Raw genomic sequence first — 144,179 nt, forward strand, 5'->3', positions numbered from 1 at the left:
AGTGCCTGGTGTATTCAAACTGCCAACCTTTTGGTTAGCAGCCATAGCTCTTAACCACTACACCATGAAGGTTTCCAACCAAACAATAATTTAACTAGTAAAAAAATGTCTGCCTTGAGCATAATGATCTTTTAAGAACTATCTATATAGGATGAAATTGACAACAGCAACTCAAAAGATTAGATAGGAACCTTAGGGGGTAGTGAGTTTATGTTAATGGGGGAGGAACAACCCAGAAAAGGAGGAAGACAATGGTTGCACAACTACAAGAATGAAATCAATTTCACTTAATTGTACATACAGAGACCATTGAACTGGTGCATGTTTTGCTGTGTGTATGTTCTCAACAACTAAAATATAAATAAATTAAGCAAATGAACTATATGAAAAACCTAGATCATCAACAAACATTCTAATAATTTTTCTCTACTCTTCTCTCCTTTCCTGCCTGCCTTCCTTCTTTCCTTCCTCTCATCCTCACTCCCTTCCTTCCTGCCTGCCTCCCTGTCTGCCTCCCTTTATCTCTCCATTTCTCTCTCCTGACCTGTAACCCTCCTCCCTCTCTTTTTTCCTTCCTACTTTAAAAATAATTTTTTTTTTAAACACGTTTCTATTCTTTTGCTGATGGTTAGGCAATATGTTGTTTTTTTCTTGTTATTAAATAAATACATGGTCATTGTACTAAGTTGAAATAATCCAGAGAATCAAGAAGAAAATTTTCATTATATTATCACTCAGAAAGATTAAATTATTTTTTAATAATGGAACCTTTTTGGTTGTAAATAAGTAAGGCTATCATTTATTAAAGAGCCCTGTTGGCACAAATCATCAAGAGCTTAACTTCTAGTCAAAAGGTTGATGCTTTGAATACACCAGCAGCTCCACAGGAGAAAGAGCTAGTAGGTAACCTGCTTCCACAAAGTTTACAGCCTAGAAAACTCTACGGGGCTGTTCTGCTCTGTCACATGGGGTTGCTATGAGTTGAAATAGACTTGACAGCACCCAACAACAACAACATCTTTTATGTGCCATAAAATGAAATTTCAGAATGCAAAAGAAAAATTGCAAAGGATCATTAAAAAAATAAAACCCATTGTTGTTGAGTCAATTCTGACTCATAGTGACGCTACAGGACAGCGATAACTGCCCCACAGGGTTTACAGGACCAGACTGCCACATCTTTCTCCCGCAAAAGGGCCATTATTGTGGCTAAAATAATCAGTTCTTGCTCTCCAAACTATCGCATAATTTTGAAGTCAATTTTAGAGCATTTTGAGATTCTTTACATAAACAGTTAAGACCAAGCCTACCTTTACATTGCTATTTCATTAACTGAGGCTGACTGGTTTTGCTTGTGTAGCATTTATCTATGGGCTTACTCAGTTCATATAAGTTGGCTTGAGCAACTAGATACATGGGAGAATTAAAAGCTGCCAACTTATTTTAATTTCCTTAAAATTGCTGTATAAAATATGGCAGTATCTATAAATTTGACAAGGCTAGAATGAAATATTTGGGGATATCTTATATTTTTATCTTATGGTTAGTAAATCAGCAAACCGGTTCTGCTGTACTTCTATGTTTTAATTCTTTTTTTTGGGGGGGGGGGAGGAGTGGGAAGAGATCATATTAAGGATACAGCTTGAAACATTTTGTTTAATATAAAATAGATACAGCCTGTGTGCCATTGGTTGAAGAGCGTATTCAATCCTAAGTAAACTCTTATGTCAGATGCAAGTATGAAGACATTCGAATATTCATAAAGATCTATTTCTTTCATAAACAATAGATGGGAAATGAGTAATTGGATAGGGCTGTGTGCATGCAGATGAACTCTTCATTAAAACCAAATTTACTAATGGTTGTATTGTCAGTTAAGATACTATGACACATAGACAATGAAATCATATATAATTTAAAATCTTCTCACTTTACAAAATAGACAATTGAACAACTCTAATTGATTCATGTATTGTAATTTTCATTCCATTAGTTAGAATATGTATCCAAAATTGGAGCTGTCAATCAGAAAAAACGAAGGCATGTTTTGTATTTCATATTATTAATTGGAGGAGGGAAAGTCATTCTTTGTATTCAGACTTAACAGGCCTATACGCATTTCAGGTTACGCAGCAGTAGATATACATGTTTCTTTTAGTCATATAATTAGTTTGAGCACTTTGCTAAATTTATGAAAATAGGTTAATATGAAGCCCTGTGGAATAGTAAAAGTGACTTTCATTTCATTTAAATTCACTTTTTATTGATTGTTACTCTTCAAGACTGTCATTTTATTGACTCATGTATTTACTTTTGTATTTTGGAGGAGTCTGTATTTATTCAGAGTCTAAAAAAAATTTTTCTTTTTATGTAACTATACTGAATTACTAACTCAAGAAGAATATCTTGTATCTCTGAGAATCTATAGACTAAACAATTTGTAAATGAAGTATGGAATAAAATTCATGTACATGATTTAAATATTTATATTATAAATTCAAAGACAGGAATCTGTCATGGATTTTCTGTGGGGTCAAGGACCTAGTTTTACCCTATGTGAGGTGGTCTTTGTCCTTTGCTCTGAAGAAATAACTATTGTAATAAATGGGGTGCATTGGTCTGGGACTTACAGGCCACACCTGAGAACTTGTGCTGGAAGTGGGGACTGGACAGACCAGTAAAGACTCTTTTGGGAGGCTGATATCAACTGGCCTCAGGAGGCACGATTTAGCCTATCACACAGGACTGGCAGGTAAAAGCCCTGAACACAAAGGCTCAGAGAGCTTCCTGGTTGGCAAGAACATCTGCTTTCTGGAGGGAAGCATGTCCTTGGGACAAGAAATTCCACATTGGAACCCTCCCAAACCTCACCCTATGCATCACTGCTTGTACCCTTTTTGGCTATAGTAAATCTGTAGTGGTAAATATGGTACTCTCCGTGAGTTCTGTGAGTCAATTCAGCAAATGATTGAATCAATGTGGCAGTAGGTGCCAGCAGATCAGAAAAGTAAAGGTAGCTGACATCTTTAAGGGATAGTGGGAAACAAGCCTCGAATTTGTGGCTAGCAGTTCAGAAGGGTTGGGTGCTGTGTAGTCTTCCCAAATTTGTAGCTGGCACCTGCCTATTTGGCGGTATGAAAGACTGTGTCCTTTTAACTTGTGAGCTATGACCTAGCTCTGGGTGGCTAGGGTCATAGAGAGTGCTGTGGGGTGTGGCTGGTGACAAGGATGGATAAATGGGAATATGAGGACTAGATCAATCTCCACATTTTTGGGATTAGATTCATGCTGATATTTACTGCACAGTTCCCCATATTAATTTTCTCTATTACAATATCCTTCGCTGGGTATTTTTATTTCTTGCATTTGTATATAACTATATCTTTTATTTCTTGCATTTGCATATAACTCTTTATATATTTTTGTATTTGATTTTCAGAATCTCCCAATAATCAGTTTTGGCCATCATTTCAAGAAATCCTTAAAGACTTCAGGTGGAAAACAAACATAATTTATGTTTCAAATGATTTTCTAAGTCCAGGTCTTTGCACATTTTATTAAATACTTTATCTTCCTTCATAAGCCACCCTTAGAAATCTTCTGTTCAGCTCTTTTACTTCACCATTATTTCTGTTGCTTTAGTTATTCTAGGCTCAAGAACCAGTTGTAGAGTATCTTTTGACATCCATTTTGGTCCTCTCTTTTTTGTCTTTTTAAATGACCTTTTGCTTTCTTCATGTTTGATGTTCTTGATGTCACCTCACAACTCTTCTGGTCTTTAGTCATTAGTGTTCAATGAGTCCAATCTAGTGTTGAGATGATCTCTAAATTCAGGAAGAATGTGTTGAAGGCTGTACTTTGGCTATTTTGGACTTGCTTTGATTTTCTTTAGCTTCAACTTGAACTTGCATATGAGGAACTGATGGTCTGTTCCACTTTTGGTCCCTGGCTTTGTCTTGACTGATAATACTGAACTTCTCCATCGTCTTTTTACACTGATGTAGTTGATCTGAATCCTGCATATTCCATCCAGTGAGGTCCATGTGTGTAGTCATTTGTGTTGTTAAAAAAAGTGTTTCATTGGTTTTGCAGAATTCTATCGTGTGATCTCTGGCATTGTTCCTACCACCAAAGCCATATTTCCAACTGCTGATTCTTCTTTTTTTTCATTTCCAACTTTTGCATTCCAATCACTAGTAATTATCAATGCATCTTGATTGCACATCTGATCAATTTTAGATTGCTTTAGTTCGTAAAAACTTTCAATTTCTTCATATTTGGCATTCATGCTTACTGCGTAAATTTGAGTAACGGTTGTATTAACTGGTCTTCTTTATAGCTGTGTGGGTATTAACCTATCACTAACAGCACCGTGCTTCAGGATAGATCTTGAAATGTTCTTTTTGGCAATGAATACAGTGTTATCTCTCTTCAATTTGTTGTTCCTGGCATAGTAGACTATATGGTTGTTGTGTTCAAAACGGATGATACCAGTGTATTTCAGTTTTTTTTTTTACTGCCTAATATTGATCTTCAAGGGTTCTGTTTCATTTTTGAAAACTTCCAATTTTCCATGATTATTTCTTGGTACCTTCCACATTCTGATTATTAATGGATGTTTACAACTCTTGCTTCTCATTTTGAGTCATGTCACATCAGCGTATGAAGATCCCCAAAGCTTTACTCTATCCAAGTTGACTCTACTATGAAGAAGCAGCTCTTCCCGAGTCATATTTTGAGTGTTTTCCAACCTGAGGGGCTTATCTTCCAATACTATATCAGACAATATTCTGTGGTTATCCATAAGGTTTTCCTTAGCTAAAAGGGAAGAACATAATTTGCATTTCTCAAGCTAAAAGAACTGAACAGAATATTCAAGACTTGAGTTGAAATATTGAAGGATTCTACGGGCAAAAAATTGAATGACACAGAAAGCATCAAAAGAAGGTATAAGGAATGAACAAAATCATTGTACCGAAAAGATTTTATATTTATTTGGCTCTATGTTTTTATCTGCTAAGGCAAAACTGAATGGTGTAAAGCTATGTTGTTCTTCCAACTGCAAGTTTTAAATTCTTTTGAAATGAGTAGATTTGAAAACATATGTATATATATATATACATTAGTAGGAAAAAAAGAACATTGTTCTAGGTTACTTTCTTATTTCTCTGTTCTCTGCCAAAATTGAGGAGAAAAACGGGTAAGTAGAGGTGCTATGTAATGTGATAAAAAAAGGTTCTCAATCTTGAAAGAGTGCTGTTTAATTTTCTTGCATCTTATTAAAGGTTTCCATTAACTTTTGAAATCAGGGTGCTATTGGATTTTGATTTTAAAAGTGTTGGCTAGCAGAAAACAAAGATTTGGTTTGCTATTTATTATCAGTATGTCAATGTAGACATCTTGATGCCCATTTTCATCCTTGAAAATAAAAGCTCCGTTCTTCCTATTCTGGACTATTTCCCCTTTCTAGAACACTTCAGGATAATCCCTCTAACCCATTGCCCTCAAGTCAATTCCAACTCATAGCAACCCTATAGGACAGAGTAGAACTGCCCAATAGGGTTTCCCAGGAGCACCTGGTGAATTCAAGCTGCCGACCTTTTGGTTAATAGCCATAGCTCTTAACCACCATGCCACCAGAGTTTCCTCAGGGAGCCAAAATCAGATTCTCAAAGTGGATTTTCAGCATTTGGCATCCTAATTGTTTAAAGGCACATCAGATAATGACCCCATCTTATGTGATGCTGCAGACATCTCCTACTCATGTCTATGTCAGTTGCTGTTGAGTCAATTCTGACTCATGGTCACCTCATGTGTTTCAGAGTAGAACTGTGCTCCACAGGGCTTTTGATGGTTGATATTTTGGAAGTAGATTGCTAGGCCTTTCTTTTGAGGCATACCTGAGTGTACCTGAACCTCAAATCTTTCAATTACCAGCTGAGTGGTTTAACCATTTGCACCACTCAGGGACTCCATGCCTAGCAGCGGGGGATTTGCTACAGGTAGCTATAGAGCTAAAAAAAAAAAGCTAGATCATCTTAAAGGTTTCCTTGGCTGCCTCATTCTTTTGGCACATATTAAATAAGGCCTTGTATTTCAAGGCAAATGTCTCATCTCCCTTTCTTGCTTCCACAGTAATATATTTTCAGATTTAAAAAAACAACAGCAGCAATAAAAAAAAAATCTAACTTGGTTTTCTTACATAATGTTATTTCGGTATTTCAGTTGATAGCACAATCAGTACGTCAGTCTTTGTGGCAGTTTCTAACCTAGACAATATTGTTGTATTAATCAATCAACTTGTACAGAGAGTCAAAGTAAATTCCCCCTTGACAGTCACATAGCTAAGGCCAGAGAAGGAAGAAGCATTTTAGATTACACAAATCAAATGGTTTTAGAAAACATATTTTAGAGGTCACTAGGAAAGGAAGGAGCCCTGGTGGCACAGTGGTTAAGAGCTCAGGCTGCTAACCAAAACACTAGCAGTTTGAATCCACCAGCCTCTCCTCGGAAACCATATGGGGCAGTCCTATTCTGTCCTGTGGGGTCATTATGAGTCCGATTTGACTTGACAGCAATGGGTTTGGTCTGGTTTTGGTAGGAAAGGAATAGTATATGTCAGTTTTCTCATTTGGTCTATATTTTGAATAATTACCTTTCTCCCTGCACCAAGTTTTAGCATAATATGACTCTTTTATTGGCAATTGGAAATATAAAACATATAAAAATTATGGCTGTATTCGAACTCCAATTAGCAGCAGATTCTTATGAGATGGCATGGAATGGCTTTAGAGTTTGCCTTTTTAATTGTTAGTTTCATACTTTACTTGGGAATATAAATTTTTCAGTAAAAAAAAGAAAATGAGGTATGTAGGCATTGCTATTTAATAATATGATGAAACAGTGGCAATTTAAAAAGGAAATAAAAAGGCTTACTTGCTTCTCTCTTTTTATCACTTTAAAAAAAAAATTCAGTCAACCTGTTTGTGTCTAAGGCAACTCCATTGGGGAGAAATCTGATTAGAAACACTAAGACACCGTTTAATGATCGGAGAATAAACAGAGCTAAGCATCAAGAAGAATCTTACTAGGTGAACAGAGAAATATATTTTACCAACAAGGCAGAAAGTCTGAAGTTTCATCTTGCTTGCAATTTTCAACAAGCAGAATTTGAGAAATCAATGAAGTAATGAAGACAAAACTATGGCATTTTCGGTAGAATTCCTGCCTTCCATGTAGGGGACCTGGGTTGATTCTTGGACATTGTACCTCATATGCAGCCACCATTTGTCTGCCAGTGGAGGCTTACATGTTACTCAATAGGTTTCAATGGAGCTTCCAGACTAAAATAAACTAGGAAAAAGGCCTGGTAATCTACTTCTCAGGATCAGCCAATGCAAATCCTGTGGATCACAATGATCAGATCTTTAGTTGATCACAGGGATGGCACAGGAATGAGCACCCTTTTGTTCTGTTGTGCATGGGGTCTCCATGAGTTGGGGGCCCACTTGAGAGCAACTGAGAACAACAATTTATTGGAATAATAATTATGGGTGTGCACTTTAAATTATTTTTTTAATTAAAAAAAAAAAACCTTACAGACTCAAAAGTTCATAAGAAATCACAACCATCATTTGTGCAAGAATCTTTTATTCTTCTTTTTTAAAAAATTATTGGTTCTTTGTGCATCCTACTCATCCACACAAAGGCACTCTAAAGTATTTAATGAGTGATCTTAGATCTGCATACTTCCTTAAGAATATATAGTACAGTTTCCTTGTGAAGATTTAATTTATATGCGGAACATTGAGCTAGACTTTTTTTTCATTAAACACTGTCTTTTTAATTTATTCATTTTGTGTATAACCCATTAGTTATTTCTACTGTAGAATATCCTATTGAAGATACAGTATTTTATCAACTTTGCAGGGCATCAAGGTTGCTTGCAACTCTTTGACAGTAAAAAACAATGCTGCAAGAAGCATCCTGTTCTTCACACCTTATGGATCTACGAGTTTTTCTTCAGTCTGGGTGGCCTGGGGGAGAGGAAGAGTGGGGAGCAATGCCAGGAGTAATATTGGATTAAAGCACACTTAATTTCATTAAATTCTGACAGATTGCTCTTCAGAAAGTCTGTATTAATTTGCATCTTACTAGAAGAGCCCCAAGTGTTCCCATTTTCCACTCATCTCCAGCAACTGAAATGATCTCACTTTCTAATTTTTGCTAATGTAGCAGGTCTAAAGCCATATTTCATGATTATGCTAATTTTTTTCAGTTTACAAGAAAACATGGCCTATCTCTCCATATACAGTTTCCTGTTCAGCAAATTACTTACTCATGCTTTTCCCCTTTTAATTTTTTTCTATTTTGAGTATGATGCCTTTTGTTATTATTAGAGGTGATTTTAAGGCATGGCTTACATATCTCATACATTAACACTTTGTTTGGTTTTAGTCTCTGAAAATATATTCTTCCAGACTGTTAGTTTTGTCCATGGTGTCCTATATTGAAAAGAAAACCCTAATTTTGTTCTGGTCAAATCCATCAATTTTTTACTTTGCACTTTTTTTTTTTTAAATAATTTTTATTGTGCTTTAAGTGCAAGTTTACAAATCAAGTCAGTCTCTCACAACCTTGCTACATACTCCCAATTACTCTACCCCTAATGAGACAGCCTGATCTCTCCTTCCAGTCTCTCTTTTCGTGACCATTTTGCCAGCTTCTAACCCCTCTACCCTCCCATCTCTCCCCAGACAGGAGATGCCAACATAGTCTCAAGCGTCCACCTGGTACAAATACCTCACTCCTCATCAGCATCTCTCTCCAACCCATTGTCCAGTCCAATCCATGTCTGATGAGTTGGCTTCAGGAATGGTTCCTGTCCTGGGCCTACAGAAGGTCTGGGAACCATGACTGCTAGGATCCTTATAGTCTCAGTCAGACCATTAAGTCTGGTCTTTTTATGAGAATATGGGGTCTGCATCCCACTGTTCTCCTGCTCCCTCAGGAGTTGTCTGTTGTGTTCCCTGTCGGGACAGTCATCGGTTGTGGCTGGGCACCATCTAGTTCTTCTGGTCTCAGGATGATATAGTCCCTGGTTCATGTGGCCCTTCTGTCTCTTGGGCTCGTAATTACCTCACGTCCTTGGTGTTCTTCATTCTTCTTTGATCCAGGTGGGTTGAGACTGATTGATGCATCTTAGATGGCTGCTTGCTAGCATTTAAGACCCCAGATGCCACTCTTCAAAGTGGGATGCAGAATGTTTTCTTAATAGGTTTTATTATGCCAATTGACTTAGATGTCCCCTGAAACCATGGTCCCCAGACCCCTGCCCCTGCTACGCTGGCCTTTGAAGCGTTCAGTTTATTCAGGAAACTGCTTTGCTTTTGGTTTAGTCCAATTGTGCTGGCCTCCCCTGTATTGTGTGCTGTCTTTCCCTTCACCTAAAGTAGTCCTTATCTACTATCTAATTAGTGAATGATCCCCCCACCCTCCCTCCCTCCCCCCTCTCGTAACCATGAAAGAATGTTTTCTTCTGAGTTTAAACTATTTCTCAAGTTCTTGTAATAGTGGTCTTATACAATATTTGTCCTTTTGCAGCTGACTAATTTCATTCAGCATAATGCCTTCCAGGTTCCTCCATGTTATGAAATGTTTCTCAGATTCCTCACTGTTCTTTATCGATGAGTAGTATTCCATTGTGTGAATATACCATAATTTATTCATTCATCTGTTAATGGGTACCTTGGTTGCCTCCATGTTTTTGCTATTGTAAACAGTGCTGCAATAAACATGGGTATGCATATATCTGTTGGTGTAAAGGTTCTAATTTCTCTAGGATATATTCCAAGGAGTGGGGTTGCTGGATCTTATGGTAGTTCTATTTCTAGCTTTTTAAGGAAGCACCATATTGTTTTCCAAAGTGGTTGCAGCATTTGACACTCCCACCAGCAGTGTAAAAGTGTTCCAATCTCTCCATAGCCTCTCCAACATTTACTGTTGTTGTTGTTGTTGTTAGGTGTCGTCGAGTAGGTTCCGACTCATAGCAACCCTATGCACAAAAGAACGAAACACTGCCCAGTCCTACATCATGCTTACAATCATTGTTACGCTTGAACTCATTGTTGCAGCCACTGTGTCAATCCACCTTGTCGAGGGTCTTCCTCTTTTCCGCACACTCTGTACTCTGCCAAGCATGAAGTCCTTCTCCAGGGACTCATTCCTCCTGACAACATGTCCAAAGTATGTAAGACACACTTGCCATCCTTGCCTCTAAGGAGCATTCTGGCCACAATTCTTCCAAGACAAATTTGCTCGTTCTTTTGGCAGTCCATGGTATATTCAATATTCTTTGCCAACACCACAATTCAAAGGTGTCAACTCTTCTTCGGTCTTCCTTATTCATTGTCCAGCTTTCACATGCATATGATATGATTGAAAATACCATGGCTTGGGTCAGGCACACCTTAGTCTTCAGGGTGACATCTTTGCTCTTCAACACTTTGAAGAGGTCCTTTGCAGCACACTTGCCCAATGCAATGTGTCTTTTGATTTCTTGACTGCTGCTTCCATGGGTGTTGATTGTGGATCCAAGTAAAATGAAATCCTTGACAACTTCAATCTTTTCTCTGTTTATCATGATTGCAGGAAGCATCAAAAGAAGATGGAAGGAATACAAAGAGTCATTATACCAAAAAAAATTAGTTGATATTCAACCATTTCAAGAGGTGGCATATGATCAAGAACCGATGGTACTGAAGGAAGAAGTCCAAGCTGCTCTGAAGGCATTGGTGAAAAACAAGGCTCCAGGAATTGATGGAATATCAATTGAGATGTTTCAACAAACAGATGCAGTGCTGGAGGTGCTCACTCCTCTAGTCCAAGAAATATGGAAGACAGCTTCCTGGTCAACTGACTGGAAGAGAACCATATTTATGCCTATTCCCAAGAAACGTGATCCAACTGAATGTGGAAATAATAGAACAATATCGTTAATATCACACACAAGCAAAATTTTGCTGAAGATCATTCAAAAATGGCTGCAGCAGTATATCGACAGGGAACTGCCAGAAATTCAGGCTGGTTTCAGAAGAGGACCTGGAACCAGGGATATCATTGCTGATGTCAGAAGGATCCTGGCTGAAAGCAGAGAAGAGTAGAAGGATGTTTACCTGTGTTTTATTGACTATGCAAAGGCATTCGACTGTGTGTATCATAACAAACTATGGGTAACACTGCGAAGAATGGGAATTCCAGAACACTTAATTGTGTTCATAAGGAACCTTTACATAGATTAAGAGGCAGTTGTTGGGACAGAACAAGGGGATACTGATTGGTTTAAAGTCAGGAAAGGTGTGCGTCAGGGTTGTATTCTTTCACCATACCTATTTAATCTCTGTATGCTGAACAAATACTAAGAGAAGCTGGACTATATGAAGAAGAACGGGGCATCAGGATTGGAAGAAGACTCATTAACAACCTGCGTTATGCAGATGACACAAGCTTGCTTGCTGAAAGTGAGGAGGACTTGAAGCACTTACTAATGAAGATCAAAGACCACAGCCTTCAGTATGGATTACACCTTAACATAAAAAAAACAAAAATCCTCACAACTGGACCAGTGAGCAACATCATGATAAACGGAGAAAAGATTGAAGTTGTCAACATTTATTATTCTGCATTTTTTGGATTAATGCCAGTCTTGTTGGGGTGAGATGGAATCTCGTCGTAGTTTTCATTTTCATTTCTCTAATGGCTAATAATCAAGAACATTTCCTCATGTGTCTGTTAGCCACCTGAATGTCTTCTTTAGTGAAATGCCTGTTCATATCCTTTGCCCAATTTTTAATTGGGTTGGTTGTCTTTTTGTGGTTGAATTTTAGCAGAATCATGTAGATTTTAGAGATCAGGCGCTGGTTGGAGATGTCATAGTTGAAATTTTTTTCCCAGTCTGTACGTGGTCTTTTTACTCTTTTGGTGAAGTCTTTAGATTAGCATAGGTGTTTGATTTTTAGGAACTCCCAGTCATCTGGTTTCTCTTCAGCATTTTTAGTAATGTTTTGTATTCTGTTTATGCCTTGTATTAGGGCTCCTGAGGTTGTCCCTATTTTTTCGTCTATGATCTTTATCGTTTTAGACTTTATGTTTAGGTCTTTGATCCGCTTGGAGTTAGTTTTTGTGCATGGTGTGAGGTATGGGTCCTGTTTCATTTTTTTGCAAATGGGTATCCAGTTATGCCAGCACCATTTGTTAAAAAGACTATCTTTTCCCCAATTAACTGACACTGGGCCTTTGTCAAATATCAGCTGCTCATATGTGGATGGATTTATATCTGGGTTCTCAATTCTGTTCCATTGGTCTATGTGTCTGTTGTACCAGTACCAGGCTGTTTTGACTACAGTGGCTGTATAATAGGTTCTAAAATCAGGTAGAGTGAGGCCTCCCACTTTGTCCTTCTTTTTCAGTAATGCTTTACTCATCCGGGGCTTCTTTCCCTTCCATATGAAGTTGGTGATTTGTTTCTCCATCACATTAAAAAATGTCATTGGAATTTAAATCAGAAGTGCATTGTATGTATAGATGGCTTTTGGTAGAATAGATATTTTTACAATGTTAAGTCTTCCTATCCAGGAGCAAGGTATGTTTTTCCAGTTATGTAGGTCCCTTTTGGTTTCTTGCAGTAGTACCTTGTAGTTTTCTTTGTATAGGTCTTTTACATCTTTGGTAAGATTTATTCCTAAAGTATTTTATCTTCTTGGGGGCTACCATGAACGGTATTGATTTGGTGATTTCCTCTTCGATGTTCTTTTTGTTGGTGTAGAGGAATCCAACTGATTTTTGTATGTTTATCTTGTAACCTGATACACTGCTGAACTCTTCTATTAGTTTCAGTAGTTTTCTGGAGGATTCCTTAGGGTTTTCTGTGTATAAGATCATGTTGTCTACAAATAGAGGTAATTTTACTTCTTCCTTGCCAATCTGGATGCCCTTTATTTCTTTGTCTAGCCTAATTGCTCTGGCTATGACCTCCAGCACAATGTTGAAGAAGAGTGGTGATAAAGGGCATACTTTTCTGGTTCCGGTTCTCAAGGAAAATGCTTTCAGGCTCTCTCCATTTAGGATGGTGTTGGCTGTTGGCTTTGTATAAATGCCCTTTATTATGTTGAGGAATTTTCCTTCAGTTCCTATTTTGCTGAGAGATTTTATCATGAATGGGTGTTGGACTTTGTCAAATGCCTTTCCTGCATCAATTGATAAGATCATGTGGTTTTTACCTTTTGTTTTATTTATCTGCTGGATTACATTAATTGTTTTTCTAATATTGAACCAACCTTATGAATCCCACTTGGTCATGGTGGTTATTTTTTTGATATGTTGTTGAATTCTATTGGCTAGAATTTTTTTGAGGATTTTTGCATCTATGTTCATGAGGAATATAGGTCTGTAATTTTCCCTTTTTATGCTGTCTTTACCTGGTTTTGGTATCAGGGATATGCTGGCTTCATAGAATGAGTTAGGTAGTATTCCATCATTTTCTAAGCTTTGAAATACCTTTAGTAGTGGTGTTAACTTTTCTCTGAAAGTTTGGTAGAACTCTGCAGTGAAGCCATCCGGGCCATGGCTTTTTTTTTTTTCCCGGAAGTTTTTTGATTACCTTTTCAATCTCTTTTACTGTTATGAGTCTATTTAGTTGTTCTACTTCTGTTTGTGTTAGTTTTGGTAGGTAGTATGTTTCTAGGAATTCATCCATTTCTTCTAGTTTTCAGATTTGTTAAGAGTACAATTTCTCATAGTAATCTGATATGATTCTTTTAATTTCAGTTGGGTCTGTTGTAATATTGCCCATCTCATTTGTTATTTGGGTTATTTGTTTCCTTTCCTGTATTTCTTTAGACAGTCTGGCTGGCTGATGGTTTATCAATTTTGTTAATTTTTTCAAAGAACCATCTTTTGGCTTTGTTTTCTTTCAATTGTTTTTTCTGTTCTCTAATTCATTTAGTTCAGCTCTAATTTTTATTATTTGTTTTCTTCTGGTGCCTGATGGATTCTTTTGTTGCTCACTTTCTATTTGTTCAAGTTGTAGGGACAGTTCTCTGATTTTGGCTTTCTTCTTTTGGTATGTGTGCATTTATCGATATAAATTGACCTCTGAGCACTGCTTTTGCTGTGTCCCGGAGGTTTTGATAGGAAGTGTTTTCATTCTGGTTGCATTCTATGAATTTCTTTATTCCCTCCTTAATGTCTTCTATAACCCAGTCTTTTTTCAGGAGGGTATTGTTCAGTTTCCAAGTATTTGATTTCTTTTACCTGATTTTTCTGTTAGTGATTTCTACTTTTATGGCTTTTTGGTCTGAGAAGATACTTTGTAATATTTCAAAGGTTTGGATTCTGTAAAGGTTTTTTTTATGACCTAATATGTGATCTATTCTAGAGAATGTTCCATGTGCACTAGAAAAAAAAAGTATACTTTGTAACTGTTGGGTGGCGTGTTCTGTATAAGTCTACGAGATCAAGTTGGTTGATTGTAGCAATTAGATCTTCGGAATCTCTATTGAGCTTCTTACTGGATGTCCTGTCCTTCACTGAAAGTGGTCTGTTGAAGTCTCCTACTATAATTGTGGAGCTGCCTATCTCTCTTCTCAAATGTGTTAAAGTTTGTTTTATGTATCTTGCAGCCCTGTCATTGGGTGCATAAATATTTAATATGGTTATATCTCCCTGGTAAATTGTCCCTTTAATCATTATATAGTGTCCTTCTTTATCCTTTGTGGTGGATTTAACTTTAAAATCTATTTTGTCAGAAATTAATATTGCCACTTCTGCTCTTTTTTGATTGTTGTTTGCTTGATATATTTTTTTCCATCCTTTGAGTTTTAGTTTATTTGTATCTCTAAGTCTAAGGTGTGTCTCTCGTAAGGCAGTATATTAATGGGTCGTTTTTTCAATCTAGTCTGCGACTCTCTGTCTCTTTAATGGTGCATTTAGTCCAGTTACATTCAGCATAATTATAGATAAGTATGAGTTTAGTGCTGTCATTTTGATGCCTTTTTTGTGTGTTGTTGACAAGTTCAGCTTTACACTTTCTTGTGCTGAGAATTTTTTCTTTGTAAATTGTGTGCTCCTCATTTTCATAGTAGTTGAATTTATTTTTCCTGAGTCATTATGTTTATCTTTGTTTTTATTTTGAAGTATGGAATTGTTAGGCTTCTTTGTGGTGACCTTAATATTTACTCCTGTTTTTCTAAGTAAAAACCTAACTTGTGTTGTCCTATATCGCCTTGGTTTCCTCTTCATATGCAAAATCTATGCCTCCTGTGTTTAGTCCCTTTTTTTTTGATTATTGTAATCTTTTACATAATGACATCAATGATTCCCTGTTTTGAGCTTTTTTAAAAAATTAATCTTATTTTGTTTTTGTGATTTCCCTATCTGAGTTGATATCAGGATGTTCTGTTCTGTGACCTTGTGTTGTTTTGGTATCTGATATTATTGATTTTCTGACCAAAGAATTTCCTTTAGTAATTCTTGTAGCTTTGGTTTGGTTTTTGCAAATTCTCTCAGCTTGTGTTTATCTGTAAATGTCTTAATTTCACCTTCATATTTAAGAAAGAGTTTTGCTGGCTATATGATTCTTGGCTGGCAGTTTTTCTCCTTCAGTGCTCTATATATGTCATCCCATTGCCTTCTTGACTGCATGGTTTCTGCTGAGTAGTCTGAACTTATTCTCATTGATTCTCCTTTGTGGGTGACTTTTTGTTTATCCCTGGCTGCTTTTAAAATTTTCTCTTTATGTTTGGTTTTGGCAAGTTTGATGATAATATGTCTTGGTGATTTTCTTTTAGGATCCATCTTGTATGAGGTTCGATGAGCATCTTGGATAGATATCCTTTCATCTTTCACGATGCCAGGGAAGTTTTTTGCCAACAGATCTTCACGTATTCTCTCTGTATTTTCTGTTATCCCCTCCTGTTCTGGAACTCCAATCGCATGCAAGTTATTCTTCTTGATAGAGTCCCACGTGATTCTTAGGGTTTCTTCATTTTTTTTAATTCTTTTATCTGATTTTTCTTCAACTTTATTGGCGTTATTTGCCTTATCCTCCAACTCCCCCACTCTGCAGTCCAATTCCTCGATTCTGCTCCTCTGACTTCCTATTGAGTTGTCTAATTCTATAATTTTATTGTTAATCTTTTGGATTTCTGAATGCTGTCTCTCTATGGGTTCTTGCAGCTTATTGATTTTTTCACTATGTTCTTGAATAATCTTTTAGATTTTTTTCAAATTCTTTATCAGTGTGTTCCTTGGCTTTTTCTGTAAATTGCCTTATTTCATTTCTGAGGTCATCCCTGATGTCTTGAAGCATTCTGTATATTAGTTTTTTATATCCTACATGTGGCAATTCCAGGGATGTGTCTTTATTTAGGAAAGATTTTGATTCTTTGATTTGGGGGTTTGTAGAAACAATCATGGTCTGCTTCTTTATGTGATTTGATGTCGACTGCTGTCTCTGAGCCATCTATAAGATATTGTAATGATTTATTTTATATTTTCTCACTGAGTCTTATCTTCTTGTTTTGTTTTGTTTCAATTCACCCAGATGGGCTGCTAGATTGCACTATCTTGATTGTTGTAGCCTTTGAATCACTTATGTCCTATTACCAGCTGGTTTGAGCTGTTACCAGATATATGGGCCTATGAGTCCTTTCACTGTTCTTGAATAGAATCAGCTTGGGTGTCCTGAGAGTGGGTCACCTAATGTGTGGTGTAGGCTGTCTCTTATTAACTTAGAGGATTAGTGGTGATGGTTGTATTCACCAGATTTTAGCAGCGGCAGGGGATTACACTCCAAGGAGGGCAGGATGCTGACAGCCTTCCCCCACATGCCAGTGAGGTAGCAGTGTCTCTATTCTCTAGGGATGTCTGGTGAGTGGGCTCTGCAGTTGTACCTTAGGCACCCAATGCTTGTACCTCTAAATATTGGTAGGTGTCACTATCCTCAGATCCCTGTAGCAGGTAGCTAGGTGGTGTGGGTGGATCTTCAGCCTTCAGTTCCCTGCTGTGGATTGGTGAGGGCTCTGTTTAATAGGTAGAGCGGTATCAGACCTCCAAAACTTGCCTTTCCACTGCTCAGCTAAAACAATTACAGTCAGATCTCTATCAGAATTGCCTTTGGATTATAACAGCCACCTGGTTTCCTGTAGGGATGAAACCCAAGGACTGTGGATCTCTCAAGCTTGCTGGAGCTGGTTCTGTATTATTATTCCAGTTTAGGGAAGTCAGAGAAGGATTTTTTCCCCCCGATTTTTAATTGCTGCTTCTCTCAGCCCAGGAGAATGGGTTAGAAAAAGAAAAAGAAAAACCCACAGAGCACTTTACTGCCTGGCCCAGGAAATTCCAATGTTAATGAAGCTGGCTGGGGCAGGGAGGGGAGGGATCAGATAGATAGGAGAGAGTACTGCAGCAATATAGACAAAGTTTCTTATCTTGTTTGGTGAGGACTGTTTTATCTGAGATTCCAGAGGGCATGTAGCCTGTGTGCACTGGCTAGGTCTAGATTGCCCCCAAATGTTAGGGCTGCACCCCGTGCTTTCACTGTCTCGGGAAGCTGTGATCAGCTCCTCCGCACATAGTCCAAAGACCAGCACCAAGGTATACTGGCTGGGACGCTGCACTCCAGGCTCCAAAACCAGTTGCTGCTTCCCCGTGGTTTCTTGTTCTCTTTTCAGCCGCATCAGTGTGCAGCCTGCATGTGCTGGCTGGGTCTCCACCGAGGTTACTCCAGGGGTTAGGGCTGTATCCTGTGCTTGCATCATCTCAGGAAGCTATGATCAGCTCCTCTGCACTTAGTCCAAAGCCCAGTGCCAAGGTTTTCTGACTGGGATCCTGGCTCCTGGCTCCAAAATCAGTTGCTGCTTCCCCGTGGTTTCTCATTCTCCTGTCAGCTGCATTGGTGTGAAGCCTGCGTGCACTGGCTGGGTCTCTGCCGAGGTTACTTCAGGGGGTTAGGGCTGCGTCCCGTGCTTGCCCCATCTCAGTACGTTGCAATCAGCCCCACGGCTCTGGCACCAGGGAACAGCGACAGCACAAGGCTGTGGTGTGGGACACCGGCTCCGGAAGCAGTCGCTGCTTCAGCATGCAGCTTTTCCCTCCCTGTCACTCAGGTCAACTCCTTAGTTCTGCGTTTGATGGTCAGCGTTCATAGATTATCATATATGTAATTGATTCACTTGTTTTTTCGAGTCTTTGTTGCAAGAGGGATTGGCAGAAGCTTCTACCTAGTCAGCCATCTTGGTCCCATCTCACTTTGTACTTTTTGACTCCTTTAAGATTTCTTTCTCATTCTTAAGTTTATCATCCCTTCCCCTTTGAAACACTTTTTTTCATTTGGCTTCTAGAACTTTACTTTCTTTGGGTCTGTTTCCATATCACTGGTAATCTTCAACTCCTTTGCCTTTTGTTCTAAACCTCCTTAATTCTACTTCTCAGATTGCCCCAGAGCTTAGTTCTCAGACTTTCTGTGTCTACTTATTGAGCAGATAATTTCGTCCAATCTCAGGGCTACAGTTAACATCTATATGCTCACGAATTCCACATTTCTATCTCCAGCCTTGGCTCATCCTCTAATACAGACTTGTATATCCAACTTCTTGTTGACACACATATCAGTCAGAGATCAACTAGAGGGGCAGGATCAATAGGAGGAGACAGTGTTAAGAGATTTATTGCAAAGAATTCATTTATGTGATTGTAGGCATTGGCTAGGAAATTCAGAAAGCCATATGGCAGGCCATTAAGAAGGGCAAGATGAAACTCTCGGTCATGGGTTGAAGCTGTTGTCCACAGAAGGCATTTAATCTTTTTTTAGGGAAGGCTCATCTCTGCCTTTCAATTGATTGAATCTCACCCATACAGATTATATACGATGCTCTCCTTAATGTCAACTGATTATAGAATGTAATTACATCTTCAAAATACCTTCACAGCAATGCCTAGATTAACATTTATTAACTAACTGGGAACTGTACCCTAGCCAAGTTGACAAAGAAAACCTACTGTTATTTTAACTAACCATATCTAAAATAAAACTACTTCTTTTCTCCCCAACTCTCAAGGCTTCTCACATAGTCCATGCATCTCAATTCATATCAACTCTGTTTCATGAATTGCACAGGTCAGAAACCATACAGCACCATCAACTTTTTGTTCTCTCACACCTTGCATCCACTCTACCAGCAGTACTTGTTAGTTCTCTATTAAAAATATATCCAGAATATGATCAATTCCTACCAGGTCTACTGAAATCTAGCCCAAGATATTATCATCTATTTTAGATTTACTGCAATACCCTCCAAACTGGTCACTGTGCTTTCAGCCTTGCTGGCCAATGGTCACTTGTCCATACTATAGTGCACCCACATCTCCTCAAAATGCCCAATGACTTCACATCACAAATAAAAAGTAAAAGTAAAAGAATAAATGTTTATTGAATGAATGAATGGATGTCTCTATATTCTTTTGTGTGGATTTTTTTTTTTAACTTGGGAAAGAAAATAACTTATATGTGCAATGTTTGTCCTGTACTATGTATATCAAATGTTTTAAATAATAATAAGAATAAAATCTAATCTAAGGCACACATATTTAACTCTCAAAAATATGAGAAATTTGCTGAGACATAATTATGTATTTTTTTGTGGAAATAATTGTTAATAAAATTGATTAAATAAACACTGTTAGAATGTAGAAATTGCTTGAAATATCTTAGAAAGAATGCTTAAACATTTCTTGAATATCTTCAGAATTAGAAAGTTTCTGGGGGCATTAATGCTTTATTTATATAAAATGAAGGCACCACATTGGTCCATAAACATAGAATTTGGAGAGTCTTCATTTCTAATCAAACGATCAATAAGAGAGAACACAGTTGCCACCACTTCTCTTTTTTCTTTCTTTTAAGTCTGTGCTGTCTGAATCTACGTATGTAGGGGACAGGTAATTTTGGGAAATGCAGATTTAAAGTCTGAATAAAACATGTTAAAACATCCTTGTTTTTCTATTATTGTAGCTTTTACTGCAATTATTCAAATTACAATTGACTTTGCCTACCACAGACTCACTATGAGTTGGGAACAACTTGATGGCCATGGGTTTGGTTTTTTTGGGTTTATGCTTGACAACAGGGGTGGCACATTACTGCTGGGGAGGGGTATCAAATCCAGCTGTCTTTTTTTTTTAATAAAGTTTTATTGGAACACATTCACATCCTTTTGTTTATTATTGTCTGTGGTTACTTTTGTTCTATGAGGCTTGGTTAAGTACTTACAAGAAGGACTGCATGGCCTGCAAAGCTTAAAATATTTACTATCTGGCCCTTTAGAGAAAAAGTTTGCCTATCACCGTTCTAAAAGAAAGATGGGAAATTATTCAGTGGTCTAGTTTAAATTTAAACCACTTAGTCAAATTTGTTGTAAATAACTGTTCTACTTTCCACGATCGTTCAAAAGCGTTCAGTTGGTTTTCAGGTGAAGGCAGAATTTGGTCATGGAGACATGACAGCAAAGAATTCCCCCCAGAGGCATAGGCAGACATTATGCCTTTTTTCAGGGGGCTCACATTTAGGTAGTGAATCCACTTAAATCATTTGACACAAATTGCAAGGCAAACTTAGAGATTGTAGAATCCTCTGGGAATCATTTGTTTGATTCATTGACTGTTAAACAGATGTCCTCAATTAGGATTTCAGGGTCCATAAAATGTGATAAGACCTGGGATGCATCTAAAGGAGACGATAAAGACAGTCTCTCTTCACTTGGGTCTCTTTGTGAGCTCCTTTCCTTACCTCCTGATGCCACTTTGTCTCTTTCTTTGCTCACCGATCCATTTGCTGGCAAGGTAACCACTGGGAATAAAGCTCTGGCCATTTCTTTTAATATTCTCCTGCAAAAATTAGAAATTCTAGATCCATTTATTTTATGGTTCAGAAATACTAACAGTCTGCTATAGAAAACAGAATTTCATCCAATATAAAATAAGAGGTATTCACAAAGTAAGTTCCTATTTAGATGGTAGTTTCAGGATAAAATGATACAGGCTATATATCCTTAAGATGTCAGGTTATAATTTTGTACATAAATATGGGGAAATAATGGGTATTTATTTATTTTTTTCTTAGTTAAAAAAAATCCTTTTCTCACTAGGTGTGTGATATACACACACACAGTATATGAACTTACACAATGACTAAATTATAAATTTATTCATTCATAAAACATTTGTTCAAAACTTACAAATTTTAAGCTTTCTGCTAGGAGTTGAGGATACAAAAATTAGCATAAAATGGTTTAAATTTTTAAAATGGAGTTCATTATAATCTTAATATCGAGAACAATAATTATCAAAATATAGGGACAGCAGCCAAATTTATACTCAAGGAAAGCTCATGGATTTAAATTATTTCATTGTTAAAGAAGAATGAAAAATAAATAATTCAACTTGAGAAGAAAAACAATAAGAAAACAAAATTAAAATAGAAGCACACAATAATGAAAAAAAAAAAAGATAAACAGAAACCCATCATAAATTAACTTGAACCGATACAATACTACAGTAAAACCTACAAAAGCTGGAATCTGTGTAAGGCAGAAACCTGTCAGAGAAGGAAAACTCAAATATTTTCCCCTAAAATAGAGCCACAGAAAAGTAGTAAGACTGTACTCTATCAAAGGAAGAAAACCTGTGAGATCCAGAAAAACAAGGCAGTACTATTGAGTTCTGGCTTTCACAGGTTTCACTGTATCTTACCTGTCAAATGTACGGTTATATTTTATATACACATATGTATATATACATATATTTTAAAACAGCATAGATGTTAGCTCAGAATATAAAAGTAATTAATGTAATGCACCCAATTTATAGATAAAGATAGAACCTACAAAAAGCTCTCAATTTATAGATACAATAGTAAAATGTAAGTGGTAATTATGGATGTGGAAGATGATCCTATATGTTAAAAGGAGCACTGGATGTGCAGTGGTTAAAGTGCTCAGCTGCTAACCCAAAGGTGGGCAGTTCAAACCCACCAGCTGTTCCTCTGGAGAAAGATGTGGCAGTCTGCTTCCATAAAGATTTACAGCCTTCAAAATGTTATGGGACAGTTCTACTCTGTCCTATAACTATGATTTGCAATAAACTCAATGGCACCCATATCTTAACAGCATAAAAACAATCACATAAAAATCTGGAGAAGGGTGCTTCATTTTCTATCTCTGTATCTATGTCAGTATAGATATATGAAATAGCATTTATTCAGCTGAATAAAATAAAACAGGAAAATTAGCAAAGAAAATTTAAAAACAAGAAATAAAAAGGGGATTTACATCTAGGTAATTTTTTCATTACTTTTATTAGCATATGGAGCCCTGGTGGCACAGTGGTTAAGAGCCCAACTGCTAGCCAAAAGGTCGGCAGTTCGAATCCACCAGTTGCTCCTTGGAAACCCTATGGGGCAGTTCTACTCTGTCCTATAGAGGCCCTATAAGTCAGAATCAACTCAAAGGCAAAGAGTTTGGTTTTGTTTATTAGCATCCCAATTAACAAATGCTTGGCTAATGGTATCATCGCAGGGTTAAAGAAAATTTACAATTTTAACTGTTTTAATTGTTAAAATAATAGTAAATTAACCAGTCACTTCCAGGAGTTGCACCTGAATGAAAGCAATAAAAGGGTATCAGGTGCCGTGAATTGGACAGGGACCTAGGGAGATGAGGAGGTAAGAAAGGATGGGGCTTTTCTTCCATGGAGTAACTCTGCATGAATTCTATTCTGTAGCGTCCCTTTCCACCAATTTTTCTAGATATGTCTGGCATTGTGTTCCTGCAATAGAATACATTAATCTACGGGAAAAACACCAATTCCATTATCCTGAAACTATACACCACTAGTGCCAGCATCTACTTTGCCACTTTTTGTAGAAAGTATGTCTTGTTCAAGCCTCAATACTCCATGCAAAATGAAGTCTCCTCTGGGATACCTCATAATCCTCTATGTAGTCGCTCCGACATTACATCTCAGCAATCATGGAGCACAGCATTTCATACTAAATCCTCACTCCCACCACCTACGTTGCATTACACCCAGGATTATTTCCATTATTTTATCATTGTGGATACTGGGCTCCAGGAGGATAGGTGACTTGCCCAGTGTTAAAACACAAATAAGGACAAAAGGTTGGGTTTGATCCCAGATTTCTCTGAAAGCATAGGTCAGATCTCACCCTCTGTGCTTTGTAAAGAAATCACACCACATATACCCTTAGCTTTCTTTCATATTCAACTATCTATGTATGATTCCATTCTGTTTTTTGAGATTGAGTTTCACATTCTATAACCTGCATAACCTTAAAAGAAATGGTCGACTTTGAGGCAAGGAGACCTCTTCTGTCTAATGTCTCAAGGAGTCATTCAGTGAGCCCTTAAACTGTTAGGTTAAAAATCAGCAAAAACTTGTGATAAAAACTATGTTTAATAAAACATTGAGGAATTGAGTCTCCCTAAGAAGGTACAGGGGATTATTTTTTTTTTCCTCTTACATTAAAAAAATAAAACCTTAGGCACTTTACCAGCTACTGAGTTGACTCCAATTAAGGGCTACTCCCTGTGTGTCAAAGTACCGTTTTCAATGGCTGATTGTTTTGGAAGTGGATTGCTAGGCTTTCCTCCTGAGGCACCTCTGGATAGACTCAAATTTTCAAAATGTTAGCAGCCGAATGCCATTTGCACAACCCAGGGACCCCTTATGCTCTTCACTGTTGTTGTTAGCTACCTTTAAGTTGGCTCCCAGACTCAAGGTGCCCACATGCAAGATGGGTTAAGACCATTGTTATCCAGAGTATTTTCATTGGCTGATTTTTGGAAGTAGATTCCCAGGCCATTTTTCATAGTCTATCTTAATCTGGAAGAGTCCTTGCATAATAGCAACAAGTCAGATAGGTGGTGGCTGTGCTTAAGGATCATCAGCCAGCAATTGAACCCAGGTCTCCCACATGGAAGGAGAGAATTCTACCACTTAACCATACTGCCTCTTCTGTACTTTAAAATCAAAAATCAAACCCGTTGCCATTGAGTTGATTCTAACTCATAGCAACGCTACAGGAGAGACTAGAACTGTCCTATAGAGTTTTCAAGGAGTGGCTGGTGGATTCAAACTGCTGACCTTTGGGTTAGCAGCCAAACTCTTAACTACTGTGCCACCAGGGCTCCTTCTGTACTTTAACTTTAGTGACCCCCAAAATGACTGGAAAAAGTTTTAAGCCTTTTGTAGTTCTTCAGAGCTACTGTTTTACTCCCAGGTAGTAATTTTACCTGCTATAAATTGTTTTTAAAATTCTAGAAAACGTTTGTTTTGTGAACATTAAATAAAAGAACAAAGAGAAAGATGGATTCCTCTACACAGAATTAAAAGTGAAATCAATCTTCATTTAGATTCTAGCTACAAGTTGAAAGCTTGTAAGTACTCTTTGGAGATTCCAATGTTTTTAAGAAATATAACTCTGAAAACTTTTACATGAGACTGGATTCCTCTAGTTTAAAAGAAACACTAACACTCTCCATTGTATTATACCCAGCTCACTTACTTTTTATGTTAGCTTCTTTAGGCATTTGAAATTTAATTACAATAGTCGAAGGGAATTGTACATATTTTATGGTAGGGGAGAGGCATTTTCATTGAAGGAAAAACAAAAACAACCCTACTTCATACATAAATTGTGCTTATCATTTTCATTTACCTCTAATTTTGGGAAACTATTCTGAGGATCCCTTAGAAAGAAACCCTGGACTTCCACAGATTATTAAATAGTAAGGCAGCTTTCTGCAGAAGACTGTAGAATATTTTTCTTTAAAGACCTTTAATAAGGAAATAATTTTTTTTTTTTAGGTAGGTTCTTCCTAAGGCATAGACAGTGGCCTTAGAAAACCTAGTTTGGGTCTGAATCTTATAGAAAATACAGCTACTCCAATTTTCCCCATTTCCCACTGATGTTTTGAGGAATACATGCACTAAATAGAACCCTAATTTGCTATGCAAATATGAGGTGCTACAAAAATATCAAGAAAGGGTCTGAGTGACCTTTCACTTTGTACTCCATCAATACAACCCTGGGAAATAGTTTAAACTTTTGAATCAGTCAAAGTCCAGTTTATCACAAGACATCATTTAGTTAGTAGGATGGATTAGAGTAATGGATTATGAGGATGATACAAGGAGTACTGTGCTTCAGGGCTCATTCCTTTCCTGGAGGGTCCATGCCACTAGGGAAGAGAAAGCCTCACTGGGGAGATGCTTCTTTATCACTATGAACCTTTTGTTGTCCTGGTGCAGTTTGGATTCTGGAAGGATCTGTTGAATGAGAGTGTAAGGTAGTCAGAAACCAAACACAAGGGTTGTTTAGATAGGCCAAGTGAAATAGATGGAAGGAAGAGATGTGGTAAATATTTGGCACAGCCTCTAGGTGGAAATCTAGCTCCTTATTGAAGGAAAATGTGACATTTTCCAAGTAACAATTATTTTCACAGATATGTGTTTTAATGACTAGATCTTATGTAAAAATGGCACTCAGATCCATCAGGGAGTATATGCATAGTTAATTACGTCTGAAATAATGAATGTATGATTTCCACAGGATAAGGTAAACAGCCAATTAAAATAAGATATGATATACAGTTTCTGTACTCATTAGTCAAAGCATAAAGCATTTTAACATTGCCTAAATAATTTACTCATGTTAAAATAAAGGGAAATGCTTAAAACATTAATAGGGTACTTTACAATCTCAAAGTCATTAAGTCGTTATATGATGGTTATTGTAAATAATTCATGATTCCATTCAGTAGAAAGGGACTAGGGAATTTCTGTGCACCGCAAATATTTCAATTTTGCCATAGTTTTTCCTTTGGGCCAAGCTATCCCCAATGGCTTCTCATGAATGATGCCTGGAGGTATTTTGGTGCTGATATTCTATTCCTAACCAAAATCATGATAAACTGGGTAAAATCATGATAAACTGGGCAAAGATTGAAGTTGTCAAGGATTTCTTTTTACTTGGATCCACAATCAATACCCATGGAAGCAGCAGTCAAGAAATCAAATGATACATTGCTTTGGGCAAATCTGCTGCAAAAGGCCTCTTTCAAGTGTTAAAAAGCAAAGATGTCACTTTGAGGGCTAAGGAGCACCTCATTCAAGCCACAGCATTTTCAATTGCCTCATTTGCATGTGAAAACTGGACAATGAATAAGGAAGACTGAAGAAGAATTGATGCCTTTGAATTATGGTGTTGATAAAGACTACTGAATATACCATGGACTACCAGAAAAACAAACAAATCTGTATTGGAAGAAGCTTAGCCAGAATGCTCCTTAGAAGTGAGGATGGCAAGATGCTATCTCACATACTTTGGATGTGTTATCAGGAGGGATTAGTCCCTGGAGAAGGACATCATGCTTGGTAAAGTAGAAGGTCAGCAAAGGAGCCAACATGGTGCTGTAGACAGACGCACCATGTCGACCTTCTGTAGCAAAGACCGGAAAAACTAAGTAAAACAGTTACAAACGTCAATCTTGGAACCCTAAGAATCAAATGAAAGGATAAAGGATTATATCAAACACCGAATGGAAGAAGAAACCGACAGAAAACAGAGAACGAGGGGAGATAAGGAGTAGAAGTCCTCTGCTAACTAACACAGCGCAGCATAATTATCATGAAGCACTGCCAGCAATTACCTCAGACACGGAGTACAGGAAGGCAACTTCATGGCGCTCCCAACAGGAGACAGAGAAGCACACTTTCTTGCCCTTAAACCTTTTGCCTCTTACACCACCTCCACCCCTTCCTGATGGGGCATGCCATCCTGCTCAGCTAGAGAGCCACTGTCCCATCACCACCCCGTTCTACTCTTTCCCGCTAGCCAGCTCCTGCTGTGCCATTTTTTCCCCTTTCTTCCATTTCTTTTACCTTCCCACCTAGCCTTGTACACCACCTCCACCTCTTCCTAATGGGCCATGCTGTGTTTCTCAGCTAGAGAGCCACTGGCCCCCTGCCACCCCAGGTCAATCCAGCCCCTACCTGCGGTTCATGCCATGCCATTAAAAACTTTTCTTTTCCATTCTTCCTTTTCTTTCTCCCTCCCACCTGGCCCCATACACCACCTCCAATGCTTCCTGACAGGTCACTTCATGCTGCTCAACTAAAGAGCAATCAGCCTGCCACCACCCCAGGTCAGCCCCACCCATACCCTACAACTCTTGCTATACCTTTTTTTCCTTCATCCCTTTCTTCCTTTACCTCCCCCCCTCCCCATCTAGCCCTGTATGCTACTTACATCCCTTCCTATTGGGCCACAATGTGTTGCCTCAGCTAGAGAGCCACTGGCCCATCATGACCCTGGGTCTGCCCCAACCCTGCCTGCCAGCTTGTACCACGCCATTTTAAAATTTTATTTTACATATTTTTTCTTGTTTTCCCTTTCTTCATTTTCTTTCTCCCTCCCACCTAGTCCCATCCCTACCTGCTGGGCCATGACACACTGCCTCAGCTAGAGAGCCACTGGCCCACAGCTACTCTGGGTCTTCCCCACTCCCACCTGCCATCTCCCACCATGCCATCTTTAAAATTTTATTTATTTATTTATTGTGCTTTAGGTGAAAATTTACAGCTCAAGTAATTTTCTCATACAGAAATTTACACACCTGTAATGTGACTGCACACTCCTTGGTTCCACCCTGGATTTCCCTTGTCCATTAAACCAGCTCCTATCTTGCCTCTGGACAGGAGCTGCCCATTTAGCCTCCTGTATCTACTTGAATTACTTGAACTAAGATGCACATTCTTCACAAGCATTATTTTATGTACTATAGTCCAGTCTAATCTTTGTCTGAAGAGTTGGCTTCGGGAATGGGTTTAGTTCTGGATTAACAGAGAGTCCAGTGGTCATGTCTTCTGGGGTTGCTCTAGTCTCAGTCAGACCATTAAGTTTGGTCTTTTTAAGTGGATTTGGGTTCTGCATCCCATTTTTCTCCTGCTCTGTCAGGGACTCTTTGTTGTGTTCCCTGTCAGGGTGGTCATTGGTGGTAGCTGGGCATCACCTAGTTCTTCTGGTCACAGGCTGTTGGGGGTCTCTGGTTTATGCAACCCTTTTTGTCTTTTGGGCTAATATTTTCCCTGTGTCTTTGGTGTTCTTCATTCTCCTTTGCTCCAGGTGGGTTAGGACCAATTGATGCATCTTAGATGGCCGCTTGCTAGCTTTTAAGACCCCAAACACCACTCACCAAAGTGGGATGCAGAACATTTTCTTAATAAACTTTGTTATGCCAGTTGACCTAGATATCCCCCAAAACCATGGTCCGCAGAACCCTACCCCTGCTATTCTCTCCCTCGAAGTGTTTGGTTATGTTCAGGAAACTTCTTAGCTTTTGGTTTAGTCCAGTGGTGCTGACTTCGCCTGTATTGCGTGTTGTCCTTCCCTTCACCTTAGGTAATTCTTGTCTAGTATCTAGTTAGCTAATCCCCTTTCCCTTCCTCCAGACCCTTGTAGCCATCAAAGAATGTTTTCTTCTGTTTAAACCTTTTCTTGAGCTCTTATAATAATGGTCTCAGATAATATTTGTCCTTTTGCGACTAATTTCACTCAGCATAATGCTTTCCAGATTCATCCATGTTGTGAGATGTTTCAAGGGTTCATTGTTGTTCATTATCATTGTATAGTATTCCATTGTATGAGTATACCACAATTTGTTTATCCATTCATCTGTTGATGGACATCTAGGTTGCTTCCATCTTTTTGCTATTGTGAACAATGCTGCTATGAACATGCGTGTGCATATATCTATTCGTGTGATGGCTCTTATTTCTCTAGGATATATTCCAAGGAGTGGGACTGCTGGATTATATGGTAGTTCTATTTCTAGCTTTTTTAAGGAAGAGCCAAATTAATTTCCAAAGTGGTTGTACTATTTTACATTCCTACCAGCAGTGTACAAGTGTTCCAGTCTCTCCATAATCTCTCCGACATTTATTTTATGTTTTTTGGATTAATGCTATCCTTACTGGGGTGAGATGGTATCTCATTGTAGTTTTGATTTGCATTTCTCAAATAAATAATGATCGTGAACATTTCCTCATGTATCTGTTAGCTGCCTGAATATCTTCTTTGGTGAAGATATTCATATCGTTTGCCCATTTTTAGCTGGGTTATTTGTCTTTTTGTGGTTAAAGTTTTGCAGTATCTTGTAGGTTTTAGAGATTATACCCCGATCAGATATGTTGTAACCAAAAATTTTTTCCTAGTCCGTATGTTGTCTTTTTTTTTTATTATTAACTTTTATTGAGCTTCAAGTGAACGTTTACAAATCAAGTCAGACTGTCACATATAAGTTTATATACACCTTACTCCGTACTCCCACTTGCTCTCCCCCTAATGAGTCAGCCCTTCCAGTCTCTCCTTTTGTGACAATTTTGCCAGCTTCCAACTCTCTCTATCCTCCCATCCCCCCTCCAGACAGGAGATGCCAACACAGTCACAAGTGTCCACCTGATATAATTAGCTCACTCTTCATCAGCATCTCTCTCCTACCCACTGTCCAGTCCCTTTCATGTCTGATGAGTTGTCTTCGGGAATGGTTCCTGTCCTGTGCCAATAGAAGGTTTGGGGACCATGACCACTGGGATTCCTCTAGTCTCAGTCAGACCATTCAGTATGGTCTTTTTATGAGAATTTGGGGTCTGCATCCCACTATTCTTCTGCTCCCTCAGGGGTTCTCTGTTGTGCTCCCTGTCAGGGCAGTCATCGATTGTGGCTGGGCACCAACTAGTTCTTCTGGTCTCAGGATGATGTAGGTCTCTGGTTCATGTGGCCCTTTCTGTCTCTTGGGCTCTTAGGTATCGTGTGACCTTGGATATTGGTCTGTAATTTTCTTTTTTTGTGGTGTCTTTACCTGGTTTTCAGATCGGGGTTATGCTGGCTTCATGGAATAAGTTAGGGTGTACTCCATCCTTTTCTGTGCTCCAAAATACCTTTAGTAGTAGTGGTGTTAACTCTTCTCTGAAAGATTAGAAGAATTCTCCAGTGAAGGCATCAGGGCCAGGGCTGTTTGTTGGGAATTTTTTAATTACCCCTTCAATCTCTTCTTTTTTATATAGGTTTATTTAGTTCTACCTCTGTTTGTGTTAGTTTTGGTAGGTAGTGTGTTTCTAGAAAATTGTCCATTTCCTCAAGGTTTTCAAATTTGCTGCAGCACAATTTTTCATAGTATTCTGTTATGACTCTTTTAATTTCAGTTGGGTCTGTGGTGATATCACTCATTTCATTTCTTGTTCGGGTTATTTGCTTCTTCTCCTGTTTTTCTTTTGTCCGTTTGGCCAATGGTTTATTGGTTTTGTTGATCTTTTCAAAGAACCAGCTTTTGTTCTTGTTGACTCTTTCAACTGTTTTTCTATTCCCTATTTCATTTAATTCTGCTCTAGTTTTTATTATTTCCTTTCTTCTGGTGTGTGAGGGCTACTTTTGTGCCTTCTTTCTATTTGTTTGAGTTGTAGGGTTAATGTTTTGATTTGGGCACTTTCTTCTTTTTGTATGTGTGCATTTATTGCTATAATTTGACCTCTCACCGCTGTTTTTGCTGTGTCCCAAAGGTTCTTGTAGGATGCATTTTCATTCTCATTTTGATTCTGCGAATTACTTTATACCATCCTTGATTTCTTCTGTAAACCTGTAGTTTTTGAGTAAGGTGTTTTTCAGTTTCCATGTATTTGATTTTTTTTCCTTGCTTTTTCTGTTATTGATTTCTACTTTTATGGCTTCATGGTCAGAAAAGATGCTTCATATTTCAAAATTTAAGGATTCTGATTAGGCTTGCTTTGTGTACTAATACGTGTTTTTTTCTGGAGAATGTTCCATGTGCACTGGAAAAGAAAGTATACTTGGCTGCTGTTGGGTGGAGTGTTCTGATATATGTCTATGAGATCAAGTTGGTTGATTGTGGCATTTAGATCATCCGTATCTTTATTGAGCTTCTTTCTGGATATTTTTTCTTTCACCAAAAGTGGTGTGTTGAAGTCTCCCACTATTATTGTGGAGCTATTTCTCTTTTCAATGCTGTTAGAGTTTGCTTTATATATTTTGGAGCCCTGTCATTGGGTGCATAAATATTTATTATGGTTATGTCCTCCTGGTATATTGACCTTTAATCATTATATAGTGTACTTCCTTATCCTTTGTGGTGTATTGTGCTTTAAACTCTATTTTGTCAGAGATTAATATTGCCACCCCTGCTCTTTTTTGATTGTTGTTAGCTTGATATATATTTTTCCAACCTTTGAGTTTTAGTTTGTTTGAGTCTAAAGTGTGCCTCTTACAGGCAGCATGTCATGTTTTTTATCCATTCTGCCACTCTCTGTCTCTTTATTGGTGCATTTAGTCCATTTCCATTTACATTCAACATAATTATTGACACCGATTAGTTTAGTGCTGTTATTTTGATGTCTTTTTTTGTGTGTGTTGTTGACAGTTTCTTTATTTCACGTAATTTTCTGTGCTGAGCCTTTTTTTTTTTATGTATTTTCTTTTCATTTTTTTCATTGTTGTTGACTGTATTTGCTGAGACTTCATGTTTTTCTTGGTTTTTATTTTGATGTGTAGGTATTCTTAGTTTCCTTTGTGGTTAACTTAATATTTACCTCTATTTTTCTAAGTTTAACCCAATGTTTTATTTCTTGATATCGCCTTGACTTCCTCTCCATATGAAAGTTCTAAGACTACTTTAGCCCCTTTTTTTTTCTTTTAATGTTGTCATCTTTTACTTATTGACTTCTGTTTCCCTGTTTTCAGTGTTTTAGCTTTGATTTATTTTTGTGACTTCCCTATCTGCATTGATATCTGGTTGTTCCGTCCTGTGTTCTAGTGTTGGGTTGTTATCCGATGTTATTGATTTTCTAACTGGAGGGACTCCCTTTATTATTTCTTATAATTTTGGTTTGGTTTTTACAAATTACCTAAACTTCTGTTTATCTAGAAATGCCCTAATTTCACCATCATATTTGAGAGACAGATTTGCTAGATATATAATTCTTGGCTGGCTTTTTTTTTTTTTTTCCTTCAAGGCTTTATATATGTCATCCCATTGCCTTCTTGTCTGCGTGGTTTCTGCCGAGTAGCCAGAGCTTAGTCTTATTGACTCTTCTTTGTAGATGACTTTTCGTTTATCCTTAGTCATCCTCAAAATTCTGTCTTTATCTTTGGTTTAGGCAAGTTTGACTATAATATGTCTTGGTGACTTTCTTTTGGAATCTACCTTGTGTGGGGTTTGATCAGCTTCTTCATCGATATCTTCTCATCTTTCACAGTATCAGGGAAGTTTTCTGTCAACAAATCTTCAGCAATTCTCTCTGTATTTTCTGTTAACCTTCCTGTTCTGGTACTCCATTCACTCTCAGGTTATTCCTCTTGAAAAGAGTCCCACATACTTCTTAGGGTGTCTTCATTTTTGTAAATTCTTTTACCTGATTTTTTCTAAAATAAGTTGGTGTCGAGTGCTTTATATTCAGTCTCACTAATTCTGACTTCTATTGCCTCAATTCTGCTCCTATGACTCTATTTAATTGTCTAATTCTGAAATTTTATTGTTCATCTTCTGGGTTCCTGTTTGCTGTCTCTCTGTGGATTCTTGCAGCTTGTTAAATTTGTCATTATGCTCTTGTATAACTTTCTTAAGTGCCTCTATTGCTTTGTCTGTGTGTTCCTTGGCTTGGTCTGTGTTTTTTCTGATCTCCTTCCTGATCTCTTGAAGAGCTCTGCATATTAATCTCTTGAATTCTACCTCCAGTAATTTTAAGAAATTATCTTCCTCCAGGAGGTTTCTTGGTTCTTTTTTTGGTCGCTTGCTGAAGCCATCATGGTCTGCCTCTTTGTGTGATTTGATATTGACTGTTGTCTCCAAGCCATCAATAAGTTATATATATTTTTTATGTTTGCTTATTATGTCCTAGTTTCTTTTTTGTTTTGTTATGCCCAAATAGGCTGGTCGTGTGAGCTACTTTGATTATTGACATCTTTGAAGCTCTCACATCCTGTTATCAGGTGGTTAGAGCTTTTACTAGGTATATGAGTCCATGGGTGCATTTACTTTCTGTGTGTGAATTCAGTTCAGGTGTCCAGGTCATCAGTCACTGAGTGTGTGGTGCAGGCTCTCACCTACAGCATGAGATGGACAGGGGTGATTGGAGTAGGCACATGTATCTGGCCACTGTAGGGGGTCATGGGCTCAGCAAGGCAGGGGCTGACAGCTTCCCCTTACTGTCTGGGTGGAAGGCGCATTGCCTTTCCCTAGAACGTATAGGTGAGTGAGTTTTGCAGCCACACTATGGGCACCCAGTGCTGTTGGGTGTAAAGACTGGGAGCCACCACTTATTCTTTCACGCCTGTCATTGGTGGATATATGGAGTGGGTGGAGTCATCAGTCCTCAGGTCCCTGATGTGGGTAGAGGAGGCCCCTGATGTGGGTAGAGGAGGACCCTGCTTAATAGGCAACATGGTGTCAAATGTCACAAATCTGCCGCTCCTCCATATAGTTGTTGAAGTTGAAAGTAGACTTCAGGTATATACCCTGTTGCACTGTGCTAAAGGCCTATGCTGTTGAAATGGGCCCACACAGGTCTGGGTAGGGGTGAAAGGCATTTAATGGTCATGGACCCTTATGCCTGTGCCTAGGCAAAGGGTCTATGCCTGCCCTGAGTTCCCAGCTTAGGGAAGCTAGCAGATTATTTTATCCTATTAGTTAATTTCTTTCCTCCCCAAAACCAAGAGAATGGCTCAGGGTACACGATGGGTCCGACTTCTGGCCCAGGGGGCACAGCAGTTGCTGAAGCCAGACCAGAACCCAAAGCAGAGAGGGAAGGGGACAGGTATATGGCAGAGAGGAGCTTCCCAAAGGCGGGAAGGTTTTTTTGATCCGTGTGTTAGGTTAGATGCTTGTACTTATCTTTCGCTGAGTCAGAGCTGCTTTTCCCTGGTTCTGGAGGCTTCTCCCAATGTGGAATACATGTCCCGAGTATTACTGCTTGCCTCAGCCCATGAGCGCCAGCTGATCCAATCTGCAGGGTGCCAGTTAGGTCAGATCTGGCAAATCCTAGCTGTTTCTGAACTATCTCTCTGTCCACCTGCCATTGAGTCTGACTCCTCAACTTTGTCTTTGATGTCCAGGGCTCCTAGATTGTCATATATAATCAATTCAGTTACATTTTTGAGACTTTATTGTAAGTGGGACCATGGGAAGCGTCTGACTACTCTGCAATCTTGGCCCTACCTCCTAAATTTTATTTTAAATATTTTTTCTTCCCTTCCACCCAGTTTTGTATGCCATGTTTACCCCTTCCTGCTGGGCTGCACTGTGCTTCCTTGGTTAGAAAGCCACCAGCTCACTACCACCCTGAGCCTGCCCCACTCCCAGCCACTGCCTCCTGGTGTACCATCTTATTTGTTTTCCCTTTCTTCCTTTTCTTTCCTCTTCCCACTTAGTCCCAAATGTCACCTCCACCCCTTCCCACCAGGCTATACCATACCACCTTGGTTAGAGAGCCACTGGCCCACTACTGCCCTGGGTCTGTCCTGATCACACCTGCTGACTTTTACTGTGACATCTTTCTTTACCCCTTTCTTCCTTTTCTTTCTCCCTCCCACCTAGGCCCATAGGCCACCTACCCCCTTCCTACGAGGCCATGCTGTGCCACTGTGGCTAGAAAGCCACTGGCCTGCTGCCACCCCAGGTCTGCCCTAAACCCACCTACTAGCTTCCTCCATACCACCTTTTTTTCCCCTATTTTTTCTTTCTTCTTTTATTTCTTCCTATAATTTTTTTTTTATTACCTATCCGTGTATGCCCCCTGCTCTCCCCCCTCCCCCCACTGCTGGACCCCACTGTGCTGCTACAGATAGAGAGCTATAGGTCTACAACCACCCCAAGTCCACCCCACCTCACACATTGTCACCATGCCACTATTTTATTCTCTTTATTTTCTTTCTCCCTCCCACCTACCTCTGAAAGCCACCTCCCCTCCGTGTCCACCAGCCATCGGGTCCGCCCAATCCCCATTCACCAGCATTCACCATGCAGGCAATATTTAAAATTTATTATTAATTTTTTTTACTTTTTCCTTTATTCCTTTTCTTTTTCCTTTCCACCTAGCCCCCTATGCCACATCCCCACCTTCCTGCCAGGCAACATCACACCATCTCAGCTAGAATGCCACACCAGTGCACTGGCCTGCTGCTGCCCCAGGTCCACCCCTCCCCCACCTGCCTCCCCCACCTCTTTGTCAATTTTTTTTCTTTCTCCTTCTCATCTAGCCCAGTATGTCATCTCCTCTCCCTTCCCACAAGCCCCAGGGTTCACTAGCCCCCACCAGTCTGCTCACGCCATGCCACCAATTTTTACTTTTTTTCTCTTTTCCTTCCTCTTTATTCTCTCTCTCTCTTTTTTTGTCCCCCTCACCTATGCCACCCCCATCTCCTGCCAGCCACCACTATTCTGCCATGGCTATAGCATCCCCAGCACTCAGGCCAGCTGCTGCATCAGGTCTACACTGTGTCTCCCCTCCTACCACTTGACCAGCAGCAGAATGGTGGTAAATGAACCTGTACCACTCCTCATCCAACACCCCCATCTATCTGATGAGGGGCTGTGAACATTCCCACACTGCAGGACCAACATCAGGAGGCAGACAGCACCCACCCAGTCTGCCCTCAGCTACCTCACCAGAGTACAGCAAAGCAATCTCGCTCAGCCTGCTGCTGCCCTGCCCAGCTGGACAAGGTGCTGAGAGCTATCATGCCCACAGACAAGCAAGCAGCAAAACACACCTGGCCCACCCACCCTGGCATATCAAAACAAAACAAAAATGCAGGGTGAAACAAATGAACATACAATAAATAAATGAAAATAATACCTGAATGTCCCAGAGACAGCAGACATGTCAGACATATAAAAAGGCAAGACAAGATGGCTCCAGCAGGTGACCAAAATAAAGAATCAGATGACCTTGCATTAGAAGAAAAGGCAGTGAAACTACATAATATGGAATTCAAAAAACTGATATTTAGGAATCTCCAAGAGTTTAGGAATGAGATCAAGGAAAACACAAGCAAAACAAAGAAAAAATAGGCAAAATCATGGAAAACACAGACAAAACCAATGAAAACAAGGAAAACACAAACAAAGTGATAGAAGAATTTGGGAATATAGTACAAGAATAAGATATCAAGATAAATAAATGACTAAAAATCATACAAAAAACAGCAACTAGAAATCCATAAGATAAGCAAAAAAATTTCAAAAATAGACAATTCAATAGAAGGGTTAGGAGCAAATCTGAAACAATGGAAGTCTGAATCTTTGCTTTTTAACACTTTAAAGAGATCTTTTGTAGCACATTTGCCCAATGCAATGCGTCATTTGATTTCTTGACTGCTGCTTCCATGGCGTTGATTGTGGATCCATGACCACAGATGCAAAAATTCTCAACAATAGATTTCAGCATCATATTAAAATATATTACACCACACCCAAATGGGATTCATACCAGGTAAGCAACGATCAATCAACATAATATACCACATAAATGGAACAAAAGAAAAGAATCACATGATCATTGCAATTGATGCATAAGAGGAATTTGATAAAGTCCTTACCTATTCCTGATAAAAACTGTCAATAAAATGGGAACAGAAGGGAAGTTCTTCAACATAATAAACAGCATCTATACAAAACCAACAGCCAACATCACTGTCAATGGAGAGATGTTGAAAGTACTCCCCATGAGAATGGGTTCAGGACAAGGAACCCACCACTCCTATTTAACATTGTGCTGGAAATCCCAGATAGAGAAATAAGGCAAGAAAAAGAAATAAAGGGCATCCAATTTGGAAAGGAAGAAATAAAACTATTCCTATTTGCAGATGATATAATCCTATACATACAGAAACCCAAAGATTCCACAAGAAAACTACCAGAACTAATGGAAAGACTCAACAGTGCAGCAGGATAAAAGATCAACATACAAAAACCAGTTGGATTCCTATACACCAACAAAGAGAACTTTGAAAAGGAAACCAGGAAAACAATACTATTTATAATAGTCCCTAAAAGATTAACCTTAGGAAAAAATCTAACTGGGAATGTAAAACACCTATTCAAAGAAAACTATAAAATATTATTGTAAGAAACCAGAAGAGACCTACATAAATGGAAAAACATACATACCATGCTCATGGATAGGAAGACTCAACGTTGTGAAAATGTCAATTCCACCCAAAGTGATCTACAGCTATAATGCAATCCTGATTCAAATACCAACTTCATTCTTTCATGAGGTGGAAAGACTAATCACCAACTTTATTTGGGAAGGAAAGAGCCCCTGGATAAGCAAAGTATTATTGAAGAAAAAGAGCAAAAGTACAAGGCCTCACATTGCCTGATCTTAGAACCTATTATACAACAATGGTCGTCAAAACACCCTGGCACTGGTACGATGACAGACACATAGACCAACGGAACAGAATAAAGAACCCAGAGGTAAATCCATCTGTCTATGGTCAGCTGGTTTTTGACAAAGGACCAAAGTCTATTAAATGGGGAAAAGACAATTTTTTTAACAAATAGTGCTGGCAAAATTGGATGTCCACCTGTGAAAAAATGAAGCAGGGCACATGCTTCACACCATACACAAAAACTAACTCAAAATGGGTCAAAAACCTAAATATAAAACCTAAAACAATAAAGACCATGGAAGAAAAAAGGGGGACAGTGCTAGGGGTCTTAATACATGGCATAACTAACATTGCACAAATATCAGAAGACTAGATAACTGGGAGCTACTAAAAATTAAACACTTATGCTCATCAAAAGATTTCACCAAAAGGGTACAAACAGAATTTACAGACTGGGAAATGATTTTTGGATAAGATGTATCTGACAAGTGTCAAATGTCTAAAATCTGTAGAATACTTCAATACCCCAATAACAAAATGACAAATAATCCAATTAAAAAATGGACAAAGGATATGAAAAGATGCTTCGCCAAAGAAAACATTCAGGCAGCTAAGATAAGCATGAAGAAATACTTGCATTCATTAACCATTAAAAACAAAACAAAACAAACAAACAAAAAAAAACTCGTTGCTTTCGAATCTATTCCGACTCATAGCAACCCTGGAAGACAGAGTAGAACTGCCTCATAGAGTTTCCGAGGAGTGCCTGGTGGATTCGATCTGCTGACTTTTTGGTTAGCAGATGTAGCTCTTAACCACTACACCACCAGGATTTCTATTAACCATTAGAGAAATGCAAATTAAAACTACAGTGAGATACCCCAGCATTACTGGCATAAATTAAAAAAAAACTAAAAAACAAATGTTGAAGAGATTATGGGGAGATTGGAACTCTTATGCACTTCTGGTGGGAATGCAAAATGGTACAACCACTATGGAAAATGATATTGTGCCTCCTTAAAAAGCCAGGAATAGAAATTCCATATGATCCAGTAATCCCACTCTTAAGGATATATCCTAGAGAAATGAGAGCCCTCACACAAATCGACAAACGCACATCCATGTTCCCTACAGCATTATTTACAATAGCAAAAAGATCAGATCAACCTAAGTGCCCATCTACAGATGAATGAATAAATAATGACACATACACACAGTTGAATACTATACAATGATAAAGAACAAGGATGAATCTGCTAAATACAACATGGATGAATCTGGAAGGCATTATGCTGAGCAAAATAAGTCAATCACAAAAGGGAAAATACTGTATGAAAACCCAAGAAAAGTTTTACACACACAAAAAAAGAATCTTTGGTGGTAACAAGGGAGGGGAAACCCTGGTGGCGTAGTGGTTAAGTGCTACCACTGCTAACCAAAGGGTCAGCAGTTCGAATCCGCCAGGCACTCCTTGGAAACTCTATGGGGCAATTTTAGTCTGTCTTATAGTGTTGCTATGAATCGGAATCAACTCGACAGCACTGAGTTGAGTTTGTTTTTTTTTTTTTTTTCGGTAACGAGGGAGGAGAGGGTTAGGGAGAAGAAATCACTAATTAGATTATAAACAAATATTAACTTTGGTGAAGGGAAATACAACACACAATACAGGGGAAGTCAGCACAACTTGACCAAGACAAAGAATACGCATGTTTAGCAGCCCTGGATTCTGATACATACTTTGCATGTGTGCTTGCTTCAGCATTCCTTGAAGAGTCCTTAATAGTAGATTGGTCACAGTAGAAAAAATTGAAACTCCCCACTAACCTATTTTTCATCACTAATGGATTATATAATGGGGTCCAGTTGCATCTAATCTATTCTACCTAAGTGTACTTGAAGATGCAGGCAGGGAATTAGAAGCTGATGGTAAAAATGCTTCCTTTCATCTGGGAAGCCATTCTCCATCAACAAACTACAAGCATTATAAGAATTCCTAGAGACAGGTAATTTATCAATTGTTTCTACCACACCCAAATATACAGAGAAAAATCACCATCCACACATCACTAAAAATACACGCATGTGATCCCCTGAGAGAACACACACACACACACACACACCCTTACTGCATTCCTGCTTACACATGGTGGTGAGGAGGTGGTTAACTATTTCAGCATACTACACAGTTCCCAACTATAATGAACACCTCAGAAAGAGCTAATTTTTAAAAACTTATGCACAATAAAGTACACCTATAACTGAAACTATACAAAACAGCATCTTAATCCTCCTTCTTTAGAGGGCGTTTAAACATTTCAGAGCGCAAGAAAAACAATTTGCAAACAAATTGCTTTATGCACTGTACATATTTAGAAATATATAAAAGGCTAAAATGTTTCAAGGAGGTAATTATTTTAATACATTAATGGTGATTGCTAGTCCTTCCTCTTTTCCTTCCTTCCTTCCTTTCTCCCTCCCTCCCTTCCCACCTTCCTTCCTTCTACATTGTCTTTTTCTTTTCTTCCTTCTTTTTTTCTTTTGGGTGGGGGGAGGGAGATATTTTCCCTTTATTCTCACAAACAAAAGACAGACTATTGCAAAAGAATTTCAATGTATGTTTGGATTGCAGGCAAATGAAAATTTGCTACATTAACCTAATATAAATTTTCTGTATTGGTTCAAAAACCTTCCCAAATCAGAAGTATATCTTTAAGCTGACAACTTCAAAGTAGTGAACCCTCATAGTAACGTTATTACAGCCCTTCCAAATCTGAATAGTTCTTTTTCCTTGTTCTCATAATCGTGTTTGTGTTTGTGCCCATATTAGAAACGATGTTTGAACTAGTTTGTGATCACTGCATGTATTTTTGAAAATATGAAACACCTTCAAATGTCATTGAAATATTTAAAACCTATCCCTGAAAGGCGAGCTTAAGGTACATTGCCCTCTTAAGGCTTAGAATTTTCTACTGATTTGCTTTTCTGAGCACCATAACTTTATTTTCAATTTACAATGTCTGTTATTTTCTGAGCATCAGAAAGATGTCTCAAGTTAATACTGCCGCAATTGGCGGCACAATTGATTTGGAATGTAATTTTTTTCTACTTCCTGTATCTTTTCAGGTGTACAACATTAAAACAACATCCCATTAAAAACCTTTATAAAGTCATAGTAGGCAAAACAATCTGAAAGTCAAGTGTGTCAGCTAATAAACCTGCAGAGCCGTTAAATCTATGCTCTTTACTAGCCATTCAATTTATTCCCAACCCAAACAAAAGCTTATTTGAATAAGAAAAGCAATTTAGGTTTCCTAAGAATATTATTACATGACCACATATTCGGCTTATGATGGAAATTCAGATTACTTTTATTTTTCTAGATGCTACACAGCATGACCCTGAGTAAGGATGTGGGGGTAAATCAAGGTGGGGAAATTCAATCCTGGTGATATAGACAGTCGTACTCTGTAAGAGAGACAGCTGTACTGTCTGTCCAATATGGTAGCCGCTATCCACCTGTGGCTAAACTAAGTACATTAAATTTAAACTAATTAAACAAGTTAAAAAAATTAATTAAAATTAGGTAAAATAAAAATTTCAGTTAGCCACATTAGCAACATATCAGGTGTTCAATAGACAAATGTGGCTAGAGGCTTTAATTTTAAATTAAAGTTTTAATTTTAATATATCAATGGTCTCAAATGACCCCAGCCAACCTGACTCCTTAGTTCCAGGAACATGCAAAGTGTACTCTCTTTATTTGGTTAAACGCTCACCGCTAACCAAAAAGTTGGTAGTTCGAAGGTACCCAATGGTTCTATGGGAGAAAGACCTGGTGATCTATTTCCATAAAGATTACAGCCACATAAACCTGATGGAGCCATTCTACTCTGTTACATGGGGTCATTAAGAGTTGGAATTGATTTGATGGCACCCAACAAAAACACTCTATTCTTTTTTTTTTTTAATAACTTTTATTAAGCTTCAAGTGAACGTTTACAAATCCAATCAGTCTGTCACATATAAGTTTACATACATCTTACTCCCTACTCCCACCTGCTCTTCCCCTATTGAGTCAGCCCTTTCAGTCTCTCCTTTCGTGACAATTTTGCCAGCTTCCCTCTCTCTCTAGCCTCCCATCCCCCCTCCAGACAAGAGCTGTCAACACACTCTCAAGTGTCCACCTGATATAATTAGCTCACTCTTCATCAGCATCTCTCTCCCACCCGCTGACCAGTCCCTTTCACGTCTGATGAGCTGTCTTTGGGAATGGTTCCTGTCCTGTGCCGACAGAAGATCTGGGGAGCATGGCCGCCGGGATTCCTCTAGTCTCAGTCAGACCATTAAGTATGGTCTTTTTATGAGAATTTGGGGTCTGCATCCCACTGATCTCCTGTTCCCTCAGGAGTTCTCTGTTGTGCTCCCTGTCAGGGCAGTCATCGATTGTGGCCGGGCACCAACTACTTCTTCTGGTCTCAGGGTGATGTAGGTCTCTGGTTCATGTAGCTCTTTCTGTCTCTTGGGCTCCTAGTTGTCGTGTGACCTTGGTGTTCTTCATTTTCCTTTGCTCCAGGTGGGTTGAGACCAATTAATGCATCTTAGATGGCCACTTGTTAGCATTTAAGTCCCCAGACGCCACATTTCAAAGTGGGATGCAGAATGTTTTCATAATAGAATTATTTTGCCAATTGACATAGAAGTCCCCTCAAACCATTTTCCCCAGACACCCGCCCCTGCTCTGCTGACCTTTGAAGAATTCATTTTATTCCGGAGACTTCTTTGCTTTTGGTCCAGTCCAATTGAGCTGACCTTCCCTGTATTGAGTGTTGTCTTTCCCTTCACCTAAAGCAGTTCTTATCTACTGATTAATCAATAAGAAACCCTCTCCCTCCCTCCCCCCTTCGTAACCACAAAAGTATGTGTTCTTCTCAGGTTTACTATTTCTCAAGATCTTATAATAGTAGTCTTATACAATATTTGTCCTTTTGCCTCTGACTGATTTCGCTCAGCATAATGCCTTCCAGGTTCCTCCATGTTATGAAATGTTTCACAGATTCGTCACTGTTCTTTATCGATGCGTAGTATTCCATTGTGTGAATATACCACAATTTATTTACCCATTCATCCGTTGATGGACACCTTGGTCGCTTCCAGCCTTTTGCTATTGTAAACAGGCTGCAATAAACATGGGTGTGCGTATATCTGTTTGTGTGAAGGCTCTTGTATCTCTAGGGTATATTCTGAGGAGTAGGATTTCTGGGTTGTACGGTAGTTCTATTTCTAACTGTTTAAGATAACGCCAGATAGATTTCCAAAGTGGTTGTACCATTTTACATTCCCACCAGCAGTGAATAAGAGTTCCAATCTCTCCGCAGCCTCTCCAACATTTATTATTTTGTGTTTTTTGGATTAATGCCAGCCTTGTTGGTGTGATATGGAATCTCATCGTAGTTTTAATTTGCATTTCTCTAATGGCTAATGATCGAGAGCATTTTCTCATGTATCTGTTGGCTGCCTGAATATCTTCTTTAGTGAAGTGTGTGTTCATATCCTTTGCCCACTTCTTGATTGGGTTGTTTGTCTTTTTGTGGTTGAGTTTTGACAGAATCATGTAGATTTTAGAGATCAGGCGCTGGTCTGAGATGTCATAGCTGAATATTCTTTCCCAGTCTGTAGATGGTCTTTTTACTCTTTTGGTAAAGTCTTTAGATGAGCATAGGTGTTTGATTTTTAGGAGCTCCCAGTTATCTGGTTTCTCTTCATCATTTTTGGTAATGTTTTGTATTCTGTTTATGCCTTGTATTAGGGCTCCTAGGGTTGTCCCTATTTTTTCTTCCATGATCTTTATTGTTTTAGTCTATATGTTTAGGTCTTTGATCCACTTAGAGTTAGTTTTTGTGCATGGTGTGAGGTATGGGTCCTGTTTCATTCTTTTGCAAATGGATATCCAGTTATGCCAGCACCATTTGTTAAAAAGACTATATTTTCCCCAATTTACTGACACTGGTCCTTTGTCAAATATCAGCTGCTCATACGTGGATGGATTTATATCTGGGTTCTCAATTCTGTTCCATTGGTCTATGTGCCTGTTGTTGTACCAGTACCAGGCTGTTTTGACTACTGTGGCTGTATAATAGCTTCTGAAATCAGGTAGAGTGAGGCCTCCCACTTTCTTCTCCTTTTTCAGTAATGCTTTGCTTATCCGGGGGTTCTTTCCCTTATATATGAAATTGGTGATTTGTTTCTCTATCCCCTTAAAATATGACATTGGAATTTGGATCGGAAGTGCGTTATATGTATAGATGGCTTTTGGTAGAATAGACATTTTTGCTATGTTAAGTCTTCCTATCCATGAGCAAGGTATGTTTTTCCACTTAAGTATGTCTTTTTGAATTTCTTGTAGTAGAGCTTTGTAGTTTTCTTTGTATAGTTCTTTTACATCCTTGGTAAGATTTATTCCTAAGTATTTTATCTTCTTGGGGGCTACTGTGAATGGTATTGATTTGGTTATTTCTTCTTTGGTGTTCTTTTTGTTGATGTAGAGGAATCCAAGTGATTTTTGTATGTTTATTTTATAACCTGAGACTCTGCCAAACTCTTCTATTAGTTTCAGTAGTTTTCTGGAGGATTCCTTAGGGTTTTCTGTGTATATAATCATGTCATCTGCAAATAGTGATAACTTTACTTCCTCCTTGCCAATCCGGATACCCTTTATTTCTTTGTCTAGCCTAATTTCCCTGGCTAGGACTTCAAGTACGATGTTGAATAAGAGCGGTGATAAAGGGCATCCTTGTCTGGTTCCTGTTCTCAAGGGAAATGCTTTCAGGTTCTCTCCATTTAGAGTGATATTGGCTGTTGGCTTTGCATAGATTCTCTTTATTATGTTGAGGAATTTTCCTTCAATTCCTATTTTGGTAAGAGTTTTTATCATAAATGGGTGTTGGACTTTGTCAAATGCCTTTTCTGCATCAATTGATAAGATCATGTGGTTTTTATCTTTTGTTTTATTTATGTGATGGATTACATTAATGGTTTTTCTGATATTAAACCAGCCTTGCATACCTGGTATAAATCCCACTTGATCATGGTGAATTATTTTTTTGATGTGTTGTTGGATTCTATTGGCTAGAATTTTGTTGAGGATTTTTGCATCTATGTTCATGAGGGATATAGGTCTGTAATTTTCTTTTTTTGTAATGTCTTTACCTGGTTTTGGTATCAGGGAGATGGTGGCTTCATAGAATGAGTTGGGTAGTATTCCGTCCTTTTCTATGCTTTGAAATACCTTCAGTAGTAGTGGTGTTAACTCTTCTCTGAAAGTTTGGTAGAACTCCGCAGTGAAGCCGTCCGGGCCAGGCTTCTTTTTGTTGGAAGTTTTTTGATTGCGGTTTCAATCTCTTTTTTTGTTATGGGTCTATTTAGTTGTTCTACTTCTGAATGTGTTAGTTTATGTAGGTAGTGTTTTTCCAAGAATTCATCCATTTCTTCTAGGTTTTCAAATTTGTTAGAGTACAATTTTTCGTAGTAATCTGAAATGATTCTTTTAATTTCATTTGGTTCTGTTGTGATGTGGTCCTTCTCGTTTCTTATTCAGGTTATTTGTTTCCTTTCCTGTATTTCTTTAGTCAGTCTAGCCAATGGTTTATCAATTTTGTTAATTTTTTCAAAGAACCAGCTTTTGGCTTTGTTAATTCTTTCAATTGTTTTTCTGTTCTCTAATTCATTTAGTTCAGCTCTAATTTTTATTATTTGTTTTCTTCTGGTGCCTGATGGGTTCTTTTGTTGCTCACTTTCTATTTGTTCAAGTTGTAGGGACAGTTCTCTGATTTTGGCTCTTTCTTCTTTTTGTATGTGTGCATTTATTGATATAAATTGGCCTCTGAGCACTGCTTTTGCTGTGTCCCAGAGGTTTTGATAGGAAGTATTAACATTCTCATTGCATTCTATGAATTTCCTTATTCCCTCCTTGATGTCTTCTATAACCCAGTCTTTTTTCAGGAGGGTATTGTTCATTTTCCAAGTATTTGATTTCTTTTCCCTAGTTTTTCTGCTATTGATTTCTAGTTTTATTGCCTTCTGGTCTGAGAAGATGCTTTGTAATATTTCGATGTTTTGGATTCTGCAAAGGTTTGTTTTATGACCTAATATGTGGTCTATTCTAGAGAATGTTCCATGTGCGCTAGAAAAAAAAGTATATTTTGCAGCAGTTGGGTGGAGAGTTCTGTATAAGTCAATGAGGTCAAGTTGGTTGATTGTTGTAATTAGGTCTTCCGTGTCTCTATTGAGCTTCTTACTGGATGTCCTGTCCTTCTCCGAAAGTGGTGTGTTGAAGTCTCCTACTATAATTGTGGAGGCGCCTATCTCACTTTTCAATTCTGTTAAAATTTGATTTATGTATCTTGCAGCCCTGTCATTGGGTGCATAAATATTTAATATGGTTATGTCTTCCTGATCAATTGTCCCTTTTATCATTATATAGTGTCTTTCTTTATCCTTTGTGGTGGATTTAAGTCTAAAGTCTATCTTTTCAGAAATTAATATTGCTACTCCTCTTCTTTTTTGCTTATTGTTTGCTTGGTATATTTTTTTCCATCCTTTGAGTTTTAGTTTGTTTGTGTCTCTAAGTCTAATGTGTGTCTCTTGTAGGCAGCATATAGATGGATCGTGTTTCTTTATCCAGTCCATGACTCTTTGTCTCTTTATTGGTGCATTTAGTCCATTTACATTCAGCGTAATTATAGATAAATAAGTTTTTAGTGTTGTCATTTTGATGCCTTTTCATGTGTGTTGTTGGCAATTTCATTTTTTCCACATACTTTTTTGTGCTGAGATGTTTTTCTTAGTAAATTGTGAGATCCTCATTTTCATAGTGTTTGACTTTATGTTAGTTGAGTTGTTACGTTTTTCTTGAGTTACGGAGTTGTTATACCTTTTTGTGGTTACCTTATTATTTTACTCCTATTTTTCTAAGTAAAAACCTAACTTGTATCGTTCTATATCGCCTTGTATCACTCTCCATCTGGCAGTTCAATGCCTCCTGTATTTAGTCCCTCTTTTTGATTATTGTGATCTTTTACCTATTGACTTCCATGAGTCCGTGTTATGTGTATTGTTATTTATTTATTTTTTTAATTAATCTTAATTTGTTTGTTTTTGTGATTTCCCTATTTGAGTTGATATCAGGACATTCTGTTTTGTGACCTTGTATTGTGCTGGTATCTGATATTATTGGTTTTCTGACCAAACAATATCCTTTAGTATTTCTTGTAGCTTTGGTTTGTTTTTTGCAAATTCTCTAAACCTGTGTTTGTCTGTAAATATCTTAATTTCGCCTTCATATTTCAGAGAGAGTTTTGCTGGATATATGATCCTTGGTTGGCAGTTTTTCTCCTTCAGTGCTCTGTATACGTCGTCCCATTCCCTTCTTGCCTGCATGGTTTCTGCTGAGTAGTGAACTTATTCTTATTGATTCTCCCTTGAAGGAAACCTTTCTTTTCTCCCTGGCTGCTTTTAAAATTTTCTCTTTATCTTTGGTTTTGGCGAGTTTGATGATAATATGTCTTGGTGTTTTTCTTTTTGGATCAATCTTAAATGGGGTTCGATGAGCATCTTGGATAGATATCCTTTCGTCTTTCATGATGTCAGGGAAGTTTTCTGTCAGCAGATCTTCAACTATTTTCTCTGTGTTTTCTGTCCCCGCTCCCTGTTCTGGGACTCCAATCACCCGCAAGTTATCCTTCTTGATAGAGTCCCACATGATTCTTAGGGTTTCTTCATTTTTTTAAATTCTTTTATCTGATTTTTTTGAGCTATGTTGGTGTTGATTCCCTGGTCCTCCAGATGTCCCAGTCTACATTCTAATTGCTCGAGTCTGCTCCTCTGACTTCCTATTGCGTTGTCTAATTCTGTAATTTTATTGTTAATCTTTTGGATTTCTACATGCTGTCTCTCTATGGATTCTTGCAACTTATTAATTTTTCCACTATGTTCTTGAATAATCTTTTTGAGTTCTTCAACAGTTTTATCAGTGTATTCCTTGGCTTTTTCTGCAGTTTGCCTTATTTCGTTTGTGATGTCTTGAAGCATTCTGTAAATTAGTTTTAATTCCAGGATTGTATCTTCATTTGGGAAAGATTTTGATTCTTTTGTTTGGGGGGTTGGAAAAGCTGTCATGGTCTGCTTCTTTATGTGGTTTGATATGGACTGCTGTCTCCGAGCCATCACTGGGAAACTAGTTTTTCCAGAAAATCTGCTAAAATAAAAATGCAGTCAGATCCCTATCAGAGTTCTCCCTCTGGCTCAGGCTATTCGGATGTTAATGAAGCTGCCTGGGGATGGTGGGGGAGGGATCAGAGAGATAGGAGAGTAGCACCTCAGAATATAGCCAGAGTTGCTTGTCTTGCTTGGAATGACTATTATATCTGAGATTCCCGCGGGCGCGTCGCCTATGTGTGCTGTCTCTTTGGAGATTGCCCCCGGGGGGTCTGGCCCACTGCAGTCACGGTCAGATCGTCAGCTGCCAGCCTGGGGCGGTGCACTCCCGACTCCAAAATCAGTCGCTGCCTCCCGGGGACTCCCCATCCCGCCTACCGTGTCACTGCGCCGCCCCTCCGAACCGGCTGGGCTCCCCCCCGGGTTCAGCTCAGGCGAGTGGAGCAGCTCCCCGCGCCTACGCCGCAACTGCGCGTCCCGCCTGGGATGCCACTCTCCCCGTTCCAAGACCCGTCACTGTCTCCTGGGGCCTTCTCCCACCGGCTGCGTTGCCACGCCGCCTGCGCGAACCGGCTGGGCCCCCTCCCAGAATGAGTTCGGGAGCCAGGGCTAGGCCCCTTGTTTGTGCCGTCTTCCCCCCTGGGCTTTGCCCCAAATCGGGCACCGAAGGTCACCTGACTGGTACGCTGGCTCCAGGCTCTGAAAACAATCGCTGCCTCTCCGTATTTGTTCGTTCTCCATCTCTAAATCTGTGTTTGTTGTTCAGGGTTCGTAGATTGTTATGTATGTGATTGATTCACTTGTTTTTCTGAGTCTTTGTTGCAAGAGGGATCCGCGGTAGGTCCACCTAGTCCGCCATCTTGGCCCCGCCTCCCACTCTATTCTTAATATTGGTTGTTTTTAAAACATTTTACTGTACATAGATAAGAAGCTGAGTGCAAGTGTCAAATTTCATAGTTTCACAAACTGAACCCACTCATGTAACTAGCACCTGGATAAAGAAACAAAACTTGCATTACTGGGACTCCAGATGCCCCCCTCATCACTGCCTCTCATCCAGTCTCTCCACCCAGCAACAATAATCATTATCAAGGCTTCTAACAACACAATTTATTTTTGCCTGTTTGATTTTATATAAAAGGAATCTATATTATCTAATCTTTCATTTTTGACTTTTTTTGCTTATGGTTATGTCTGTACGATTCATTCATATTATTGTATGTACTTGTAAATGGTCAATTCTCATAGCTGTAAACCAGGGGCCAATAAACTAAAAAAGGTACAGAATGACTATTTTCAGCTTTGTGAGCAATACAATTGTTACAAGTACTCAACTCTGTAGAGTGAATGCAGCCTAGGCAATATGTAAATGAATGGAAGTAATAGCTGTGTTCCAATAAAGCTGTATTTATAAAAACAGACAATGGGCCATATGAAGCCCATAGACTGTAGTTTGCCAACCCCTGCTTATATAATTTTTCACAGTGTGACTGTATCATAGCCTAACTATCCTACTGTTGTTGGACATTTGGGTAATTTCCAGTTTGGGGTTATTATTAGTGTTCTATAAACATTTTAGTACATATTTTTGGTGAGTATGTATAGCTCCCCCCCCTTGCTCTTCTTCTGCCTTGCATGCTCCCCCTCTCATTCTTGAGGTACTTATCCTTGAGCTCGTACCTTAAACTTCATCCCCAAAACAGGCTTTCCCTGACCATACATCTATAGTAGAACTTTCTTTTATTATCACTTGTCGTGCTTATCGTACTCATTGCTCATTTTTTTTCTTTTGCTTGTTGCCTATTTACCCTTTTAGAACTAAGTTCTATGTGAGCCAGAAGCTTCTATGTCTCTTTTTCCCACTCAGTTTTTTATGCAGTATACTGTAGATGATTTTTTTTTTTTTAAATAAATGAATGTGTAAGGTGCCTAGTTTTTCAATTTGTAGCTGGCATTTTGAAACTTGAAGTAACTGGAATAGTCAGACCTGTAAACACAGGTCAGCAAACTGTACCAGAATTAAACAGTTTCAGAAGATCCAGACGGAATGAAATCAATATAATCAGGTTAGGTACAGTTTTAAGAAGTGGAAAAATGGAAGTTAGTCTCCTAAACTACTATTTCTTCAGCACCTACAATGAACCAATTACCATAGTTGGCATTTTCCTGTGTTTTATTATTTAATTCTGCTTCTGCAAATTTCCTAGCTTACTTCATACCTGTAAGCCATTTTTACTCATCTGAACAACTAGGAAAGAATTAATTCTTACCCTATTGAGTGGGGTAAATACGAAAATGCCTACAATTCACTTTGCACAAAGCCCAGTATTGCAAGTGTGCAATGATTACTAACTTCCAGAATTTACAATTCATTCAATAGGAGAATAACTAAACATTCAGAGTGTTTGCCCAAAGCTCCCCATACCTTGTAAATGGCAGAGGCAAGCTTTGAACCCAGATTTATTTGACTCGACTGATCATTCTACATTTCTGTTTACATGCCCTTTCCAGAAAGTTTTTACAGCTATTGGTTTGATTAATATGCATTCTGCAAGAGTAGAAGCCTTTTTTTTCCTTCTTCTTTTTTAAGAAAATGTAAAAGTGGCTGCTTTGAAAGGTCACTTCTGTTATTTTTAGATATGGCCGGTGCTCACAACAGCAGGCCTTGAGGCTTGTGTCTCGGACTCAAATTGCAGGCCCCAGTATCTGGAGCACCCATTGAAGTTTAAAAACAATGCCAAGCCTATTTAAACCCACTTCAGTGATGTTGTCATGGTAAGGCTCTTCTGACTCTATGATTTCACACATGCAGAGCCACATTTCAAAATGCTCACTCTAATCATGTATTTTTGGAAATTTTAAATCTTAATAGAAAAACTTAAACTTGATATTCAGCACTGCTGGCAATGAGTTGGCCCAAGAACATTTTGGCCGTTAGAGTGAATTGTGCCCGTCAGTACAGAAGGATCACAGCCATTATGAGTGATTGCGCAGCCTTCAGAAACGAACATATCATTAAGGTGGCAATCTGGTTGGCTAGCTTTTAATAGACATTGTCTTAATCTTTTGCTACTAATGAAAGATGTACATTTCTCCAGCGAAAACACAAACAACTATGCTTTGGGTTTGAAGAAAATCAACATTTTTTTCCCTATCATTTTTAATACTTGCCAAAATTGAATTCAAGGAAAACAGAAGTCCTAATTTTAAGATACTGAGAGTCAGTACTCTCTAGGTATACCTAAGAATGTAGCTGTGCATATAAACATCCATTGATAAACAAACGCACATTTAATGTGCTTTTCATACTTTGAGAAGGAGTGTATTTTGACAAATTTCTTTCAATAAACCCAAACCTGCTACAATTTAAGGACATTTCATAGCAAGAAAGGGAGTAGTTAATGGTCTCTAGCTTCTTTCAGACCAGACAGCTGGAATAACAATTTCATGAGTATGTACCAATGTCATGCAGACAACAAATCTGAAAGGAGAGGGCATTTGCCACACAATATAGGTAATGCTAAGTGAATGAACATTTCTGATATCAACTCAAGGCCCTAACCTCATAATATTTTGAGGTTTTTAACCCTAAATAATGATCCAGTCTTCTGTTCTGACTCTCAACCTCTAGTTGCTAAAAAAAAAAATACAGAGGACTGTTAGCTTTGCGATATTTATTAACCAATGTTTTATTGCATTAAATAAAGGTGAAGTTATAATATGAATATGAACTTTGTTCTACCAAAGGACTATATGGCTTAAGAGCGATAGGTATGGAAAAACTAGGTAAAAAATAAGCAATTAAATAGCTCCAACTGAATGTCTACCCCTTAACAGAATCTAAGTATATAAAATCTTTGTGGTTTAACTTCGTAGTAGCTCTTGGCTGTCTGATTTAATGCTCCCTATTCAGGGACATGTCTGCTTCCTTTGGGACATATTCTGCCTGCCGATGACAAGGATGCTGTTCCAAAATGAAATTTGGAGCCCAATTTTAAATTGAATCTCATTCTCCAGAGTAAACAATAGATGGAAGCTGCCTATTAAATCATCAACTTTTAATTAAATCCTTTGCAGCTGTAAGAGCCCCATACTCAACAAGGTGATAGATGCATTGTATTTTAATTGAGTTATATTTTGTACTTGGTCCCTGGTGGCACAATGGTTAAGCATTCAGCTGCTAACCAAAAAGGTTGGCAGTTCAAATCCACCAGCAGCAGCTCCTTGGAAATCCTATGGGGCAGTTCTTCTCTGTCCTATAGGGTTACCAAGTCGGAAATGACAGGAAGCAATGGGTTTGTTTGTTTGTTTGTTTTATCTTTTGTACTCACTGTAGAAAATAGTGTATACTATTTACCAAGTTGCCAAGAGTTGCTTCACTGTGGCTTCTTAGTCATAGCACAGTGAAGTGTTTAAAAAACATTGGAGTCCGTAACTTGGGGTCAAATCTTCACACCAAGGCTTACTAACTACATGACCTTGGCCAAGTCCCGTGATCTCTCTTAATCTCAGCTTCTGAGGCAGATGAATTATTAGCTTTAATTCTTACCCCCTCCGCCCCCCGTCCCTTTGCTCCCCACCTGTATCCACACCCTTGTCGTGGTCTAATTGTGGATGGAGTGTATTACCTCTGCCTTTTACTTTTGGCTTGACCATGGAATTTGTTTTATTCAAAGAAATATAATCAGGGGGCAGTGTGCCATTTACTCAGACTAGGTCTTCAGAGGCCTTGTATATGTACGCTTACTCTATTGCATTCTGTCATCACCAAGAGCTCCCCGTGGGTAGCTGCTTCCTTGATGCTGAGCCCCATGATCAACACACATGGAGCAGAGATGTCCTCATTCAGCCTCCACTGGATGACATGCCCCAGCTGACCTGCATACGCATAAGAAATGCTTATTGTGTGCCACTGAAATTCTGTGATCGTTTATTTTAACCTGTTGCCATTGAGTAGACTCCATTTCATAGCTACCCTGTAAAACAGAGTAAAACTGCGCCATAGGGTTTCCAAGACTGTAATCTTTATGGAAACAGACTGCCACATCTTTTTCCCACGGAGCGGCCCATGGATTTAAACAGCTGACCTTGTGGTGTGCAGCTGAATGTTTAATCACTGTGCCAACAGGGCTCCTGGATTATTTACTTACACAGAATTATTGTAGTAATGGGAGCTCCTGCATGGTGTAACCGTTAATGTGCTTGGCTGCCAAAAGGTAGAAGGTTTGAGTATACCCAGGGGCACATTGGAAGAAAAGCATGGTGTTGTATTTCTGAAAAATCAGCCATCGAAAGCCCTATGAGCAATTCTGCTCCGAAGCACAGGGTGTAGACATGAGTCAGAGTCAACTCAAAAGCAGCTGGTAACCAGTAATTGTAGTCATAGTGAATTGGTAAAATTTTCTTAAAGGCTCAATGAGAATTAAGATAACCTCGTACTCAAAGAGCTGTGAATTAAATAGATCATTCATTCATTCATTCATTTAAGACTATTAAATGCCTACTATCTACCAGGCTCTTTGGTACAAGGTTGAGGGATAAGACATGCAAAGTCACTGTCACTATGGAGTCCCTGGGTGGTGCAAACAGTTAAGCATTACTAACAAAAGGGTTGGTAGTTTGAACCTACCCAGAGGTACGTTGGAAGAAAGGTCTGGCAATCTGCTTCTGAAGGGTCATGGCCTTGAAAACCCTGTGCAGTGCAGTTCTTCTTTGCAAAACATGGCATTTCCATGAGTCAGAATTGCCTCAAAGGCAACTGGTTTGGTTTTTGGTTTGGTATTCACCTGGCCCTTTGGTATGAAGGTAGGGGATAAGAGAGGTGAGATTCCTGTCATCATGGAGATCACTTTGTAGTGGTAATATATATATATATGTGAAGTCCAGTATTCATAACATGGTAAGTATAGCAATAAATAACAAGATAATAGCAATCTGTGAAAATATATTACCAAGTAATGTTAATAAGTCTATCCCATGTTGATGTAATGGAGGATGGCAAACTTGAAATGTAAACCATAGTAGAGCAGGAAAACAGAATAGCCAACAAGTACCTTTTTGGAGGAAAATTTTCAGTGATAAGCAACTTGTTCAGAAATGGATAAAAAAATGAAGAAAACTGTAACATAAGGCAAAACATATGTCTTGAACTTAACAAATGTTACTCTACAGGTTTTTGAAGTCTGGGAAGCTTAAAGAGGAAGTAATTTGATTAATGGCATCATACAGAAACTGCTTCTTTCTCTTTGCCATTATGTCCAACCACATTACAAATCTATAAACACATAGGAAACCCTGGTGGCATAGTGGTTAAGAGCTACGGCTACTAACCAAAAGGTTAGCAGTTTGAATCCACCAGGTGCTCCTTGGAAACCCTATGGGGCAGTTCTACTCTGTCCTATAGGATCTCTATGAGCTAGAATTGACTCACTGGCAATGGGACACATATTCCAAAACAAAGCAAAACAATAACAAAAAGTAGCTCAAGGTTAAGAGATGTCATGTATTTCCTTCGCTACTTGTAATTCTTGAGATAGAGAATACATCCAAAGGAAGAACCTATTTCTGTAATGATAGAATAATACTTTCTAACAAACACCAGAGAATCACTCAGTGTTAGAGTTGAGAGGAATACCAGAGAATTCATCATCGATCATTTTTTGTATTTGCCCAAGGTCTCACACAATGTGAAAATTGAAATAATTGTAATAGTAAGACAATGACATTTATTGAGTACTTATGTGTCTGCTTTCCATGCATAACTGCATGTAATACTCACGGAACAGGTATGTGAGATATACACTTTGGTTATTCTAGTTTTCTAGATTAAAAAAACAGTTCTAAAATTAAGCAGCTTAAGGTCGGGCCCACAGATATGTGATGAAATATGTCCTAAAACTCACGGCAATGCTTCTCAAACGTTAATGTGCACATAGATCACTTGGATATTTTGTTAAAATACCTGAACCTCATCTCAGAGAGGCTGGCCTCTAACACCAAGATTTTAAAAATCTCTTCCACTTGATTCTAACGTGCAGCTGTGGTAGCCTGTATGGTTATGCCCTCCCACCCTGCATACCCCCCTTGCCCTTTAAGAACATTACAAGTTACCAAATACAAAATCTCCTTCTTTATATTGTGTTTAATTTTTAGCCAGCAGAAAAGACTGGAAAAGAGGAGTGATATTTGGAGGGGGAAAATATGATTAAAAACATGTTGGATATAGTGGTAGAAAGAGATCACTTGGGAAATGAATGTTAATGTGCCAATATTATAAGCCAAAATGATGTCAATAATATTAATAATAACAATGTTCCAATTGTTTTAGGCTGAACTGGCACACTTTGTTACTACAAGGGTAGCCTGGCTTATTCTTCCCAGTTTTTCATTCCCTCCCAGTGATAGATAGAAACATGCAAGACCTTTGTCATTTGAATTTGTAGCACCTCCCACGAGAATAGGGGAAGAATACACCCTAGCCTGTCACGTGATAAGCAGATTTGCTTTAACCAATGAACTTTAATTAATATGTTGGTGCTATGAGTTGGAATTGACTCGATGGCACTGGGTTTTTTTTGGTATCAGAGGCTTTAAGTGCCCTTGAAGGATTCTGCTTGGCCTCCTGTACTTCCGCCATACAACCCGAGAAGATTTGGTCCCAGAAGGCAAGATACTGGAGCTGATCACAGCTGATCCACAGAACCATGAGCAAGAAATAAATGCTTGCTGTTGGCAGCAACTGCATTTGGAGATGTCCTACTATATTATTAATTAAAAAAAAAAAAAGACTAATTCAACTATATTTAAACAAAAACACTCTGCATCAGATATGGCTTAATCTTTTTACTAAGCAGCACCTGAAATGATTTCCTAATATTTTGGGAATTACTGAATGTGTTCTAGTGGAAGGCAGCCCTCATCCTAGTATGGGAATAAAAAGGCCATCTAGAGTATGGGCATGAGTGAGCAGGCTCAGCCATCAACCACACCCATCTAGTAATTTTTAAATTATTGAAGATTGTTGTCCTATGCTTCAACTCCAGCCTTTCCGCGTGGGTGTACCTGCTGTCGTCCCTTTCCTATCCGTCTCCTGGCCCAGGGACCCCAGGCATCACCATTTCACCTCGAGGTTCTCAGAGTGAGAGGCCACTACAGCACCAAACTCTACAGTTAGTAGCACTTGTGGTCTCCTCTCCTCAGGATACTGGGGGCGCAGCCTGTACTACTCCAGCACTAGATAACCCCACCCTTAGGGAAGGCAGCTACATTCCTCCAGCACCAGCCCGCCGTTTGTGAATACCAGCTGTCTCTGATAGCTCACCCTAAATTTTCGCCCTGTGCCCTAGGCCATGCAACTCTGGCACTAGAGCCGCCACCCAGAAGCTGCCACTGTCGCAGACTACCCCACGACTCCCCTTCCAAGAACAGTGGGTGTGCTACACCAGCCTCAGAGTCCCACCCTGTTGCCGATTTACCGCAAGGCGTCACTGTTCATGAACTGCAGCCTGCTCTGTGCTCATCTTGTTGCTTCTTTTCAGGACCCAGAGAAACCCCAGTTCACGTAGTGCTCACTAAGCCCGTCTGTCCTGGGTCTGATTGTTCAGATGGCACTCACTGACTGCTGCCACCCAGCCTGTGCTGAGCACGCACGCCCTTGGTATGCCCCTGGGGCCGTTGCACCCCAGGTCAAGCTTCGAAGTTGCCTTCACGGGGGCCTGACTACTCACAAAGTCTGAGCCGCCCTGCGCTCAGCATGCCGCTTCCTCCTGGGAACCATGCAGTCCCTGGCCTCCCTTGAGCAGCGGCACCCTTTCTTGAGTCAGCCTGCTCAGTAGTCCTTGCCGCAGCTGCATGCACCAGGGCCTCGCCGTTCACACAGCCTGGGCCTCACTGTGCACCACAGCCCGCTCCCTCCGCCGACGCATGCGTCCCAGATGTGTGCTGTACGCAGAGCCCTGTCTTAGGTCTGTGCGTGCTCGGGCTTCCCTGCCCGGCAAAGCCTTCGCCTAGGCCTGGCTGCTCCCCAAGTCTGAGCTGCAGTGCGTTCTGCACCCGCCATTGCCTCAGCCCGAAGATGGCCACGCTGAGACTGGAAGGAGTGTGGACCGAGGACTCTCTGCGAACCTCTGCGTGCCAGCTGTCTGTATGTTACTCTTTTACTTGACTCATAGTTCCTTTTGGTCCTTCAACCCTTTAACTGATGTCTAGAGTTCTCGTATCACTAGTTGCTTGTTTTCATCCATAATAGTTGTGGAGATTCTGGGCTTGTGACCGCTTATGCAATCATCTTGCCCTACCTCCCTCCATTTAGTAATTTAAATTTAGTTATAGTGAAACAAAAGAGCAGGAATTGTGGAAAGTAATTGTGGAAGAAATTCATTCTGGTGGAAGTGGGCAGCAAAATCCTGTTTCTGGAAAGCTCAGAGGATTGATGTTGGTGGTGGCATTTCAGTTCCGGTGGAGAGAGTGGTACACGCTGTGAAGCCCCATATTCAACGGTAGATGTAACTGCTGTCCTCACTGAGCTGTTTCTGGAGCATGGTTTTTGCTGGCTTCTGGATGACTGTCCTTCATTTCCTCTTACCTGTTTTCCACACTTCATGATTTAGCTTTCCTAGGTGTCCTCTGAGCTAACAATTGCCTTCTGTTAAATATGATTTTCACTTAAATCAGCTGGAGTAATGTCTCCCACTTGCAGCTAAAATGTTTTTATGTCCTATTTCCCTTCGTTCATTTATTTCTCAAATATGTATCTAGACCTACTATGTATCAGGCACTGTGCTAGGTTGTAGATGTAAAAAGAAGAATGAGGTACAATACTCTTTGTGTGTATTAGAAAACATTGTGAATAGATTCGTATACTTGAAAAACAGTAATTTATATGTCTATATGTATAAACTTTATTGTATATTCAGTCTGTAGATAAACTTTAGCACTCTCAGGCATTTGTAGATCCACAGCTACACAGATATCTGAAGTACACGGATGGGTGGCCTAACTATGATGTTACATCATTATTTCGGACCCTGATCTCATAACACTATTCGTTTCAAGTAAGTAGCAACCAATAGTAACCCCCAGTGGAACTCTGGTTTACATGATTCTTTTTATTTTTAGATTTACAGAGAAATTAGGAGTAATTATAGCCTAATTAAAATTATTTTAAGCAGCACATGGGCCATTTGCTTGTTAAAAGAAGCCTGTCTCCACTGTAATACACAGTCTTTGGGTGCATCTTTAAACTGTGTTTTATGGGCCTACCAAATGAATTAATTATGCCTTTTGCTTTCTCATGGCTTCTCTTAGCCTCATATTTGTTGTGTGTGTGTGTGTTCAATAACAGTTTAAGCAGAAGTGGAAATGGAAGAAATATAAATGTCAACACCAACACTTAGACAAGCAGGCAGAGTTTTCACATACACTAAACCACCCACTATTATATGGCTTTATTTTTCAGAGACAATGGATTCTATAATATGACATCTCTCACAAATCCAAACTGCTTAAATCCCTTGTAGTGTGTCCTATGACTACTTGTTGGTATGCAAAATGGAAATCTAGAATGTTCAAACAGCAGGTGATCGATCCAAATGATATTCCGTAGAGGCCTTTCCTTGATCTCCTTTGATTAAAGGCTGAAGTTAGACTGATGTATTCATTGCAGCATTCTTTCATTCACTCATTCACTCAACAAAGGTTTACGGGTTATTCCTAAGTGCTGGTCACTGTTCTAGGACCTTGAAATCCATCAGTGAACAAGAGACACGTTTCTGCCTTCAAGGGACTTACATTTTACTGGGGAGGCAGATAGTAAACAGTAAACGTAATGACTAAGTAGTAGTGTATGTTGGAAGGTGATAAGTATTATGGAAAGTTTGGGAGTTTGAACTCACACAAGTGCCTTGAAAGATAGGCCTGGCATCTGCTTCTGAAAGGCCACAGCCTTGAAAACCCTATGGAGTAGTTCTGCTCTGCACCCAGTTCTACTCTGCCGTGAATTGGAATTGAATTGATGACAACTAGCTTCTACAGTAGGGTGGTCAGGGTAGGCCTCACTGAGAACGAAAAGTTTGAGCCAAGACTGAAAGAGGTAAAAAAGTTAGTCAAACAACATCTGAGGAAAGAACATTCCAGGCAAAGAGAAGAGTTGGAGCCCTAACTTGGGATATTCCTAAATGCTCAAGGGACAGTAAAGGGGCCAGTGTTGATGGAGCAAAGTGAAAGAGGAGAATAAAACGTGAGGAGGTTAGAAAGGTATTTGGCAACCTGATCAAATAAATAATACTCTCTGGAACATTGAACCACCACCCACCTGTCAGTTTGTCATCCTGTGGTGACTTGCATGTTACAATGATGCTGGAAGCTATGCCACCACTATTTCACATACCAGCAGGTTCACCCATGGTAGACGGGTTTCAGTGGAGCTTACAGACTAAGACAGATTAGGAAGAAAGGCCTGGTGATCTACTTCTGAAAATTAACCAGTGAAAACCCTATGGGTCACAACAGAACAATGTCAGATACAGTGCTGAAAGATGAGCCCCCAGGTTGGAAGACACTCAAAATACACAGTGGCTACAACAATGGACTCAAGCATACCAAGGTTCCTGAAGATGGTACAGAAATGGGCGTTGTTTTCTTCTGTTGTACATGGGGTCTCCATGAGTCAAAGATGACTCAATGGCAGCTAACAATAACAGAGCATTGAAAGATCTTTGTCTTTGACACTAAATGAAATGGAGCACCACTGAAGGGCTTTGAGCAAATCAGAGATATAATATGACATTTTTAGAAAGGTGACTCAGGCTTCTGGACTGAGAATAGATTATAGAGAAACAGCGTAGAAGTAGGGAAACCTGTTCTGAGGCTATTGTGATAAACTTTAACCACTCCTTTTAAAACAAGGAGACCAACAATTTTCATTAAGCTCACAGTCTATCAAATGATAAAGACAACTCTGTGCCTCTTCTAAAACCTGGGTATACTCCATACATATAAAAGAATAAAGGGCATGGAAGATGGTGTGGCTTCAGGAATGAGTTAGGTGGAGACTAATATGGAAATACTCAGTTTCAAGGTTCCAGGATGTTCTTGACCAAGAGTTAGAAGTTGAAGCTTTTAAGCTTCAAGCCCCCTTTAAGAACTGTCCCAGAGATGTTACTGAAAACATGGTATCCTATGCCTTTTTCCAGGAGTCCTGCTGGCGCAATGGTTAAGAGCTTGGCAGCTAACCCAAAGGTCTGCAGTTTGAACCCAACAGTGGCTCTACAGGAGAAAAGACCTGGCGATCTGCTCCTGTAAAGATTACAGCCCAGGAAACCATATGGGGCAGCTCTATTCTGTCTTATAAGGTCACTATGAGTTGAAGTCAACTGTATGGCACACAACAACTCATCTTTTTCTAAATTATGTTGGTTAGCACACAGTATTCATTTGTTAGTTTTGTGGTTTCTGAACCAGCCAGAAAACTTGCTAAGTGAATTTAGTCCATACTCTAAGCACACTGGTCTATGATCAACTTTGTACAGTCTTAATATTCCTTTTTTTTTTTTTTTTTTTTGGTTCAGTGAACATTTAAGCTTATTAATACTTATTGGCATTGTAAAACTTTACAGTTTTTCATCACTCAAAACCACCCAAAGGGAGTTGGAAATTGCATGTACTTTTTAATTCTCTTTGGAGTCCAAATCTAAATCCTCTTTACACCCAGCCTCTGAACTGGGAGTTAATGATCTTAGTCAAAGACAAGTACTCCTCTGAGCTCCTCTTTTGTGCCTGTGTTCAGAAAAAAGTGTTCAGAGAAGGTAGGAATTCAAAAGGGGCCACTCCAAACCATCTTGCTGTACTGCTTTCATATTTAATTGATGTACAGTGGGAAGCAATGTCCCAGCAGACCCATTCATCTATTATCCTTAAATGCTTGGCTATGATTTTTTTTTTTCTTCATCATTGAGTTTCTTCCCGTCATCAGCCCCAGATTTACTAGGGTGATCATCACCACTCTGCAGTCATCTGGGGAGAGCCTACCTGGTGTGTACATAAAGTGACTGGCAAATGTATATCCCAGGAAAAATCTCTGCCTATTGGGAATATGGTCTGGCACAGAATAAACCCACTATGTTTTTGCCCCCTGAAGTGGTGATTACTGTGGCATTTTATGACTCTATAGCTTTTAACTTTCCCAGAAGAAAAAGGACTAAATGAATCAACATGCGTGAACTCCTTTGAGCTAACACTTAATGAAGAGCTTTGAAATTCCCTAGCGTAAACACCGTAAAAGAGGTTCCCATTATTATCTTCCTGATAAATGACTTCCATTTTCTTCCCCTTGTGACATTTTTATTCCTCTATTTTTCTCTTTTCTTTTGAATTTAATTTTTAAATGAACGAGAATGTCTGTTATATACTTGTTTTTTACAAATTACAGACACACTTGAGTACAGTGCTTGTATTAATCAACTGTGTTTTAGAAGAGATACATAATACTGTATTTTTTTTTTTTTTTGCACTGATTGAAGTACTGCATTTCCTTTTGAAATTTCTCCTAGGCTGTTGACAGCTATGTTAATAGAAATCTCTTTTCAAAATGTTTGAAGATATGTTTCTCTTGAACGGATAATCATTAACTTTAGTCAAATGCTGAATTTTTATATAATGTTCAACACTTTATAAATCCCCATAAAAACAGCAATTAGAAAAGATGATATAGATAAATGTGTTGGAGAGTGAAGGGAACAAATTTTGAAATGATTTCATTTTACTTAAAAATAGTTAAAACTATATTAAAAAATCTGTTGGAAATTATCTCCTTCATTCTAATTTCTAACACAATTAATGAGTTTGATATATTTAGTATAATGATAAAATGGTTGCTGGTGCATGTAAAATGTTGCCATTTGTAAAGAAGGCTGTTATGTCCTCAGCATAATTTTGAACTGTCACCAAGTATGATGTGGAAAGAAACATTTTGGCAAAACTTTGATGGTATTTTTCTATAATTTCATGCATTTTTTCCCCTACTTTTAATCTTGCTTCCCTGTAAGGCACTATGAAAATCAAAAGCGGACTAAGAATCTAGTAAAAATAAAAAAGTAGACAGAATCCAGTAAAAATGAGATGATTAAGAAGATTCGTTAAGATATTCCTCTTGAGAGGGCAGTATCTTGATTTAGAAAGAAAATTTGGATAAAGAATGTCATGGACAAAATAAGGCCTATACTGCATCCAAAGTCATGACCATTCACTGTGGGTAATTCTTTCTAAATATTTTCCCATCATCTAGCCATGGTCGAAAAGCTATATTCAGAGATGAAACAAACAGAGCTCTTGATTTTACTCCCACGTTGTCCTTCTTTTATGGGTGATTCCACATTTTCATCATCTCCCAAGAAAGGAATCTTTTACCTCTGCATACGTTTTCATAGTTCTTTGTGTTACACATGTGAGCTCCTGCCAATCCAGATGTTTTTCCTCCAGCATTAGTTTTATAATTAATCCCTCTCTCTTTAATGGATGGTCAAAGACCAACACCACCACTCACTTGGACACTTTTACTTTAGTGGATCCATCATTTCTTGTACATTTTATACAAATCCTGTAAACTCTTTCCCATGTTATCTTACACCTAAAGTCTCATCCTCACAGGGCTGCTCATCAAAAACTTGCAGTCATGTTCCATTTCATACTTATCTCATCATCAGTTTTGATGTTTTCTAGGCATCCAACTTCTCTTCTTCATTTGTGTTCTTCCATTCTGGGAGCTTTAAGTACTTCTGCTTGAAAATTCTTTTGGAGGCAGATATTTAAGAAGGGAATGAAGAGGGAGATTATAGAATAGTGTCTTGGAGTTTGGACTTTTGAATCACGCTATCTGAATCTGAAGCTTGGCTCTAACATTGCTAGTACTTGATGCCTCTATGACTCAATTTCTTTACATGTCAAACTAAGAAAATAGTAGTACCTATCTCATAGGTTTCTTGGGAGACTGGATAAGATCATTGCTGTAATGCCCTTGGCACAGAGCTATTCAGTAAACTAGTATTGATATTGTTATTATCATTAGTGGTAGTAGTAGTAACATTAACTATTATTCAAGATGAACCTCCCCATTATTTTAAGGTGCACATTTTCCCAGCAATGTCCAAGAACATCTACAAAACTCTCATTGACTGAGGAGATGCCAGACGTGGATTCTTCTAGTGGTCATCATTAACATTTATCACTTCTCAAATAGATTTTCCAGCAGTACCACCAGTTGTCATCAGTTGGCTCCAATTCATGGCAACCTCATTTGTCAGGGTAGATCCGTGCCCCACAGGGTTTTCAATGGCTGATTTTTGGAAGTAGATCACCACACCTTTCTTTTGAGGTGCCTCTGGGTGGCTCAAACCACTAACCTTTCAGTTAGCAGCTGAACACATTAATCATGTGTACCCACCCAGGGACTCCAGGTAGACTTTGTACATTATTCATTTCTACCAGTATTTCCACGGAGGAGTCATTTGCTTTAGAGACACAAGGATTAAAATAGTAATGGAAATGACCGCCATCTATTAAATAAATATTGAAACATATTCAAAACAGTTCTTTTTCATTTAGGAATAACATATCTCTTTTTAACTTTTCTAAATATTTTGGAGTGATATGTTTAGTTTTGCCATCATCTCTCCTGACTCCCAACGTGTTCTATATGAACTTCACATTTTGGAAGTGATTGCTCGCTCTTATTTTCCGGGAGCAGGTATCTAAAACTCATAATTCATAAAATGGCATACATAGCTTCACTAATGTCCCAAAGCCTATAATCTTTCCTCATTCCTTCACTTATAGTCTAAAAAAAAAAAAAGATAAGGATGAATTTTGTGGATACCCACTGGATGTGTATGGATAGACATTCCTCGGAGTTGTTACTGTCTACATAAGTCACACAGTCTATAGGAGTTGGAGTTGAGAATGATAAGGCAGAGCCCATTCTGAGTCCCCTCTAGCTGACAGACATTACAACAAAGGGATAAGTACAACATCCAGTTCCCAGAAATTATGAGATGAGAGGTCTAAATTATATCAATATTACCTGGACTCTGGTGCAGCTTTAGTGGCATTTTTGGGGTAGAGGTTGAAGGGATCCAGAAGTGGTAGGCGTGGTGAATAGAAAAAAAAAAAAAAAGTAGTGAACCTCAATTCACTAGAACACATAGCTGCTACTACCTTTCTACAGAGTTCACAAATTAAGGAAAGAAAACTTCATTGTATTTTAATACATTTTGAATGGCCCTTGATAGAATTTCACGTGAAAATTACCAGGAAACATCCATAACTCAAAAAGATAAGAACTGTGACTTTATTCCCCTGTTCATTTTAGGAAGATGCCAGTAACGGGAGGTCCTTAGTAAGCTGCGTTTTATGTTGATTATGGAGCTCTAAAAGACTGGCAGTTTGAATCTACCAGCCGCTCTTTGGAAACCTATGAGGCAGCTCTACCCTGTCCCACAGGATCACCATGAGTCAGAATCGACTCAATGGCAGCTGGTTTTTATGTTAATTATAAAGTGGTATTACTATAAGGCAAAGCAAAGTAATATCTATCATCAGGAGAAAGATACTAGAGTGGAGGGTAGAGGAGTGACAATACAGTGACAGTGTGAAGTTAGTTCTAAGCCTAACAACAGTGTAACACTGACCTCGATACATGGAAGAAAGCTATGACCTTGACCTCCATGGGTATACTGGGCTGAAATGTTCCCTGAAATGTTGGCTATTGTTCTAAAATGGGATAACAGCATACATTTAAAGGATGCTGTCACCAAAATTGCATTTAAAACCAAGTGGACCTATTTTTACATCTTTTATGATGAAGATTGTATCACATTGCAAAACTGAATGATTCATCTTTAGCTGAGAGAATGAGGATGCAAGACTCAGACTGGGTTCATTCCCCAGCTTCATCACTTTGTAGCAGTATGATATTGAGCAAGTTAGTTACTTCTGTACTTAGTTTCATTATCTCTAAAATAAAATAATAATGTTACCTATCTTATATGGTATAGTTATTGTTAGCTGCTTTCAAGTTGGTCCCCAAACCATGGCAACCCCACATGTTACAGAATAGAACCGCTCCGTAGGGTTTTCTTGGCTCTAATCTTTGCGGAAGCGGACCTCTAAGCTTTTCCTCCTCAGCACCACTGAGTGGGTATGAACTGCAAACTTTTGGGTTAGCAGCTGATAGAAAACTGCTTGAACCACTCAGGCTCCTTTTTGGGGTATTAAAAAGAAAATCCATTGGTGTTGATTCGATTCCAAGTCATAGCGACCCTATAGGACAGAATATAACTGCCCTGTATAATTTCCAGGGAGCACCTGGTGGATTTGAACTGCCAATCTTTTCGTTAGCAGCCGTAGTTCTTAACCAGTATGCCACCAGGGTTTCCTTATGGGGTATGAGGATTAAATAAGTTAGTGTATGTAAATCACTCAGAACAATGACTGTTAATATAAAGATTTTAATGTAGTGGGGACTATTCCATCTCCACCTACGACATTTAGAAATCATGAAATGAGCCAGAGATTTTAATAACATCAGCGCCTAGCCTCTCCTCCTTCCAGAAAGTGAAATGAAAAAGTAAGATAAAAAATACACGGTATATATTCCAACAGACACTTTCCTCTGTGTCCGTGGTACTGCTGATAATCAATCATGGCATTCTTCACCTCTGGACAGGACCTTGAGCTCGGAATTCTTCTCAGGTTTATATTCAGGGAGCTATTATAATCAACTGATTGAAGGTGGCGTGCAAAATAAAACCTATTTTCCATCCCTCAGTTAGATGGAGGGGAAAAAGAGAAACATTTACAAAGGAATATATAATTAAGCAAGTAATAAGTTTCTTTCCAAAGATATACTGAATATTACATCTATGATTCTCCTCTTTATTCTAGACTTAATCATACTGGGAAACCCTGGTGGTGTAGTGGTTAAGTGCTACCGGCTGCTAACCTAAAGGCCGGCAGTTCAAATCCACCAGGCGCTCCTTGGAAACTCTATGGGGCAGTTCTACTCTGTCCTATAGGGTCACTATGAGTCAGAATCGACTCAACGGCAACGTGTTTGGTTACGGGTTTTAATCATCTGGGAAGCCCTAAATAAACATAAGCTTTATTTCCAAAGAGGGAAACAATCCTTGTAAGTTCGACAAAACTGATGCTTCCTTTCCTTTTTGCTCCACTGTAACCCAATATATGAATGTGTGTCATGTATACATCTTACACAACTTTTCAAAACATATGTTTAAGCATTTTATAGTTGCTAAAATTAATTGAGAAGTTGACTAAAATCACTATGTATGAGGAGTTAATGTTAGATTTTTGAAATATCCAATTTTTAGGTAAATAACAATTCTTTAAGATTGTCAATAAATGGCAAAGCCTGTTACACCCAAGAAATTAAAAAGCAGAAAACATAGATAAGTGCCAACTATGCCCAGGCCAGATGGAACTGATAAAAACAACAAGGTGTGAGCTACATGGGAAGAGTGGTTAACAATTTAAAAAATGTTAGAGTGGAAATAATCATAGCAGTAAAGTAGAATAATAAACCTGCCAAAAGGATGGCCCCAGAATCAAAAGACTCAGTCAGGATTGCACTCTTGATGTTAGAGCAATTTAGAAAGTGATTAGAGGATTAGCACTATATATAAAATTGAATGCACTACTATATTCTTGGCTTAAAAAAAAAAAATCAATTCTTTAAATGGCTCCCGGATGTCTCTCTATTTTGGAATTGCTGAACTCCTATGACTGGGAAATATTCTTCTGTCCAGTATACCTCAAGAGCATGACTTAACCTTTGCTGAAATATACATAATCTCCTAACAATAAAAATCTTAACTGCATGAAAACACTAATGCAAAAATTACAAAACCCTTGTAAACATTGATCCCTGCATATAAGAATTTCTGATCAATGATTAAATGAGTCATTTTGTCTAATTCCCTGAAGGCTACTCAACCAGGAAACTAACTTTTTCTAGAAGGGAATTCAAATAAGCATAGTGTTCTGCTTCTACCACTTAATGGCTGTAAGATGTTGCGTAGCTTACTCAATCCTTTCCAGCTGCTTTCCTCATATGTAAAATGGACATTCTTACCTTATTAGGACCAAATGGTTCATTTTTTGGCAATCGACTTTCACAAAGTGTTTTAGCAAAAGTAAGTTCCCGTAATCAATCCCATCATTGTTTATAAATAAAACAAAACCTAGTCCTTGCTAGAAATAGTACCTCTACCCCAGCTTCTCTGAGCATTTTATCTCTCAAATATCCTCCAGCTACAACTAGGGTTCAGAGATGGAAGCTATAGAGGAGGCAGATGCCACCTTACCATAAGGAAGAACTTTGTGGTTGAAAAGCAATGAGTTTTAAATTGTAGTGAGTTTCTGAGAATGAAGCAGGAGCTTCAAGACATTTTGGTGGAGACATTATTGAGGGCTGTTGCTGAAAACCAATTCCTAAAACATCCTACTACATTAATTCTTTAGATTAATTATCCACAATTCACTTCCTTCTCAGAAATCAGTCATGGCTCAACTGGGTTTTCTGCTTTGGGTCTCGCAAGGTGGAAATCAAAGTGTCCTCTGATGGGCTCTTATCTGGAGGACCTGGGGAAGAATTCTCTTCCAAGGTCACTCAGGTTGTCAGCAGAATTCCATTTCCTGTGGTTGTAGGACTGATGTTTCCTTTTGCTGACTTTTCATGTGGGGCTACTCTCACTCTCTGGACCAAACCAACCAAACCAAACCCACTGCCGTCGAGTCGATTCTGACTCACAGCTACCCTATAGGACAGAGTAGAACTGCCCTGTAGAGTTTCCAAGGAGCGCCTGGCGGATTTGAACTGCTGACCTTTTGGTTAGCAGCTGTAGCACTTAACCACTATGCCACCAGGGTTCTGGAAGCTGCCCATATTTGTTATCACATGGCTCCTTCCATCTTCAAAGACAATAGCAGTGTTTCAAATCCTTCTTAGGCTCTGACCTCTCTTCCTTCCTCTTCTGCTGCTATCCAGAGAAACCTCTCTGCTTTTAAAGGGCTAACCTGATTGGGTCAGTGTCATCCAGATAATCTCTACATCTCAAGGTCAAGTGACTGGAGACTTGAATTAAATCTGCAAAATCCCTTCACCATAGTACCAAGAGCTAAGATTTGTGGAAAGTCATCTTTAGAATTTTGCCTATCATACCTGCACAAACCTGGATCCAACTTTCTTGTCTAATGTCCCACTATAAGGCAATGCCACAAACCATACAGAATAATGTATTTATATTTTATGAGTTCAAAAGTACCTAGTACTTTTTCTTTATAGCTCATGTTCTTGTTTGCAATTATGCGTTTTCTTCTGTGATTATTTGATTGTATACTCCTTTTGACTATAAGACTATTGTAGTAGAGAAAACTTGAACAATGTTTCAAGAATAAAACAGCGAGGTTTATTAAGGTTTTAAAAGCAGTTCAAACTGAGTATCTACGTGGCCCATGAAAATTGAAACCACGAAGTCCAAGCTACGATAATCACACAAACATTTTTGTGTGGTTTAGACAAAGAATGGGGGCTACAGTATTATGATTAGTTAGAAGGCAATTCATCATGGATTGCAGAAGTGCTGGTATTTAAATTTACATACGGGACACAAGATGCTTACAATATATATTTTCTAGAATAGATTGTAAAAATGTCTTGCTTGAGGTAAAACATTTCTAGGGGATGTCTGGTACCGGGTTTTGCAATAAGCACTGGCACCAAGACCCCCATCATTAGCTACATTCCTTCTACTCTTGACATGATCATAGAGGGAAAGTATTTCCCTAATTGCTTAGCCAGATAAGGAGCCCAAAGGTCAGGCATTGTTTAAAATCCAATTTGATTTTGCTGAATTCAGCAGGGATCTGGGTTAGTTCAGTCATTTTTACTTTGGTCAAAGGTTCAGTAAAAATTTCTCTCTTATACTGTTTATTTTCTTCTCACCATTCTATCTTTAATGCCTGGCACACTTAGTGATATGCAATAAGTGCTTAGTCCATGTTTATTAAAGGAGGGAAAAAATAAATAAAAGAACCAATAAAGATGGAATATTTCTGTTACTATATCTGGGTCAAAGAAATGCTTATTTTGGCAATATGAATTTTTCAGTAAACCAGAAAGTTACTATAGATAGGATCTGTTTGCATTTTGTTTTCGATGCTTAGAAAGGAAAGGACATTAACAAGACTTTCCATTAACTTTTGACGTAGCGTCTCACACATGGCTTATTGCAATAGATTCCCCACTTAACTCAGTTCCTAACATACAGCTAGAATCCAAAACAAAACCAAACCCATAGCCGTCGAGTCAATTCTGACTTATATTGACCTCCTAGGACAGAGTAGAACTGCCCCATAGGATTTCCAAGGAGCACCTGGTGGATCTGAACTGTTGACTTTTTGGTTAGCAGCCATAGAGAAAAAAAAAAAAAAAAAAAAAAAAAACCCCACTACACCCTAAAAATTCACATCTGCTTAGATCATTTCATATTAAGTCACAAACTAACGGCTTCCCTAATTTCCTTTGGATGAAGTAAGAAAAAAAAAAAAAAAAAAGTCATGGTCCAGCTTATGCCAGTCTTTATAATTTCTGGCAACCCCCAACCCTACACTAGTTTCAGTTTTCATATTTAAATTATCTTCTGTCCCTCAATGGGTTAGTCTATCTATTATTTCAAGATATTTGCACAGGCTGTTTCCTCAGTGCCTGGTACTGGTATGGGAGCTCTTTATAATAGTTTGTGCTTAGTCTGTGTTCTGTGTGATAGCTGGTATTCATATTGCAAGGGCAGCCATTAAAGAACATCTGTCTCTGTGCTGGAGACTTGCCAGGCTCCATCTGTGATGCCTACACATCTCTGCCCCAGTACCTTCATGATTTCTGTGTTTCTAATCTGAAAGAAGGAGGGAGATACAAGGTAACATTTCTTGTACCACCTTTACTGTGGCACCCTCTTGCCTAGAAAACTCTAGTTGATAGGCAACTGCATAGAGACCAAAGGTTATTAGTGGTTAGTAGGGGCAAGAGGGAGGAGAAAAGAGGGAGCCATTGTTCAGGGGGCACTGAGCTTCCATTAAGGGTGACGGAAAATTTTGGAAACAGGTAGTAGTGTTGGTTGTACAACATGATGAATGTAATTAATATCACAGAATTGTACATGTGAAAAATATTGAGATGGCGGATATTTTATTATATATAGATAACCACAATTTGAAAAAAAAAAGGAAAAATCTATTCAAACATGTGTTGAAGGAGAGGGCAGGTAATTTTGTGCATGGTGTATGACATTCATGCGATAAAATTCCAAATTGGAAGTTTGATCCTCAAATAATCAGTGGGATCAAGAATACCCTTTATTAAAAGAGCCGTCATTACCTTTCAGTTAGACATTTTTCCAGTTTACTCCTCTAGTTTATTGTCCTGAGTACCAAATAAACACTAAGTAACCAAACCCTATCAGGAAAGGCCCAAGGCAGTTGAGTTGTAACATCTGAAACATTTTCTGGCTGACCTTCAGGTGGCTGACATCTACTCACTTAAATATATACTTAGTTACCACCTCCTTGCAGAAGCTGCTGTTCATGTCTCTAGTCTGGAATACTTGCCTCATCTTTGTGTATTCCTAGCATAATGGACTTTACCTTTAATGGCAATTATTATGGCTTGTTTAATTGTGTATTTCCTCTACCACACTGTAAGCCCTTTGTTGTCTGGAATGATTTTAGAAACATAGGACCCACCATTGTTATCAAATCAATTCCAACTCACAGCGACCCTACAGGACAGAGTAGAGCTTCCTAATAGGGTTTCCAAGGCTATAATCTTTACAGAAGCAGGCTGCCACATCTTTTTCCCATGGAGCAGCTGGTGGGTTCAAACCACCAACCTTTTAGGTAGCAACTGAGCACTTAACCATAGTGCCATCAGAGCACTTAATACAAGTTTTTATTAGATGAGAGAACTTGTCTGGAATTTGAGATAACTGGCGAATGACTTAACTGGTCTGTGTGCGATTTTTCATGCTACCTCTATTAAAAATTTGAGAAATAATTTCTTATTTATAGTATTAAGGCTGACCAAGTGTGTTTACCAACAGTAGCTTCTGTACCCAAGTTTTTCTTTAAAAGGACAATAATAATAAATAGAACATCACCAAAATTTCAAATGTCTCAAGTGATCAGACTATTTGAATACCTGCAAGTCTTCATCCCTAATACCTGTCTTCCCTGGGTTCTCTGCATAGTAAAGCAGATGATAAATAATGATAAGATCAATGTGTCCATAAAATTTACCCAATATATTGAGTTCTTACAGGCTCAATGGAGTTCTTTTACAAATATGAATTGTAGAAATTGTCACCAGGATGAAATTAAGGAAAATCATATCAGATAGAGTCACAGGATTTCTAAATGAACTCTCCCATAATATCTTGCATATTCATGTATTCATTAAGTGTTCTTCAAGTTATTAGTAACATCTTAGCATTGATACCCTATCAAGAGATTGCTTCAGGAGAAAAGCTTAATAACGCTGAAATTTGAAGTTTAAGTTTCTCCATTTTCATATGACATGATTTCCTGAGTTATTTAAACACAAGCTAAGAAATGGTCTAGGGAATTATTTGAAATAAATATTGAGAAAGAGAATTCATTTAAATAGAATTAATCTTCCCAGAAATGGATAGCAACAAGATATTTAATCATGGCATATCCAGTTAAATCATATTCAGAGACTACTGGAAATTGAGCCTAGACAACTTTCTTAATTTAGAGGACAGTGTAATACTTAAGACTTTAATCCCCTTATGATAGATATTGGGCTTAGGACTTAGGCACAGTTTTCATGATAAAACCCTTGCTCTTATTAAGATGTTTTATATGTTAGTCAGTGCAAGTCATTTGTAAATCAACTAAATGCCTTGAAATAGTCCTGCTTTCTTGGGGGAACAAGGATATTGACATTTTCAAATTTGACATGATCATTTTTTGGTTCTGTAGTATTTGGAAGCCTGTTTTTTAAAGTTTATTAAAAACTTAAAAATGAGATGACCCCTGATTATATTTGATTAGAGATGCCTACTCTATAGGATTTCCATATATTTCTGTGTATTTTGAAAGCTAAAGAAGAAAAAAGGAATATATCACGTGGTACAGAGAAGCCATACGGTTTAGGTTCTTTTACTAAATTGAATGGGAATAGTAAATTTTGCTCTGATATATGTTGTACAAAAGTTACAAAGCATTTTCCATCAAAAGCTCCAAAAATTAAATTAAAATCATATATCTTATTCCCATTCAAACAGGTAATATAGCCTTGGTAGTGACATTTCCAATTAAATTGCTCATTGTATGAAAATAAAAATCATAGAAATAATAAAATTTATTATATGATTTGTCATCAAAAATGCTGTAGTAAAGCTTATATATTCTTATATTACTTAATAAATCTTCTCCCCAAAGTAAACAACTTATAGAACTAAAACCCCTCTGTGAAAAGCACACCGTAATTTATTGCATCATGCAACACCCACGTAAGCTGAAAAAAAAATTACTTCTAAATATGTATAGTCTCTAATGCATTTTAGGAATGAAAAAGAGAAAACTAGTTGTTTCTGAGAATCAACTTGGCAAATATAATTGTAAATATATTTCCTTACTTGGATTGTATCTTTACTGAAAATATAAACAAAGCTAAAGCCTGAAAAAGTGCATATTGAATTATTTAACTAGTAACACAAGTAATTACTAATGAACAGCAGGATTTGCAAAGATACTTCACAGAGTTTTTAGGTGTAGTGACAATATCGACCTTCACATTTGACAGATGGCCAGCCTTCAGGAGAACATGGGTATGAGTTGGCTTTTTGTTTGTTTGTTTTGTGTGTATGTGTTTCCTGTTTTAATTTACAAATTTTGGATACACAACAGTAAATTTAAAGAGCTTTTTTGGGGGGGGGATATGATTCATGACTGCCTCGTTACCTAGTGATTTATTTTCAAAATAGAAATTAGTTTTATTGTTTTTGTTCGATTATTAAGTACAATGTGTTTATAAAAATCAGACCAACTCAGAGAAGTATAAATGAAAAAAAAGTGACATTTACGTATCTCCTACAATTCAGAGATGGTCACTGTCTTTCAGGGCATCTTTTCAAACAAGCACACATGCGCGCACACACACACATATTTGTTTAAGAAAGAATGGGACCATAGACACCATAGCTATTATTTTGTAACTCTATTTTTTACCTTTATGTTTTTGGCATCTTCTAGATCAATAAAAGATCTGTGAAAATTTTGCAAGTAGCTGCTTTGTTTTCCATTATTAGTGCATATACTATGATTTTTTTAAGTCATCCTCTATTGATAGGTATTGCTTTTTTTTTTTGATGAAACTACAATTGTAGAGGAATTTTTTAATCCATGTCTTTCAGAAATTGATGGATCAATTAGATAAAAATAAGCACTAATATAGAAACAAACATGTTGCCTTAGAGTCAAATACATCTCATGGCGACTCCGTGTGTATTACATAGTAGAACTGAGCTCCATAAGGTTTTCTCAGCTGTAATCTTTATGGAAGGAGATTTCCAGGTCTTTCTTCTACAGCTCTACTGGGTGGGTTTGAATGCCCAACTTTTCAATTAGCAGCTGAATGCAAACCATTTGTGCCACATAGGAATCTATAAGCACTAATGCACACACACACACACACACACGTTATTATTTGGATAATAAAATTAACAAGCTTGGTGATTCATACATATGAGCACACATACAGATACACATTCACGATGTCATTCCCTATGGAGGATATATATTATTCATTTATGTTCACTGAACAATTAGAAAAGAAATCAATAAGGATGAATGTTATGTGTTTAGCCACAAAGAAAACTCAATGTGGAAATTTTATAAGATATATTCTCCTCATGTGTGATCTACTAAATTAACAATCTAAATACCCCCCTAGATAAAAGAATAAACCAAAATAGAAATAGCACAATATCTAGACTTAGAAACTGAATACTTCATATCAAAACCTTTCAAAGACAGAAAAAGCTTTTCTTTGAGAAAATGTATGGCCTTAAATCTGTTTCTTCTTAAAAGAATGTGCTTCATAGTTACCTGGAAAGTTTTTATTGTGTGATGGTTGTTTTAGGGCTAGTTATGTTAATCCTTATTTTATCAGATTCAACATTGTACCTCTAGACACATAACATTTGGAACTTCGCCTTTGCTATTTCCTCTTTTCCCCTTCTCTTTTCATACATCTAATTTCCCACTTCCTGCCTGAGTCTTTATCAATGAGATGAACTTACAACACTATTTTTCCGTTTCTAACCCTCATCTTGCTACTATACTTTGTGGAATTTTTGTCTTTTTTTTTTTTACTTCTATATACATTATAAACCTCATCTTCAAGTATTATTATTTTTACTTCAAACTTCAAAAAATTTACTTTTTTATACAAACTTTATTTAAACTTCAAGCATTAATATTTTTAAAGCTAATTATGAGAAGAAAGAGATAATAATGTTTTACATTTATCCATTTATTGTTTCTAATTCTCTTCATTCCTTCTTATAAAATCGGGTTTCTATTCTTATAGAATCATTTACATTTGCCCTGAAGAACATTTCTAGTAGTAAAGGCCCAGTGTAATTATTTTCTCTGAAATTGTTTTTATTTTGCCCTTGGTTTTAAAGGATATTATCAATAAATATAGATATCTGTGTTGACAGTTTTCCTTTCAGCCCCTTTAAAGATGTTGTTCCATTGTATTCTGACCTCCATTGTTTCTGATGAGATATTAGCTGCTATCCACATCCTTATCACCCTTAATATACTGAGTCTTTTTTCCTTTGGCTACTTACAATATTTTCCTTTTATTTATTTATTTTTGTAATAATTTTACCATCATGTAGTTAGGTATAAAAAAAAAAAATTCTCTTTATATGTATTGTGTTTGATGTTTTCTGGGCTACTTAAAGGTCAGTACTTTTGGAAGTTTTGATCATTTTCTTAAATATTATTGTGTCCCAGTTTCAGTCTCTTCTCTCTAGAACTCCATTACATATATGTTTAACTCATTGAACATACTAAAAATAGCTGTGCTAAAGTTTTGTCTACTAATTCCAATATTTGGACACCCTTGAATTCAGTTTTGATAATTTTTCTTGACTGACATCTTCCTGCTTCTTATGATGTCTTCTAAATTTTGCTTGAATATTAACCACTGTGGATAGTAAGTTGTAGAGACTCTGGATTTATTATCTTTCTCTGAAGAGTGTTGGTTCTTGCTTAGGGACACTTTAATTACTGGATGTTCACCTTGACTTTGTGTGGCCTTGTTTTACATTCAGTCAGTGCAAACTTGTATTTCTTATGCTTCTCTAACTTGGTGGTGCTCATCATCAAAATTCTTTATCCTTTACAGTTTTTTGACAAAGTCTAGTGTTAGACATTTTCACGGTAGAATTGAAACAGGTCTTATTGCACATCAAGGGTTGGTAAACTCTGGACTGTATATTAGTAAATAAAGTTTTATTCTAACACAGCCATGCCCATTTGTTTACACATTTTCTATGGCTGTTTTTGTGCTGCAGGGCAAATTTAAGTAGTTGCAACAGACATTATACGGCCTGCAAAGTCTAAAACATTTATCCAGCCATTTAGAGAAGAAGTTTGCTGACACTACTCATAGCATAACCCTTTATCCAAAAGGCATGTTAATTTTGGTGTCTCAGGTAAATGCCAGATGCATTATTGAGATGTTAATGATATCCTTTTACCCTAACATTGCACTGTTTGGTCTCTAGCATCTATGTTCTGCTCTCAACATCAGAGAATCTGCTATCCAGTAAGACTCCGGTAGTCTTGCCATGCATTTGTGCCTAATCCTCACCGTGGACTCAGAGGACTTGCATACAGACATCTAGAACTCTCTCTCTACACAGCTCTTTCCTCTGTTATGCCCCCTTGCAGGGATTGAAGTTCATAATTTTTCTTTAGCTGTCCCAATCTCTCCCTCCACATTTCAGTAGGACCAACATGTTCTACTCAGAACCCATCTCTCTGCACAGTAAGTGGGAAATTAAGTCCCCCCAAAGGGCTAAAAAATCACAGGGCTCACCTTGACCATTTTCCATAGTTGCCTAATATATTCTGGCCAGTTTTAAATTTGTTTATGATGGGAAGAATAGTGTGGTACTAATTGCCCTATAGCCAGAAGCAAAATCTCCATTGATAGACATTTACTTTATATCATTTTTAATAGTTTACTTACGTAAAAGCTTCAGTAACATGTTAATGTACTTCCATTAATTCTTTAGCAGGAATACCTGAAGTGTAACTGGTAGGTCCAAATTATTTTTCTCCTATAGCCAATCTCTAAATGTTTATTATGTATTTTTATGGGAGATATTTTATATATATTTTATGGGAGATTTCCTTAGTTTAATCTTCTAACTTACTTATTAATGGTTGTATTTTTACATCGTATCTTAAATTTTAAAAGCTTTTTTTTTTTTTATCTCTGAACATGCACTCTCTCTTTCTTTCCTTTTCTTTCATGACCACAATACCTTCTGATATCTTTGAATATTTATATTACTTCTTTATTTTTCTTTTTTACGTTTCCTCAATACTTGAAATGTTTTGTTTATGTATTTTCCCATTTGTTCATTCTCAGTCTCTAATGTTAAAGGCTATTCTCAAATTCTGGTGATTTTGGTTACTCTTTCATATTTAATAAAGAGGCGCTCAAACACTGGAATCTCTCTGTGCATGGGAGTATTGGGGTTTATGGGCTGTTTGGCTTTATTTTTCCCTTGGTAAACTCTCAAAAGTGAATATCCATAGTTGTTTTTCCTGGAGTATTTCATCTTCTCCAGAGAAGAATCCTTTAATCTATTCTCATAGGGGTGACAAAGTGAGCTGAGTGTGTATGAGGTAGGCAGCCTACTTCCTGGGAGTCTGCTAGTGATATGCAAAAGTTCTCAGCATTCAGTATTAAAATTTTCTCCTAATGGTACAGTTTACATCAGCACATCACTCCCCATCCTAATATCCCAAGTTAGGGCTCTTTCTCAGTTTCTTCAGAGAATCAACCTCTGTTTCTATGGGTAATTGCTAGCTATAGGTGGAAGGAGTGGGGATCTGGGATTCTCTCTTCTTACACAGATGTTCATCCAATTCTGGATTTGGGTAAGAAAGCCCTCAGGCTTGTTTCTCCTTGTGTTCTCTGTAGTATTTAATGCAGTTGGCATGTCCCCTCTCTATTATAGCTGGTTTCTACAAGTCCTATGTCTTTTGTGATAGTAATCACCTTCATAGCAGGTACTTAGGTTCAATGTATTCCTTACTTTAAGACAGTTACCATTCTTCTGTCTGCTTTCCATCTTGCAAAAATGTGTATGAAAAAATGTATATATGTGTGTATTTTTTTTTTATATATGTATCTCCCAACGAGTGTCAGTTTGGTCACTTTGTCATACTGTGGTGGCTTACATGTTGCTCGGATGCTGGAAGCTATGCCACCAGTATTTCAAATACCAGCAGGGGAACCCATGGTGGACAGGTTTTGGTTGTTGTTGTTAGGTGCCATCGAGTCGGTTCCAACTCACAGTGACCCTATGCACAACAGGATGAAACACTGCCTGTCCTGAGCCATCCTTACAATCATTGTTATGCTTGAGCTCATCATTGCAGCCGCTGTGTCAATCCACCTCATTGAGGGTCTTCCTCTTTTCCACTGACCCTGTACTCTGCCAAGCATGATGTTCTTCTCCAGGAACTGGTCTCTCCTGAGAATACGTCCAAAGTATGTAAGACGCAGTCTCGCTATCCTTGCCTCTAAGGAGCATTTTGGCTGTACTTATTCTAAGACAGCTTTGTTCATTCTTTTGGCATTCCATGGTATATTCAATATTTTTTGCCAGCACCACAATTCAAAGGCATCAATTCTTCTTCGGTCTTCCTTACTCATTGTCCAGCTTTCACATGCACATGATGCCATTGAAAATACCATGGCTTGGGTCAGGCACACCTTAGTCTTCAAGGTGACATCTTTGCTCTTCAACACTTTAAAGAGGTCCTTTGCAGCAGATTTACCCAGTGCAGTGTGTCTTTTGATTTCCTGACTGGTGCTTCCCTGGCTGTTGATTGTGGATCCAAATAAAATGAAATCCATCACAAATTCAATCTTTTCTCCGTTTATCATGATGATGCTCATTGGTCCAGTTGTGAGGATTTTTATTTTCTTTGTGTGGAGGTGTAGCCCATATTGAAGGCTGTGGTCTTTGATCTTCATTAGTAAGTGCTTCAAGTCCTCTTCACTTTCAGCAAGCAAGGTTGTGTCATCTGCATAACGCAGGTTGTTAATGAGTCTTCCTCCAATCCTGATGCCCATTCTTCTTCATATAGTCCAGCTTCTCAGATTATTTCCTCGGCATACAGATTGAATAGGTATGGTGAAAGAATACAGCCCTGACGCACACCTTTCCTGACTTTAAACCAATTAGTATCCCCTTGTTCTGTCCCAACAGCTGCCTCTTGATCTACGTAAAGTTTCCTCACAAGCACAACTAAGTGTTCTGGAATTCCCATTCTTCGCAATGTTATCCATAATTTGTTATGATCAGTGCAGTCAAATGTCTTTGCATAGTCAATAAAACACAGGTAAACATCCTTATGGTATTTTCTGCTTTCGGCCAGGATCCATCTGACATCAGCAATGATATGCCTGGTTCCAGGTCCTCTTCTGAAACCAGCCTGAATTTCTGGCAGTTCCCTGTCGATATACTGCTGCAGCTGTTTTTGAATGATCCTCAGCAAAATTTTGCTTGCATGTGATATTAACGATTTTGTTCTATAATTTCCACATCTGGTTGGATCACCTTTCTTGGGAATAGGCATAAATATGGATCTCTTCCAGTCAGTTGGCCAGGAAGCTGTCTTCCATATTTCTTGGCATAGACGAGTGAGCACCTCCGGCGCTGCATCTGTTTGTTGAAACATCTCGATTGATATTCCATCAATTCCTGGAGCCTGTTTTTTGCCAGTGCCTTCAGAGCAGCTTGGACTTCTTCCTTCAGTACCATCATTTCCTGATCATATGCTACCTCTTGAAATGGCTGAACATCAACTAATTCTTTTTGGGATAATGACTCTGTGTATTCCTTCCATCTTCTTTTGATGCTTCCTGCATCATTTAATATTTTCCCTATAGAATCCTTCACTATTGCAACTCGAGACTTGAATTTTTTCTTCAGTTTTTTTAGCTTGAGAAACGCTGAGCGTATTCTTCCCTTTTGGTTTTCTATCTCCAGCTCTTTGCACATGTCATTATAATACTTTGTCTTCTCGAGAGGCCCTTTGAAATCTTCCATTTAGTTCTTTTACTTCATCAATTCTTCCTTTTGCCTTAGCTGCTTGATGCTCAAAAGCAAGTTTCAGAGTCTTCTCTGACATCCATCTTGGTCTTTTCTTTCTTTCCTGTCTTTTCAATGACCTCTTGGTTTCTTCAAGGATGATGTCGTTGATGTCATTCCAGAACTTGTCTGGTCTGCGGTCACTAGTGTTCAATGTGTCAAATCTATTCTTCAGACGGTCTCTAAATTCAGGTGGGATATACTCAAGGTCGTATTTTGTCTCTCGCGGACTTGCTCTGATTTTCTTCAATTTCAGCTTGAACTTGCATATAAGCAATTGATGGTCTGTTCCACAGTCGGCCCCGGCCTTGTTCTGACTGATGATATTGAGCTTTTCCATCGTCTCTTTCCACAGATGTAGTCAGTTTGATTCCTGTGTGTTCCGTCTGGCGAGGTCCACGTGTATAGTCACCATTTATGTTGGTGCAAGAAGGTATTTGCAATGAAGAAGTCGTTGGTTTTGCAAAATTCTATCATTCGATCTCTGGCATTGTTTCTATCACCAAGGCCGTATTTTCCAACTACTGATCCTTCTTTGTTTCCACCTTTTGCATTCCAATCGCCAGTAATTATCAGTGCAACTTGATTGCATGTTCGATCAATTTCAGACTGCAGCAGCTGATAAAAATCTTCTATTTCTTCATCTTTGGCCCTAGTGGTTAGTGCGTAAATTTGAATGATAGTCGTATTAACTGGTCTTCCTTGTAGGTGTATGGATATTATCCTATCACTGACAGCATTGTACTTCAGGATAGATCTTGAAATATTCTTTTCGACGATGAATGCAACACCATTACTCTTTGAGTTGTCATTCCCAGCATAGTAAACTATATGATTGTCTCATTCAAAATGTCCAATACCAGTCCATTTCAGCTCACTAATGCTTAGGATATTGATGTTTATGGATTCCATTTCATTTTTGACAATTTCCAATTTTCCTAGTACATTCCAGGTTCTGATTATTAATGGATCTTTGCAGCTGTTTCTTCTCATTTTGAGTCATGCCACATCAGCAAATGAAGGTCCCAAAAGCTTTACTCCATCCACGTCATTATGACTGACTCTACTTTGAGGAGGCAACTCTTTCCCAGTCATGTTTTGAGTGCCTTCCAACCTGGGGGGCTCATCTTCCAGCATTATATCAGACAATGTTCCACTGCTATTCATAAGGTTTTCACTGGGTAATGCTTTTCAGAAGTAGACTGCTGGGTCCTTTCTTTCTAGTCTGTCTTAGGCTGGAAGCTCAGCTGAAATCTGTCCTTCATGGGTGACCCTGCTGGTATCTGAATACAGGTGGGATAGCTTCCAGCATCACAGCAACACACAAGCCCCCACAGTACGACAAACTGACAGACACGTTGGGGAGGTTTTGTTTAGAAAACCAAAAGTGAAGGATACACTCAGCATTTCTCAAGCTGAAATAACTGAAGAAAAAATTCAAGCCTTGAGTTACAATATTGAAGAATTCTACAGTGAAAATATTGAACAATGCAAGAAGCATCAAAAGAAGATGGAAGGGATATACAAATCTACTGTACAAAAGAAGAACTGGTTGACTTTCAGCCATCTCAGGGTTATGATCAAGAACTGAGGGTATGGAAGGAAGATGTCCAAGCATCACTGAAGAGAATGTTGAAAAACAGTGCTCTAGGAATTCACAGAATTCAATTGAGATGTTTGAACAACCTAGTGCGGCCCTGGAGGTGCTCACTCGTCTATGTCAAGAATTTCAGAAGACAGCTTCCGGGCCAGCCAACTGGAATAGATCTATATTTGTGTCTATTCCAAAGAAAAAGTGATCCATACACACACCATATTGTTATGCAAATAACATGTTCATTCTACATTTGGCAACCTTGCCCACCCCCTGGGAGGAATTTTCATAAATATACCATGATAAATTTGTCTTATAGCAACATGTAAAAAATTTGCATAGTGTATATATATACATATATACACATTTAAATGTTTATATATATGTAAATATATGTACCGCAGTCTTTGCTTTTGTGCATTTATGTCTTTTAAATATAACATTTCTACCTTTTTAGTGGAATTTTAGAGGAGAGTAAAGAAAATATGCTAAGTCAGCTATGAATAAAGGAGAAATTTATAAGGCATATTAACTAGATTCCTCCATAGAGGAATTTTGATTATTTCTAGTGTTTTATGATTGAGAAAACTGTGGCTTAGAGAAGTTAAGTATCTTTTCCAAGGTTTTTGCTCCCCCCACAGTTCTGTAATGAGGGAAACAAGGATTCAATCAGAAAAAGTCAGCCTACAGAGACTTTGACTACAATATTGACTCCACAATAGAACTGCTGTTTGCTTAGTTAAGTAACTTGGGTTGCAACTCAACTTCCTCATTTGTAAGATGCTGGGATGTATCGCTAAGGTTTCTTTCAGGTCTAAAATTAAAACATAGGTGGCCAACTGTGTCAGATACCTCAGAGTCTGCTAGAAAAAAACAAAAGCCCACTGCTGTTGAGTCAATTCTGACTCATAGCAACCCTGTACAACAGGGTAGAACTGACTCAAAGGGTTTCCAAGGATGTAAATCTTTTACAGAAGCGGACTTCCACGTCTTTCTCCCAAAAAGTGACTGGTGGGTTTGAACCGCCAACTATCTGGTTAGCAGCTGATCACTTAATCACTGCACCACCAGAGTGTCTCTTATAGGCTACAAGGAGAACCATATCCATGGGCTTTTATATCTTATGTCCAAAGACAATGTAGAAAAAGAGCCAAGGATGATTACAGGTGAGATATGAAATGCTACATGTTTTTAAAATTGTTCTTTGTATTTCTTATATGTCATTTGGAAAAGTAATATGGATAAGAGAAAAAAGAAAACAAATGTCAGTTTTTATAGTAGAGAACAAAAAGGACCTATACTTTATCTATATCTGGCCCTCTAATACGTTTAAATGACCCTCCATTTGCAAGTTTCTCCACCGCTCTTATTTGAGACTTTTTTAAATGTGTAGGTAACTCTATTTACTTTACCGATCAAAATCTGTTAAGCACAGAATATTGTGCCAACATAATAGGATTGGCTTTTTGGGAAAATAATTATAGGCACCAAATAGTGAAAATGAATAATTGGTTTATTTTGCAGTGACTAGTCCAGAGGGCACAAGGAAGATATTCTTATTAATAACCACATTTTATTTTTTACTTGAAATGCTGTCATGCTATTCAGCAGTGTGTGAAAAATTATGAAAGTAACATATTTAAGATAAGAGAACTTTAGTTTCCAAGGCAATTCCTTTAGGAAAAAATAGAAAAATAGTGGAGAGATGGGAAAGAGAAAAAAAAGAAAGACATCAATGAAGTTTTCCTCCTCTCCCTTGGTAACTGAATTTTATATACCATATTGCACTATGTTATGTTATATTAATAGTCTATTTTTTGCTATGTAATTTGTGCTAAACACCTCTAGAATACTTTGTAATATATTTAAACCCCATTTGACACAGATATGTAAACATTTTTAATTTGTGATAACAAGGACTTGTATACATACCATGATTTCTCTAGGACAAGTGAGACTTACCTATTGTAGAAAAAATTAATACAAATGGTGGTAATTAATAATAAGGAGATAATTTTTCCTGAAGAATAAAATCAAGTCATAGAGTTGAAACAGAACAAAATTCTATATATAATTGAGAATAGAAGACTAACCCAGGATAGGTATTAAAACAAAACAAAAAAAAAATTAGAAGGCATGGAGAGAGATGCAATAATAATATTCCTCTGTACTTCTCAAGTTTGGGACCAGTTGAGAGACAGGACACAGGAGATTGGAAGATGGAAGCCACCCTTAGGTGTTTTTTTTTTTTCAGATGACTGGAGATGTGAAATCCAATTCAGTTTTTATTATTCTATCACAGAATCAAGCATTTGGACCAACCCAAACACTGGTAACAGTGGAAAAGTTTCAGCTTCCTTGGTAAGAGCTGAGTCTGTCCTAATGAGCTGATAGAATAGCTGTGAAGGAACTAGAATATATGTACTTTGTCACTACACAGATCTGCAAACGGGAAACCAGAAGGATTTGAACCAATTATGCTCAGTGCTTCTAGATCCCCACCCTCACCCCACTGCTCTCGTTCTCTCCAATGAGGAGAAGTAATGGAGAAATACAGAATGGCCAGGACAAATGTACTGTGCTTTTCAATGTCCTTCCACTTGTTTTAATGAGTCCACGAAAATAGAAGATACCCCAAAAACAATGTTAAAAAACGGGCACTTTCTATCTAAATAATATTTTTGGACAAGAAAGTATTGAACTTCTTACCACTTGGGACCTCAAAATCAACTACAATCCATTTCCTTTGACAAAGGCTATAGAAATTTCCAGGACTGAGCAGACACAAAACGGAGAACAATCCCACCCTGAGCCTAGGATTTCATCACCCAGGTAATAAATGCTTTGAGTCATCACAATAATAACTCTTCTGGGTTTGAGGAATTTGCCAGCAGCTTAGGGAAGGCTCTGGGGCATAAAGTCAAAGCTGCTGCCAGAAGACAATGACCACAAGTCATTAGGGCAAATAAGCTTTCATCATGTAATATTTGAAAATGCCTCTCATTTAAATTTATGCCTCAAAATGGGTTTTTCAAGTCAATAGATGCTTAATAACAAATGAGAAAAAGAAAGTGGCTATGCTGTTATATTCCAGAGCCATATTGCTTCACAAACTATATTAGGTTTGGAAATTATGCAAGAATTGATAGGGAAATATTAGCCATTTGAGAAGATCTGATTTGGATGAGTAAATGTTGCCATTTAAAAACTGGTAAGTACAATTAATTCTGTTTATTATATGTCTAAGCTGGTTGCTAAAACATGGCAAAAAATAATTTTGGTGACATTTATTGAGACTTTATTGGTCCAGGTTGCATGCAATGAACTGTATACTTTAAGGTACTTATAATCCCTATTATCTTTATTTTATAGATGGAGAACTGAAGTTTACAAAAGTTAGTCACTTTCTCAAATTTGTGTAATAGAGAGAAATTCTTCTTAGTACAATAACCAAAATAAAAACATATGTAATTCAGCAACAATTTTTGTAGTATTGCAGGACACAGTAGGTCACTGATATCTAAAAGATATTAAAATTGATAGCCCATAAATTAAAAATATAGTACAATTTTCAGCAAGTTTTTACCAGCTAAGTATATATTCATTGGCTAATTAACTTCACTTAATTGCTTACTCCATATGTGTTCCTGGCTGGAAGCACATCCTCTGCTCTTGTAATTCAAAGTTTGTAAATAGACTAAGAGAAGCAAAAGGGACTACATCAGAGGTTGTGTTCTATATTAGAAGTTGTGGTCTTTATTGTTCCAAAGAACTGGCTGAAATGTGAAAAACATTACTATCAGTAACTTGATGTTTCCAAATATTTACAAACTGTCCAAAGATTGACTAAGTTTTTCTTTTTAAGTTTTAAATGGTCATTCAGGCACTAGTTGGATCACTTCACTTCCCTGGGTGGAGAAAAAAAGTGTCAGTAAATCATTTGTGAGATAATACAGTGAGTGTGTTGTTGAGGTGAGGCAGAACTATGCCTGGTTTCTGGCATGGCTACCATATTTTTACGCAAATAATGCACATTTACTACGTTTGTTTGCCAACATACTCTCCCTCACAAGGTATTTTTGTAAGCTCACTGTGCTAATTTTTTTAGAGCGACATGTAAAGAAAATTGGCATAGCAGCGCTTATGAAAATACCTTGTAGGGGGAGGATGTGGTTGGCAAACAAGTGTAGAAAGTTCACGTTATTTGTATAAAAATATGGTGATTACCTACTCTTGGCCTTTAGTGCTAATTGTGATTTATTCAAAGGCTCATGTTTCCCATCTGCTGTTGTAGCCAAAATAACAGCTTCCCAAAGAAATCTATGTCCAATTCCTGGAGACTTTGAATATGTTAGGTAACGTGGCAAAGGGAAATTATGTGCAAATAGAATTAAAGTTGTCAATTAACTGATCTTGAAGTGGGGAGACTATCATGGATTATCTGGGTGAACCCAATGTAATCATAAGGGTCCTAAATAGAGTTGGAGGAAGATGTAACTGTGAAGAACTAGAGAGATAGCAGCTTGAGAAGAAATTGGTCTGATGTTACTATCATTGAAGATGGAAAAAGGGGTCATGAGCCAAGGAATGTGGACAACCTCTACAATCTGGAAAGGAAGAAAAACAGATTCTCCCCTAGAGCCTACAGAAAAGAACACAGTCCTCCTGATGCCTTGATTGTAGCCCAGTGAGACTCATTTTGGACTTCTGTCTTCCAGAACTGTAAGATAATAAATTTGTGTTGTTTGAAGCCACTAAAATTGTGGTAATTCCTTACAGCAGCAATAGAAAACTGATACATCTGCTAATTGGAGGTGTTAAGAGTATAGTTGTTGCAAGGATTAAAAGATACGATGTGTGTCAATTGCTTAGTCTAATATCTGTCACAGAGCAAGATATCAATAAAGATTAGCTGAAATTAATCTGCTTATTTTTATAACTATATTATTATTATAAAAATATGATTATAATACTGATAAAATCAATGAAAAGATATAGACTGAACTACATTCTGCGAAAAAACAGTAAGAATGCTTGGATCCACTCCTATGTGATATTCCAGGGAATGATTGAAAACCTTAATATTTATAGTAGACAGGATATAAACTGTGATAAATATTAACATTTAGAGAAAACAGAAACCACAGGAGAGTCGCAGTATTCCTTTTATCCTACTGAGCATTTTAATGAATATATTTAAATACTTGGAATAAATCTCTGTGTTTATTTCAACAAAACTTGATAGCATCAAAATTCCTAAGGGTGTAAGATACTTTCAATTTCCATTTTCCTGAATAGCCTCACTTTACAGGCAACTGAATATATCTAATCTCTATAGGTTGGATTTTGATAGAAAGGTGGTACCTTTTCCTCCTACTCTGAAAGATGAGGGAAATCAATTTTAAGAAATAATTTTATTCCAAGTGGCTTCAACCGTCCACATTTTCAAAAGTGATTATTCCATAATACAGACAAGGTTTTGGATTGTTTTAAAGTAAACCATCGTTAATGATATTCATCATATTCATTTACACAGAAGAGTGTTAATACACTCCCAATTCCATGTTCTGGCAAATACTTTGGTTTCCATTCCTGTATACTGTGATATACAAATCAATATCTTAAGGGTAAACAGAGTTTTCTGGTTTTGTCCCAAATAAAAAGAGTTTTAAGCACGAAGCTCATATTTTAAATTTATTTGGTGGTACCCTCTTAAGAAACCCATTTTCATGCCCCTGATACAGGATAACAAATTCTCTAGTGCTCCTTTCTCAATTCAAAATTACAGAAATTAAGCACTACTGTGATCACCACCATAATTTAAATGATGTAGCATAGGTGATATAGATAATGCCCTGTACATAGTAGCCACAGAATAGAGATTTACTGGGCAGTTTGTTACTCTGCAGGAATTGTTGTTAGCCACCCCTTTACACTGTAGACTAAAAACTTTTGTACTTAATTGGATTAACTTGATATACTTCATTTATTTATTCATTTATACAAAAATATATATATTATATAAAGGATACTTTACTTGGTAGTATGGCTTCAGAAATTGACAGAATACCAATTGAGATGTTTCAACAAATGGATGCAGCACTGGAGAAGTTGGGAAGACAGCTACCCGGACAACTGACTGGAAGAGATCCATATTTGTCCCCATTCCAAAGAAAGATGATCCAACAGAATGCTGAAATTATCAAACAGTATCATTAATATCACAAGTAAGTAAAATTATGCTGAAGATAATTCAAAAGTGGTTGCAGTAGCACAATGACTGGAAACTGCCAGAGATTCAAGCCAGATACAGACGAGGATGTGGAATGGAGGATATCATTGCTAATGCCATATGGATCTTGGCTGAAAGCAGAGAGTACTGGAATGATGTTGTGTTAGTTATCTAGTGTTGCTATAACAGAAATACCACAAGCGAATGACTTTAATAAACAGAAATTTATTCTCTCACAGTATAGGAGGCTGGAAGTATGAATTCAGTGCACCAGCTGCAGGGGAAGGCTTTATCTGTTGACTAGGGGGAAGGTCTTTGTCATCAGTCTTTTCCTGGGGCTAGTAGTTTCTCATCACAGGGAACCAGGGTCCAAAGGACGTGTTCCTGGCTCTTCTTTCTTGGTGGTAGGAGGTCCCTCTCCTCTCTGCTTTCTTTTCTCTTTTATATCTCAAAAGAGGTTGAATCAAGATACAAGCTAACCCAGTAGATTGTGTCCTGCTTCATTAACAAAATAGAGCTTAGAATTCAGAACACATAGGATACTTACGTCAGATCACAAAATGGAGGACAACCATGTAGTATTGGGAATCATGGCCTACCCAATGGACACACTTTTTTGGGAGACACAATTCAATCTATAACAGATGTTTACCTTTGTTTTATTGACTATGCAAAGTCATTTGACTGTATGTATCATAAGAAATTATGTATAACATTGCAAAGAATAAGAATTCCAGAACACTTAATTGTGTTCATGAAGAACCTGTACATAGACCAAGAGGTAGTTGTTCAGATAAAACAAGGGGATACTGTGTACTTTAAAATCAGGAAAGATATGCATCAAGGATGTATCCTTTTACTCTACTTATTCAGTGTGTACGCTGAGCAAATAATCTGAGAAGCTGGACTATATGAAGAAGAATGTGGCATCAGGATAGGTGGAAGACTCATTAATGACCTTGATATGCTGATGACACAAACTTGCTTGCTGAAAGCTGGGAGAGGACTTAAAGCACTTACTGATGAAGATCAAAGACTACAGCCTCCAGTATGGATTATACCTCAACATAAAGAAAAAAAAAAAATCCTCACAACTGGACCAATAAGCAACATCATGGTAAATGGAGAATGTATTGGAGTTGTCAAGGATTTTATTTTACTTGGATCTACAGTTAATGCCCACGGAAGCAGCAGTCAAGAAATCAAAAGACACATTGCATCGGGTAAATCTGCTGCAACAGATCTCTTTAAAGTATTAAAAAGCAAAGATGTCACTTTGATGACTAAAGTGTGCCTGACTCAAGCCATGGTATTTTCAATTGCCTCATAAACATGCTAAAGCTGGACAATGAGTGAGGAAACCAAAGAATTGTTACCTTTGAATTATGGTGTTGGCTAAGAATATTGATGAATATACCATGGGCATCCAGAAGAATGAACAAATCTGTCTTGGAAGAAGTATAGCCAGAATGCTCCTAAGAAGTGAGGATGGTGACACTTCTTCTCATGTACTTTGGACATGTCATTAGGAGGGACCAGTCCCTGGAGAAGGTCTTCATGTCTGGTAAAGATTCAACAAAAGAGAGGAAGACCCTCAAGAGATGGATTGACACAGGGACTGCAACATTGGGCTCAAGCATAGCAATGATTGTGAGGATGGCGCAGCACCATGCAGTGTTTTGTTCTGTTGCACATAGGGTCGCTATGAGTTGGAACCAACTTAACAGCATCTAACACAACAACAATTGGCTAATACAAGGTAGAAAAGGATCAATCAGTAGGTCAGCAAGTCTGAAATGAGTAAGGTGTACACAAAGCTGCTAAATACCCTTACTACAGAGTGGACTACAGTAGGGGTGATAAAAGAAGTTTAGCAAATGGTTTTTGGTCATCTCAAGGATTTGAGCATGGAGGGAGAGCATAGAATAAGGAATCTGAAAAAAAAAAAGTTAAATATGCTGGGCCTAATTAATTGGTTGTATTTTTTTTTTTATTTAAAGAGATTCAAGTCCACCCAGAGGTGTCTTGGAATAACAGCCTGGCTATCTGTTTCCAAAAAAATCAGCCATTATAAGCCCTATGGAGCACAGTTCTACTCTGACACATATGGGGTTGCTATGAGTTCAAATTTACTCCACAGCAACTGGCTATTCATTATTTTAAGAGACGGATGTGGCTGAGGAAGGCAGAGTCAGTATTGACATGGAGTTGGATGACTGTGTGTGTGTATTTTGGAATGTGATTTATGTTGAGTTATGGATTAGGAAAGGAGCCCTGATGATACATATGGTTAAATGCTGTGTTGCTAGCTGAAAGGTTGGTGGTTCAAATCCACCCAGCACCTTTGTGAGAGAAGGACCTTGCAATCTGCTTCCATAAAGATAACAACTAAAAAAACCATTTGGAGCAGTTCTACTCTGTCACAAGGGGTCACTATGAGTCTAAATTGATTCAAAGGCACCTAACAACAATAACAACACAAAATAGGAAGGTTGAGTAAAGCATAGAACTCATGTTCTAAGACTCATGGTTAATGCACGAAAGTTAATACATGAAATACTGTGAATATCAAATTATGAAGTTAGAATACAGTTTGGTAGGTTATGAGAAATAAAAAAAAATTGCAGACTTTTTCAGATACTCCAATTATTGCCAGCTTATATGAGGCAATCAGAAGTTCAAAACAGTATGTTAAAAAGTAATACTGGGAGTCTCTCACAGGTTTTCATGTTACATGTTAGATATTGACCTTATAGGTAGTGTAAGAATGTGATTTTCCACATGTGGAAAATGCAAGCTAGAGCTTCTGCATTCTCACTGTTGCCTCTTTCCATTCATATCCAGAGGATCAATTCTGTCAAAAACCCAGTTCCATTTCTCCCTCTATTTATATGATAAAATATATATATATATATATGATGCATGGCCTTAATTTCTAGGCTTATTAAAAAAAAAAAAACCCTTTGGGTGGATTCGGACGTATAGCGACTCTATAGGACAAAGTAGAACTTTTAGCGACCCTATAGAACAAAGTAGAACTGCCCCACAGAGTTTCCAAGGAATGCCTAGTGGGTTCCTACTACTGACCTTTTGCTTAACAGCCATAGCGCTTAACCACTATACTACCAGGGTTTCCATAAGCAGATCTTAAAGAACAGTCCATAGTGGCATCCACCCGATTCATTCATCTCTTGCTCTAGAGGGAACGTCTTTTTTTTTCTTGACACCTATGTATGAGTCGGCAACTCCAGTGGCGTAATGGTTAAGAGCTATAGCTGCTAACCAAAAGGTTGGCAGTTTGAATCCTCTAGGCATTCCTCGGAAACTCTGTGGGGCATAGTTCTACCCTGTCCTGCAGGGTCTCTATGAGTCCAAATTGACTTCACGGCAACAGGTTGGGTTTTTGGTTTTTTATGTAAGAGTTGGAAGCAGCCCCATGGCAACGGATTTGTTTTTTAAACTCAAATCCATGTATCTGGGTGGAGTAAAGAGTTAAGTGCTTGGCTACTAGACAGAAAGTTGGTGGGTCAAACCCATTCAGAGGCACCTTTGAAGACAGGCCTGGCAATCTGCTTTTGAAAGGTCCAAACCAAACCAAACCAAACCCATTGCTACTGAGACGATTCAGATTCATAGCCACCCTTTAGGACAAAGTAGAACTGCCCCCAAAGAGTTTACAAGGAGCAGCTGGTGGATTTGAACTGCAGACCTTTTGGTTAGTAGCCATAGCTCTTAACCACTATGCCACCAGGGTTATGGAGCAGTTCTATTCTTCACACATGGGGTCACCATGAGTCAGAATTGATTTGATGACAACTAACAACATCTGTCTGTCTGTCTATCTATCCACTTTATCTATTGATTGTTTATAGGAGATGTGGAAGCTTTTCATGTCAGCTCAGTTCTCTATTGCAGTCTTCTTGTTAATAAAATATATTAAAGCATGATAAATTTACAAAGTCATCTGAGTTATTAGCCGGAAAATAACTTAAGAATAAGGTAAATTTGCCGTATATGAATAGATAGCTCTCTTACATTTTTATTTCCAACTTATATCTTATGTGGCTACTGTTAGTATGAAGGAGCTCTGCTTTGCTAACTCACTGTCAAGTTTAGACTCTGAGATCTTTATGGAATTTTTCTAGTCTGCTAGTAATGTTCATAATATTCTATGCCTTTTGTCTTGGGTTGTCTTTTTTTTATCCTAAATTATCCTTTCAATCAGTAGTTTTAGGCATCTTTACATTTCTTTTTTTTTTTAATACTAATAAATACTTCCATCATTGGTTTCTGGATTACTTCCAATCTTTCTTCAGTTCTATTAATCAGCTGCCAGAACTGGAATAAGGCACATGGATACACATTGACGAAAATGACAAGAGGGGATGAGAAGAGGGATTATTACATCCTTGCTTTTCCCCCAGCAGTCTTTTTATTTCATAGGTTTTATTGATAGATTAAAATACCTATTGTGCAGTCAACAATGTTTATGTCTTTCATCATGACTGCTTTTGATATTTCACAATTAGATTTGCAGCAGGGGTTATCTATTACATTTCTGCACAGTGTTTTTACAAGGAAAAGAAAAGGCATCTGGATGGCTTGATAAAAGACTGGCCCACAGCCTAGGGGACCCATATATATCCTCTCATTTCATCCTTAATTTCATTTCTGAGGAGAAAGAACAATTAGAGGAAGAGGAGAAAAGGAATGGGGAGTGAGGAATGAGAGATGGCGCCATAGTTTAATGATAACGCCTTGGTCTGTTAAAGTGGCTCTATGGAATTTGTTTCTTCGATTGATAAAAATAGCTAACCAGATAATAAGCTTAAGCAGTCCATTACTAACTGAAAGTTTGGTGGTTCAAATTCACACTGAGAGGTGTCTGGAAAGGAAGGCCTGGTGATCTGCTTTCGAAACATCACAGCCGTTGAAAACCCTATGAAATGCAGTTCTACTCTGCATACATCGGATCACCATGAGTTGGAATCAATGGCAACAGGTGGTTCCGGTTACATCAGGAAAACGTATTCAGTTTCTACAGTAGTGAATCGATAATCTGTATTTTATACCATATTTAGCTTCTTTATTTTTTACCAAAATACAGTGCATTTCTTATATCTAATTATATGAAAAACATAACATGTATGTAATACACAGCTTTTTCATTGAATCTGAGATGTTATCAAATATAAGATGTACATTATTTATGTATATCTGTAATGAACATTAAGTTATCCTCTCTCAGCTTTATCCCCATCCTTTCATGCTTTGCTTTGTGATTTTGATGCTGGACTCTGAGACCACATTTCCCCTTTGCCAGCTGGCTCCCTATTAGGATCTGCCATTAGGAATTGCTGGAGGAAGACTGTAAGTCTGAGGAAGAAGAGACTTGCTCCTTCCTGTTTGTTTTCTGTTTCTCTCAGTGTTACTGAACCCCTTGTCTCATAAATGTGCTGAAAATATTTTCTTGTTCCATGGTTTGCCTTCTTATTTTCTGAACAGTGTACTTTAATGAACAGAAGCTTTTAATTTTGATGAAGTTCACTTTATCGATTCTTATATTTTTTGTGTTTAGTGTCCTGTCCAAGGAATATTTGCATATCCCAAGGTCACAAAGATACTTTTCTGCTTTCTTCTAGAAAGCTTCAAGGTTTTGGGTTTTTAATGTGGACTATGAACCATCTCAAAAAAATAGTTGACACTCATTAAATAATATTTATCCCCCACAAAATGGCAATTTCTTCTTCTCTCAGGGTGCCAATGTGGGGAACTGGGTCTGCAGTATCTACTCTCGATTAGAATGTGGTCTCATTTTTGTTGCAGCTTTAATTAATATCAGTTCACTTGATTTAAATATTTTGAGATGGGGAGAAGAAATTTCCCTTCAGTAGAGCTTGGGATTTAAGCATTGGCATGATTCCAGAACTCTCTTGATGGCTTACAGTTGAGTTGACATCTTTTTAAACTGTGAGAGATCTCAGCTTGCTTTCTAGCCTGAATTGTAGACTTTTGTGTCACTGGAAATTTTTCATTGCTTTTCAGTCCTGCCCCCAAATTTCTGTGCCTTGGGAAATTTCATGCCATTCTGTTGCTGTGCCCCAGCCTTTGCCTGACCACTGCAGTGTACCTGGTAAAAATCCAGGCAGCCTTGAAGGAAGTTCTCTCAGCTCTTATGTCCTGACTGCAGTCTTTGGAGGTTAGTGAAGGTCCAGAATGCCAGGCAGGGCAATGTCTACTCTCCTGTCCTGCATCTAGCCTTTGATAGCGTGCCTTGCAGTTGTTGAGGTCCACTGTACCTTCATGAAGCTTCTCTTGCTACCCTGCTCTGTGGTGAAGACACTATTTACATCTCTCACAACTCTTCTTTCTTGACTCCAGCCTTTGGAAAGCCACCAGGTATTTGCTCAGGGCCAAAGAGAAAGAGTTGGCAGGGAAGGTAGAAACTCTCTCTATGGTAAAGACTCCTCAGGAATGTCATGCTTCTTACTAGCCACATGTAGCTGTAAAATATTTGTCAAAAGGTTGGCTGATTTGTTTTCTTTTCTTCTCTCACTCACCTTGGTCTCTGGTGGATTTCTCATTTTTCACTATTCTGACTGGAATAAAAATAAAGCCAATGGATATTTATCTTTTTTTTTTTTTTTTGATAGTTTTTGTCACTTTCTGATTTGGTTTATTTACTTTTCTTTGTGTTCTCAACTTTAAGTTTTTTTTTTTTTTATGGGGATTTTATAAAAAGTCTCAGTTGGGTTTTTATGGCTTAAATGATTTGCAGTCTTTGTTATGGAGGCTATGATGGTCTGTTGAAATTTTCTACTTTCTAATGAGAAAGACAGAGCAGCTCTGATGATGCAATAGTTAAATAATTGGCTGCTAACTGAAAGGTTGGTTGTTCTAACCCACTCAGCGGCTTTTTGGTAGAAAGACCTGGAGGTCTTCTACCTTAAAGATTACAGCCTAGAAAACCCTATGGGGCAGTTCTCTTCTGTTACATGGTGTCATTATGGGTCGAAAATGGACTACATGGCACCTAGCAACAATAAAACCAGAAGGACAAGCCATCTAATACCAATTTTGTCATAGAATCACATTTTTAGTTTAATTCTTTATTTCATCTATGTCTTACCTTCTGCTTTTTAAAATTGGAACTCTTCCTAACTAGAATTAGGATTCTAACAGAGGTTTGTCTAATTCTAAATCTTGTGTCATTTAACACAATTCTACATTGTCTTTTGGGATTCTTTCTTCTGGGTTCCTAATTAGAGGTTTTCTTCAATGTCTGAATCTTCAGAATGGTCTTCTATCTTCCTTCCTGTTTAAATCATATGTTAATTTTACTATTGTTATTTTTTGTTCACTGTCTAATGAAGAAAAATTCATCCAAACTCAGTGTTCAGTGAAGATGGTGAGTGTGGATATGCCTCAGTCTCTCACAAACTCTGTTTTAATCCTGTTCTTACAGACTGCTGTCCATAGCATCTGGTCCAATTCTGTTCTGCTGGACCTTCTCTCACGTCCCCTGCCTCACTCTGTTACTCTTCACAGATGGAGTACCCGGATGCTGTAACATCCAGACTCCTCTATTCCCATTTCTGCATACATGGCATTACTTGTGGGGATGATACGTTGCCAGATGCACTAAACCAGAGACGTTTCCTTTATTTCCAACAGTTCTTTTAGGTATAGCAATATCTAACCAAATATAGAAAGAGAGCTTTTGACTTTCTCAAAAACCAATACCAATTCCACAGAGTGAAGATGTCCGGATATTTTTTTTAGATACAGATGCACTGTTTCTTAAGGGTTATTATTTGTAGGCATAGACAGATAATGGATTAGCTTTCAGGTATCAATAGCTCAGATGAGGCAAACTGCAGTTTTGAATTAAGATACAAACACTGTAAAGGAATGAAAAAATCCCCACAATATTATAATTATCATGTTTTATTTTTGGATTTAAGTTTTTACCTATTCATGATCTTTATAAATATTTTAGCAAAATGTACAGAGAAAGTGAACACATCACTGCTAATCAGATGCTCTTTTAAACCAAATTCTCCAATTAATAACTACAGATCATTTTACAAAAGAATCCTGCGAAGTCATTGAGGTCTCTAAAAAACTTCATCGATTTACCTTAGCAATGCATCTTCTATCCAAATAATAACGCATTCTCTTTCTATTAAAAAAAAAAAAAACTCCTAAATACTCTTATATCTAGAAGTCAATATTTTGAAAAAGGCATCTGCGTTTTTATTTATTTATACTTAACATCATTCCAGAAAGAAAAAAACATATCAGGTGACTTACAGAATACTTACAAATACAGTGGAATTTTTAAAAGTGGTGAGTAACTATAGGAGAGTACAAAGAGCATAAAACTAAGGATAAAGGTGCACAGAAATATACTTTATAATATTCTCTTCAACCTGAAACCTGTCGCTGTTGAGTTGATTCCAACTCAGTGTTACCTGAAGCAGATTCTGCCTGGTGCAGCTCCTTGTCAATAAAGACATGCCAAGGTGAAGAGGGAGGAAGAGTGTTTATTGTGAGTGCACAGACAAGGAGCAAGGAGGCATATACCTCAAATCAAGCTCCCTGAACAAAGAGAGGCAGAACCTTTTATACTGTCCTTCACAAGGAAGTACATGTAAACATCATGGACTAAATAGGTTGTCATGGTGTGCAGGCACAGTAAGACAAATTACATTTTTTTTTCCTTTAGTATGTACAGAAAATGGTGGATAAGTCCCACCCTGGGTGTAGATTTTAATATTCAATTAGGTCTTAATGAGGCTTAGGTTACTTTAGGACACTTTTGAGGCTAGTAAACTGATTTTGGCTGGCTCTGGCTGATTTAAAGCACAAGCTGAGTTATAGACAGTGGTCAGGGTCTTGATGACAATGGACAGGAGGAGCAAGTCTTGCTTGATAGTGGCTGAGCAGCTGCTGGCTGTACTAGCTATCAATAGTGACCTTATAGATAGCATTTTTTTTTTTAGATAGCATAGAACTGCCCCATAGGGTTTCCAAGGATTGGCTGGTGGTTTCGAACTGCTCACCTTTTGGTTAGCAGCCAAGCGCTTAACCGCTTTGCCATCAGAGTACCATAATATCCTACATATAATATTGATAAGCTATGAATATAGTATATTATGACAGTAACAGTGTTTTTACAACAAATACAAACCATTTTCTTAGCAGAAACTTACCTTTTCTTGATACTGGAAAAAGGAAATTTCTCCCATAGGTCTTCATAGAGAAGACTGTATGATGAGAACATCATCACGTATTATCCCTTGCCGCAGGCAGATGTTGTACTAGGAAACCTGATACAGTAAAAGCAGGTCTACAAGAAGCACAAAACAGTACAGTATGAATTTGCATCTTTTTGCAGTTAAAGCTTGATTCAGGGATAACATGTAAAATTCAAAGTAAGTGTTGGGTGGCAGACTGCTTAGTCTCTCCTTTACAGAATCATACCTCATGTCCATCCTCCTGAGAGGAATTGCGAGATTATGGTTATCTCTTGAAACACCTGGAGTGGAGTGTGCATATTCTATGTTGAGAAATTACAACATCTATAAGTTTCGATTCCCCTCTCCACTAGTAATGCGAGTGGAGCCAGCCAAACAGAACTACACCCTAGTGGAAGCAAGGTGCCCTAAGAGCGTGCCTTGTCGTTGCTGTTGTTAGCTCCCATATAGTCATCCCTCCATGTGTACAATGGAACCAAACTCTGCCCTGTCCTGCACCATCCCATGATTGGTTGCAGATTGTACCACTGTGGTCTGTAGGGTTTTAACTGACTGATTTTAGGAAGTAGATTGTCAAGCCTCTCTTCCTAGTTTGTCTTAGTCTGGAAGCATCATATCAACATGAAAGCCTCCACTGACAGGTGGGTGGTGGCTGCGCGTGAGGTGCATTGGCGGGAGTAGAACCCGGGTCTCCCAAATGGAAGGCGAGAATTTTACCACTGACCCACAGTGTGCCCCTAAGACATGGTCAAAAAAAAATTTTTTTTTCCTAAAAATAATTCTACATAATTTACATACACAGAGACTTTTTTTTTGTAGTCATTCGGGTTATTAATAAAGTGAAAGGCAAAATGACTAGGGAAAATAAAGTAGCCAACAACATTCCCCAAAATTTTTCCATGAAACAAAAACCTTAGAAATATTTAAAAATATTTTTAGAGCCAACTCAAAATGATGTTAACAATTTTTTCCTAATTTTTAGATTTAAATTCAGCATATACTAAAGCATTTCTCTATTTGTATTCTAGCTGTATCCTGGCTCCTTCATGATTTATAGAGCCCTTAATCTTTAGGAACACATGGTACATAAAATGTACATTATTAATGTCTTTCTATCTCTTCCCAAAATTCATATTGATTATGCCATATGTTGTGGAGAATCATTGATCACTTAACTTATCAAATCTTTGTGCAGAGTGACTAAGTCCAGTCTATAAATCTATGGCAGTAAATTTGTTAGTTCAATTTTTCTTCCCCCCACAAGATCTTTCCAGCATTCAAGTTAATGAAAAATTTTATTGTGCCCATTTCCAAACACTATCCCATTTACTGACAGCCAGGCATTGATTGGGTGTGTGTCCCTTTAAATCTTTGGGTTGCCTGCAACTGAAAGATTTAGGCCTCAGCAGAGTGCACTTTAATTAGCCCTGAGGAAATCACAGTGGGGATGAAACAAGTTGGCTTGTTATTTTTCCGTTTGTACGAATGGCAAATAAAAGCATGTAATTGGATTTTTTAAAAGCATTGTCAGGCCTCTGGAGTATGCCCTGTTTACAGTTATGATAGCTTTATCCAATATGAGTGTCATACTTCCCTAAAAAGGGCCTTTTCCAGAGTCTGAAAGGTGTTGCACCAGAAAGACTCTATTTAAAGAGTGGCCCTGCTGTTTAGGCCTCCACTTTATGCATTTAACAGGAGGGTCGGCGTATTATTCTGTATCACTGTATGTCTGCGGCAGCAATGCCCAGTGCTGCTACACCAATGTGTTTCCTACTTGGAACCGTGATAACAGGCAGGCGGAAATCAATGGTGGATGAAAGTTACAGCGGTCCGTTTGGGACAATAAGCAATTCTGATGCTTCTCTACACTTCATGCAAGTCACAGGGTCTAGGAAAGAAAACTAAGTCACTTATATCCTCTTGGGCGCTATAGCCAGTATTGTTTTCTTACACAGAAAGTCAGCATCTCAGTTGGAAAAGATTGAAGAGAATATGCACATTCTGTTTGTCATAGTTGGAAGGTACCATTGAGTTGGTTTTTGTCTCATAGCAACCCTGTGTGCAACAGAAGGAAACACTGCCTGGTCCTGGGCCAGCCTCAAAATCTTTGCTGTGTTTGAGCCCATTGTTGTAGCCACTGTGTCAATCATCTCCTTGAGGATCTTCCTCTCTTTTGCTGACCCTCTACTTTACCAAGCATGATATCCTTCTCCAGGGACTGGTCCCTCCTGAGACGAGGTCTAGCTATTCTCGCTTCTGATGAGCACTCTGGCTGTACTTCTTCCAAGATAGATTTGTTCGTTCTTCTGGCAGTCCACGGTATAATCAATATTCTTTGCCAAAACCACAATTCAAAGGTGTCCATTCTTCTTTGCAACTTTAAGTGAGCAATAAAATTACCTGCCTCATGTTCTGAGGCTTAACTTAGTACCTGAAGATAATTCGTACAGAAGAAATTAATATGCTTATTTTCTATGAATTTTTTCTTTGGATCATTAATGGAGCAGACTATGTTTTGTTCAGAGATCAACAGTTTGCTATTGGCCAGACTCTTAAGCTCAACCTCTCCCTGCCAGGAGACTCTTCTGGGCCTGAACTCTACTGTCCACTTTAAATAATGAGAACACTTAGCCCCATTTAAGCTATGGTTTTACTTCATCTAAAGTTACTACATGAACTTAGTGCCTTTCTTTATTCTATTTCACAGAGGTCACCACTGTGAGATCTATTTGATTTTGAGTCTGGCTAATTAATTTGTTCGTTCTGTGCATTCAACATCAGCACTGGTTTTTGGAGCAGTGCTACCAAAGCAATAGATTAATTTACATGGTACAATGCCTCTAGAATAATCGGTACCCCATAGAATTGTTATTACTTGAATTCTGAGGAGAAAGAAGATGGTTCCCTGCTGAGATAAGAAGTTTCTACTGCAGTTTTCAGGAAAAAAAAAAAAAAAGAGAAAGGGAATAGAAATGTGTCAATATTTTATATAGCAGAGATTTCTGGGACTTTTAATTATACTAGATTTCAATGTACTGTTTTGCTGACTGTTCTGGACAAACAGTTTTCAATTACAAGGAGTAGAAATCTACCTCAAGTTATCTTAAATAACGGATAGACAGGAATCTTCTAGAAAGTATAGAGGGCAACAAGTACAGCTGAACTTCGTTGGAAAAAGCCACCAGGACTTTAAATTTCTATTTCTCAGTTCTCAAAACTGCGTATCTCTTTCCCATGCCATTCATACCTCTCTGTCATCTGTTTCATTTTTATCTCTCTGCGAATTGCCTCGTATTCTCCCTCATCCATTTGGATATGGCCCATATGGCTTACCATAAAATGGCAGCCTAAGTCCTTTAATCTTCAGTGTTATTAGCTTGGCTACCCATTGTCCCTCAGCATCTCAGATGAATCTGGCTAACTTAGCGTGGATTAGGAAAGTTCCAAAGCTCAGTTGGCTGCATGTGGTCAGTGAGGTGGGGTAGTGGATTTCAACATCCTCTCTAAGTCCACTCTTTCAGCAGTGACATTGTGTGGACAGGCATGCCTAAACTATGTCTACTACACCTATCCAAAATTTATCAAACTTTTTGGGCCCCAGCCAGAAAAATAAAAAAAAGCTTTTATTACTCAGTTTACAGCTGGTTTCGATGACAGTAATTAATGAAGTTCATAGTGCCAAGTGAGGATCCATGGTGTAGGGTGCATTTAGACTAAGGAATTATATCCATGTCTAAGGCAGGTCAGGATAACAAAATCAGCTGGAGTCCAGTAAATGGATGAATGTTAAAAAAATGAAAGACAATCTGTCACAATGACAGCCATTAGATGCATGTAGATAAACTCAACTTTGGCTTTTGCAGCAGATACACGTGCAGAAATAAAACACCTCTTTTACAAACCTGATTTTTTCATTCTGAATGAATTTATATGTTCTACGATAAGCATCAATTCATAAAAAAGGGCAGTTTTCAGGATGTGTTTCGGTTTGAAGTTTTGATGGATAATTTTTTTCATCAACTAGTAATTTATTGGCACAATGTTTACCTGTGGTGTGAAAATGTCTTTAAACAATTTCCTATACTTTGAACTTCCATAGGTGGAAAAACAGGTAATTGCCATAGGATAAAGCAAACCAACTCTTCCATCAGTAGATGGTGTTAGTAGTTGTATATGATCATTCTAATCTTGGCCTTCCCAGTCTTTATCTGTCTGTAGCCAGTTTGCTGCATTTCTACCAGTTTTGTAATTTTAATGATCACTAATCCTATCTTGCCTAATAAGTACAAAAGCAGTAAGAATTTTGAAGATGCTAATAAGCCAATGCTTATATAACAAAATTAAAAAAGAAAAGACGGAAAAAGAACCCAAGTGCCATGAAAATCCATACAACTTTTATGAAATAGAACTTTTCATAGAGATATATATATATACATGTAACTTTATAGTATCATATGGAGTACAGTGACAACACATATCAACACACTTTTGGAAGCAAAATGTTCACGAACAGAGGCATTTCTATGTATGTATGATGCATGCAGAAACCCTGGTGGCGTAGTGGTTAATCACTACAGCTGCTAACCAAAGGGTTGGCAGTTCGAATCCGCCAGGTGCTCCTTGGAAACCCTATGGAGCAGTTCTTCTCTGTCCTATAGGGTCGCTGTGAGTTGGAATTGACTCAACAGCACTGTTTTTTTTTTTTTATGATGCATGCATATCCACGAATGTAGTAAATTATTAAATCTGAGAAAAAGGTTTCTTTTTCATCTTCAAGAAATTCAATGCTTTTGTTATCTTTAATTCTACAATTTATGTTTTATTTTAAAAACACACTAAATGTACAGATGTAAGATTAAGTGGAAAAATGAAATTTTTATTCTTATAATTATGAACAAAAATATGCTGTCCATTTGAAGTAAAAGCTATTTTTTGTATATTATTATCATGATAATTGCTTTATCTCCTAGTTTTATTTATGGTATAGAATAGGTTAAGTCAGTATTTTTTAATTAGTAGAATATAAGAAATATTATAGATCTTTAATATTACAGATGATTGTATATATAAATGGCATGGAGATTGAAGAAAAGACTGGAAACCATTGGACAAAATGAAAACACATGCTTATTGGAAATGTATTTTCCCATGCTCATGTGTTCAACGGAACTATTCCTTACAGCCGGTTCTTTGCTTTATAGTTTTATCGAGATATAATTTATACACCATGAAATTCACCCATTTAAAGTATATACTTCAGTTGTTTTTAGTACACTCACAAAGTTGTACAGCCGTCACCACAGACAAATTTAGAACGCTTCATCACACCAAAAAGAAAACCCATACCCATTATCAATCACTCCCAACCCCTATCAGGCAATAATCTAGTTTCTGTCTCTCTGGATTTGCCTGTCATGGATATTTCATATAAATGGGGGGTATGAGGTCTACTGGCCCTATCACCATGTGACTTCACAGGTCTGGGAACAATATGTAGACTTTTTGTCTGGTTTTTATTATTTAGCGTAGTATTTTGGAGTTCAAGCACATACTAGTACTTCAATTTTTTACAGTTGAATAATATTTCATTGTGTTTATCTGTTCATCAGTTGATGAACAGTTGGATGGTTTTCACTTTTTGGCTTTTTATGAAAATGCTGCTGTAAACCTTTTTGTTAAATTTTTGTGAGGACATATTTCAATTATCTTGGCTATCTTTACATGTGCTTCTTGTCTATTTATATACCTCCTGTAGAGAGATGCACATTCAAATTCTTTTCCCTTTTAAAAATTGGATTATTTGGTTTTTACTGTTGAGCTGTAAGAGTTCTATGTATATTCTTGATTTAAAAAAAAAAAAAAAAGTTGCCTGCGAGTCAGTTCCAACTCATGAGGACTGCATAGGCTACAGAGTAGAACTGCTCCACAGGGTTTTCTTGGCAGTAATCTTTGTGAAGCAGATCGCCCCACCTTTCTTGATGGAACTACTGTGTGAGTTTGAACTGCCAACCTTTAGGTTAGCAGTTGATGGCAAACTGATTGCCCCACCCAGGGACCATTATATTCTACATCCATATCCTTTCTCAGAGATGTGACTTGCAGTTGTTTTTTCTTTTGTTCTTTGGGTTATCTTTTCACTTTCTTAATGGTGTCATTTGCAGCAAAAAAGTTTTTGATTTTGATGAATTTCAATTTATTTATTTTGTAGCTTGTACCTTTGTTTTCAAACCTAAGAAATCATTGTCTAATCCTAGGTCACAAAGATTTGTTCCTATGTTTTCTTCTAAGTGTTTTATGGTTTTAGCTCTTACATTTACATCTGTGATCCATTTTGTGTTAATTTTTATACATCATGTGAGGTATGGGTCTAAATTTATTCTTTTGCATGTATATATCCAGTCATCTCATTACCGTTATTTGAAAAGACTAATTATTTCCCATTGAATTACTTTGGCAACCATGTTAAAAATCAATTGACCATAGACATAATGATTGAGTTTGGACTCTTAATTTTATTCCATTCAAATATTTGTCTATCTGCATGCCAGTACTACACTATCTTGATTACCGAAGCTTTATAGAAAGTTTTGAAATCAGAAAGAGTAAATACTCCAATGTTTTCTTTTTCGAGATTGTTTTAACTATTCAATATTCACCTCACATCTTGCCATGATTCCCTAAACAATACGGTACCCTATAACAACTATTGACATAGCATTTACGTTGTATTAGGTATTATAAGTAATCTAGAGATGATTTAAAGTATACAGGAGGTTGTACATAGGTTATATACAAATATTACACCGCTTTATATAAGGGACTTGAGTATCCACAGATTTTGGTGTCCATGAGGGATCCTGGAACTAATCCCTTGTGGATATTGAGGGACAGCTATAGTTACAAGTGCCTACTTCTTATACATTTTCCCTTGCAAATATCACTTTGGATTACACTTATTTATAGGAATGTTTCCACTCTCTAGAAAATCAATAGGACTCTTCACATTAAATATTTATGCCAGATTCCCCCAAACTTCAATACCATGAAGCTTTGGCTAGAACTCCTTTATCTAGGAGTAACCCAAAAAAGTAAAGTACCGATTATTAATTAAAAGCCGTTTTCTCTTCTGATGAATTGTGTTGAAGAGGGCTTTGATATGGTACTTTCACTGAGAACCAGTTCCTTGGCTACTATCTGAGTAAAAAGCAGGAATCCAGTATTTTCCTTCTTCCCAAATTTATGAGAATTCGTATGTGAATCAGCACTGATAACCTTCTCTGCTTGTCAGAGAATAAGAAACTTACGTAGGACCATCAAGTTCAGATTTCAGAGTCACTGGTCTTTTAGATTCCTCATACAAGAATTTTTCCACAGTTTTTGCCACTCTGATTTTCCTAGTGGTTTTAATCTTCAGTTCCTTTTGAATTTAAAAAGGGAACAAAACCTGTCTTTTGATCACACAAGAAGGAACCTATTGTCTGGACACCAGAACTTTATAGCTCTTTTATTTCACTCAGCCCATTAATTTGCCCCACCTTGCTGCCAGAGCCACCAAAGTATTTGAATTTGCAGGGTGGCTGCTTCAAGTGGGTTCTAGTACCAGCTACATGCTTTCTAATATTCTATCCCCAGCAACATAGAAACCCTAGGCTCTGTGCATAACCAAGAGAATCTGAATCAATGTTCTATAATGCAAGTTTTATTTTTCCTATAACTGTATCTTGGTCTTTATGACATGATTAAATCTCTATAAACAGTTCTTATGTCCAAGGATACCCCTATTGTCTATTTTTCACATGTCTGGCAGAAATAGATTAGATTATATGGATACCAAAATTATATCAGTCATACATATCAGGTAGGATCAAGGTAAAAGCAAAAACAATTTCTGGTTAGAGAAAGTGAAGATCTTCATTGGACAGTCTCTTTAAATAGGTAAGGAAATTGGAAGCTGAATCCATGCCAGCTCTTGAGGAAGAAAACACGACAACCATGGTAGGACATGTTTTATAAGAGTCTTATAATCCATAAGAAATACTGGGAATGTATGCTTAATGAGTAACCCACCTCCATTAGCCCTTTTCAGTAATTTTCCATGTGACTAGGAAATAGACCTTACCTACGTTTTATATTTAAATAAACTGATCCTCAGGGTTATTATATAAATGACCATAAACAGCTATTAAATGGCAGAATGGGAGTTTGAACCAAAGTCTGTATGGTTTTATTGTGTATGTTCTTTCCATTACATCACATTTTCAGCCTGTGAATCCTTGCCAAATGTAGAAATAGTTGAACTAAAATGACCAAAAAGGCAACGTGGAAATATTGGAAATATTGAGGTTGGTTAGTAAACTACTTCTCTCCATTTTAAAATCATTCGATTTGAATGAGTTTTCCAAAAAAAGGAATAAGTCTGAAAGAAGTAATTCAAATTATGAATAATTTATTTACCATAATTGATGTAATTCATTAAGGAAGGGATTGTCTTTTGAAGAAATGGTACTGGAATAATTATATTATGATATCTAAAACATAAAATGAATCTCTTGGTTCTTTCCTGATACCACGTATAAAAATTACCTTGAAATGGATCATAGACTTAAAAGTAAGAGGTAAAACAAAGCAGCTAGACGAAAACATGGGAGGAAATTTTTATGACTTTGTGTTAGACAAAAATTTCTTTGGATGTAAAAAGCAGAAATCAAAAAAGAATATCTGATAAATTGGATTAAATCAAAATTAAAATATTTTAGGTGAATTCTATTGCATGCAGGAGCTAAAATTCACTCAAACTAATAAAAATTAATATAAGATACCTTTTTTAATGCAGATCAGCAAAGTTAAAAATCTATACACTGTATTGACATTATGTGTGGTGACATGTATAATCATCCATTAATGGTGGAAGCTGAAAATGGTCAACCTAACAGATGCAACTTAGTAGTATCTGTCAGTCTTTATAATGCACCTACTGTCTGCATTATAAATTACTCAGTTACGTGTAAAAGCATGCATGTACAAAAGTAGCCATTAAAAACAGTGATGATAAAATACAATAAGAAATGTAAAAACACATGAAAACTCAGCAACAGACAAAATTATTAACACTCACTAGAAAGTAAGTTTTCTGATATCTATTTAAGCAGAAAAGGGAAATTACTTATGAGGGGACATATAAGCTATCCTGTTACTGATTACATTCATTTTCTAGGACAGCCAGAACAAAATACTACAAAGTGGGAAGCTTAAAAAACAGAAAATGATTTTCTCACAGTTGAGAATATGTTTTAGGCTGAGTTCTCTAGAGGAGCAAAACCAGTGAAGCGTATATATAAATATATAGGGAAAGATTTATTTCAAAGAAATGGCTAATGCAATATTGGGGTTGGCAAGTCCCAAATCCATGGTTCAGGGAGTAAGTTGAAGGCTTCTCATGTCCCAAGAACAGGAAATCAGATGGGAAGAGTGCAGAGAGAGAGAGAAAAACGGAGGAACGGAGTGAGAAAGAGAGAGGGGAAGCTTTGCCAGAATATCTACTACACATTTTTTATTAGATGCAGGCCACACCCCCGAGGCAACTCCCCTTCCAACTGATTGGCTGCTTACCTCAGATCACAAAATGGAGGACGATATATAGTATCTGTCAAACCACTGAGAGTCATGGCCTAGCCAAGCTGACACATAGCATTAACCGTGACAGAGCACTGGAAGTCCAAATCAGGGTATTGGCCATATTCATTCTTCCTGAAAAAATTGGCCATATTCATTCTTCCTGAGGGCTTTGAAAAAGGAACTGTTCCACGCCTTTCCTTTCACTTCTGGTGGCCCCAGCAACTCTTAATGTTCCTTGATTTGTAGCTGTATCTGCCTCCATTGTCACATGGCTGTCCTCCCTCTGTCTAACTCTGTCTTCCTGTAAATTCTCCTCATAAGAATGCCACTCAGGTGAGATTAGGACCCACCTTACTCCAGTATGACTTCATCTTAACTGATAATATCTTCAAAGACCCTATTTTCAAACAAGGTCAAGTTCACAGGTAACATGGGTTAGGACTTCAAAATATCTTTCTGGGGACACAGTTCAACCCATAACATTGTACATCCACATTCTTCACCTGAGGAAAGAAGGGCAAGATCCACAAAATTTTCACAAAAGGATGTTTTAACTGAAGATATTATATTCAGCCAAGCTATCATTCAAATATAAAGACAATAGACAGAAATCTTAAAAAAAGGAAAAAAAAAAAAAAAACCCTCAGGGCACAGCATTCTAAGAGTCTTTCTTGGGGAAAAAAAAAAAACCTGTCTGACAGCACATCAAATCGACTAAGAGATGAATCAAAATTAAAAAGACAAACTCAGCAATGAAGATACTATGGTACACTGACTTGCAATTAGCATTAGATTTATTTAAATACAGAAATAACACCAAATGCCTTTGAAAAGTAAATTTACAGAGCAACATATAAATGCTATAAACATATATACTTCAAAAATAACAGTAAACCACAAATATGGAGTTGCAGTGAGGGCAGAAGGGGAAAGGTGATAGTGTTCTTTTTTTTTTTTAATCTTTCAGGCAAACAGCAGGTACATAACATGTCAGCAAACAAAAATAAAAGCACTTCTTCATTCCTTACAATGGAATATTAAAAGCAAGTATTCCAGCATATTATATTGTCAGTTTCTGGTAATAGTAATAAATATAATTGTCACTTTTTCTATGATTATTAAATTTCTAAAAAATATATTTTTAAAAAGCTTAAGATGGTTAAAATGTGTCCTAAATGTAACCGACTTAAGCCCTAGTCCACCATAGAGTCACTGAAGTTTAGGCCTGAGAAAAACTGGAGTTCATCTTTGCAATCATTCTGAGAATTTTATTTTGGAGGCACATGTTGATAAGCATCAGTATCAGTAAGTAGAAAAGAGCGTGCTCTTCATACACCTGAATAAAAATTATATATATTCTATCATATATGTGCACACAAGTATATATGTTATATATATCTATAATATACATATACAGGTAGAACTCAAGGAACCACCCTTATGACCATCCTTTTTCTGTACATCTTATCATTAGTAATACGTACTGCAAATAACGTTGCAGCATATAATTTGCTGATGTTATCATCCACACATATTCACTTGCAAATGTTCAAAGATCGAATTTATAAAGATATTGATAATAAAAGGCAATAATAATGAAAACAAAAAAAAAAGAGGTATTTGATTTACATTACTACCAATTTACAACAGATACGGATTTGTCAGAACAGAACTGTGTCATAAGTCGGAGACTACCTGTATAATTTTGTATATGAATATATATAATAGGACTTGCTAACCTACAAATAAACCCATGTGTATGTATGTATACATGCATGTGTATACATATAAATAAAATAAGAACGTTTTTAGATAAAAATTTCAGTTCAGTTTTCTGTCTTTATTCTCTCTCAAAGCAACATGCTAAGTTTATTAGGTTATAGATAAAAACTTGGACTTTGAAATTAGAATGACAATGTCTCTAGTCCTGGTGTCTCCACAGCTTCTTAAAGCCATGATCTCAGTTATTTAAACTTTATAAGCCTCAGTTACTGTATCTGTAAAAAGGGGTTAATAATGTTATATATCTCATAATCCTAACATGAGAATTAACATATATAAGGAGCTGAGGAACCCTGGTGGTGCAGTGGTTAAGTGCTTGGCTGCTAACCGAAAGGTGGGTGATTTGAACTCACCAGCTGCTCTGTGGGAGAAGGATGTGGCAGTTTGCTTAAAGATTAAAAAAAAAATTAAAGATTACAGCCTTGGAAATCCTATGGGGCAGTTACTTCTACTGTGTCCTGTAGAATTGCAATGAGTTGGGATTGACTTGATGGCAATGGGGTTTTTTTTGTTTGTTTGTTTTGTATAGGGTCACTGTTAGTCAGAATTGACTTGACTTCAATGAATTATGTAAAGAACCAAGCATAGTGCCTGGCATAGGGTAAATGCGTAACAAATATTTGCAGGGAAGCAACACTCTATTATTACTAGAATGCAGGTTCTCCAAAGGAAGGAGAGAAAGGAAGACACTGCCTTCCACTAAGGTGTGTATTAAGGTTTTGAGTAGAAGATACATGTAGTTTGAAAAAGCTTCCAATCTTATATCCTCTTTTTGTCCCTTCACTTGACAATCACTGATACAGTTTTTCCCCAAAGGGTAGAATGGAGCCTAGGATTTTGTAGCACTCTTTAGATTCTCTTAGAGAAGTATTTGTGTTTGTCCATTCGTTGGTCTACATGACCTCAGCATAGGAATAATTAAGATATAAGTGACAGGAAATATTTGCTCAAAAATTACTTTTACCTATTGAATTGTACTTCAAAATTATTTTCCTAAATAACTTTTTTTTTTCTATTTATTCAATTCCAGTTCCTGACAAATTTCTTAATTAGGTACCCCTCCTTCCGTTTTTTGGCCACAGTATTAATCTTCTGTATTTGTCTCAATGATGTATTTATTCACTGTCTTTCTGGCGTACACTGGTATTTCAGGATCTGGCATTTCCCTTGCTTGTCTCTGGACACTAATATTTAATCATATAATCATAGGACTTGGAGGTGGAAGAGACCTAACAGTTCACTCTCCATCTGCCTGCCAAACCTGCTGCTGTTTTCCCTATCACTTGGCATTGATTTTCACAGAGCTGGTGATTTATCCACTAACATAATTTTAAATGCCATATTTTTGCACATATATCAGGAATATCTACTACCCACAGTTTTATGTTCCTTCCATGGCCATTTCTTTTAGATGAGTCCACCTCTAATAATAAGTGAGTACTTTTGAGAAGATATATATATGTACAGAATGCCCAAATCACCAGCCATAGTGGTCATTTCAGCGATCCTGTTATTTCAGTGTGCAAAATATAAATCAAATGAATGGCTGGACAGAGATGAATAGCCTGTTCAGTGAGAATTTCAGTTCTAGCCTTCCAGAATCACTATTAGTCCTCTATGATTTTTTAAACAGTAAAATACATTCTCTACATTTAAAAATGCTTTATCGTCTTCTTGTGTGTATTGTGTGTGTGTTTTTCCCCTCTTCTGGAGGATACATTCTTCCACTTTAAAGCTACTGTCATATCCTGGAGAGACATGATTTGGGTAGAAGGTTTATTAAATTTCAGATGCATAGTGGCAAATGGATTTAAAACATCAAGACCAACAAATATTGCATTCATCTTCAAATATTTTCCCACCTGACACTCATGTACTTCTTCCTCCAGTATTCATTGTACATTTTGAGCTTCAGTCAACTAAGAAATATTACTGCAAGAATAAAGAATATTTAGATAATTACCCCGAAAATATGTTTTTTTGAGGTTATTCTGATATGAGGATGTGATTTATATATACAACCCCCTTCATGTAACTCTTCTCACCTACTCATACAGCTAGAGCACATTCTAAATCAAATGATATAAACTGACTGACGAAAGCTTAGCCCGCTCTGGGGATATTCTCTGCTCTAACTTTAGCCAAAAACTTTGGACCATGGGGTAAAATGTCTCCTCCTACACACTAATCCCTAGGGTTTCAACTTGGAAGCCACATGATGAATCCATACTAATCCCATACTAAGCTATTTGCTTTCCTATCTTTCTCTCTCTCTCTGTCTCTCTCACTCCACTTTACTGAAATTTACCTTATTCATTTACCAGCGGTATTTGTACACCAGTCTATCTTCCCCATTTGATTGTAACCAACTTGAGAACAGGTTCTATAATTTGTCCCTTGGAAACCCTTTCATTTTGCCCATTGCTTGAGCTTAATAACTTCTAAATGAAAGTGCTTGAAGTAAAACAAGAAATCTATCATTAGGTCTTTATGAATTGCAAGAGATGAGGAAAAGATTTCTTGTAGTTTAGGGGTATACCAGATGGTATACATCAGAGGAGAGCTACCTATAATTACAAAGGATTAACCCATTATAGGAAGTTCTGGGTACCTTGAAGTTAGACAATATAAGACCCTCAGCCAAGTACATGAACACACTAGTAGAGATCACTGTGACCTGACAAGCTCCTCACTAGTTTTAAATGTTCATAATTCCCTCAAACCCTCATCCAACCACAGAATCCAGAACACACATTCTTAAACCAATGTGCCACCTAATTTATCTTCTTTTGTGAAATTTTACTACAACCCTGTAATAGAATAACACACCCACCTCATGTAAGATAGACTTTGAAAGCTTGTCTCAACTTAAGAGTCTGCAGCACTTTGATGACATATTTCTTTGCTTCAACTCTTGCTAACTCTAATTCCATAGGAAGTCAGCTAACCTTTCTGGACCTCATTTTTTCTCATACAAATTGTGGGTATAATAACAATGCTTAATTTATAAGATTGCTGTTAATATAAGGTAATAAATGCAATGCTTTTATCACAGTGCATAATACAAAGTAACAGCTATAAATGATAGCTATAATTAACATCATCACAGGAGATAGTAAGGTTTGGAAAAATATCACATTTTCTTTCTATTTACTTCTTAATCATCAAATAGGTGTTTACTTAGGTATGATAGTGAAATTAAAACAAAACACATTTATTTTTTTAAGAAAAAAAAGAAGCATTGCTTATTGAGAGCCATGATACAATTTCTGAAAAAGAGGTGAATGAACATTTATGGAAAGAGTATCCAAGAAGACCAATCACCAAGCAAGATTTGCCAGCCAGATAATTGATTTATCTGAGGAGAGATGATATCAGTGTCTTTCAGGATACGTAGGACAAATTCTAGAGATTATGCAACAAAGAAAAAAAACCCAAAACCGGGTTTTTTTTTTGAGGGGATTCTACTAATAGTTAAAATTTCAAAAAAGTGAAAAAAGGTTCAAGATCCTTCTAAAGAAAGTTCAATAAAAGGAAAGGTACCTGGTACGTAGCTGCCCAATCTGAATACCTGGCCTTAAAAATAATCTAGTGACGATAAACAGTTACAGACAGACTAAGCCAGAACAACAACAAAAAAACGTGTTGCCATTGAGTCTATTCCAACTCATAGCGACTCTGTAGGACAGAGTAGAACTGCCCCATAAGGTTGCCAAGGAATGGCTGGTGGATTTGAAATGCCAACCTTTTGGTTAGCAGCTGTAACTCTTAACCTCTCCACCACCAGGGCTCCATGGACAGAGTAAATGTTATGTATTCAATATTTTCCCTCAGAAACTGAAATACAGAATGTAACACTTTTCCTAAAGCAATTATCTAAAACACCCATGAAACCTAAGAAATATGACTTGTTTGGAAAGTCAATAATAAATGTAAAGGTAAATACAATATTTTACTCTGGAAATTCAGGAACAAATGAGAAAAACTGAAAATGTTCCAATGAAAGTATATGGGTTAGTTATTTAGATCAGCAAAATTCACAATATATAGTAGTGAGAAAGAAATGTGCAAAGTCTTATCTTGGACTTGTAAAAAATGTGTTCATTCTTTGAATCCTTTTTAGAAATCTTTTTTCCTGCCCCAATCTATCCAAAGTTACAATGTAGTTGTCATGAATACTACTACATTTCTTGTGTAAGGACCAATGGTAAATTTGATTTTAATTTGACATCAACTGCCTTATGCCTGAAAGCTTTCAAAAAGCGTAATTTTGTTAGTATGCAGAACAAAAAGGATTTTTTTTCCTTTTTCTTAATTGTACTTTAGATGAGGGTTTACAGAACAGACTAATTTCTCATCAAACAATTAGTACACACATTTTTTCTATAACTTTGGTTAACAACCCCACGACATGTCAACACTCTCCCTTCTCAACCCTGGGTTTCCTATTACCAGCTTTCCTATTCTCTCCTGTCTTCTAGTCCCTGCCCTCGGGCTGGTGTGCCCCTTTAGTCTTGTTTTGTAAAACAAAAAGGATTCTGTCACCTTCACATTTTTTCCAGAATTTTCATTTTACTTGGAAGAAAAATAATCTTTTTTCTTTTTGTTAATTTTTCTGCTGTTTGCTTTTGGATAATTCTTAATCATTTGTTTCAGTCCTACGTTCTTTTTCAAAAAGGTACTTTAAAAAAGAAATAAAAAGCACTTTTTGAGCACAAAAAGATAGATGTCTAATGGCCCAATGAGAAAATAAGCATACTATAAATATTAATATATATGTAGATATATATTCTGATATGTAAACATTAAAGAGTACAGGTGCAAGTTAATAGATACTGTGATTACACCTAGCATAACCACAAACATCTCATTACAGTGTCACCAATTCTAAATCCACCACTCATCTATTAGTTTGTCATACTGTGGTGACTTGTGTGTTGCTGTGATACTGGAAGCTATGCTACGGCGTTTCAGATACCAGCAGAGTCACCCATGGTGGACAGGTTTCAGCAGAGTTTTCAGACTAAGACAGACTACAAAGAAGGACCTGGCAGTCTAATTATGAAAAAAAAAAAAAAAATTGACCAATGAAAACCTTAAAGTAGCAGAGAAACACTGATATAGTGCTGGAATATGAGCCCCTCAGAAACACTGGTGGCGTAGTGGTTAAGTGCTATGGCTGCTAACCAAAGGGTTGGCAGTTTGAATCTGCCAGGCGCTCCTTGGAAACTCTATGGGGCAGCTCCACTCTGTCCTATAGGGTCTCTATGAGTCGAAATTGACTCGACGGCACTGGGTTTGGTTTTTTTGGTATGAGCCCCTCAGGTTGGAAGACACTCAAAGGACTACTGGGGAGGAGCTGCCTTCTCAAAGTAGAGTTGACCTTAATGATGTAGATGGAGTAAAACTTTCAGGACCTTCATTTGCTTATGTGGCATGAGAAGAAACAGCTGCAAACATCTATTAATAATTGGAACATGGAATGTACAAAGTACGAATCTAGAAAAATTAAACATCATCAGAAATGAAATGGGATGCATAAAGACTGGTATTTTAGGCATTAGAGAGCTGAAATGGACTCATACTGGCCATTTTAAATCAGACAATCATGTGGTTTGCTATGCTGGGAATGACAAAATGAAGAGGAATGGCATAGCATTCATCATCAAAAAAGAACATTTCAAGATTTATCTTGAAGAACAGTGTTGTCAGTGATAGGATAAAATCAATACGCCAACAAGGAAGACCAATTAATCCAAATATTATTCAAATTTACACACCAACCACTGATGCCAAAGATGAAGAAATTTAAGATTTTTACCAAGTTCTGCCATCTGAAATTGATCAAACATGTAATCGAAATGCATTGATAATTATTGGTGATTGGAATGAGAAAGCAGGAAACAAAGAAGAAGGATCGGTAGTGGGAAAACACGGCCTTGGTGATAGAAATAAGGCTGAAGATAGCACGATAGAATTTTGCAAGAGCAATGACTTACTCATTGCAAATACCTTTTTCAACGGTATAAATGGTGACTTTACATGTGGACCTTGGCTGATAGAATACAGAGGAATCAAATCAACTGTGTCTGTGGAAATAGATGATGGATATCATCAATCAGAGCAAGACCAGGGGCTAGCAGTGGAACAAACCATCAGTTGCTCATATGCAAGTTCGAGTTGAAGCTGAAGGAAATTAAAACAGGTCCATGGGAACCAAAGTATGATCTTGAGTATATCCCATCTGAATTTAGAGACCATCTCAAGAATAGGTAAGAGGCACTGAACACTAATGACTGAAGACCAGACAAGTTGTGCAAGGACATCAAGATCATCATATATGAAGAAAATAAAAGATCATTAAAAAGTCAGAAATGAAAGAAAAGACCAAAATGGATGTTAGAAGAGACTCTGAAACTTACTCTTGAACATAGCATAGCAAAAGCAAATGGAAGAAATGATGAAGTAAAAGAGCTGAACGCAAGTTTTCAAAGTGCAGCTCAAGAAGACAGAGTAAAGTATTATAATGAAACGTGCAAAGACCTGGAGTTAGAAAACCAAAAAGAAAGAACATGCTTGGCATTTCCCAAGCTGAAGGAACTGATGAAAATATTCCAGCCTTAAGTTGCAATATTGAAGGATTCTATGCGCAGAATACTGAACAACACATTAAGTGTTAAAAGAAGATGGAAGGAATACACAGAGTTGCTGTAAACAATAATAAAAAAAAAAAATTCCAACATTTCAGGATGTAGCATATGGTCAAGCACCAATGGTAATTAAGGAATAAAATGCAAGCTGCACAGAAAGCATTGGTGAAAAGCAAGGCTCCAAGAATTAGCATAATACCAATTGAGATGTTTCAACAAACAGATGTAGTGCTGGAATAGCTCACTCGTCTATGCCAAGGAATTTGAAAGGCAGCTACCTGGCCAACTGACTGGAAAAGATCCATATTTGTGTCCATTCCAAATAGAGGTGATTCAACAGGCTGGAAATTATTGAAGAATATCATTAATACCACATGCAAGTCAAATTTTGCTGATGATAATTCAAATGCAGTTGCAGCAATACATTGACAGGGAACTGCCAGAAATTCAAGCCAGATTCAGAAGATGACGTGGAAAGAGGGATGTTATTGCTGATGCCATATGGATCTTGGCTGAAAGCAGAGAATACCAGAAAGATGTTTACCTGTGTTTTATTGACTATGCAAAGCTATTTGACTGTATGGATCATAACAAATTATGGATAACATTGTAAAGAATGGGAATTCCAAAACACTTAATTGTGCTCATGTGGAAACTGTACATAGTCCAAGAGGAAGTTGTTTGAGAAGAACAAGGGGATATGGCGTGGTTTAAAATCAGGAAATGTATGCGTGAGGATTGTATCCTTTCACCGTATTTATTCAATCTCTTATGTTGAATGAATAATCTAAGAAGCTGGAGTATATGAAGAAGAATGTAGCATCGTGATTGGTGGAAGACTCATTAACAGTCTGCTATATGCAGATAACACAACCTTGCTTGCTGAAAGTTTTCACTTTGAGGACTAAGGTATGCCTGACCCAAGCAATGATATTTCCAATCACCTCATATTTTGGGAAAGGTGGACAATGAATAAGGAAGACCAAAGAAGAATTGATGCCTTTGAATTATGGTGTTGGTGAAGAATATTGAACATACCATGGACTGCCAGAAGATTGAACAAATCTATCTTGGAAGGAGTACAGCGAGAATGCTCATTAGAAAGAAGAATGGTGAGACTTCATCTCATGTACTTTGTTATCGGGGGGACTAGTCCTGGAGAAGAACATCATGCTTGGTAAAGTAGAAAGTCAGCGAAGAAGAGACGCTCGATGAGCTGGACTGACACAGTGGCTACAACAGTGTGCTCAAACATAGCAACAATTGTGAGGATGGTGCAGGACCGGGCAGTGTTTCGTTCTGTTGTATATAGGGTCTCTATGATTTTTTTTTTAACAACTTTTTTTTTTAACAACAACAACAAAAATTTTTTTTTTTTTAACAACAACAATCTTAGATATCCACCACTTGTGCAATCAATTCATTCAGTCAATCAATCCATATCATATAACTTTTCCTGTTCATACAACAAATACTTGGTGGCCCTACTATGAGTCAATTGCTATTCCAAGTACTGAGGTTATGCCGGTGATGAAACCTGTTTTGTTCAAAAGAGGCAGTCAGTGAACAAATAACCAAATAAAAAGAATTCCTAAGAACAATTTGATAAATGATAGACTGCAGTCTAAAATTGACAAAAGTGTTAGGGGAAGGGAATGACTTTAAATGGACACATCTCTATATAAATATATGTACATATGCATTTACTTATACACAGAGAGGAATATTTTTATAGAAATGAATCCTGTGTATATATTTTTCTGCACACTTAAGTTTTCATGTGATATGTTCTTGAAAACTTTACATATTTTGTAAAGTACAGTATTTATGTTGTGTTCTGCATTTCTTTGTTGCAAACAGTGCTGCCATGAACACGTGCATGCTTCCTTATTCACAGGTATAAATGTTTCCCTGTGGTACTTTGTAAGGAATGAAATTTCAGGGTCAAAAAGAAGGCACATTTAAAATTTGTACAGATATTGTCAATGGAGGTCCTTTAATGTAGCCATTTCCCTATGTCTTTAGTAACAAGTGATGCTAAACTTTTCATTTTTCCCTATTTGGTAGCTAAAAAATGGACATGGCATCTCTCTGCTATTTTCATTTTCCTGATTGTTAGTCAAGTCAAACATCTTTTCCTTTGCTTTAATGATCACATTTATTTCCTTTGTGAATCTTTGTGTTGTTTGTCCATATCTTTTGTCCTTTATTATTGTGAATTTTTATTTAATATGAATACATACTCTTTATATACAAGAAGTAAATGCACTGTGTATATAAACCAAAAAAACCAAACCCGTTGCTGTTGAGTTGATTCCAACTCATATGGACCCTATAGGACAGAGTAGAACTGCCCCATAGAGTTTCCAAGGAGCGGCTGGTGGATTCGAACTGCTGACCATAGCTTTCCATAACTTATAACCACTGTACCACCAGGGCTCCACTGTATAGATACTATCACACATATACAAAAATATGCATATATATTGCAAACATCTCCTCTACCACTGCCTTTAATATTGTTTATTGACTTTTACTATACACTGATTTAAATACAGTCAAATTTATTAGTTCATTTGTTATGGCTTTTGTATTGTGTTGTATGTATATTTGTGCATGTCTACTTGTGTCATATTTGAGAAGGCCTTTCCTACTTTAACGTTAATTACAGTGTCCTGTATTTTCTTCTCATATATTAATAATTTTGTTTCATACATTTTGATTTCTACATACCTAATTTTTTTTTTTTCTTTGAGTAATGGGAGTTAAGGATATGATTTCTTTTCTTTTTTTTTTTTTCCTACTTGAGAGCCAACTTATCAAGCACTGTTTGTTGCTGATGTATCCTTTTACCACCAATTCAAAATATTACTCCCTCCTGCACTAAATCCTCGTGAGTCTGCTTCTGGACTCTATTCCGTCCCACAATATTTTTCTTTATTTCCATGCCAATGCTACATTTCCTTAATTATTCTATTTAAAAAAAATTTTTTTTATACTGCTTTTGAAATAGGGTAGGCAAATCTCTCTTCTTACCTAACTTATTTTTTTCTAAATTTCTTTTGGCTAATCTGGCATATTTCTCCTTTTAAATGAAATTTATAAGGAGGATTTTGAGTTTCATGAATCACCCTAGTAGGATTTTTTATTATATTGCTTTGTACTTATATATTAATTTGGGGGAGTATTCTTATCTTAACAAAATTGAGTCGTCTTACTCAGAATATGGCTTAGTTTACCGTTTATTTAAATCTTCCTTTATGTCCTTCAGGAAAATTTTTTAGTCTTTTTTTCATATGAGTCTTATACTTATTTTCATTGGGGTTATCTTTATGAATATAGTTTTGTGGCTATTGTGAAGAAGATCTTATCATGCATTAGACATTTTCTCATTACTAGCATAGAATAAAGCCTTTGAAAATTGCATCTTTGCTGTTTTCTGAAAGTCGTGGCATTTTTCTTTTTTTCCGATATTTATAAAATTTACTTCCCATTATTTCTTTCCAATATTTATATATTTTATTTCTTTTTCTAAATAATATTTTATTGTGTTTCCAGTGAAAGTTTACACAGCAAAATAGGTTTCCATTCAATAATTTCTATACAGATTATTCAGTGACATTGGTTACATTTTTTACAATGTGTCCACATTCAAATTGTTTCTCTTCCTGTTGTTCTGTTTGTGATAGTTTCTGTGCCCCTTGACTTCTCATCTTTGCTTTAAAGTAATTGTTGATCATTAGGTCTCATGTAGATGATTTTTTAAGAAAGCACAGTACTTATGGGTGATATACCTTATTTCATGAGCCAACCTGTTGTTATTTAGCTAAAAGTTGGCCTTAGGGGATAGTTTTTTTTTTAAGGTTGAACGGGTACCCCAGGGCAATAGTCTCAGCTTTCTAGTCTCAACAGGTCCAGTAAGTCTAGCCTTTTTAAGAATTTGAGTTTTGCTCCATATTTTTCTCTCATTCAGTCTGGATACATCTATTGCGGTCCTGATCCAAAGATTTGTAGTGTTAGCTGGACACCATCTAGTTCTTCTGGTCTCAGAGTAGAGGCGGCTATGGCTTGTGTAGACAGTTCTATAGACCAGTTTCTTCTCTGAGGCTCGGGTTTCCTTCTTGCTCTTTTGTTCTGGTCAAATAGAGACCAATAGTTGTGTCTTAGATGGCTGTTTGCAAGCGTTTAAGGCCCTATACACTACTTACCAAACTAGGATGTAGAACATAACTTTATGAACTATATTATGCCTATTGACTGAGTTGTCCCATAAGACTAGGTAGGGTCCTAAGCCTTCAAACCCAGAAAACCAATCCCGTAGGGTGTTTAGTTATATCTGAGAGGTATTCTTAGCTGTGCTCCATATGTGTCATTGCATTTATCCTTGCCCTTCGGCTGATGTACTCATTTAGCCTTGTTTTGTTTTATGTTCTTTATTGTTGCATAGTATTCCATCATTTGTATATATCATAGCTGGTTTATCCATTCATCTGTTGATGGGCACTTAGGTTGTTTCCATCTTTTTGCTATTGTGAATAATGCTGCAGTGAACATGGGTGTGCATATGTTTATTCCTGTGATGGGTCTTATTTATCTAGGCTATTGTCCTAGGATTGGGATTGGTGGATCGTATGGTATTTCTATTTCTAGCTTTTTAAGGAAGTACCATATCATTGTCCAAAATGATTGCACTATTTTGTATTCCTACCAGCAGTACATAAGAGTTCCAGTCTCCCCACAACCTCTCTAACATTTGTTGTTTTCTGTATTTTTGATTCATGCCAGTAATGTCAGGGTAAGATAATGTGTCATTGTAGTTTTGATTTGCATTTCTCTCTTTTTTTTTTTTAATGGATAGTAATCTTGAGAATTCCTCATGTCTGTTAGCTGCCTGAACGTCTTCTTTGGTGAAGCGCCTGTTCATATCCTTTGCCCATTTTTTAATTGGATTATTTGTCTCTTTTTTGTGGAGGTGTTGGATTTTCTTATGGATTTTAGAGATTAGACCTTTGTCAGATTTGCAGAGCCAAATATATTTTCCCACTCTGTAGGTTCTCTTTTTACTCTTACGTAGGTCTCTTTTAGCCTCTTGTAGTGATGTTTTACAGTCTTCATTGTATAGGTCTTTTACATCCCTGGTTAGGTTTATTCCTAGGAATTTTATCATTTAGGGGCTATTGTAAATGTTTCTGCTTTCTTGATTTCCTTTTTGAGTTTTTCTTCACTTTATAAAGATACCCAACTGATCTTTGTGTGTTGATCTTGCACCCTGCAACTTTACTGAATTCTTCTATTGATACAGTAGCTATTTTGTAAAATCCTTGGGATTTTCTGTGTATAGGATCATGTCATTGGCAAATAGATATAGTTTTACTTCTTCCTTTCTAGTTTCTATTTATTTCTCCTTCTTACCCTATTGCTTTGGCTAGGAATTTCAGTACAGTATTGAATAAGAGTGGTGATAATGGGCATCCTTATTTTTTTCCCATTCTCTAGGGGAAGACTCTAAGTCTTTCCCCATTGAGAATAATATTGGCTGTTGGTTTTAGATATATGCTCTTAACTATGTTGAGGAATTTCACTTCTTCCCCTATTTTGCTAAGAGATTTTATCAGGAAGAGGTGTTGGATTTTATTATAACTTTTTTCTGCATCAGCTGAGATGATCCTGTGGTTCTTTGTTTTATTTGCGTGGTGAGTTACATGGACTGACATTCTAATGTTGAACCACGCTTGCATTCCTAGATCGTGTTGTGTAACTTTCTTAATATGTTGTTGAATTCTGCTCAATAGAATTTTGTTGAGATGTTTTGCATTTATATTCATGATGGGTATTGGTCTGTAATGTTCTTTTTTTGTGATGCCTTTACCTACCTTTGGTATCAGGGTGATGCTAGCTTCATAGAATGAGTTAGGAGTATTCCTTTGTCTCCTATGTTCTGAAAGAGTTTGAGTACAATTGGTGACAACTCTTCTCTGAGTGATTGGTAAAATTCCCCAGTAAGCTATCTGTTCCTGGGCTTTTTGTTGTTGTTGTTGAGAGTTTTTTTTTTTTTTTTTTCTCTTATGACGTCTTCAATCTCTTCTTTTGTTAAGGTTCTGTTTAGATATTCCACCTCTATTTGTGTTTGTTTAGGTAGGCAGGTAGTTTCTAGAAATTTGTTAATTTCTTCTAGGTTTTCAAATTTGTTAGAATACATTTTTCATTGTATTCTGTTATGATCCTCTTTATCTCAGTTAGGTCTGTTGTAATGTCTCCATTCTCATTTCTTGTTTTGGTTATTTATATCTTCTCATATTTTTCCTTCGTCAGTTTGGCCAGTGGTTATTGATCCTTTCAGAGAAACAACTTCTGGTCTTGTTGATCCTTTCTATTGTTTTTCTGTTTTCTATTTCATTTATTTCTGCTCAAATCTGTATTATTTCCTTTCTTCTGATAGCTTTGGTCTTTTTTTTTTGCTCTTCCTTTTCTATTCGTTTAAGTTGTCTAGTTAAGTTACTGATTTTGGATCTTTTTCTTTTTGAATGTAGGCATTTATTGCTATAAATTTCTCTTTGAGCATTGCTTTTGCTGCATCCCAAAGATTTTGATATGTTGTGTTTCCATTTTCATTTGATTCCAAGTGTTTTTTAATTTCATTTTTGATTTCTTCTATGACCCAATAGTTTTTTAGTAGTGTGTTGTTTAGCTTCCACATTTTTTTGTTTGTTTTCCTTAATCTTTCTGTTATTGATTTCAAGCTTCATACCATTAAGTTTAGAGAAGAAGCTTTGTATAATTTCAATCTTTTTCAATTTATTAAAGTTTGCTTTGTGGCCTAAAATATAGTCTATTCTGGAAAATGTCTTACAGCATTGAAGAAGAATATATATTGTGCTGCTTTTGGGTGGATTATTCTATATATGTCTGTTAGGCCCAGTTGGTTAACAGTATTATTCAGGTCTTCTATTTCATTTATTTTTAATATCTTCTATATCCTTATTGATTTTCTTTCTAGTTGTTCTATCTATACTCAAAGGTAGTGTTTTAAAATCTCCTACTATTACTGTAGGAGCCCTGGTGGCACAGTGGTTAAGTGTTTGGCTACTTACCGAAAGGTTAGTGGTTTGAACCCATCAGCCACTTCATGATAGAAAGATGTGGCAGTCTGCTTCTGTAAAGATTTACAGCTTTGAAAACCCTGTAAGTATTTTTTTTTCAGGATTCTCTTTCTTTATTGAGTTTGTCATCTTTTTCTTGTATTATTTTCCTGAGTTCTTCTAGATGTTTTTCCACATTTTCGTTGATCTTTTTGTGGAGTATTAACACTTGTTTTTTGAAGTCTTTGTCAGGTAGTTCTGTTATCTGTTCTTCCTCAGGGAGTTTTCTGTCACTTAATTTTGTTCTTTTGCTTGATCTGTCTATTCTTGTATCTTCACGTGATTGGCAATTTACTGCTGTTTTGGGGACATAAAGGTTTTATTTTATTTCTCTATCGATTATGTGTTTATTTTGTTGTTTTGGTATATCAGGAGTCTAACTTCTTCCCTTTCTCTTTAGCTTATCTGTCCTCCTTTGTATTTTTTTTTAATTTGTTGTTGTTTTTGATGTTGGTCTGTACATGAGTTTGTTGCTGCCAGTTGGCTGGGTGTGATTTTCTCTTCTAATGAACATGGTGGGTTGTTAGGTGTCTCTGTTTTCCCTTAGAGGATTGCATAATGACAAGAATCAGGGTCCCTTCCTCGATGTGAGTCATCAGGTTTCAGGAGGGATCTGCAGCTCTTGAGAGACAGCGTGGTCCTACCATGTTGATGTGAGCAGTTAGTGCAGCTGCTAGAGAGCAGGATGGGTAATCTTTGTAGACACAGGGTTGTGAGGCTGGTCATCTGCACAGGTATTGATTGGCACCCCAGTGGAGAAGGAGGAAAAGGGGGCTCAGTACATATGCAGATGGCCTGCAAGAACAAGAAGGGTGGGGGAGGTTTGGTAGGCTGGGTGCAAGCGTGAGAGTGCCTGCTAGCTCAGGAGGCTATTCGGGGTGGGGCAGGCAGCGCACAGGTGAAGATGCCTGCCTACTTTCCCAGGCAGGGAAAATGGAAGTGGGCCTTGCTCAGGAGGAGAAGGAGGGGCAGCAAGGTGCCTGTGGGGGAGGGGGATTTCTAATTACACTACAGTTTTATTGTTCAAGGGGCAGTTTCTGTCCACATGGAGGGGCACCACTGCTAATAAGTAGTCCTGTCATTAGGTCCTAACTCCCTCTCTTCTCTGTGCTCCCCAGGGGCACTGGAGCTCTTGCCTGCCTTCCTTTACTTTCCCTTTGCTCCTCCGCAGCTGTGCACTACCTGTCTTATCTATCTTCCATCCTGAGTCTCCAGTGTTTTAGTCTTCTCACTTTGCTGCAGTAGCACTTCCCTGTGTTTCCCTACCCTCAAAGCTGTGGTGCTCCTGCACATCACCTTCTCAGGCTTATTCAGATGAAGCACGGTCCTGCTCACCTCATTTCTTTCCAGATTTGTTTACACAGTATCTCTGCCTCTGGCTTTGTCTTCTGTAAAGTTGCCTTCCTGGGATTCTCACATGGGGATGCTGCTTGTTGTAGTCCCAAAATGTCCATACTACACTGGGTTGGAAGATAGGTCAGAGAAGATCTGTGAATCTCTGCTTTCTTGCTGTTTTCATTCTAGTTCTCCTTCCAGTCAGTGCTAGATCCAATTCTTCAGCCTTCTGTTTGACGTTCAGGGATCCAAAGTTGTTATTTGTATCTGTTTCTCTTAGTTTCTCAAATCTTTGTTGTAGGTGGACGTTAAGGTGCATCTGTCTAAGCCATCATCTTTACCAGAAGCCTATATTTTTTTCTTATCTTGGTGGATTGACTAGGGGCTCTAGTACGATGCTGATTATAATATAGTAGTAAGCACTGTTTTTTGTTGTTGTTGTTGTTACAGATTTTAAAGGTAATGTTTCCGGTGTTTCACTATTAAATGTGATGCTTACTCTATAGGGTTTTCTGCTAGATAAAATTTATTGAATCAAGGAAATTTCCTTCTTTTGCCAGCTTGCTAAGAGTTTTACCTATTCATTTTTTAAATCAAGGTTTGGTAGTATATTTTATAGAATAGCTTTTAAACATGATCTTTTTTTTTTTCCCCCTGTGATCATTTAATGTAGTAAATTAGGTTGGTACATTTTCTAAGGCTGAAAGAGCTTTACATTTGATGATGATATATTATTATTTCCAGGCTCTGCTGGAATTTATTTGCTAATATTTTAATTAGGATATTTACATTTGTGTTCATTTGTGAGAGTGGCCTATACTTTTATTTGTTTTGCTGTTCTTGCTCAGTTTGTCTAATGTTGGCTTTTCTTTCCTGCTTGCATTTTAAAATGAGCTTGTAACTTTACACCTTTGTCTATGATCTAAAGAGTTTACCTAACATGGCAATTTGCATTTGTTCCTTCAATATCATTTAGATAAACTATTTAGGTCTGAAATATTTTTAGATGTACACCTTATTTTGTCTTTTAATATATTTTATTCACTATTGGTCAATTTAGAGTCCCTGGGTAGTGCAAATGGTTAAGTATTAGACTAGTAAACAAAACGTTGGCAATCTAAATCCACCCAGAGGTGCCTTGGAAGTACGCCCTGGCAGAGTGCTTCTGAAAGGTCAAAGCCTTGAAGACCCTGTGGAGCTGGCTTTCAGTCTTCAAACATGGGGTTGTCATGAGTGGGAACCTACTCAAAGGGAACTAACAACAAAAACAACAACAACAACACTGGACAATTTAGATGATCTATATATTTTTTTAGGAGACACTGGTGGCGTAGTGGTGAAGAGCTATGGCTGCTAACCAAAAGGTCAGCAGTTTGAATCCACCAGGCACTCCTTGGAAACCCTATGGGACAGTTCTACTTTTTCCAATAGGGTCGCTATGAGTTGGAATTGGCTCAATGGCAATAGGTTTGGTTTTTTTAAATATTTTTTGAGCCTATTTTTAAACTTATTCCCTGAACAATTATTCATTTCATTTAGGTTTACAAATTTAGTGGTATGAATATCATATTGCCATAGATTTTTTTAAAATTCCTCCTATATTTATGTTTGAACACTTATTCCTTCCTTATCATTTTTGCACCTTGTTTCTTTTTATTTTGAATAAGACTTACCAAAGTTTTGACTATATTCTAGATCTTTTCAAAGAACTAGCCTTTGGATTATTAGTATTCTTTGCTTAGTTTGATCATATTCTCCCACTTCCCCATCTCTTTTTGCCTTGACTTTACCTTACAGTAGACATTTCAGCCTTTTTAACTCTGCAGGACTCCAAATTACTGTATTTTTAGACAATTTTGGTTTTTGACTAGAGGAAGAAGGTTTTCACTTTCAAAAGTGCTATGTTTTTCCCTTTCTGCTTTCAGAAGGCTCATCTTCAGTCTAGACCATCACTTCCTTTTTAGAACCTCGCTGACCACTATAGTAAAGTGACAACACAAACCAATGGTGGGATTTTTCCTAATTCAACAGCCTCAGTGGGTAGATCATCTATATACAATGTGCAGAACTTGTGACAGTTTAACTATACAATGACAAATAGTGTGTAAACTAGCATATTTAAGCTAAAATATAATCAGTTATATGGATATTTTGACTACAAAATTATGAAAAGAAAAAAAAAGATTTCCCTCAATCTCCTATCCTTCTTCCATCTTTGAGTTCTTCACTGCTTAAACTCTGAGAATAAGCAATTCAGAAGCACAGCCTGCTTCAAAATGTCCTTACCTAGCTTAGAAAGCTTTCTGCTTAGATTAGTCAAGCTTATTGTTTTCTCTCCCTTTTCAGTTCCATTGGATTTTCTGGTTTTTGACTATGATCTCATTTTTTGGTTTGATCTGGTACCTTGATTTTCATTTTTGTAGTTCTGTCTGCCTAACTGTTGTGACTTTTGCACGTTTCGTTAGATGTACATACTAGACGGTGCTTCACTCTCTAGACCACCTACTTAGTTTCTAATCCTTGCACACCCCTTAGTGCATAGCCCACAATTCTACCTTCTGCATTGACTTCAGAGCACCTCTGTGAGGTCAGGCTTCTTCTATGTGCATATAATATTCCTACCACCCCAGGCACACCTCCGCTGTACAAATCACCTGCAGCTGTATAACTGGCTGCCTTCCAAGGTCCCATTGGTCTGAATTGATTGAATTCACTGAATGGACCTGATGATTTAGAGCAGTGGACCTCAACCCTGGCAGTAAGTTAAAATGATGGGGGAGTTTTTAAAAAATTAGAAAAATAATAAATACTTCAGTAACTGAAGCATCAGAATTTTTAAAAGTTCTCTGGCTGGTTCTAATGTGCTGCCTCTGTTGAGAATTACTGCGTCAGAACTGAAAAGGAAGCAGGTAGTTTAATGGAGAATGACTTTTGGATTCCTTCTGTCTAAAAGGACTGAAATACAAATAGTGTAGTATCCTCTCCATGTTTGCTACTACTGTCTATTTTACCCCCCCCTTTTTTTTTTCCTTCATAGGTCACTCATTGACAGTGTTTATAGATGGCAAGTCAAAAAGAAGTAATGACTACAGTTATTGGGGAAGGGAGGAAGAAGAGAGTCCCCATTTTAATTTCTTCTTGCCTCACCTGTAGCCAAGGCTATACTAGCATTTCAGCTGTGAAAAGACGAGCTCCTTAACTACAATATCTTGTGTGAATAATAACCAGGAAGAAAATATTAAATCCACCTCTGAATATAAACGAGCATCACTAGAGAGAAATAATTTATGAGTGAGACACCAAGGGATACATACTATAATTTATTTTTATATTGTGATCTTTGTTCAGAGCACTGCAAACTGTTCTTCAGAAAGAGTGCATCAATTATGAGAAAGAAAGAAAAGGGAGACTTTAAGACTAGAATATATATCTTTCATACTTACTATGTGTTTAGGCATACATACTGATAATAGATAATTTGTTGGTTCAAATCATTACAAGCTGTGAACTATGAAGAGAAACAAGCAATAAATAAAGGTCTCTGCTTCTTTTAATAAAATGTCCCTGTGTCACAGTCTAGGGAAAGCCTTGTAATCACAATGAGCTCAAACATGCTCTACCCAATTCTTAAAAAGCAAATATTGTGTGACATCTTTAAATTAATTTTTGGAATGCATTTTAAAGTGCTTTACATAACCATGGAACCAGAATATTTAGATGGCTTGCATATACACAAATAGAAGTGGTGTTGATAAAGAATTTAATCAACCTTCAGATACCTGAGGAAAAGTTTTGTTTTTCAGTCTGTATTACCATATTTTTTTTTATTACCATATTTTTAAGTGCTACGGCTGCTAACCAAAAGGCTGGCAGTTTGAATCCTCCAGGGCTCCTTGGAAACTCTATGGGGCAGTTCTACTCTGTCCTATAGGATCGCTGTGAGTCTGAATCCACTTGAAGGCAGTGAGTTTGGTTTGGTTTTGGTTATTACCATATTTTTATGTAAATAATGCATGCCTTCTACCTTCATTTGCCAGCTGTACCTTCCTCCACAAAGTAGTTTCATAAGTGCATTATGCTAGTTTTTTACAGCAACATATAAAAAGATTTGGCATAGTGGCGCTTAGGAAAACACCTTGTGGTGAGGGAGGGTGCAGCTGGCAAACAAACATAGAAGATGTGCATTATTTGCATAAAAATACAGTAATAATAACAGCTAACATTTATTGAGTACTTCCTATGTTAGACACTTTTCTGAGTATTTTAAACATAATAATTTATGTAAAATAACAATAAAGCAGTAACACCAACTTTACAAATGAGGAAACTGAACAGAGAGGGGTTAAGTGACTTGTGCAAAGACACAGTCAGTAAGTGGTGGACCTGGGGTTCTGATCCAGGCAGACAAAGCTCCAGAGCCCTGTTCTTATCCACTGTGGTATATTGCCTAGTATTCAGTGCTGCTCTGAAAGCTATTATTATATTAGAAATATTTTTACTGGATAATTATTTACGTACTTTCTGTGTCTTTGATAGTATAAACAGCTACAAGAATGCCTTCTATGTAACTCACTTGCATTGCAGAAGCTTTGATGGTGTTCTCATGGGAGAACAGAGAGTATATTGAATAGAGAATAATCGTATAAAAAACATGTGATTAGTTCCAATAGTCAACACTCATTAAAGAGTGAGTTAAAGCTTAATAATCAAATAGGTAGGGAATCCAATAGTGAATAATGTCCCAAAATTTAATCTTAAAGTCTAGTGGGAAGCAGACATTAACAAAAAAAGTCACATGTTCAATTAATAATCAGTTACAATTATGATAAATATCACAATTATGATAAAACACGATATGTGGTAGGAAAATATATTAAAAAAATTTTTTTTTTTATATTAGTGAGCATTTAATCCAGGGTGGGAAGAATTGGACAGATTATTTTGAAAAGTGGCATATTTTTGAAAAAATATGCAGTAATTAATCATACTCATGGTACAAGAGTATTCCAGGTAGTGCGAACAGCACGTGCAACCTAAAGGGAGGAAGAAAGGTCTCATGAATTGAATGGTGTACCCCCAAAAGATATGTTGAAATCCTAGCTCCCTATACCTGTCCATGTGAACTTGTTTGGAAATTGAGTCTTTGAAGAAGATATCAGTTAATGTGAAGTCATACCAGATTAAAGTGGGCTCTTATCTAATCTGAGAGCTGCCCTTGAAGAGAAGAGAAGAGATACAGAGAGACAAACAGAAGAAAGATGGCCATTTTTAGATGCATCTGGAAGCCAAGAAAGACCAAGATGTCTGGGGCTACTAGAAGCTGGAAGAGACAAGGAAGGATCTTTCCCCCACAGCGAACAGAGGACAGAGAGCGCATGACCTGCCGATGCCATGAATTTGGACTCCTAGCTTCCAGAATTATGAGACAATGAATTTTTGTTCTTTAGAGTCACCCACTTTGTGGTTTAATGTTACAGCAGCCCTAGAAAGAGTTCAGAGTGGTTAAAACAGTGGTCCCCAAAATGGTGTATATTTTGGGTTTGAAAAGAAAAGGTTAGAAATTTTAGTTACATTTGCTTATCTTAAATTTTAGTATGTATTTTTATAGTTTTATAAGGCAAATACTATATTAGTCCAATAGTATTTGCTTATAATTTATAAATGAACATATACTAGGATTGCATGCTCAACAATTTTTATTAATAGATGTGTAGATTAAAGAAAAGCTTGAGGATGACCACTGGTCTGAGAAACTGCAAAGGGGACATTATGAGTGAATTTAGGTGGTGGTGGCCCTGGGAAAGTGTAGTAGGAAATTACATTGGATGAGCCTGAAGAGGTAGTCAATGATAATCCACAGGGGGCCTTGTGGACCAATCAAGTATTTGGGGTTTAACAGCAAAGGGCAGCAACTGAAAACATTTAATTGAGGAATAATTCATTTGGCAATCTAGAAAATGACATAAGATGGCACCAATTAATTTCTTAGGGAGCTGCAATCCTTTAAAAATAGTTTAGAGATGATGAAAGGGTAAATCTTATAGTGAACTCCAAGTCTCACTTTTTTACATTAATTTGTATGCATTTTCTCTCTCCTGTTAGATCAAAAGCCATGTGAAACAAGGTTGTTTCATCCATTACTTACCACTTTCCTTCCCACAAGGTGTTATATACCCCCTCCAAGTGGGCAGGACAGAACCTGGCTTATAGTAAATGCTCAGGAGGTTTGACATATAAATTAGCTTTCCATGATGATCTCAAACTTAGTCTTCTCAAGTGAAATTTATGTCTCTTCCCCAAAACATGCTTATCTACCTTTATTCCTTGTTTCAATTAATAGAGCACACAGAAGCAGGACTCCCAAGTTGGGACACATAGTTCCTATAGTTTGTCATACTGTGGAAGGTTGCGTGTTATTCTGATGTTGGAAACTTAGCCAGTATTTCCAATACCAGCAGTCACCCATGGTGGACAGGTCATAGCAGAGCTTCTAGACTAAGACATACTAGGAAGAAAGGCCAGGTGACCTACTTCCAAAATTAGCTAACGAAAACCCTACAGATCACAGAATATTGACTAAGATATTGAATTGCCTAGTTCGTACATGTCATCAGGAGTGACTGTTCACTGGAGAAGGTCATCATGTTTGGAAAAGTGAGGGTCAGTAAAACAAGGGAGGTCCTCAGTGAGGTAGCTGCAACAGGACTCAAACACACCAATGGTCATGAAGATGGTGCAGGACTGGGCAATATTTTATTCTTTCATACATGGGGAGCCAACTTGATGACAACAACAGCAACATGATAATCTAATATACCATATATAGTTGGATTCCAGATCTTATAGATTATGTCTAGGGGAAGCCTCCCAAGCCCACCTTCTCCTTATTATCTCCATTGCCTTTGCCATAGCCCTCACAACCCTGTTTAACCATTCAAATTCACACAACTCTTTCCCTTTATTTGTAAACTAAAATTTATCTGGATGCTTAGTATGTGCAAGACGCTGTATTTAGTGCTTTAAATGCATTATTTTCATTAATTCTCAACATAATTCAATAAGTAAAGTACTATTATTAAAATCAGTTTGCTTTTGAAGAAACTGAGGTTAAGAATTTAACAACTTTCCCAAGTTTTCCCAGTGACAAAGGGACCGAAAAAACTGAAGACAAAAACTCAAGCCTCGAGTTGCAATACTGAAAGATTCTCTGGCCAAAATATTGAAGGATCAGAAAAGATGGAAGGAATACACAGAGACATTGTACCACAAAGAACTGGTTGATGGCAAAATAATTCTATTATGAAAACATTCTGCATCCCACTTTGAAATGTGGTGTCTGGGGTCTTAAATGCTAACAAGCGGCCATCTAAGATGCATCGATTGGTCTCAACCCACCTGGATCAAAGGAGAATGAAGAACACCAAGGTCACACGATAACTATGAGCCCAAGAGACAGAAAGGGCCACATGAACCAGAGACTTACATCATCTTGAGACCAGAAGAACTAGATGGTGCCCGGCCACAACCGATGACTGCCCTGACAGAGAGCACAATAGAGAACCCCTGATGGAGCAGGAGATCAGTGGGATGCAGACCCCAATCCTCATAAAAAGACCAGACTTAGTGGTCTGACTGAGACTAGAGGAATCCCGGCGGTCATGGTCCCCAAACCTTCTGTTGGCCCAGGACAGGAACCATTCCTGAAGACAACTCATCAGACAGGGAAGGGACTGGACAATGGGTGGGAGAGAGATTCTGACAAAGAGTGAGCTACTTGTATCAGGTGGACACTTGAGACTGTGTTGGCCTCTCCTGTCTGGAGGGGAGATGGAGGGTAGAGAGGGTTAGAAACTGGCAAAATTGTCATGAAAGGAGAGACTGGAAGGAGGGAGTGAGCTGACGCATTGGGGGGGAGTAAGTGGGAGTATGGAGTAAGGTGTATATAAGTTTATATGTGATGGACTGACTTGATTTGTAAACTTTCACTTAAAGCACAATAAAAATTATTAAAAAAAAAGAATTGGTTGATGTTCATCTGTTTCAGGAGGTAGCATGTGATTAAGAACCGATGGTGCTGAAGGGAGGAGTTCATGATAAACTGAAGGCATTGGCAAAAACAAGGCTCCAGGAATTGTCAGAATACCAACTGAGATGTTTCAGCAAACGAATGCGGGGCTGAAGGCGTTCATTCATCTATGCCAAGAAATTTGGAAGACAGCTACCTGATCAACTGATCCATATTTGTACCCTTCCAAAGAAAGGTGATCCAACAGAATGTGAGAATCATCAAACAATATCAATATCACAGGCAAGTAAAATTTTGCTGAAGGTAATTCAAAAGTGGTTGCAGCAGTACATCAACAGGGAACTGCCAGAAATTCCAGCCAGATTCAGAAGATAAGGGATATCACTGCTGATGTCAGATGGATCTTGGCTGAAAGCAGAGAAAACCAGAAAGAGGTTTAACTGTATTTTATTAACTGTGCAAAGGCATTTGACTGTGTGGATTATAACAAGTTATGGATAACATCATAAAAAATAGGAATTCCAGAACACTTAATTGTGTTCATGTGAAAACTGTACATAACCCAAGAGGCAGTTGTTTGAGCAGAACAAGGGGGTTTTGGGTTTAAAATCAGGAAAGGTATACGTCAAGGTTGTATCCTTTCACTATACATATTCAATCTTTATGCTGAGCAAATAATCCAAGAAGCTGGACTATAAGAGGAAGAATGTGGCACCAGGATTGGTGGAAGACTCATTAACAAACTGCCATATACAGATGACACAACCTTGCTTGTTGAAAGTGTAGAGGACTTGAAGCACTTAACTGATGAAGATCAAAGACTACAGCCTTCAGTATGGATTACACCTCAACATAAAGAAAACAAAAATCCTCACACCTGGACCAATAAGCAACATCGTGATAAATGGAGAAAAGATTGAAATTGTCAAGGGTTTCATTTTACTTGAATTCACAATCAAAGCCCATGGAAGCAGCAGTCAAGAAATCAAAAAGTGTATTGCATTGGGCAGATGTGCTGCAAAAGACCTCTTTAAAGTGTTAAAAAGCAAATATGTCACTTCGAGGACTAAGATGTGCCTCACCCAAGCCATGCTATTTTCAATAGCCTCATATGCATGTGAAAGGTGAACAATGAATAAGGAAGGCCAGAGAAGAATTGATGCCTTTGAATTACAGTGCTGGTGAAGAATATTGAATATATCATGGATTGCCAGGAGAATGAGCAAGTTCGTCTTGGAGTACAACCAGGGTGCTCCTTGTAAACAAGGATGGTGAGACTTTGTCTCACATACTTTGGACTTGTTATCAGGGCTGACCAGTTCCTGAAGAAGGACATCATGCTTGGTAAAGTAGAGGGTCAATGAAAAAGAGGAAGACTCTCAAGGAGATGGATTGACACAGTGGCTACAACGATGGACTCAAACATAGCAACAATTGTGAGGGTGACGCAGGACTGGGCAGTGTTTCGTTGTGTTGTACACTGGGTTGCTATGAGTTGGAACCAACTTGACAGCACCTAACATCAAGAACAAGAGACAGAGTGGCTATGCACAGAAGTCTTTCTTCTCCCAGGCTGATTTTCTTACCTATGATGTTATACTACACTCCACTCGACCCCAATTAATTGGAACTTCAGTGTATTCACTACAGTTGACTCATTGAGCAGTTTGTTCCTTTACTCATCCATTCATTCCCTACTCATTCACTAACATGTACGTTTAATGTGTGCTTACTCACCTTTATGTATTTTACGTGGTGAACAACTCAGGTGCAATCCCTGCACACCTGAAGCATAACTGTGTTCTTCAGTTCATTGAGGGGCAAAGATCAAACCAAAATTACTCGAACGATCATGTAATTCCAATGGAAATAAATGTTAAACCAGAGTATGATCCTTGAAATATAAATGTAATAATGGTGGCCAGTACCCTGCCTTTGAAGAAACCATTTTCTTTCCCTGAAACACCCTGCCCCCTTCTCTATTGGAAAATTCATGTCATCTTTAAAAGTTTAGATGTAAACTTTCTGTCTCTTCCCAGTCAGAATTCATAGCTTTACCCTTTGTGTCCTCATACATAATACTTTATTAATCCCACTATTGTATTAATTATCGCACACTAGAATTTCTTTGGTAGATTAATCAGCATTCTTTAATTTCCTCAGGATTTTTAGTTATATTTCATATAATTTTATGATGAATTGAAAAGATAGCTGAGCCTATTGTAAGCTTTCAACAAATTTTAACTATATATGTATCTGTTTTACCTATTGACATGTCTAAGCTCCTTGGGGGACAAAGTTCTTATCTTCAATCCCTAAAAATGTGAAATCTACTATTCATAAGGTACTAAAATTGGAAAGGATGTGGATACACTGTGTATTTAATTTGGTGATGGAGCTATACTGTCTCTATTATATATTCTATTTTTTCCTTTTGTTTTTTCTACTCTCGTATTTTTGCTGGCAGCTTGAAGGGAACCTCAGGTACCACTGGAACTACAAATTTTGGCAATAATCTGTGATTCTTTAGCATTTCTTTCTATCCCCACAAATCCATCAGAAAACCTGTTGGCTTTTCCAAAATTATATCTCAGATCCTCACTCTGCATTTTGGACAGAATCTGAAGCAAGCTTTTAAAGGGAATGACAAATCCTCACAGACCGACATAAAAATAGGTTTAAGATACATTTATTGAGTAGGAAAAAAGTCAATTAATATATGTTGCCTGTTTTAATCAGGGGTTGCCAGAGAAACAGAACCAGTAAGAGAGAGAGAATTTTGAAGAATTGGTTCATGTGATTGTAGGTCAAATACAGGCAGAAATTCTGGCACTCTTGGGTTGTGGAATCCATAGCTCAGGTGACAGGTCGAAGATTCAAGAAACCACCTATCTTAGTTTGGGTGCTCCAAAAACCAGATCCTGGACAAGGATTTGAATTCAGGTATTATTTTGGAGATTATCCTGGGACCAAGAAGGAAGTATAGAAGCAAACGAAGGAGGCTAATTCAAGTACATCATTGAGCAGGCTACTGTCATGCGCAATTCCAATGTGGAACTCTGGTGGACGGAGTAGTCATGCCTCACACTGTGGTGAGAGAGCTGGAATATTTATGCATCAAATCTCATCTCACTGGTTGAGAACTGATTCCATATGGTACATGGACCGGGTGGTTTACAGAGGCCAGAGAAATTTCTCAAAAAGAAAAAAAAAAAAAATTGGAGGTGCTTGTGTCAGTATGCTTAAGGATAATGAGTGTGGAGAAAATATAGGCACAGCACCAACAGCAGTGACTACTACATCTCTTGAGAGTCTTGTTCAAGTTTGGATTCCCTGGTACCTGGTACAGAGCATGTGCACAACGTTAAAGTGAAAGAATGGATAGTACGTTTAAGGTTACATTTTTTATAATAGTTTAATTAGATTAATGAAGTTGATTTAGATTTGTAGGTTCTCTAGATCTATTCATCAGAGGAGAAGCAGACAGTCAAATATTGTGATGTGATCACCAGAACTAAATCTAGTAATGACTCATTTATATTACATATCTTTGAAGTCAAAGTCTAGAGAACAGTTTCTTACAGAGTGAAAAATAGAGTCACTTTGTTCAAGTCTCAAATCAATCTTCACAATCAACCAAACTAAAAAAAAAAAAAAGTCTTTCAGTAAACAAAACAAAACAAAAAAGCTTCCAGTATTTCAAATGGTCCAGGCTCACATATAAGGTAGGGGTATGTCGGTCGCATGTATACTTGCCAGGAGGCAGTTTGCTCAGCGCGGTGAGTTCTGGTTCCAAAGGGACAATACAGAGAACATGTGGAAAGAGGTGCAAGAATCAAGGGCAACTCATGGATCCCTTGTGATCTCATTAAGGAGACAACTCCGGGGCTTTCACAGAAAAAAATATAATTTCTTTACTCCTAAATTCCCACATGCTGCCCACTACTACTGAGGTCTTCAGGAATCAGATATTTTAGGAATCATTTTTAAAAGCCATTGCTTCTGGTCACAATAATTTACAGATAATTGCAGGATGCTTGTAGTATTTTTTCAACCGTGACTGTGAGGCTTTTTAGAGAAATAAATAGAAATGTTTGCTCTTGGATTTACTGTATATATATTGTGTTTTTCTATGCTCACATATAATTTTCATAAACTCTGAAAGCAAAAGACTATTTCATACTTAGTGACTGAGAATCATTTTGTCACTTTGTACAATAGCAAAATATTTGATCATGCATCTCACCTCCTCTTAGAAATCAATGTGACACTTCAGATAAGAGATCCTCAATGAAAAAATAGCCACAGCTCTACTTAAACTGCCAAAGTCCATTCTTTTGTCATAATGAACACTCTACTGGCTCTAATTTACCGTTTAAACCAAGATTTTTAGGCAAATGGCACTACATTTATATCTCCAAAATATTAACAGCCATGAGCTGTATTAGCATATGATTGTGCAGATAGAACGAGTGACGAGTAAAACCATCAGCTACAGCTAAGAGTCAGTATTTAGTTTTCTTTCCATAAATGAGATCTGTCTTTGGTCTGATGGCTACTAACCCTCATCAGATATTTATTAATCTATATTAAAACTCTGTGGAGCACAGTTCTACTCTGACACACGGGAGGTTGCCTTCAGTCAGAATTGACTTGATGTCAACTAAAAAAAAGGAAAAAAACACAAGAATATTTTATGAACTAAGCAGCAAAAATTAAACCTTATTTCCAAGATAAAAATAAACCCTGTGATATTTTACATATTCTCAACAAATATTACAGTCCAAAAGTAATACACAAGCAATAAATAATATTCTTATTGTCCAAAGCTGTACGTGAAAATTGGGTGAATTTCTTTACACTTAATTATTTTATTTGTATGCCACTGAGCTTTAAAGTACAAAATCCACAAATTGCTTATAGAAATTAAATAATCGTTGCTAAGAATATGCTGTATCATTACATTAAAAAAAAAAAAAAATACTGTCCTCACTAGGGCAACAGACTGGAGATAATGGGAAGAAAAAGAACAGTAGTCAAACTTCTCTTACTACCTACTGTTTCTCACAAGTAGTTTCTTAAGCTTCTCCCTGCTTTTATTTTAAATATATTTTTTTCCCCACCCCATAAAGAATTTATATCTTACAAACAAGCATAATACAAAACATAAAAAACAAAACCAGACAATACAAAACTCATTTAATCCTGGATCCCATAAATAATTGTAAAAATGGTGTGGGGGCAGTGTCTGACCTCCTCTAACTTCACAAGGGGGAAGGAGAATCAAGAGTAACGGCCCAAGGCTGATTCCTGTGAGGCGGGGGTCAGGCCCACCTCCTCTCTCTGCCGTCTTTACCAATTCTGACACCAACCACCCCTCTCATGGCAGTGTCTACTTCTCTGTTAGGTTCAATAATTCATTGCAATGGCCACACAGAGCTCACAGACCATACTCATAATTATGGGTTTATTAGGGAAATAGCAGTTACAATTATTCAGGTTCAGGAACACTCAGGATACAGTCCATTCATCAGGACAGCCTCTTCCCAAATGTGCTCGAAGGCATGTCTCTCCTGGGCCTCTCCCTAAAGGCACTCAGCTTTCTCTCTCCGTGGTCTGGGAAGCCCACCGTGCTGGCTTCTGCTGCCAGGTCTCTGCTGCTGGGTCTCTCCTGCCACTGCTTCTCACCATCTTCAGGTTTACAGCTTGTTCTCTGTCTGTCTCCTGCTTCCAGAAGCTTCTCAGCACAGGGATCCTGGGTCCAAAAGACATACTTTCTGCTTCTGGCTGTTCTTCCTTGGAGGTGGTAGGATCCTCCTCTCTGCTCTGGTATTGGCTGTCTTTTAAGGCAAAACTGGCTAATCCCCTTGGTAGGCCACAATTACCCTATTGCACAGTTGTTCCCACTCACTTGGGTGGAAGTTACAAAACCATGGCTTAGAAAGGCCACACATAAAAGTAACTAATGGCACTGTAACTGTTATAATAGCTTGGTATATATTTTTTAGGATTGGGTATACAAGTGTGTGTTCATGTATGAGGTAGTGTATACTTTCTAGACTTATTCCTGTATACATATTCCCAGATTTAGATCACTGTAAAAACATCATTTGAAATTGTATTTCCTATATAACAATGCATCTTGGCCCTCTTTCATTGTAGAGACTGAGAAGGAGTATTCTGTTCATTTTCTTCCACTGAAAATGTTATACAACATTCAGATTACGACTATACTGCTTCTGAGATGGGTTTTTTTTTTTTTCTAATACAGTGTCTTACCATACCTGAACTTTTCGTGTTATGAGATGGTACACACAGAAGTTTGCTTGCAATTGCAACCTTCATTTGTTTCAAATGAAGGTTGTTTTGAATCATTTACAACCATTTCTAGAGTAGGTACAATTGGCAGTGATGGCTATGAATCATAGTTGCCAATCGTGGTTCTCATTAGAGGCTTGTTTTACTTAGCTCATTAGTGAGGGAATCATCAGGATAACAAAGCAAGTTCAAAAGAGAATTTGAGAAATGCAATTTTTGTAGTCTGTGGAAGAAAAAAATGAATGTGGAAATACAAAAGGTTAATGCTTACAAGGCCAAAAGGAAAACTAAACATAACTTTGTGGTAAAATCATAATGCCTAAAGAGTTGTACAGAACAATAAATTTTTGCACCCTAACCTACTGTGCAAATAAAGTCCCAGAACCTAGAGTGACAGATAAATCTTGGGTGGCCTTAAAAGGATATGTCTTAATGTGCAATGGAAAGAACTTAGTGTTGTCCTTTGCTTCCCCCATACCAAGTTTTGTATATTTTTCTTACTATCATTAATGTGAAATTTATTTTTCTAAGATATGGTGTATACATGCTTTAGTAAAATTAATAGAAAGCTATTGCTTTCACTTTTTTTTTATTTTCATGGGTTTAAGAAAATAAAGCTGCATAATATTTCGTGTTATGGATGCACTGTCTATTAGAAAACGAATTTCCTACTGATGGACATTTACGTTATTTAAAGTTTCTTACCATTTTATCTAATTCTCAGTAAACTGTGTCATTACTTTTAACTTGACACAACCATGCATTGCATTCATAGACTAACTTCTAGAAGTAGAATTGCTGTTTCATAAGATACATAAATTTGAATATTGCAAACAAAATGCCCAATTGTTTTTTAAAAAAAAAAAAGCCAGTGCCTCTCCAGCTGAGCAGTGTGGCCTGTCAGGAGGGGGCAGAGGGGTGCTTGCAGCTAGGTGGGAGGGAGAAAGAGAAGGAAGAAGAGGAGATGGAAAAAGAAAAATGGCTCAGTGGGAGCCGGAGAGTGGAGGAAGGGAGGATCTGGAATGGCAGTGAGCTGGTGCCTCTTCAGGTGAGTGGGACAGCACAGCCTGTCAGGAAGGGACAGATGGAGTGCATGAGGCTAGGTGGGAGGGAGGAAGAAAGAAAATAATAATAATAAAATAAATAATAATGGCATGGCGGGAGCTGGCAGTGAGGGCAGGACAGATCCAGCGTGGTGGTGAGCCTTTGTCTCTCTAGCCAAGCAGCACAGCATGGCCCTGGGAAGAGGCAGAGGTGTTGCACAGGGCTAGGTGGGAGGGAGAAAGAAAAGGAAGAAAGGGAGAGGGAGAGAGGAAAAAAAAAAGGTGCAGCACCTTTGTTGTACATAGGAAATATAAATATAAAATTTGTTATTATTGCTGGTAATAGTTTTAATATAATGATGCTATATTTTATATAGACTTCTATACAGTTTTCATCTAGTTTTGTTGCTCAAAACCACCTGATGATGGGCAGATGTTATTTTCAAGAGCACATTGCTAAGCCAGAGCCAACATAGCACTATAGACAGACAAATTATGCCAGCCCTCTGCAGCAAAGACCAGAAAAACTAAATAAAACAGATACAAACACCAATCCTGGAACCCTAAGCATCAAATGAAAGGATAAAGAACTAGATCAATCGCTGAATGGAAGCAGAAACTGACAGAGAACAGAGACCTTGGAGAGCTATGGAGTGGAGGTTCCCTGCCAGTGAATGCAGCACAGTATCACCGTCTTGGAACAAAGCTAGCAACCGACCCGAGAAAGGAGTGTAGGAAGGCAACTTCACAGAGCTCCTAACAGGAAACAAAGGACCCTGTAACCAGAGGAACACACTTTTTCTACCCCTCATCCTTCTTCCCCACATACCACCTCTGCCATTTCCCAACAGGCCATGCCATACTACTCAGCTGGAGAGACGCTGGCTTGCTACAGCCCCAGGTCCACCCTGCCCCCACCAGCCAGCTCTCACCTCTCACCATGCAATTTCTCTTTCCCTTTCTTCCTTCTCTTTCTCCTTCCTACCTAGCCCCAAGCACTGTCACCATCTCCTCCCAGTGGCCCACACTGCACCACTCAGCTGGAGAGACACCAGCTCACAAGCATTCCGGGTCCACCCTGTCCCCTTATGTACAACAAAAAATTATATAGTCCACCATGTCTGGACAGAATCAAAATTTGCTTTGACCACACTCTTCACCTCTGCCAATTTCTAGATCTCCAGAATAACCCTAGCTATACATCAAATAAGTACACAGGAAGGTTTTCTAATTTACCTGTTTTTTTGAAAAACACTGTTACCATCACCTGAGCTGTTTTTGGAGGAGGAGATATCATATTTATCATCCATAACTGCTTCCAGACGTTAACAGACTTTAACATCACCAAGCCTTCCAATATCAAATTCACGTCCCTTAAGCATTTTTAAAATCATTCATAGGGATTGGAAAACATCAGTCATATTCTTTCAGAATTATACTTCATAACCAAATGGCTTCTATTTCCATCTTAATGCTATTTTATTCTCTTCCTTAGTTTGGAAATCATGTGACAATCCTAGTTAAGAAGGGGGATTTCTTTGTACAAATTCAATACACAATCTCTGTTTCCCTCTGAGGTAGGTTAGACTCTTGTTTTGTTTTTTAGATGTTCATATAATTGTCTCAGTGACACTCTTGAAACTTGTTTTATCCCTGTACAAATTAAACGGAAACTAAATAAGCCTGGTGAAGTAAAACAGTCCTTCAGAAATGTAAACACTTCCTGTGGGAATATTAAAAGATTTCCATTTTTTTTCCTCAAAGCAGCATTACTTTAGATTACAATAAAAAATAAATGAGAGATGGGATTTACTCAACGCTATTGGTTTTTGAAAGAGAGAAAGAAAAACAAAAAAGAAATGAAAACCACCTGAACTCACACTTGTCTCCACATTCCTGTCAGCTTTCTTTACTTTTTCAAGAGTGATGACACAGGGCTACAAGACTCTTACATCCCCAAAGAGGGAAGACAATTCACACCTCCTCAGAGTCAGAAGGAATTCTGAGGAAGCAACAGATACATTTGGGAATTCCTCTGGGTAGGTTTCCACCATCTCTGGGGTTGTGTTTTTCCGTGGTAAGGAGGTTTCACAAAGGTTGACTCTCAATATCATTATAATAAGAGAAAATATATCCACTATTGCTTTGGCCACCAACCATCTGTCAGTCTGTGGTACTGTGGTGGCTTGCCAGTTGTTGTGATGCTGAAAGCTATGCCACCAGTATTTCAGATATCAGCAGGGTCATCCATGGTAGAGAGGCTTCAACAGAGCTTCCAGACTAAGAAAGACTAGGAAGAAAGGACAGATGATCTACTTCTGAGAATTAGCCAATGGAAACCCTATGGATCACAACAGAATATTGTTGGATATCATGTTTGGTGAAGCAGAGGGCCAGGAGGGTAAGGGAAACCCTTGGTGAGATGGATTGGCACAATAGCCACAGTGAAGGACTCGAACATGCCGGCAAACATGGTGATGATGCAGGACCAGGCAGAGTTTCATTCAGTTGTACATCAGGTCGCCATGATTACGAGCCAGTCAGAAGGCAGCTTTCTCTGTTGCTCTGGGGAGAGATGGCATTCTCCATTACACTGACACCAGTTATGACTGAGTTAAGCTTCTTCTATCTATTCTCCATCATCAAAGAAGGGAAGTGGGATTATCTAATATGGAAATGTCTGAATGACTCATGCCTGTTTTGGGAACACTTAACTATCTTTCAGAGAATAACTTATATTAATGCAGGATCAGCCTTACAAATAACAATACCTATCTGTAGGGCATATTTCTTTTATACTACGGGAAATACTTTACATTGATCTTCTTTATCATTGATTTATCATTGATCCATGCAGCATTTTTGTCGGAGGGGTGAAACATTTCTCTTTGGGGAACAAATAGTGGGAAATTGAAAGTCCGACCATAAAATAACTCATACCTCAACAGTGTGATTTGTACACCATCAGTGATGGCAATAATGAGAAACTCATGTTATTAAAGAGTGTTATTACTCACTGCTTAAGAGCTTTATGTCAGAGTTGCTTTATAGCAAAATCCTCCTGCTATCCACTAATTTTAAACAGGAGGTTTATTTCTGAAGCAGATGTCTCCAAACTCAGTCCTCTCTCCTGCCCCATCCCATCTAGTGTAAACAGAGTCATAGTCAGTAACTGCAAAAGGCCTCAAAGGTTAAAAATAAAGAAAATCTACTCTTTTGCCATGATTGCTCACTAAAACCAAGGATTTCTATTTCAAGATTTATCTTCATTTTTGAACATCATTTTTTCCTGAATGAACCATTTCAAATACAAGAGACGACTGCTGTAGGGTTGTGGAATGAATGCTGGGAATCAGGAAATCTGAGTCAAAGTATTGAACTGGCCAGTTATTTGGTGTGTGGCTTTGGGAATTTTTTCAAAGCATTAATAGGCCTTTGGTAAATAATCTCTAAGTTTCTGTACAGGTCACAAATTCCATGACTCTATGAGATTGTACTTATTGGCTTCTGTCATTGTAAAGGTCTCTCGGTGGGCCAAACGTGTAAGTTTTGTCAGCAGTTCATGGGGAAGATATAAATTAAGTAACCCTGAATTCAATATGCTAAAACAATCTCTCTTTGAGTGGAAATAAAATCACAAACACACTGGAGCAAGCAAAACAAGTATTTTTTCCAAACAAAGTACTTAGTTTTTTGCCACTCACTGAATACCCCTCTTTACTAACAATAGGAGCTGCCACGTTTTTAAATCCATCTGCAGAAGACCTGTTTTCCTAAAGCAGTCCAGTTGATAAAAGTACCAGATAAACAAAATCAAAATAATCAGTTTAAAGAGCTGGTAATTACGATAATTACACATTGCCTTTTTTGTTACACCAGGAAGGGGTACGTTTTTCTGAACATGTATTGGGGATTCAGCCATGTGTCACCCATAGAGTAAATAGACATCACAGGCTGGTTCTGTCCATCACATCAAACTTTATTTCTAAAACTTATTCAGAGGCATTTTGGGTAGTTTTTCTTCCTTTTAAGCAATTTTTTTCTTCAAAACCATTAAAACCCATTGCTGTTGAGTAGATTCCAACTCATAGTGACACTGTAGGACAGAGGAGAACTGTTCCATAGAGTTCCCAAAGAGCACCTGGTGTGTTTGAACTGCTGACCTTTTGGTTAGCAGCCATAGCACCTAACCACTACACCACCAGGTTTTCCACAATAATAGTAGTATGTGTTTAAAAATTGTTATATAATTTCTAATGCTAATTTATAAACTCTTATTTTATTATTTAATATTTGATTAAAACACAGAACCATGAAAAAATTGTTGTACCTAGAAGTATCGTTTTGGTCATATTGATGAATATGGTCCTTATTTGTACCTCATGCTGGTCACACACAAAAAATCCAAAAGTGTTAAAGAGTGAACCATGAAACATCATTTAGAAAATAAAATATGACTGACAGATTAGATTATAAAATTTAAAATCTTTGCATCATGATTCTCTTATTAATGTTAATAATTTAATCAATCAATTTTAGGGCAATTTGAAGTGACAACCGATTTCTTTTTGGTACTATTATTTCAGAAAGGATGTGTTTTTAATAAATAAAAAAGAAAGAAAATAGTTGTAATAATGAGTGTTTAAAATGAAAAGAGCTACTAAGAAAATAAATTTAAAGAAAGTGTTCCATCAGAAGTATCTGTCAGGGTTTATACATAAATAATAAGGAATACATGATATGAATGAGACAGAAAGAGAATGTGAGTTGGAGAGGTTCTGGGATCTTGCTGGTAAAACTGTCAGAGTCTGTGCAAAAAGAAATATTTAACAGAAAATAAATTTCAGAGTGTTAAAAATTTTAGAAAAGAAATATGAATGCTGTGAATTGTTTACTGACATACTGTAGCCAAGTTTCTCTTCTGGAAATTCATTTAAATTTCCTACTTCCATAAAAAAAAAAAAAAAAAAAAAACCAAGTAGTTATATAAGCACTGAAAGACTGACTCAGTGCACATGAGGCTGAATCAATTAATTATAGATTTATGTGTAGGTGGGGTGTTTTCTGCTCTTTTTGGGAGAAGAAGGCATACACATTCACACACACAGGCGTATATATAATGGCATGAGTATATATAACCAAACCCAAACCCAAACCCAGTGCCATCGAGTCGATTCCAACTCATAGCGACCCTATAGGACAGATTAGAACTGCCCCGTAGGGTTTCCAAGGAGCGCCTGGGGGTTTTGAATGCTAGCCCTTTGGTTAGCAGTGGTGGCGCTGAACGACTGTGCCACCAGGGTTTCTGAGTATATACAAAGGCGTGGTTATATATAAAGGCATGTACGTATACCCAGAGTGTATGTGTATATACATACATATATATACACACATATATATATATATATATGTATATACTCAAGGTCCCTGGGTGGCGCAAATGGTTTGCACTTGACTGCTAACTTAAAGTTTGGTGATTCAAAGCCACCTAGTGGCACTGTGCAAGCAAGTCCTGGTGACCTGCTTTCACAAAGATTATAGCCAGAAAACCCTGTGGAGCAGTTCTACCCTGTCACGTATTTGGTTGCCATGAGTCAGAATTAACTCAACAGCCACGGGCTATATATGCTCAAGTTATAGCTATTGTTTTCATCAATGTACAGCTACCTACTCATACACATGTGTTTCTCTGACTCAAGTACAAAGGCGGTTATTCTCCAAAGCACCTAAGGAAGTTGTGATTCTTATCAAGATAGTACTCAAAGAGGCTTAAACATTAATTAAAAAATCTAATTTCTTCAGACATGGATTTCACACTGTTTTTTCCTCATTCATTCTTTTGAAATTCTTTTTACAAAATGTAAAAAGAGAAGCCACCCGAATCCATTTGCATGAATAGTAAATCGGTATCAGCAGAACATAGCACAGCTTATT

Source organism: Loxodonta africana, chromosome 22 (genome assembly GCF_030014295.1).
Source record: "Loxodonta africana isolate mLoxAfr1 chromosome 22, mLoxAfr1.hap2, whole genome shotgun sequence".
Taxonomy (NCBI): Eukaryota; Metazoa; Chordata; class Mammalia; order Proboscidea; family Elephantidae; genus Loxodonta; species Loxodonta africana.